This window comes from Nicotiana sylvestris, chromosome 5, assembly GCF_000393655.2.
Source record: "Nicotiana sylvestris chromosome 5, ASM39365v2, whole genome shotgun sequence".
Lineage (NCBI taxonomy): Eukaryota > Viridiplantae > Streptophyta > Magnoliopsida > Solanales > Solanaceae > Nicotiana > Nicotiana sylvestris.
Genome location: NC_091061.1, coordinates 93,096,879 through 93,241,057, shown reverse-complemented (window position 1 = coordinate 93,241,057; position 144,179 = coordinate 93,096,879). Strand labels below are relative to the sequence as shown.

Genomic DNA, 144,179 nt, shown 5'->3' with positions numbered 1-144,179 from the left:
ATCAGCTGGCTGTCAGGCCCGTTTCTATGCACTTTCAGCTAGGCCCGATGTTATTTCTTCAAACCCGTGATCACAGGAATTGTCTCAGTCTGCCACTAAGATGATTTTGTATTATTTGAGCCCGGTTCCACTTATTCTTATGTGTCATTATACTTTGCTCATTATTTGGATACGCCCCATGAGTCTCTTATTTCACCTATTCATGTATCTACTCCGGTGGGTGATACTGTTGTTGTAGACCGTGTGTACTGATCGTGTGTGGTAACTATTGGGGGTTTAGAGACCCGAGTGGATCTTTTGTTATTATGTATGGTGGATTTCGATGTTATATTGGGCATGGATTGGCTATCTCCGTGTTGTGCTATTTTGGACTGTCATGCTAAGACAGTGATATTGGCTATACTGGGTGTGCCACGGATTGAGTGGAGAGGTTCGATTGATTGTGTTCCCAGTAGGGTAATTTCATTCTTGAAAGCCCAACGTATGGTTAGGAAGGGTTGTTTTTCATATCTAGCCTTTGTGAGGGATGTCAGTGCAGAGATTCACAGTATTAATTCTGTTCCAGTTTTGAGGGATTTTCCCGATGTGTTTCCTGCAAACCTGCCGGGCATGCCACCGCACAGGGATATTGATTTTGGTATTGATCTAGTGCCAGGCACTCATCCAATTTCTATTCCGCTGTATCATATGGCACCAATAGAGTTGAAGGAGTTAAATGAGCAGCTTCAGGAACTCCTTGATAAGGGGTTCATTCGGCCTAGTGTGTCGCCTTGGGGTGCGCCGGTTCTATTTGTGAAGAAGAAGGATGGCACTATGAGGATGTGCATATTATAGGCAGCTGTACAAAGTAATAATTAAGAACAAGTATCCTTTACCTTGAATTGATGATTTATTCGACCAGCTTCAGGGAGCGAGAGTGTTCTCCAAGATTGATCTCCGTTCGGGTTATCACCAGTTGAAGATCAGGGATTTAGATATTCATAAGACGACTTTCAGGACCCGATATGGTCATTATAAGTTCTTGGTGATGTCTTTTGGGCTGACCAATACCCCAGCATCGTTCATGCATTTGATGAACAGTGTGTTCCGACCTTATCTTGACTCGTTCATCATAGTTTACATTGATGATATTCTGGTGTATTTGCATAGTCAGGAGGAGCACGTGGAGCATTTAAGAGTTGTGTTGCAGAGATTGAGGGTGGAGAAACTTTATGAAAAATTCTCCAAGTGTGAGTTTTGGCTTAGTGCATTGGCTTTCTTGGGGAACGTGGTGTCCATCAAGGGTATTCAGGTTGATCCGAAGAAGATATAGGTGGTTCAGAGTTGGCCCAGACCATCTTCAGCCACAGAGATTCGCAACTTTCTTAGTTTGGCGGGTTATTACCGCTAGTTTGTTCAGGGATTCTCATGTATGGTGTGCCTTGTGAGGTGTTTACTGATCATCGTAGCCTCCAACATTTGTTCAAGTAGAAGGATCACAATTTGAGGCAGCAGAGATGGTTGGAGTTGCTAAAGGATTATGATATTACTATTTTGTACCATCCGGGGAAGGCCAATGTGGTGGCCGATGCTTTGAGTAGGAAGACAGTGAGTATGGGGAGTTTGGTATATATTCCAGTTGGGGAGAGACCTCTTGCAGTTGATGTTCAGGCCTTGGCCAATCAGTTTGTGAGGTTGGATATTTCGGAGCCCTATCGGGTATTGGCTTGTGTGATTTCTTGGACTTCCTTATATGATCGCATCAGAGAGCGCCAATATGATGATCCCCATTTGCTTGTCCTTAAGAATAGAGTTCAGCACGATGATGCCAGAGATGTGACTATTGGTGATGATGGGGTGTTGAGGATGCAGGGCCGGATATGTGTGCCCAATGTAGATGGGCTTCGGGAGTTGATTCTGCAGGAGGCCCATAGATCGCGGTATTCCATTCATCCAGGTGTCGTGAAGATGTATCAGGATCTAAGACAACATTATTGGTGGAGGAGAATGAAGAAGGACATTGTAGGATTTGTAGCTCGGTGTCTCAATTGTCAGCAGGTGAAATATGAGCATTAGAGATCGGGTGGCTCACTTTAGCAGATGGATATTCTAGAGTGGAAGTGGAAGCGGATCACCATGGACTTTGTAGTTGGGCTCCCACGGACTTTGAAGAAGTTTGATGCTGTTTGGGTGATTGTGGATTGGCTGACCAAGTCGACACACTTCTTTCTTGTGTGTACTACCTATTCTTCAGAGCGGTTGGCAGAGATCTATATCCGGGAGATTGTTCGTTTTCATGGTGTCCCAGTTTCCATCATTTTAGATAGGGGCACTCGGTTTACTTCGGAGTTTTGGAGGTCTGTGCAGCGAGAGTTGGGTACTCAGGTTGAGTTGAGCACAACTTTTCACCCTCAGACGAATGGACAGTTTAAGCGCACTATTCAGATATTGGAGGACATGTTGCCTGCTTATGTCATTGATTTCAGAGGGTCATGGGATTAGTTTCTACCGCTCATAGAGTTTGCTTATAACAATAACTACCAGTTGAGTATTCAGATAGCTCCATATGAGGCTTTATATGGGAGGCGGTGTAGATCTCCAGTTGGTTAGTTTGAGCCGGGTGAGGCTAGGCTATTGGGGACAGAGTTGGTGCACGATGCTTTAGAAAAGGTGAAGGTGATTTAGGGGAGTCTTCGAAAAGCGCGATCGAGGCAAAAGAGTTATGCTTACAGGAAGGTTCGGGATATGTCCTACATGGTTGGTGAGAAGGTTCTGTTGAAGGTTTCACCCATGAAGGGTGTTATGAGATTGGGAAGAAGGGTAAATTGAGTCCTCGGTTCATTGGGCCTTTTGAGGTGCTTCGGAGGATTGGAGATGTGGCTTATGAGCTTGCTTTGCCACCCAGCTTGTCGAGTGTGCATCCGGTATTTCATGTTTCTATGCTCTAGAAATATAATGGGGATCCGTCTCATGTTCTAGATTTTAGCACGGTGCAGTTAGATGGTGATTTGACTTATGATGCAGAGCCATCAGCTATTTTGGAGCGTCAAGTTCCAAAGTTGAGATCAAAGGATATAGCTTCAGTGAAAGTGCAGTGGAGAGGTCGGCCCATGGAGGAGGCTACCTGGGAGACCGAGCGGGAGATGCGGAGCAGATATCCTCACCTGTTTGAGGTTTCAGGTATGTTTCTTGACTCGTTCGAGGACGAACATTTGTTTAAGAGAGGGAGGATGTAATGACCCGGTCGGTCGTTTCATGAGTTACCGCTCCGTTTCCCCCATTTCTGCTTCTTATTGCCTTGTTCAGCTGTATTTTATGTTACCGGGTTGGTTGGTTCGGGTTCGGAGAGGTTTTGTTAAGGGTTAAGACACTTGGTCTCTTTTTAAGGAAGCTTAAGTTGGAAAAGTCAACCAGATGTTGACTTATGTGTTACAGGGTTCGGATGTGAGTTCTGATGGTTTGGGTAGCTTTGGGAGGTTATTTGGGACTTAGGAGCGTGATCGGAATGTGTTTTGGAGGTTCGGAGTAGATTTAGGCTTGAATTAGCGAAATTGAAATTTTGGCATTTTCCGCTTGATAGGTGAGATTTTGATATAGGGGTCAGAATGGAATTCCAAAAGTTGTAGTAGGTCCGTTATATCATTTGGGATGTGTGTGCAAAATTTCAGGTCATTCGGACATGGTTTGATAGACTTTTTGATCGAAAGCGGAATTTGAAAGATTTTGGAATTCTTAGGCTTGAATCCGATGTGAATTTGGTGTTTTGATGTTGTTTTGAGCGTTCCAAAGGTTGGAACAAGTTTGAATGATATTATGGGATATGTTGGCATGTTTGGTTGAGGTCCCGGGGGTCTTGGGTGAGTTTCGGGTGGTCAAATGGACAATTTCATGTTGTGGAAAGTTGCAAAAAAATCTGCTAAAGTGTTGCAGACAGCAGTGCTTCACGTTCACGAGTGGACCCTTACGTTCTTGAAGGGTTAGCAGGTGAGGCTGAAGATTTAGCCTTTGCATTCGCGAGGGAGGTCCCGCGTTCGCAAAGGGCTGGGGTCATTGAGCTACGCGTTCACGAGAAGGGAGCCGCGTTCGCGAGAGAGCAGACACGTTCGCGAAGAAGGAAAATGTGGTCAATATCAGGTTGTGCTTCGCGAATGCGAGGCTTTGAAAGAGTTCGCGAAGAAGGTTTTGAATGCCTGTGCAGAATGTTTAAATAGCCATTGTCCGCGAGTTTGGGGCTAACTTTCACCATTTTTGGGCGATTTTGAAGCTTTTTGAAGTTGATTGAAGAGGGATTCAAGGGGGAACACTTGTAGGTAAGATTTATGGACTTAATGTTCGATCCTAATGTGAATTCTACCTAATTAATCATGGAATTTAAGCCTAATATTGAAGAACTAGGGCTTGTAATTGGAGACCTAAAATTTGGGATTTGAGGGATCATTTGTAGTTTGATTTTGGCGATTTTGATATGAATGAACTCAGGGAGTGATAAGGAGTCTATTGGTGTAATTTTTATTGGAATCCGAGACGTGGGCCTGGGGGTCGGTGTTGATACCCAATTATTCCCTATACATTTTTATATGCATAAATATCTTCAAAATAGCATATATATGCATATATAAGCATGCACAAGTTTTATAATTTTTTCCATAATTTTAACGATTTAAATTGATTTATTTTCTCCCTTTTTATTCATGAAATCCCCAATAATTATTTCCAAAATTATAGTTATGTTGATTTATTCATCTAATTTCTATACTTATGCCAAAATATGGATAATATATATTTTTTTATGTATTTTTATAATTACATTTAGTATTTTTAAGCTAAATTACACATAATTGCAATGTTGGCCCATTTTAATGTATAATTATATTTTATATGATAGCTACATATTTCAAATCATTTTGGTATACAAAAATTATTTATTATAATTAAAATAGGAAAAATTGGCTATTTATTTATAGCCAGATTTGGCTTTCAACTTTAGCCAAATTGGACCCAATCGCCAGCTCAATTTCCTACCCAATCAATCCGACCCAGACCCTATAAACTCCTACCCAAACCCGGAACCCATTTACCCGATTAAATCCTGGTCGTTGATCTCCCAGATCAACGACCCACATTACTTATTACCTTTTTTAATTCATACAACCCCCTAACCCTAGGTCATTTCCCAAATCCGCCGCCTTCAGATGCTCTCATCTCTCTCTTGTCTCTCAACCTAACCCTAATCTTTCTTTAACCACTGCCTCCCTCTCCGTCCATCTCCGGCGACCACCTTTCAACCCCAAGCCTCCAATGGTCCCTCCATTGCCTTGCTCATCATCTCTGAGCACTTCAAGGGCCCTGGGCCATGCCGATTCGTATCTAGGGTTTCTGTTTTGGTTGTTCACAGCTTCTCCGATGTGATTTTCGGAAAAAATCACAACATATATGTTACGATCATTGAAGCTTATAGCAGGTTCTTCCGTTTCTATTTGGGTTTCCTTTGAAACCCTAACTTTCATTTATATCTCTCAGATTTGTGCTCTTTCTAACGATTTAAGTCCGTTTCTTTCTATGTTTTACACTATTCTCAAACTTCTTCTGAAAATCCTCAACTTTAAATCGTTTTACTTTCTTTAAAATTACGGTTTCTCGGAGTTTCTTCTACACTTGTTTAAACCGATTTTTCTTTATGTTTTAACCTCTTTCCTCGCATATCTTGACTGATTTTATGTTCTTAATGCTTTTTCAACTCGACTTTGTTAAAAGCCTTAATTTCTTAGATCTTCTTTGTTTTGTTCTGTGTGTTAGCATGCCTACTTGATTTTTATTAAGTTTCTGTGGTTACCATGCTTCGAATGGATTTTCTACTGAGTCTTTAGCCTACTTGTATCACCTCTGTGTAATTGTATTCATCTTGACTATTCATCTCTTGCTTCTTTCTGTTGATATGGATGACCTTGCCTGTTTGCTACGTCTGTTGTGCTTCTCTATTTATATGTTAAAATATAGAATCATGACTCCCTCTTGATTGATTCTGATTTTCTTAATTGATGGTTTGATTGAAAGATTTTCTTTTAAAAACTTAAAATTCTACCTCGTCTCTTTAAATTGACTGATTCCCTACCTTATTTGCTATGGTATTTTATTCTGACTAAATCCTTTTTAATTTGAATTTGCTGGACTTAGTCCTAATTGACTACTCTATGCTTACTGAATTTTGATTCTTTCCCTATTAATCATGTACTGATATTTCTTGCCTTATATACTAGGTATTACCATTTGAGTTAACTCCCTTAACTTAAGGAGTACTTGCCTTGATTTCTGACTTACTGATTCTGAGTTCCTTAATTACCATGCTACTATGATTCTTACCTTATTTTACTACCTATTTTTAACTATAAATACTCTACTCTTTCATTAGCATAAACGAACACTTGGTTTCAAAAACTATCTCTCTTACTAAAAATCTCTGCTCTCTCTCTCGTGCTATCTGCTACTGTTAGCCGGCTGCAAGCCAAGACTAACTATTTGTGCTCTCTTGTTCTTTCATTCTGCTTACTCTCCTCTTCACTGGTATGTCCTAGTTTCAATTTAAAGTTCCAACAACAACATGCTTCTCCTATTGTTTTAGTTTCTCTAGTTTTTGGTTTGCTTCTATTTGTGGTTCTATTGTGAAATTTGTAGTTAAGAGTTACATTATTAGCATGTTATTATGTCTTCCCCTTCATTTAGATTAGTACATTCCCCTTATGTGTGTTTCTGAGCATGCCTTACCATTTATCTCTTACTTGTTGTGTAGTTACCATTCTATATCCCATGGATCCCCAAATCCCTATTACCCCTCTATGTGTTTGTGTTCTTAATGACTGGTTTTGTGATTATGCCCGTGTCAGCTATTTTTGAGCATGTCTAAACCAGTCCCAAAACCTTTGCTGGGTTATGTGTTTGTAACGAAATGTTCTATGTTTCCCAAACCCCTTGACCCCTGTGTGACTACTGAATTTACTCGGTTCTATGAACTAGTTGTGTATGATCCTATCCTATAGGGTTTGAACTTTATTGACTACTCCAATCTCTTTTCCAAACAATCTCTGTTGCTTTATAAATTACTTTCTAAACAGACTTTCTAATACAGTCTTTTACTGAACCTTTTTTAACTTGTGTCCTTCACTTTCACTTTACTCTTAATCAATAAGTTCCGCCCCCTCTAGTATGTGTACTGCATTGGGATCCTTTTGAGAGCCCTCTGAAATCTAGCATACTGAGGCTGGCCTTTCCACACTGCACTTGTTCAATTCTTTGGTTATTAAGTCTAGGTGTAAGCATTGCCCGGGGTCCTTGAGACCCTTAGGGAACTTTGATGCACCTAGACTCTGATTTGTCTATGGAACTGAGGCTTATGAGACCATTGGAGGCTTTGGGAAACTTGGGCCTACTAGAAGGCTACCTATAAAATAGCTTCTTGATTTATTATTTCTGCTTATGTAATTCATTCATTGGCTTGTAATAATTTGTAAACAGATATTTGGGGTCTTTAGTAAAAGGATGGGTAGATGTATACTTTATGGGGTAATACGGGTAGAAATCCTGCTCTTAGGATCTTACTTTTAGAGTTTGTCTGCTTTACTCAATAGAAAACATGCTCATATGGTTTCACTCTTTAATCTGATTGCTTTGCCTAAATAGAAAACATGCTCATAGGTTTGCTCTTTAATCTGATTGCTTCGCCTAATAGAAACCATGTCCATAGGATTTCACTTTTAAGTTTGTTTGCTCATCAAGTAGAAACCATGTCTAGAAGGTTTGCATTCTTACATGTTAGAAACCATGTTTATAGGTTCCAAACAGTCATGTCTTAAATCAGTTCAATAATAGATGCCAGGTCTATAGGACTCAATTCTAATTTAGTTGTAATGAGTATTTCTGTATGTTGGTGTAAATCGATTAAAATCAGTAATCCACCTCAATATCATGCCTATAGGAATATCTACTCGCAATACTGTCTGATAATTTAATTTAGTCTAACTAATCAACTTCATTACGCCTAGTTCATTTTTAAACTTGTCTTATTAAGTATTAAGCTTTTTCTGAAACAAGCTCTTTCAAATTGCCTCAACCTCATTAGATATCATGTCTATAGGTATTTAAGGAGTCTATTTCAAAATCTGTTTATTTTCTGCATTAATATAGACACCAGTATTCTGCATATAGGCAAGCCTTAGAGCGTTTTCAACAATTGCATTTCTCTGAAACTGTCTCTGTCGCTTAACATTTCTGATTCTAACAGGCTTTTAAAAAGAGTCTCTAGGAAACTACTAGGGTATAATTTCTAAGTCTAAAAAAGGTTTTGGCAGTTCCTACATATTCACTTAGATATCCTACTTTAGGACATTGTCTAATAAAGACCTTAAATGTGTTTGGATCGTGCTGCTTGTGTGTTTGTTTGAGGAGGAAACTCTGAGCCTCTTAATTACTCCCATTATGTGAAAGTCCTAAATGTTTTGACTATCGCCTTAGAATTTTCGCCTTTCCAAACCTTAGGGGTACGTCTAGAACTACCTATAGGTAGAGGTCCTAACTCCCTCCAGGACCATTAAGAAGCGACGAGTAGTGGCACACAATAGGAATCATTGACCAAACACTCGCTTTGCATGACCAATAAGGGGATGGGAAGGGTAGACATGGGATATGATGATTACACGTTAATGTCACGTGTAGCCCCTCATTGAAGAGTGTTTACCGGACATTGCGTGGGGTGATCCTATAGGATAAACAACCTAGGACCCCTCTTTACCAAATCCTCCCTTTATTTAAACCTTTGTTTTACCACTTATTCAAACCTTTATCTTACTACCTGAATTATCCATTGTGCTTTACTCGCAATTTATTTGATTCAACTGTTTCTATGGACTAATTTGTAAATATAAGTTCGACTGGGACCCACAGTTGTGGACCAAGAGGGGGTGCCTAACACCTTTCCCTCAAGGTTACTTTGAGCCCTTACCCTAATTTCTGGTAATGCAAATCAACCCAAGAGTTAATCGCTCTACGAGCCCTAATGCACCATAATCCGTTAGGTGGCGACTCTTCAAATACCCAATTCTCAAAAGGAAATGAGTCATTACACCCCGTGAATGTCGAAACCCGGACTTCTTCCCCCGTCAAAAAGAGGAGGGAAAAAGGGGGGCGCGACAACATGGCGACTCTACTGGGGTTATTTTTAGACTCTTACCATAACGAACTTGTCTTTTACAAATTAGTCCAAGCATGCTTATCCCGTACCCTACTCCCTTATTTGAATTTAATTGTCCATTTTCAGGCATTTATGATTTCTTTATTGCCCTGAAACTGACTTGTCTCTTTGTTTTCTTTTTCCTGTAACTGTCTTTCAATCATTTAAATGTTGTATTTATTTTTCCTACATGAAAATACTTGCCTACATGTTATTAATTGCTGCATAAATCATGCTCCACATCATATTCCACTCGTGCGTCTCAAATCCTATAGCAACGCTTTAATGAGTTGTTGCGCTCTTCCCATTTACTACCCTTAAATTCGGAAAGGCTTATTTGCGGTAAAATTAGTCGATCAGCAGTGCAGTCGACGGTTCCGTGCTTTTCCCCTCAAGTTGTCCGCTTGAGGGTACCAGTCTAAAACCCCATAGAAACCTTACTCTATTTAAATTGTGCATGCATCATGGTCAAACCTAGTTGGATCAGTTATGTTGTCCACATAATGATCCTTTAAGATAAGCCTTATCCAAAGTCCATCGGGTTTTCCATAATCCCAACGGACGCAGCCATGTTCTGTGCACTAATTTGGAGAACTAAATGCCTATATGTTGATCATAAATGTATAAATAGTCGAGTCTGGTGGGCGTAAGGTCTAACCTTTTATTTTGCAGGAAATGAGGCACGAGGTCTCCAGATTCGGTATGGTTAGCAACATCCCACCTTTGCTGCTAGATTTGTGGGAGGACCTTTCCTAAAATGACAAGAAGCATGTGAAAAAGTACTTGGGTAACTTGCCCTCCCTGCTAGATATTGAACCAAACAACAAATTGATCGAGGCTGCTACCTTATTCTGGGATAGTGAAAGAGTTGTGTTCCGCTTTGGTGACATAAAGATGACACCGCTCCTAGAGGAAATAGGAGGACTTGCAGGGTTGTCTTGGGGTAGTCCTGGGCTTTTGGTGCCAGAAAACCGTACAGGCAGAGGATTTCTGAAGATGATGGGGCTGCAAAAGAATGCCGACCTAGTGTGCTTAAAGGACTCCTACATACCTTTCGAATATCTGTACGAGAGGTATGGAAATAACAAGTCTTTCCGTACTTACCATGATGAGATCACCCTCACTTCACTAGGTCACATCCACCGCAGAGTGTTCGTGTTCATTGTGCGCTTTCTAGGGCTGATAGTGTTCCCAATGAAAAAAGGAAGAATCCACACTTGGTTGGCCATGGTCGCCAAAACTCTGATGGAAGGGATTAATGGGAAAACATATACCATAGTCCCCATGATCATAGCTGACATCTATAGGGCCCTGGAGCGCTGTCAAAGAGGGATCCAGCATTTCAAGGGTTGTAATTTATTGCTGCAGTTATGGCTGTTGGAGCATCTCCAAAAGGGTCGCTATCGTCAAGAATTTCCGCGAAGGGCTTGGAACGATCAAATTGCCTTCCATCATCCTAAGCAGATGACCTACATTCCGGACAGATTTGCTCAGCCGGAAAGTGCCAGTGAATGGATAGAGTTCTTCGACAATCTGACCGAGGGACAGGTGTAGTGGATGGTTGAACAGTTCCCAACAAACGAGTTTATTATTAGGTCCAGGGATGCTCCGCACTTAGTGTTGATCGAGTTGAGAGGGATATATCCATATGTCCCTATGTGAGTTATAAGGGAAGCAGGCAAAAAACAGGTTGTACCAAGGGTCGTCAAGATGACTCATTTCAGGGCGGATTTCCAAGATGACGACATACCTTACAAGTGCCAAGCTCAACACATGTGGCATTGCAAAATCATTGTTGAGAAAAGCACTGTTGAGCCAGATAGATATCATGCGGGGTGCGAGCCTCTCTACCCGGCATGGTTAGAGGACAATCTTAAAGGAACGGTGACACCAGGGATTGGTCGAAGGAACAAAATCATAGACGAGGAAGCTGAAGCCCAAGTCAAATACAACAGGTTGCACAAGAGGGTCCACGACTCTAAGAATGAGCATCGAGAAATACATGAGAGAAATGTGAGGTTGATTGAGGAATGGAAAGAGATGACAGTCACTTCTAACAGGAAATTGTTATATCTGGAGCGAAGAATAGTGGAGTTGGAGGGCAAAGTCATAAAGAGGATTGAAAACTGCCAGAATGTTGAGGGAGCTGAGGGAGGACATCTGGCCCGAGCCTACTTGCTGCTAGGACTGCGTAAGCTGGGAGATCTGTTTGATGGAGTCCAGAAGATTGAATCTGGGGAAGGTCCTTCTGGGACCAAATAGATTAGGCTTACTTGCTTTTCTTAAAATATAATAAGGCCAAGTCCCAATAGCAACTTGTGTTATTTATTATGTTAGTGTCGTTTTTGGATTCATCTACTTTTATATAATGAAAGGAAGCATTTATTGGCATTTGAAGTTCTCTAAATTTATTTGTCGCTAGGCCTACCTCGGGCACAACGAGGCTCCTAAATTAGGATACGAGTTCATATTTCGCAATATGTGTTTAAATACTGCAAACATTTCAGAATCCTCACTAATTTGTTATATTTTTGTTTTTGTTTATTTTATTATTATTCCCATCCCCTTAGGTTGGTTCACTCATACTGGCCTCATCAGCGTATCATACCAAATCTAGAGGCCCTCCACCTCCTCCTCCTCCAAGCAACACAAAAAGTAGAGGGAAAGAAAAGATGGGCGACTTAAGTGGAATCTGAAAGGAAAACGTTGAGGCAGAGACTTCCGACGGCTGCAGTACTTCGGGTCCGGATGACCTGGATTTGAGATTGGAACAAAAGATACTAGAACTACAAGGAGAACTTGAGCAAGTCCGCAATTTGGCAAACTTATCACTCACCCTCAATGTCCCTGATATCCACAAACAAAATGCAAAGAACCCGACACCTCCTCAGAACACACAAAACCAACAACCACAAAATCCTATCGTACCAAATCAATACGCAACTCCACCTCAAAATATCAATCCATTGCCAATACTAATTCCACCACAACATCATCATCAACCGATTCTATACCCACAAACTACCACTTACCACACTCCCCAAAGTACACCACCACTCATTCCCGATCCACAAAACTCCACCAATGACCATCACTATACCCAAGTTCCTGGCACCTATCAGAGTAATCCCATATACGTGGAAACTATACCACATTCTACCCAACCCATCTCCTGTGCACCAGAACCCTCCGAAAAGGACCTGCTCTTTAAGAACATGGCTGAAGAACTCAAGAAGTTAACAAGCCAAGTTCAAAGTGTTGAAGGCGATAGAGGAATAGAAGGTTTGAACTATGAAGATCTGTGCATACAACCCGATGTGGAATTTCCAAAAGGGTACAAACCTCCCAAGTTCGAAATGTTCGATGGTACAGATGATCCCAAGGTTCACCTAAGGACCTACTGTGACAAGCTTGTCGGGGTTGGAAAAGATGAAAAGATTTGAATGAAGCTCTTTATGAGGAACCTTACGGGGGATGCATTGTCTTGGTATATCAGCCAGAATCCTAAGAAATGGTCAAATTGGGTAAGCATGGCGTCAGATTTCATGGACCAGTTCAGGTTCAACACAAAAAATGCACCGGATGTCTTCTACATTCAGAACCTCAAGAAGAAACTTATTGAGACTTTCCCGAATATGCTACTCATTGGAGGTCGGACGCCGCCAAGGTCAGGCCCGCTTTGGACGAAGAACAAATGAATAAATTCTTCGTCAGAGCACAGGATCCACAATATTATGAGAGGTTGATGGTTATCAAAAATCACAAATTCTCTGATATCATCAAGCTCGGGGAAAGGATCGAGGAAGGAATCAAGAGCGGGATGGTAACAAATTTCGAGGCACTGCAAGCCATGAATAAGGCACTCCAATCAGGCGGCATATCGGAAAAAAAAGATGTCGGGGCTATAATGGTAGCCCAGGGCTCAAAAACTCCACTCACATAACAAACACCTTCGCTCACCTACCAGACACCTCCACCCACCTACCAAACACCCCCACCTATATGCCAAACACCTCCACCCACATACCAAGCATCACCACCTACATATCAACCTTCATCTCCCAGATATTCCCAACCAGCTGCTGTCCATGATACCTAAAAGTCTATCAAACCACGTCTGAATGACCTGAAATTTTGCACACACATCCTAAATGACACAACAGACCCACTTCAACTTCCGAAAATCCATTTCGACCCCTATATCAAAATCTCACCTATCAACTAGAAAACGCATAAATTCCAATTTTGCCAATTCAAGCCTAAATCCACTCCGGACATCCAAAACACATTCTGATCACGCTCCTAAGTCCCAAATTACGTGCCGAAGCTATCCGAACGATCAAAACTCACATCCGAGCCCTTTAACACATAAGTCAACATCCAGTTAACTTTTCCAACTTAAGTTTCCTAAAAAAAGACTAAGTATCTCAAATCTTCTCAAAACCTCTCTGAACCCAAGACAACCAACCCGATCACATATAGAACCGATAAACAAGACAATAAGAAGCAGAAATGGGGGAAACAGAGCAGTAACTTATGAAACGACCGGCCGGATCGTTACATCCTCCCCCTCTTAATAATTCCTAACCATCCCACTTCTAATTCCCACCAACTTGCCAAAATTATCCAAGACCAAGACCCAACTTTGACCGTAAGCCACCCAGACAATACACCACCATTGCTGAGCCCATTGACCAATTGTATAAAAGGTTAAAGGCTGCAAGTTACGTCACTCCTATTCCCGTTGTGGCGCAAGAAAATCTATCCCAATGTGTTAATCCAAACAAAACCTGTGCATACCACTCCGGAATAAAAGGCCACACCACCGTTGAGTGCCGAACAATGAAGGATAAGATCCAAACACTCATTAATAACTTGGTCATACAAGCGAAGGAAGCCACACCTAATGTCTGCAACAATCCCTTCCCTGATCATAGAGGTGACAATGTGCATGTTATAGAAACAAATGAGGAATGGGACCCTGAGGGGTCAATTAGGCTTATCCGAGAAGGCAATGACTTTAAGGTTGCAGTTACACTTACTCCTATCGTGGTTCAGACTATTGATGTTGAGGTAACTGCATCAGTTTCATTCGAGGTAGAAGTAGCTCCGCCCGCAGCCACCTCCACTCCATTTGAAGTAGAAGTGGTCACACCTTTTACTGTGACGGTGTCAACCACACCCCCATTCAACTCGAAAGCAATGCCCTGGGATTATGTCACCGAGACTCGGTGAAAAGGGAAGACTAAGATAGAGGAATCTTACGCTGCACAAAATGACTAGAACTAGAAGAGTCTACACACCTGAACACCTGGGAGGTTCAAGTAAGGATGCCACTACTAGACAGCCTGTCATTGAGACTGGGCCAGATGACCCATGGAGGAAAGTACATGCAAAAGATTATTCTATTGTTAACCATCTTAACAAAGTCCCTGGTTAGATATCTATTCTGTCACTATTACAGAATTCAGAGGCACACAAGAACACCTTGATGAAAGTACTGAGCGAGGTTTATATACCCAATAATATCACTAGTGGACAAATGGCCAACATGGTTGGTCAAGTGCTGGAGAGCCATAAGATTATCTTCCACGAAGATGAGCTGCTGCCCGAAGGTTTGAATCACAATAGAGCATTGCATATTACAGTGCAATTTGAAGATAAGTTCATTGCTAGGGTCCTGGTTGATGGAGGTTCGAGCCTGAATATTTGTCCACTGGATACCCTGAAAAAGTTGGACAAAGGTTTCCATGAAATACGGACCGGAAGCATGAATGTGAAAGCTTTCGATAGGTCCTAGAAGGCCACGATAGAGGAAATCAACCTTTTCTTGCAGATGGGGCCAACTTGGTTCGACGTTGAATTCTAAGTGCTTGACATACCAGCCTTATATAATCTTTTGTTAGGCCGCCCATGGATCCATGCTGCTGGAGCCATGACCTCCACACTACATCAAGTCGTAAAATTCGAATGGAATCGTCAGGAGGTAATCATTCATGGAGATGGGAGTAACCCTATCTACACCAGTCAAACCATTCCGTCCATTGGACATAGAAGGAGGCTAGGAGGGGAAACCTATCATCACATTGAACGGGTCAACGCCATCGAGAAGGATAAGTGGTGGAGTAATAAAATAGAAAGCATACTAGCATGGTCCGGATATGAACCCGACAAAGGGTTGGGAAAGAACCTCCAGGGTATCACCAAACCGATACAACTGAAAAACTATGGTACCAACTTTGGGCTCGGATACCAGTATACATGGAAAAAGTACAATGATTGGTCGCCTCTATAGCATGGACCGTACTACTCTCTTGAGCAACCGGTACCATGTTTGGAACAAGCTTTCCACCAGGCTGACACAATATAGGGAACTCCAGAAGAAGAGGCACTAGCTGGGCTGAAAGATCTGTTCTTGGAAGACGAGGACATGGACTATTGTGCCATAATTAAGGAGGAGGAGGAAGAAGGCCTCACCATTCAGATTGCAATAGAGGGAGCTGTTCTCAGAAACTGGACCGCCACACCATCCCGAGCCCGCCGAGTCCCTAGGTAGCTTGGCAGAATTTATAGCCATTCTAGGCATTTTAAATTTTCAGCAATTTTTGTTTTAAGATTTCTTTGCTTCAAGATATATGCTCAATCCACCGATCCACGATTTGTTTGAACAATTTTCTCAGTTTTAATCAAATGCATATCCTTTATCATTATTCATTAATATTTTTATACTCTTCCTTCTATAGTGTTATTATTACTTTTCTTGATGAACCAGTGACTGTGACATGTAATGGGGCAACACAAAATGAGAATAGTGACTCAAAGGAAGGCGATGAGATACCCGAGGAAATTGTTAGAGAAGTTGAGAATTTTGAGAACAAGCATAAATCCAGTTTGGACGAAACAAAAGCAGTAAATTTGGGAGACGCCGAGACCGTCAAAGAGACCTGCATCTGCATTCACTTGTCACCAACAGAAAAGGAAGAGTACATCTGTTTTCTAAAGGAATATGAGGATATCTTCGCATGGTCGTATGACTATATGACCGGTTTGAGCACATCTATTGTAGCTCACAAGTTGCCTACCAATCCCATGCGCCTTCCACTCAAGGAGAAACTCAGAAAATTCAAACCAGACATGAGTTTGAAAATCCAGGAGGAAGTTACCAAGTAGATCAAAGCCAAGGTTCTCAGGGCGGTCGCGTACCCAACATGGTTAGCTAACATTGTGCCAGTTCCGAAGAAAGATGGGAAGGTCCGAGTATGTGTTGATTATCGGGATTTAAACAAAGCAAGCCCCAAAGACGACTTCCCACTGCCAAATTTACATATCCTGATCGATAACTGTGCCAAGCATAAACTCCAATCCTTTGTAGATTGCTTCCTAGGTTATCACCAAATCTAGATGGATGAAGAAGATGCCAAAAAGATAGCTTTTATTATGCCTTGGGGTGTATAATGTTACAAGATGATGCCATTCGGTCTAAAGAATGCTTGGGCTACTTACATGAGGGTCATGACAACCATCTTCCATGATATGATACACAAGTAAATAAAGGTATATGTGTACAACATCATTATCAAATCCAAGAGAGCCGCAAATCACATAGCAGACTTGAGGAAATTCTTTGAAAGGCTCAGGAGGTACAATTTGAAGCTGAACCTCGCAAAGTGTGCATTCGGGATTCCCGTAGGAAAGTTTTTGGGATTCATTGTCAGTTGCCGAGGGATCGAGCTAGATCCAACTAAAGTCAAAGCTATTCAAGAGTTACCATCACCTAAAAGCAAAAAGGACGTGATGAGCTTCCTAGGATGGCTCAACTACATCAGTTGATTCATAGCACAGTCCACAGTAATATGTGAACCCATCTTCAAGATGTTAAGGAAAGATGCCGAGACGAGTTCGACCAACGATTGTCAGAAAGCTTTTGACAAGATCAAGGAATACCTGTCCACACCGCCAGTTCTAGTCCCGCCAGAACCAGGAAGACCTTTGCTACTTTATCTATCCGTGTTAGATGGAGCCTTCAGATGTGTTCTGGGACAAAATGATGAGACAGGAAGAAAGGATCAAGCCATATATTACCTGAGTAAGAAATTCACACCTTATGCAGCACGGTATTCTCTGCTTGAACGCACTTGCTATGCTTTGACCTGGACAACCTAGAAATTGAGGCATTATTTCTGTGCCTACACCACATACCTCATATCCAGGATGGATCCCCTGAAGTACATATTTCAAAAGCCCATGCGTACTAGGAAGTTGGCTAAATGGCAGATACTACTGAGTGAGTTTGACATCGTCTATGTAACTTAAAAGGCAGTCAAGGGACAAGCATTGGCAGACCACCTCGCTGAAAATATGGTAGGAGGAGAATACGAACCCTTCAAAATGTATTTTCCTGATGAAGAAGTATCATTCATAGGAGAAGACAGTACTGAAGCATATGACGGTTGGAGGATATTCTTTGATGGAGCCGCAAATTTCAAAGGAGTAGGAATTGGAGCAGTTTTGTGTCAAAAACGGGTTAGAACTATACCGTATCTGCTAAACTCAGATTTCCTTTCACCAACAACATAGCAGAATATGAAGCCTGTATACTCGGGCCCAACATGGCAGCTGACATGAGCATTTAGGAGTTGCTGGTGATCGGTGACTCAGATTTGCTTGTGCACCAGGTACAAGGAAAGTGGGCCCCCAAGAATTCCAAGATATTGCCATATCTACACCATCTGTAGGAATTGAAAAAGGAGGTTCACAAAGATATAATTCCGACATGTGCCCAAAATTCAGAATGAGTTTGCCGATGCATTAGCCACCTTTTCATCCATGATACAACATCCAGATAAGAACTATATTGATCCCATCCCAGTGAGGATCCGTAATCAGCCGGCATATTGTGCTCATGTCGAGGAAGAAGCGGATGGAAAGCCTTGGTTCCATGACATCAAGGAGTATTTATCAAAAGGAGAATACCCAGAGCATGCAAATCACAGTCAGAAACGCACGCTCCGAAGATTGTCAAATCACTTCTTCCACAACAGGAAACTTGTACAGAAGAACCTAGGATTTGGGTTTACTAAGGTGTGTTGACACAAATGAAGCTTCTAAGCTACTTGAGGATGTGCATGCTGGGACCTGTGGTTTGCACATGAACGGTTTTGTCTTGGCTAAGAAGATACTCAAAGCCGGTTACTTCAGGATGACCATGGAGACAGATTGTATTCAGTATGTTCGCAAATGCTTTCAATGTCAAGTGCATGCGGACATGATAAAAGTGCCGCCAAACGAGCTCAATGCAACAAGCTTACCTTGGCCATTCGCCTCCTGGGGAATGGATGCTATTGGTCCGATTGAGCCTACTGCTTCAAACGGACACCGGTTTATTCTGGTAGCCGTTGATTGCTTCACAAAATGGGTAGAAGCTGCATCTTACAAAGCTGTAACCAAGAAAGTCATCGCAGATTTTGTCAAGAATCGTATTGTCTGCCGATTCGGAGTTCCTGAGTCCATTATTACTGACAATGCCGCCAACCTCAATAGTGATCTGATGAAAGCTATATGTGAAACTTTCAAAATCAAATACAAGAATTCCACTGCCTACAGACCTCAGATGAATGGAGCCGTAGAAGCCACCAACAAAAAAATTAAGAAGATACTAAGGCAAATGGTAGAGAATCGCAAGCAGTGGCATGCGAAGTTACCCTTTGCTCTTTTAGGGTACCGCACTACAATTCGCACATCAACCGAGGCAACCCCCTACATACTGGTTTATGGTACTGAGGCTGTCATTCCAGCCGAGGTAGAGATTCCTTCTTTAAGAGTCATACTGGAAGCTAAGCTCAGCGTTGTAGAATGGATAAGGAGCCGCTATGAACAATTGGCCCTTACTGATGGAAAGAGAATGAACTAAGTGTGTCACGACCAACTTTATCAGAACAGAATGCCTAGAGCTTTCAACAAAAGAGTCAAACCAAGATAGTTCGCACCAAGGCAACAGGTATTGAAGACAATCTTCCCACACTAAGACGAAGCCAAAAAGAAATTCTCTCCTAACTGGTAAGGTTCGTACATGGTTCACAGGGTCCTGACAGGAGGAGCACTCATACTTGCAGAGATGGATGGAGAGATCTGGCCAAAACCAATCAATTCAGGCTCAGTCAAGAGATACTATGCTTAGATTAATACACATTTCTATTCTGATGTAATTGATCTACGCTTGACCTGATTCCCATTTAAGAGGGGATATGTAGGTAGCCTTATGGGTTCGGTCATATCATAATAAAATTTCATTTTCCCCAAAATCAAAGACTGGGGTAGAATTTTGAGGAGGGTCCTCAAAATTCCGGAGCAAGCCCAGCCAGCGCCATCACATGCCAGGAAGTCAGTAATTAGTCAAGAACTGGGGTAGAATTTTGAGAAGGATTCTCAAAATTTCAAAGAAGATTCAGCAGGGTCCGCCATCCGTAAACAGTTAAAATCATCTACCAGATTGGGGCAGAACCCTCAAAATTCTAACATAAGAGAGTTGCAATGCCTTTGAAATGTGTCACAGTCGCTAGTTCATCAAAAACTACTTGATACATCAATACGCTTCCAAAACAATTCTATTTTATCAATGAATGCATATTTTTTGAAAATCCTATTTTTATAACGGTCAGGTGCTACCTAGGGGAACTCGAAGGGGGGCTTCTAGAGCGGAGCAGAGCAAGGCCGACAAACGAAGCAAGAACCAACCTCCCCTCATAAAACTTACGATTTTTCTTTGAACATAGACACATTTGACGTAACAGTAGCATTCGCGAAACATATGTGCATAAAGCAAATTCCCTATCCATCCGGCCATCAGACACTGAACATATCCTAGCTAAAACATACTCTACCCTTATCTGCTATTCTCTCTTTGCATAAGTCTAATCTCTGACTCCACATTTGCATGAGTCTAATCTCTGACTCCACATTTGCATGAGTCTAATCTCTGACTTCACATTTTCATGAGTCTAATCTCTGACTCCACATTTGCATGAGTCTAATCTCTGACTCCACATTTGCATGAGTCTAATTCTTGACTCCATGTTTGCATCAGTCTAATCTCTGACTCCCCATTTGCATGAGACTAAGACCTGTCCTAAATTTTTCATGAGGTTAAGCTTTACCTCTATATTTGCATAAGGCTAAGTACTGCCTTCTCTTTTCACGAGGTTAAGCTCTACCTCTATATTTGCATAAGGCTAAGCACTACCTTCTCCCTGCATGATTCTAATCTCTGACTCCATATTTGTATGAGACTAAGCTCTGTCTCCAATCTTGCATGAGTCTAATCCCGGACTCCATATTTGCATAAGGCTAAGCACTGCCTTCTCTCTGCATGAGACTAAGACCTGTCTCCATATTTGCATGAGTCTAATCCATGACTCCATATCTGCATAAGGCTAAGCACTGCCTTCTCTTTGCATGAGACTAAGCTCTGTCGCCAATCCTGCATGAGTCTAATCCTTGACTCCATATTTGCATGAGTCTAATCCCGAAATCCATATTTGCATAAGGCTAACCCCTGCCTTCCTTTCGCATGAGTCTAATCCTTGACTCCATAGTTGCATGAATCTAATCCCGGACTCCATATCTGCATAAGACTAATCCTTGCCTCCCTGTTTGCATAAGTCTAATCCTTGCCTCCCCACTTGCACAGGACTAAGCATTGTCCCCCTTTGCACCAATATTTCTCTATCTACTTGCTTTTGAATCAAGCTAAGCTCTGCCCTCCACTTCGCAAGACTAAGCCTTGTCTTGTTACATCATATTATTGTATATCATGGGCTGAAACATCGCCAATCTGTCCAAAGGCATCATAGTCTAAAGGTACCATCCTCATAGCTGGAAGACACCATGCCATGGACTGAGGATCTCTCAAATTAGCATATCATTATTCAAAGGCGTCATGGTTCGGAGGCACCATTTTCATGGCCCGAGAACACTATTTCATGGCCTGCGAATCCATCACTAAATTCATGGCGTAGGATGTCATGGTCCAAGGACATCATCTTTAACCATCCGAAGACAACCTTTATGGTCCAAAGGGAAACTGCATCGTGTTTAAATTTTTGCAAATACATTTGTAGCATCTTTTATTTGTAGGTAACCAGTAAGTAACCACTATCTTAGAAAGAGTGATCTCGCTCCAGTTCCCTCCAGCCGTCCCGATCCTTAACTGCTCATCATAGCCGTTTCCACATCTCGTGTTCGTTCTTGCAATAATTTTATCGGCATACTCCGCGGGTGAATCCAGAACTACACATGGCCTGATTCCCGTAAAACCAGGGATATGTAGGCAACTAGAAAACCGGAGTCTGGCATTTGTCTTTCAAAACATCCCATCAGATCAAAATTGGCCACCATTTCTTGACCCGAAAACTCTTTCATCCTTCCCGGGTAAAGAGGGACAACTGTTAATACCCAATTTTTTTCTATATATTTTTATATGCATAAATACCTTAAAAATAGCATATATATGCATATATAAGCATGAACAAGGTTTATAAGTTTTCCCATAATTTTAAGGATTTAAATTGATTTATTTTCTCCCTTTTTATTCATGAAATCCTCAATAATTATTTCCAAAATTATAGTTATGATGATTTATTCATCTAATTCCTATAATTATTCCAAAATATGGCTAATATATTTTTTATGCATTTTTATAATTACATTTATTATTTTTTAAGCTAAATTGCACATAATTGCAATGTTGGCCCATTTTAATGAATAATTATATTTTATATGTGTAAAATAGGCCACAATATTTTTAAAATGATATTTATATATTTTAAATCATTTTCATACAGAAAAATTATTTTCAGAAAACAATTTATTATTTATTATAATTAAAATAGGGAAAATTGGCTATTTCATTTATAGCCAGATTTGGCTTTCAATTTTAGTCAAATTGAACCCAATCCCCAGCTCAATTTCCTATCTAATCAATCCGACCAAGACCCTATAAACTCCTACCCAAACCCGAAACCCATTTACCCGATTAAATCCTGGCTGTTGTCTGGCCTACATCACTTCTTATCTTTTTTAATTCATACAACTCCCTAACCCTAGGTCATTTCCCAAATTCGTCGACTTCAGATGCTCTCGTCTCTCTCTTCTCTCTCAACCTAACCCTAATCTTTCTTCAACCACTGCCTCCCTCTCCGGCCATCTCCGGAGACCACCTTTCAATCCCAAGCCTCCAATGGTCGCTCCATTGCCTTGCTCATCATCTCTAAGGCCTTCAAGGGCCTTGGGCCATGCCGATTCGTATCTAGGGTTTCTGTTTTGGTTGTTCACAGCTTCTCCGATGCGATTTTCGGAAAAATCACAACATATATGTTACGATCATTGAAGCTTATAGCAGGTTCTTCTGTTTCTATTTGGGTTTCCTTTGAAACCCTAACTTTCATTTATATCTCTCAGATTTGTGCTCTTTCTAACGATTTAAGTCTGTTTCTTTCTATGTTTTACACTATTCTCAAACTTCTTCTGAAAATCCTCAACTTTAAATCGTTTTACTTTCTTTAAAATTACGGTTTCTCGGAGTTTCTTCTACACTTGTTTAAACCAATTTTTCTTTATGTTTTAACCTCTTTCCTCGCATATCTTGACTGATTTTATGTTCTTAATGCTTTTTCAACTCGACTTTGTTAAAAGCCTTAATTTCTTAGATCTTCTTTGTTTTGTTCTGTGTGTTAGCATGCCTACTTGATTTTTATTAAGTTTCTGTGGTTACCATGCTTCGAATGGATTTTCTACTGAGTCTTTAGCCTACTTGTATCACCTCTGTGTAATTGTATTCATCTTGACTATTCATCTCTTGCTTCTTTCTGTTGATATGGATGACCTTGCATGTTTGCTATGTCTGTTGTTCTTCTCTATTTATATGTTAAAATATAGAATCATGGCTCCCTCTTGATTGATTATGATTTCCTTAATTGATAGTTTGATTGAAAGATTTTCTTTTAAAAACATAAAATTCTACCTCGTCTGTTTAAATTGACTGATTCCCTACCTTATTTGTTGTGGTATTTTATTCTGACTGAATCCTTTCCTTAATTGGAATTTGCTGAACTTAGTCCTAATTGACTACTCTATGCTTACTGAATTTTGATTCTTTCCCTATTAATCATGTACTAATCTTTCTTTCCTTATATACTAGTTCTTACTGTTTGAGTTAACTCCCTTAACTTAAGAAGTACTTTCCTTGATTTCTAACTGACTGATTTTGAGTTCCTTAATTACCATGCTACTATGATTCTTACCTTATTTTACTACATGTTTTCAACTATAAATACTCTACTCTTTCATTAGCATAAACGAACACTTGGTTTCAAAAACTATCTCTCTTACTAAAAATCTCTGCTCTCTCTCTTGTACTATCTACTACTGTTAGCCGGCTGCAAGCGAAGGCTAACCATTTATGCTCTCTTGTTCTTTCATTCTGCTTACTCTCCTCTTCACTAGTATGTCCTAGTTTCAATATAAAGTTCCAACAACAACATGCTTCTCCTATTGTTTCAGTTTCTCTGGTTTTTGGTTTGCTTCTATTTGTGGTTCTGTTGTAAAATTTGTAGTTAAGAGTTACATTATCAGCATGTTATTATGTCTTCCCCTTCCTTTAGATTTGTACATTCCCTTTATGTGTGTTTTTGAGCATGCCTTACCATTTATCTCTTACTTGTTGTGTACTTACCATTCTATATCCCATGGATCCCCAAATTCCTATCACCCCTCTATGTGTCTGTGTTCTTAATGACTGGTTCTGTGACTATGCCAGTGTCATCTATTTCTGAGCATGTCTAAACCAGTCCAAAAACATTTGCTGGGTTATGTGTTTACATCCATATGTTCTATGTGTCCCAAACCCCTTGACCCCTGTATGACTACTGAATTCACTCGGTTTTGTGACCTAGTTGTGTATGATCCTATCCTAAGGGGTTTGAACTTTGTTGACTGCTCCAATATCTTATCCAAACAATCTCTGTTGCTTTACTAAATTAATTTCAAAACAGACTTTCTAATATAGTCTTTTACTGAATCTTTTTTCACTTGTGTCCTTCACTTTTACTTTACTCTTAGTCAATAAGTTCTGCCCCCTCTAGTATGTGTACTGCCTTGGGATCCTTTTGAGAGCCCTCTGAACTCTGGCATACTGAGGCTGGCCTTTCCACACTGCACTTGTTCAATTCTTTGGTTATTAAGTCTAGGTGTAAGCATTGACCGGGGTCCTTGAGACCCTTAGGGAACTTTGATGGACCTAGACTCTAACTTGTCTATGGAACTGAGGCTTATGAGACCATTGGAGGCTTTGGGAAACCTGGGCCTACATGAAGGCTCCCTATAGAATAGCTTCTTGATTTTCTATTTCTACTTATGTAATTTATTCATTGGCTTGTAATAATTTGTAAACAGATATTTGGAGTATTTAGTAAAATAGATGGGTAGATGTATACTTTATAGGGTAATACGGGTAGAAATCCTTCTCTTAGGATCTTACTTTTAGAGTCTGTCTGCTTTACTCAATTGAAAACATGCTCATAGGGTTTCACTCTTTAATCTGATTGCTTTGCCTAAATAGAAAACATGCTCCTAGATTTGCTCTTTAATCTGATTGCTTCGCCTAATATAAATCATGTCCATAGGATTTCACTTTTAAGTTTGTTTGCTCATCAAGTAGAAACCATGTCTAGAAGGTTTGCATTCTGACATGTTAAACCATGTGTTCCAAACAATCATGTCTTAAATCAGTTCAATAATAGATGTCATGCCTATAGGACTCAATTCCGATTCAGTTATAATGAGTATTTCTGTATGTTGCTGCAAATCGATTAAAATCAGTAATCCACCTAGATATCATGCCTATAGGGATCTCTACTCGCATTACTGTCTGATAATTTAATTTAGTCTAACAAATCAACTTCATTATGCCTAGTTCATTTTTAAACTAGTCTTATTAAGTATTAAGCGTTTTCTGAAACAATCTCTTTCAAATTGCCTCAACCTCATTAGATATCATGCTTATATGTATTTAAGGAGTCTATTTCAAAATCTGTTTATTTTCTGCATTAATATAGACACCACTATTCTGCATATAGGCAAGCCTTAGGGCGTTTTCAACAATTGCATTTCTCTGAAACTGTCTCTGTCGCTTAACATTTCTAATTCTAACAGGCTTTTAAAAAGAGTCCCTAGGCAACTGCTAGGGTATAATTTCTTAGTCTAAAAAAGGTTTTGGCTATTCCTGCATATTCACTTAGATATCCTGCTTTAGGACATTGTCTAATAAAGACCTTAACTGTGGTTGAGTCGTGCTGCTTGTGTGTTTGTTTGAGGAGGAAACTCTGACGCTCTTAATTGCTCCCATTATGTGAAAGTTCTAAATGTTTTGACTGTCGCCTTAGAATTTTTGCCTTTCCAAACCTTAGGGGTATGTCTAGAACTACTTATAGGTTAAGGTCCTAACTCCCTCCAAGACCATTAAGAAGGAACGGGTTGCAGCATGCAATAGGAATCATTGACCAACACTCGCTTTGCATGACCAATAAGGGGATGGGAAGGGTAGACATGGGATATGATGACTACGTGTTAATGTCACGTGTAGCCCCTCATTGAGGAGTGTTTACCGGACATTGCATGGGGTGATCCTATAGGATAAACAACCTAGGACCCCTCTTTATCAAATACTCCCTTTATTTAAACCTTTGTTTTACCACTTGTTCAAACCTTTATCTTACTACCTGAATTATCCAACGTGCTTTACACGCAATTTATTTGATTCAACTGTTTATATGGACTAATTTGTGAACATAAGTTCGGTCGGGACCCATTGTGCAAGGTGAAATCTGGGAGGCCGATTTCTCCTCGACTGAATACCTCGAAGGGTAATCCTAGAAGCCTGGGATCTCGAGCCATCCATGCCCCTCAAGATCGGCCGGTATCCTGCCAAGGATAATGTCGATTAAAACCCCGATTAACGTAGGGATCTCCCGAGGAATACACCCGGGGTCGATAAGGTCTATTCAAGCAGCTCGACATCAGCCCACACGTAATAGCTGGTTGTCCTATCTTATTTCTTTTATCATGCAACGTATCTTGTACGAAGTTGGGACTTCCCCCTTTTTATAAAAGGGGAGTCGCTAACACCCTGTAAAGGAAGAGCTCCAACCATTCTACTCAAGTACAATAATATATTCTCTCTCTTTCTCCTCTCTAACTCGCTTGCCATCACTGGCTCGAAGCCATTTAGCTTTACTGCTTTCTTGTATGTTATTTGTTTGTCACTTCATATTGGCTCGAAGTCACCTTAATATTCATCGTTCAATTACTTGTTCTTCATTATATTATTTAATATTGACCGTGAAGAGCCTTTTTCAATTATATCCTCAACTGTTATCCCATCCCCGACTATCCCTGATAGCTCGAGTTCGACCCTGACGTCGACCCGAGGTCCCCCATCGACCGGACCTACTCCCGGGCAGTAGGACCTTTGGTTTAATTATTGTCTTGTTTTAGCTTGCATTCAATCTTTAAACTTCATATTATCAGCATCAACTACTCTAAGAACTAGCTCAGGAATAGTTCACGTATTTTTAGAATCCCATCTACAAATTTAATTGTTATTACCATTTTCACGGTAAATAGTTTGGTGCCCACCGTGGGGCTAAAAATAATAGTGACTTTTTTCTTGCTATTTTCATTGCACAAATGCACATTATCTTTCACACTTTTTCTTGTCCAAGATCCTTTGATTTCAGGTCAAAATGTCTGGCTCGGTAAACGGAGTCGAGAACGACAACCTCAAAAATCATGGGGAAAATGACGTGGCTGTCTTGACCGCCGGAGCACCACTACAGAATCCCGATAACGTGCCTGGACCGATTCTAGCGGACACGAACTCACAGGATGCACAGCAAGTCGACGAAACTTCTCACACCAACAGGAGCATACGGTACAACGACCAACAGGAAGCTCAAAAAACCCCGGCCGGGGAAGAATATGAAGTTAGTCTTCATTTTATATTTGAAATGTTGTAGGCACAACAACTGGCCATTGCTCAGTTGCAAAGCCATCCGAGAATCCCCATCACAGTGGCACTAGAGACAGCTCCCCCCGCCGAGCAAGTACCCGAAAGATTAAGCAACAACGGGTCGGTGGCTAACCCCGCCATGGTGAAGATGCTCGAGGACCTCACCAAAAGGACCGAATTAGGTGAGAAAATAATTGCAGCCAACAATAAAAAGGTCGAGACCTACAACTCTAGGGTTGATCAGATCCCGGGAGAACCCCCGGTCCTAAAAGGTTTGGATTCGAAGAAGTTCATACAGAGGCCATTCCCCGAGGAAGCGGCCCCAAAGTCCATTCCTAAAAAGTTAGAATGCTGGAACTCCCTAAGTACAACGGTACTACCGACCCTAACGAACATGTTACTGCCTAAACCTGAACAGTAAAAGGCAATGATATAAAAAATGATGAGATCGAGTCCGTATTGCTAAAAATATTTAGAGAAACGCTTTCGAAGGGGGCCATGATGTGGTATCACAACTTAGCTCCCAACTCCATAGATTCATTCGCTATGTTAGCAGACTCCTTCATAAAAGCACACGTGGGAGCCATCAAGGTAGCAACGAGAAAGTATGACGTTTTCAAATCAAGCAAATAGAGAACGAGATGTTGCGGGAATTCGTGTCCCACTACCAGATGGAACGGATAAAGCTGCCGCCTGTCTCCGACGACTGGGCAGTACAGGCCTTCACCCAAGGCCTGAATGAACAAAGCTCGGTGGCCTCAAAACAGTTGAAGCAGAACCTGATCGAATATCCAGCCGTGATCTGGTCGGACGTCTACAACTGGCACCAGTCAAAGATCAGGGCCGAGGACGACCAACTGGGAGCCCCTTCGGGATCAGTGTACCCAAACCGACTCCTGGTAAAAGAATCGAAACCAAACAAAGAAAGGTACCAGCCGTACCTCGAAGAAAGAAGGAACTCCCCAAGGCGCAACCTACCTCGCAACGACCGGAGGATAGATCAAGGATAGGACCCTCGAGGGCTCATCAACAAAACCAAGTTCGATCAAAAAATAGCTCCAACAAATGCGCCCCACTTATCGGAATACAACTTCTGCGTCGATGTTTCAGATATCATGTTTGCTATCAGCAAGATCAGAGACGCCAAGTGGCCCAAACCGATACAGTCAGACGCTTCACAGAGAAATTACAACTTAGTGTGCAAGTTCCACAACACGCACGGTCATAGGACCGAGGATTGCCATCAATTATGAGAGGAAGTGGCTCGACTGCTCATCAAAGGGCACCTTCAGGTGATCGGGCCAAAAATCAATTCCGAGAAAGGGAGGTAACCAAGAAAAACGAGTCAAATGAGCCACAACACGTCATCCACATGATCATGGGGGGCATCGATGCCCCGCAGGAACCTGTAATGAGAAGAACAAAAATATCCATCACTAGAGAAAAACGAACTCGGGGATATATCCCCAAAGACACCCTCACGTTCGGCGAAGATGACACCGAGGCCCTGTCTCAACCCCACAACGATGCCCTAGTAATCTCTTTTCTTGTAAATTCTTTTAAGATAAAACATGTACTCGTGGATCCAGGTAGCTCGGCCAACATCATCAGGTCGAGGGTGATAGAACAGCTCGGGCTGCTCGAACAAATCGTGCCTGCCACTCGGGTCCTCAATGGATTCAACATGGCGAGCGAAACGACGAAAGAGGAAATCGTCCTTCCAGTTACCATGGCCGGCACAACCCAAGACACCAAATTCCATGTCATCGAGGGAGATATAAGGTATAACCCCTTATTTGGACGACCATGGATACACTGCATGAGAGCAGTACCATCTACCATCCACCAGGTTATAAATTTCCCGACGAAGGACGGGATCAAAACCGTCTACGGGGAACAACATGCGGCAAGGGAAATGTTCTCTATACACGATGTAGTACCAACGCTCATGCCTCCGCCCCCAAATGAAACAACGAGCAAACCAGGTTTCGCACCCGGTCGAACTTGACAAAACAAAGTAGAGTTCCACGCCGCATCTACGCACCCGGGGCAGTTATAGTAGGCCAATCCCAAGGCATCGCCAGCATATCCCGTTTTAAGGTATGTCCATTTCTTTTTATTTTATTTCAAATTAGGAATTAACCTTCATGCAGGCACCTAATCAGAGCTACTGGGACGTTAGTGCTATTGCAAGACCTCGAGGCCCCAAAGGCGCACCCATTGCACTCTTTTCCTTCGCCCGAGTTTTTATCCCAGAAGAAGGGTTTTTACTGGCAAGGTTTTTAACGAGGCAATGTCTGCAAGTCGCTTAAGGGGGAACTCCGCAAAAAATATTCAAGACTATCCCTGCGGCCGACTTTTGAATAGGCGAGGGGAATTCCCCCCGAAAAGCTGCCCTCTCGAAGGAGTTTTGAAAAATGCCAAATGAGGTTTCCTAAAGGAAAACAATGTATCGGACCAAACGACCGATATAGTCAGGCCCCGTCGTCAAAAATATGTACTATTATATCGAGAAGTCAAAAAAAACCTTTTGTCAAAAAAAAAGAGGGGGAGGGGACTCCTTCTCAGAGTAGGGTAACAAATCCTTTCACCAGAAACGCCCCCAAAAACTTGGGAACGGGTGCCAGCAGTTCAAATGCTCCAACGGCCTCCGGATCGAGGCTCTGAAATCACAAAAAAAAATCGAGGCAGGACAAACCTCCGAGCGATTGGCTTTGACCCGATATAGGTCAACTAAACACAACAAGATATATTACGACAATGGATCGAAGGATGTCTTCTAGCACCCCATTCTTCGAACTTGGAAATCACAGTATATTCCCGGGAGGGACCCTTTCGCCGGATGCATCCTGAAACACTCGAAGACTTAGCATCAGCAATTCAGCACTCACACAACCCAAGGGTCGGAACTCAGGGCTCATATAGCCTCTACAAGGCAACTCCGAGCTCACGAAAAGCGTTCTTCACGCTTAAACAAATTGATGACTCGGAGACTGTCATTCATCGCCAATCGCCATGTGCTGGAAAACCCGAAACTGTAAGACCCCTAGAGGCAGACTCAGCGTAACCAGATCTATTCTACATTACAAAAACTGTAAGACCTAAACAGACATGACAAACTATAAGACCTCAACAGGCATGATAAACTGTAAAACCTCAATAGGCATGAAAATCCCAAAGTTCAGGCTACACGTCGCATTTGTAAGAGTCCCATAAGGGCATACCCTAGGTGATGACGCCTGAACTATCACTCGGGATCAAAAATAGCTCCGGCCAAACACATATGATTACGGTCAAAACGGCTGATACAACCAAACTAATGCGACTCGGGGACGCCCGACCATCGCTAAACAAAAATCGTAGGCCACTACTTCGGAAAGAACCGATTAAAACAGGCTTCCCTCAACAGGCAAAAACGAGCTTCGACCATGTCAGCTCCAAATCACAAGGCTTCGACCTACTCAGCCTACGAGCTATGAACCTTCTGAGGTGCTAGAAACATCGCCGATAACGACTTGATATCAAGTTTTTTCCAGAACCGACAACGGGTCAGGCAAAAATCTTTCAAAATGACCTTAACGAGCGGAAAACAAAGCCTACAGAAAGCCCACGGGTAAAAACAACATAAGAGCCATTGTTGCAAACTAAGCAAGCCTCCGAGCCACATATTAAAAGGTCTCTACGAACAAAACAGCGTAAGAGCCATTGTCGCCAGCTTGAAAATTGACAACTTGAGGATTAAAATGAGCTCGAATCGTAACCTGATTCGGAGACCGGATCCAAAATAGTTAACTATGCAAGCCTCCGGGCCACCTATTAAAAGGTCTCAACGGCCAAAACAGTTTAAAAGGCACTATCGCCGGTCTGAAAATCAAAAGCACTTAAGGGTCAAATTAAAGCTCGAGTCGCAACGCGACTCGGAGACTGGACCCGAAATAGTTAAACTACAACATGCCTAAAGGCACGGCATAAATTCCACTATCAACCAGCCGAGTGAGCCTCCGGGCCACACGCCTGTAAGGTCACTTCAACCCGAAAACACAAAATGCCATCGTCGACCGCCCATGCGGCAAGAAAGAACTTAAGGGTCAAATTAAAGCTCGAATTGCAACGCGACTCGGAGACTGGACCCGAAATAGTTGAAACAACAAAATGCCTGTGGGCGAGAAATGAAGGCCACCATTATCTACCATGCAGGCAGGAAAGAACTCAAGGGTCAATTAAGGCTGGAATTGCAATGCGACTCGGAGACTAGACCAAAAATAGCTGAAATAGCGAAATACCCAAGGGAAAGAAATGAGAACAATCGCCATCCACCCGCACGGGCACAAAAAATCAAAGGACAAGCAAGCTCAAATAAAGCCGTGACTCAGAAACTGAGCCTAAAAGCAGCTGGGTAAAACATAGAGGCCCCAACACTTGCTCGCATCAAGGATCGCGCTTGAAAGCTCCCGAGCCTGCCTGATCGGTTCTGAACCCATGAGGATCACGCCAAAACATGGAAACCAGCCCGCCGGATCAAAGGCAATACATGAAGAGATACAAAGGATGTAAAACTTCAAGATTTCTCTCATTTTATATATATATATACGCAAAATATATATATATATATATACGCAAAAGGTGCGCTCTCCATCTACAAGCATACTCTATAAACAACAAAATACAAAGTGACAAAATCTACGCTCCACCCCTAAAAGGGTTACGGCCTACCAGCCCCAGCCTCGTTCTTTATGGCATCTGCAATAAACAAACCGGGCATCACGCCCGACTACCTTCGCTCGAGCGAATCCCTCTATAAGGACGGAACCCCTAGCATGGGTCTCTTCAAGTGCCTGTCCCAAAGATCTACGATAAACGCATGCCACGAAGGCCCGCTCCAACCCAGCTCAACCATCAGCGACAAGTCGCCACTTCTACATCATCCTCGGTCCAAGCTTAGTATTATGCCAGTCCAGGCACCAGTTGTTCCTAATCCGGACTTTTGAGGAATCAAGCTACAACTTCACAATTATATCCACTCGGATCGAAGCTCGAAGCCTGCATTTTTGATACTTCAGGTATTCCTAGCTCGATCAGCTCCACCCCTAAGGTCGAAAAGGCGAAATGCTTACCGCAAGAAGATTCCTGCCTCACCGAAAGGTTTTTGTAAAGAGAGCTCCGATATGTCCCGAATCGCCAGTGCACCAACTCAACCCTTTTTTTCCTCGCCAAGAAGCCTAAGGGGCCTGCCCTCATCCAAGGCCCCCCAAAGTATAGCCCCTTGATGGAACAACTCAAAGACCCGAGATACGGAGGGATCATGCTGAAACCTACCACGAAGTGAAGCTGACAAACCTACTCGATGATCGAGCATCCTCCTGGTGGCCCAACCTTAATTGGCCCAAAGGAACTGCTGCTCCAGAACTAAGGACTCCGAAAACACCAGGATCGAATGACGCACTTTCCTCAGAAGCACGGGCCCATCTCGCCCCGATAAAAGCTCCTTCATTATTATGTAGCACACATCTCATCTATCGCCGTGGCCGGTCTTTGTCGTGCCCCAAATAAGCAGCTATTAAGGGAATGACCCACCAACACCATAAAATCAGCAAACCCCGAAGACCCCCAAGAAGCGGAAGCAACCTCACGACTGCATACGAAAAGGGCCGGAACGAGTCGACACCAATCAAAGGCATCGACCATCAGCACCGCCTCCGGTCTCGAGGTAATGCTCAACCCCAAAAACCTCCGCTATAGCGAGACAGAGCCCCAGCAGACCAACTATGCCTTTAACAAATTGGCGTACAGCCTCAAGAGGCCTCCGCCAAAGATGGCTAGTTTACGAATAAATGGGCGTCCCTAACAAACGCCTATGCAAAATAGATTCCGGGTAATGACCAGGGTGGCTCGAAGAACGGCCAGGCCTCCATCCAGAGATTGCCCCCAGGAAGTCACTGGCATCCCGAGACCGCGAGTCCTCAGGCAAGTCTCTTCTCAAAGGCCATTGTGAGGCCCAAAGATATTATCCACGCTTTCACGAAGAGAGAGGGTCTCGGCGGCCCGATGTTATTAGCATAATTCTGGTCCGGTTCGAGAAGTCACAAAAGACCCCGCGTAAAGCCGTTTCATCAACCAAAGGCCGGGGAAAATACTCAAAGCCAGTATCACAGGCGACAAAACAGGATCATGCACTTGAAGCTACCAAAAATATAAAGAAATACAACAAGTGTCGAAGGAAGAAATCAAGAAAATATCTTTGTATTTATACAAGTGTTTGCTTACAATGGCCCTCGTGGGGTCCTTACATATGGTTACATTACATATGATTACAAAATCCCATAGAGGATCCTTACGAAAAAGTGAAGAAGTACAAGTGATTGTCCTTACATATGATTACAAAAGCCCATAGAGGATCCTTACTATTCATGATGCGTCTCCATCATCATCCTCTCAGGCATATGACCTCAAAGACAATATCTTACAAGTCCGATCCCCTTGGGGACCGCATCCCAATCCTCCCCGAATGACATCTTCAAAAGGGAGGGTATGGAAAAGAAAGGCAGGGGAGAATCAAAATGACGAATGAAAAGCCGGAAGAACACGAGAAGTGGCTGGGTGAAAAATTTGGCTAGTACGAACTCCACCAGTACTGCCATTTTGAAGCCACTCTTGAGACATTGTTGTAAGCACGTGATTTTTGCTTCACGGACAAGCACTCCAAAAGAAAACAAAAATAGTGACCAGTGACCTCGCTGTACAAATTTTCCAATTTTTCATGACATGTACTGCTAGTCATTTGTGGTTCATCCCATTTTTTTGCATTTTTTGATCTTATCAGTCAAAACACAAGGTATGTCTGTCATAGTAATCAAACCGTAATTCAGTAGTTAAAAGAAAATTCAAAATATATGTGCATTGTTCGTTCTAGGTTGTGATTTAACTTACTTGAACATTTTAATTTGGTGTGATAATGGTGTTGAAGTGTTACATTGTTGTTTGTTTTAATTTCATTTGTTTTACTATTTATTTGTTATTTTTCATTTTTTGTTTTAAAATTAGAAAAAAACAAAAAGAAAAGAGTTGAAAATCAGTTTGGGCCCAAAAAAATGAAACGAAATAGGCCCAAAATCAGCACTCAAGTCCAGTCCAAATCCGGCCTGCCCAAGCACCAATTCAAACGACGTCGTTTCAGGCAAGTCAATCTGAGCCGTCTAAGCCTCTTGATCCAACGGTCCACATCCGCACCCGTGACCCGACCTGTTTAGCCGGTACAACCCAATCCATCACTTAAACCCAAACGACCCCGTTTTAATACCAAACGACCTCGTCTCACCCCTCACCATCAGATCCAAGCCGTTGAGATCATCTGATCCAACGGCTCAGATCTAAACCCTTAGACCATATATAAGCTTTCTATCACACCCCACGCCCCCTAGTCGAACCCCCCTTCACTCATCTCCTTCCTCACCAAGCCCTGAAACCCCCCGAAACCCTAGCAGCCGCCCTAGTTTCCCCTTCACCAGAACCCAGCGGCATGAATGCCGGTGACCACCTCCTGAACACCCCAGGACCCCCTCACTCTCCTGAACATGGATCTATTACCCCTAGCCTCGAATCCCCTTCCTTCATCTCGAATCTTCATTTGAAGATTCGAGTCGAACCCGGACCTATACCAAACCTCACCATCTTCATACCAGACACTCCCCTGACCCCCATCGTGACCAAACCAGGCTTGGTTTGGTCCGAATCTACCCACAACTTCTAAAAAACCAGATCTGAAAATCCAGACCTTAGAACACATGAACCTGGGGAATCCGGCTAGCCTTAACGGGGGTTTGAGGTCTAATAGACCTTAATCAAGGTGTTCTCATGTGAGAACACCCTGATTAAAGTTTGTTCGGCCTCAAAGGGTCAGAGTTGAGTCAGATTTGGATCAATTTTGTTTGGACATTTCTCGGTAAGTTTTTCTTTTCCTTTTTGTTTTATTCAACTGCTAATTAAGTTGTCAGCATGTTTCGTTGTGTTTGTTTGTTATTTTTGTTATTTTTCATTCGGATTTCTTCCATCTCTGTTAAAGACCTTTTATTTGGTCGATTGTTTTCTGCGTGTGATTTGAACGTATCCTATGATAAACATGTCCGATTAGGATAGTCGTCGCATAAATAACTTATATAGGTTCCCAGTGATTGACCAAAGTTGTCCGAAGCCCTTCAGGTCCCTGTATGTATTGGTTTATATGAACGACTGATTGTTACCTGTTATAATTAGTATAGTCGACTTGATAAATGTCGTCGATTAACTTCCTACGACTGAATGTTCAAATATTCTAATTCGTACAACTTCACGTAAGTGAATGAACCTGTTGATTGTTAATTGGATGCTTGACATTAGCTGTGACTACTAGCTTGTAACTGCATTGTAAACAAATTAAAAGAATCAGGCTAGGGCAGTCTTGAATTGAACTTTCAGAAGTTCAAAATGCCCTGATGCTGCAAGGGGTTTAGGGCAGTAATAATCAAGGTTAACAAGGGTAGTCTGGGGTTCGAGAAAAACAGGAAAAAGCTTAGTTTAAGTGAGCTGACAAGTAGGGTACTAATTTAGGATTAAACTAATGCAAATGGGGAACAAGACACAAGAGTATGGGGGTTTAAAATGAATACTTAAATGAACCCATAACTCTTGATTAAAGAATAAGGCCAAGCGTGGGGAACAAATGGCTGGCATCAAAAAGATGCTTAGGCGTGGGATTTAATAGGTATGGGCAGTCTGCAAATTGGCAGGATCCAGGCAGCTTGACTGCACTGGTTGTTTGGCTTATAAATAGGCCATTTCAGAACTTAAAAGGGGCTGGAAAATTTTAGTCTTGAGGAGAGGTCTTGTGAGTTGAAGAAAACTGAAAAAAACAGAAGGAAATTTCCAGAAATACTGTAATTGAACACTGTCCAAAAACTGCACAAAGAAACCAAGTTGGTTATCCTAACTGGGATTGTTATTTGTTCCATTAAGAGAAGTCTGTGTTCTTCTGCTGTGATTGTTACTACACTGAGCTTTCTGTGTACTGTTGGTTTGAGTTTTGACTATCGGAACTGTAGTGGTTATTTGTTGAGCTTTTGGGGTTATTGGGATCACTGGATTGCTGTTACATTCAACATTCTGGGCTGTTGTTTCCTGCTCTGTTTTTCTGGGATTGTCTGTCCATTGCTCGATCACTTGTTGAGCTTCTCCATTGTGGCTGTTTTGTTTGTTGTTGTGTTGTGTTGTTTACCTGCTGCTGTGCTTGCTGTGTACCACTCAGCTGATCATCTTTCTTCTTCTTTTGCTCCTCTATACCAGGTACACAAATATACTACCACTGTAACTTGAAAGGTTTGAGCATGAATGTAAAAGAGAAGATCTGCAGATGCTTATATATGCATAGACTATTATGTTAGGCCTCATATAATGTATAATAGTTTACATTCTTGTTTTGGATACTGGAGATAGTCCTCATGCCTAATAAATGTCAATGTATGGTAGTTGAATGTTAGACTGTGTATATAGGTTGGTGATAAAAGTATGCCCAATGCATTAGGTTGTATCTTAGATTTAGCTTACTGGTGTAGTATAATTCTGTAATGTATGCCAAGCATTAAAATCGTACACTACTAGTTAAGTTCTTTCCCTTCTGATAAACTGCTTCATATAACTGGTAAACCATGTTTTAAGATAAAGAACACAGAGCTTGCAATCTCAACCTCACGAAGGTCGAACCCAGGTCGAAACAGACCAAGCAGGCCCGCATCGAGCAAACAATGGCCCAGGTCTGGTCCATCACGCATGGGCTGGATTTGGGCCCTTAATTTTTGCTCGGCTGACTGTGTACGTGGCCGTGCTTCTGATTTTGCACAAGCACTCGGAATTCTGTTATAGATAACTTGCAAGCATGTAATTAACTAGGGCTATCTACTGTTTTCAATTAGTAGAGACAAGCGCGACAAGAAATGTAGTTGCTATAGGATATCCCTTTAAAAACAAGGATGAGACGAGCCTCGACGAACAAAATGAACAAAAGTTGCGGGGCCCTCTATTGTATGTATATATCAAAGTATTTAGAATTCGGGACGTGCCGTTTAGCGAATTTCACGGCCCTCCCAAAATAATAACACGATAGTTTCTTTAGGTGCGTATTTAATAATCTATTTTCTTAAACTTGGGTGTGCATTTCATGCGACCCAAATCCAAATCCCAAAACGTCAAATAAAATATGTTCCGGATTGTGGGTGCATTTCATGTGACGCAGTCCAAAGACATGTTTTTTTAGCGATGTTCACATTCCTAAAAAATAATGATAATAAAGCGGTAAAAGATAAAATTTGCACATGGTTCATAATTGTATTTAAATCAGATAAATAAGCCGAGTATAACAGTTGAGCGACCGTGCTAGAACCACGGAACTCGGGAATGCCTAACACCTTCTCCCGGGTTAATAGAATTCCTTGTCCGGATTTCTGGTACGCAGACTGTAATATGGAGTCATTCTTTTCCTCGGTTCGGGATTAAAATTGGTGACTTGGGACACCCTAAAACTCCCAAGTGGCGACTCTGAAATAAATAAACCAATCCCGTTTCGATTGTCCTTTAATTGGAAAAAACTCCCTTGTGCCCGCGCGGGTATGAAAAAGGAGGTGTGACAGCTCTGGCGACTCCACTGGGGATAAAAAAACCAGAACTACTGGTTCTGGGATAGAAATTCGAGCTTAGAATAAATTGTTATGTTCAGCTTTATCTGATTTTGTTACATGATCTGTGCTTAATGTGCTAATTGGTTGCCTTTTACCGCTTTGATATTACGTGAACTGTGTATAAACTGTGCCGAAACCCATCTCCTCTCTGAGTCTTCTAAATCATGAAGAAGGGTGTACTTCGTACGACTTCTTTTCTGTATAGTGTCAAATCCCAATTTAGAACGAGGTTCGGACAAGTTGCTAAGCCGGTGAAGCTTCTGTATTCCCGGTACGCTGCCCCCCCTCGGCTCGAGCTGTCCGCTCGGGTAAGCCAGGTCTAGAACAAACACCCAGGTTCTGAACCTAGAATAACTCAACTTCATGCCGGATCCCTAGTAGGAACGCTTATTTGCATCATGTGCATTTTTGACTTAGGGGACTCAACACAGGGGTTGGGTCCGTCTAGGAATAGCAACCTGAAATAGAAAAGGCCATCCTGATGCATCCTACTCACTGCTTGTGCATTTATTTGCTTCAAACATGCATGATGACCGGTTTTGAATGTTGGGAAATTTTTACAAAAAAAATAATAAATAAAAAAAATGACAAAATGCAGATAGAAGAGAAAATGGGTATATTTATGAGTTTGTTTTACTAAAAACAAAGGAAAAGAGAAAAGAGAAAAATAGCAAGCTGAGAATGAGGAATGAGTTTTTATTTTATTTTACTCTATTTTCAAAAAAAAGAAATAAAAAAAATAATAATAAATAAATAAACTAGTTAGTTTATTACCCGAACTACGTCGGTTTGATTCTCACCGGATGTGGGATACGTAGGCAACCCTCATCGGGTCCAACTCCCTTTTTCATTTTACCAATAATGATATACCATAAAGCATATATGTACATATATATACACATGTATATAAATACATATATTGTTTGTTTTTGTTTTCAAAGATTTTTTGTTTAGAGTCAAAATAAAGGTTTTTGTTTTCGCCTAAAAGGTCACCTTAATAAATGTGCAGGATGAGCACAGAGCAAAATGAACCATTCTCGGCCCTCAGCGAGGTCCCTCTACAACTCCACATGTGGTGGAATGACTTGGAAGCCGATAGCAAAGGGGTAGTAGGAAGAATATTGGGAGGTTTTGTAAATTTGTTGGGTGTTAGGCCGAGGACAGATATTCTTGAAGCTCTAATACCATTTTGGGACCCAACCCGCAATGTATTCCGTTTTGTTGACTTTGAACTTTCACCGACACTTGAGGAAGTTGCCGGATATGCGGGATTGAATGAGAGGTTAAGAGGGCAATATTTGCTTTCGCCAAGGCCAGTGTCTCCGCATGCGTTTCTGGATCTACTAAGCATCAGTCGGAAGATACAACATGACGATTTATCGAGAGGATGTTGTGATCTCCATTTCTTGTATCAGCGGTACGGAGCCCCGCAGGGTTTCGAGGAACCGAACCTTGGGCTAACTCACGGCGGGAACAGAAACAAATGGGAAGCAAGACGTACTTTGGCTTTTATCACAGCATTCTTGGGAGTCATGGTCTGTCCAAGGAAGGATAAAAAGATAGAGATAGGTCTGGTAGGGATGGCCGACGTGGCAATCAAAAGAACCAATAGTACTGTGGTTCCTTTGATTTTGTCCGAAATCTACCGGGCTCTGACTATATGCCGAGAAGGAGGCAAGTTCTTCCAAGGTTGCAACCTGTTACTTCAGCTATGGATGCAGGAACATCTCCATCACCGAGTAGGATACATGAACCACGGGTTGACCGAGAGGAATTGTATCAGCGGATTCAAGAAGCGCATGACAGGCGCCAGATTTCCTGAAGGTGTCGAAGCATGGTTTACACGGTTAAGGTCAACAACAGCTGACCAAATTGAATGGGCATTCGGTTGGTTGACTGATACTGAGGTGATCTACATGTCGGCTGAAGAATGTCATGTTCTCTTAATGGGGCTTCGCAGCATCCAGCCATATGCCCCTCATCGGGTATTACGACAACTGGGCAGGTTTCAAGTAGTCCCTACTGATGAAGATCTGAGCAAGCATGCCTTGGAATTAAGCCCGGGAGTCATATTCCCCGAGGGGAAGATTAGAAAACTGTGGCATGAATGTAGATTCTTGGAGCCCAAGACCATGGTGCGAGAACTAGCTAAAGGTGAGGTAGACCCAAAGTACGATGCTTGGTTCGAAAGAAGGTTTCAGATTCGGCAAAGACCTGCTAAAAGGGCCCACGTCCAACACTTCACAAATGATTCACAAGAGCAATGGGGATGGTTAAAAAGGGAGGAAGGTTACCGGGTTGAAATCGGGAAGCTAAAGCAACAAGTCAAAAGGCTTGTATTTGAGAACAATGTGCAAGTCGCCTCGGAGCAGGCTGAAAGAAACAAGCTAGCCCAAGAAAACCAAACCTTGAAGGCCCGCCTTCGCCAAGCCAGTAAGAGTAACGTTGACCGACAGAAGCGTCGCTCTAACGAAAGATTGATAGCAAGTTTGAGAAATCAGGTCATCCAAAGCCAAGAAGAATTAGAACAATCAAAAGCTTGCATAGCAAGGATGAAGGTCAGATGGGCAAAGTACACAATGGCCCGGAAGCAGCGTTTGCAACAGGTCATAAGGGATTATGAAATGAGCGTCGGGATATTAAGGGAGACGAACTCCACTCTACATGATCGGATCATCAAACAAGCACGAGACGCCCAGGCCGACAGAAGACAGTGCTACGATGCAATGGCCTGCATGGAAAGACAAATGGAGTTGTTCCAGGATCGACTTGCCGACAATGCTCAGGCACTGGGGTTAAAGAACCGACAAATCAGGCAGTTGTTCAGTGAAAGGGATAACATTTGAGCAAGGATTGACGAAATCGGGCATTACATCTACATGAAATGCCTGGACTGTAAGCGAACACCTCGGAAGACCCTCCTTGTTTCCATCATAAGCTGCGTCCACCGGATTATGAACGAGTTGAAGAGCCTGCAAAGAGACCTTACACCTAGAGCCGCGGAAAAGCCGAATGATGCCTCGCGGGCCCTTAAGTTGGAGAATTAGTTTTTGGTCAAGTCCTGTTTATTTGGCTTTTGTTGTTTTCCCATATGTTGTTTTCTTTTCTTCAAACCAAGTTCAAAACCGTGGAGTCTGTACTTTTGCTATTTTTATTTGAAGTAATGTGTAATAGCAAATTTTGATAATGAAATTAAGTGATTCCAGAAGAATTTCTATGTGTCTTTACTTTGAGGCAGAACTACGCTTGGTCTGATTCGTGCGGGGACGTGATACGTAGGCAATCCCCATAAGATTCGACCGCTTTTAATAAAGAAAGAAAAGGAAATACAAAAATAAATAAAAAGGGAGCAAATGAGCAAGCCGGGATGACGCATGTTGTTTGAAGCAAAGCATGTAGAAACGGTTAGCTGCCTAGGAGCATTGCATCCTCTATGTGTTATGATCAAATCTGTTAAACTCTAAGGCTAACAAAAGTTTGTTGTTGTCTGATACCAGACAAGTTAGTTGTTAAAGAACTCTGGCAACACACTCCTACCAAACCAGATCCAAAGGACCGATAGCAACAAGCATGACTACCTCAGAGAATAGTAATGAGGAAGAGAGGCCGATGAGCCAGTTGTTGAAAGAAGCGATGGAAAAGATTGAAAGGATGGGACTAGAGATGAGTGAAATGCAGCTAGCCACCAAAACACAAAAGAGCCCTGAAACACTGGGGCACATGCCGGAATACCCTCACTCTGGCCCTTCCACAAGCCGCCCAAATCCCCTTTATCATCAAGAAAGAAGCCCTCATGATTCCCAAGCTCCACCACCCCATCAACCTCTCCCAACACCCAATATTCCCATTTTTGTGGGACCAACATCAGCCCCTTTGCAAAGAACGACCAGTGAGCCATTGTTTCAGGCTCACGATACACAGTACTATCCCCCTGAGCCTACGTTTCATGCCCCCGAACCACAGGCTTACAATCCACATTTGGAAGTGCCGGCAGAGATTGAAAAGCCGGCTAAGGCCCCTGAACAGGATGAAGTATTGAGAAAGTTCAAAAGCCTGGAGCAGTCCTTCAGGAACTTGCACGGGCTGGGCAACCAAGTCAGCGTAGCATACAAAGATCTATGCCCTTTCCCAGACGTCCAACTCCCGGCTGGGTTCAAGATGCCTAAATTTGATCTATATGAAGGGCACGGTGATCCCATGGCACATTTGCGGGGATTCTGTAGCAAAATGAGAGGGGCAGGCGGCAAGGATGAGCTGCTGATAGCTTATTTCGGCCAAAGTCTGAGCGGATCTGCACTAGAATGGTATACCAGGCAGGATTCCAGTAGGTGGTATACTTGGGATGATCTGGCGCAGGCTTTTGCAGGTCATTTCCAGTACAATCTCGAGATAGTCCCTGACCGTCTCACATTATTAAGAACTGGGAAGAAACCCGGGGAAAGTTTTCGCGAGTTCGGGTTCCGCTGGAGAGAACAAGCAGCTAGAGTCGATCCTCCCATGAGAGAGGGAGAGATGGTGGACTATTTCTTGCAAACATTGGATCCAACCTACTTTGGTCACTTGGTGACAACAGTTGGAAAATCTTTCAACGAGGTGGTCAAGATAGGGGTCATGATAGAAGAGGGTCTGAGGTCTGACAAAATCTTGAACTATTCGGCACTCAAAGCCACAACCCAGGCTATTCAAAGCGGCACGGGAGGTGCGCTGAGAAGAAAGAAAGAAGAGGTTGCCACGATCGAGGCAGGCAGTTGGTCCAGGGCTGGCAGGCCGCACTACAACCAACCCAGACCTCACAGGTCAAACTGCCCATACAACCCACCACAAAATTTCTATCCACCTCGAGAACCACATTGTTCCGTACACCAGGCCTAAGCATACACCCAGCCTCCGGTTCGCCCGCAATGGCGCGCGCCGGCTCCCCAGAACATATATGCACCACCACAAAACACCTATCCTCCACCAAGGGCGTATAGAAACCCTCCAGGGGCAGGTTTTCGGGGAAATCCAGATGCTAGGAATGACAGGTTGCGGAAACAGAGAACTTTCACGGAGTTGGGAGAAACCTACACCGCTTTGTTCCACAAGCTGAGGCAATTGGGTTTGGTTAGTCCTGTCCAGACTCGAGAACCAAATCCCCCACCTCAGAATTTGGATCGATCAATAAGTTGTGAATACTGCTCAGGGATGCTCGGGCATGACACCGAGAAGTGTTGGAAGTTAAGGCATGCCATACAGGATCTTATCGACACCAATAAGATCGAGGTCCAGACACCAGAAGCTCCTAACATCAACCAAAACCCACTGCCAGCGCACCACGAGACTTACATGATTGAGTTGGTGTATGAGGGAGGAGAATTGAGAAAACCCTCACAAACAGTGATGATGATCCAAGCCGCCCCGAAGGAAGTCTCAACCAGTGGGGGAACGAAGGTACAGTCACAGGGAGAAAGCGTCAAGCCAGTAGTGATATTGGGAAAAAGCCCGTCCGCCATAACAAGCAAACCCGAGCCAAACAAGTTGGTAATATCAGGGGTTCCGCCCGCACATGCTGTTGTGCTAAAGGGGGCATATAAAGAACCGGTCACCGTAAAGCCTGTAGTCCAGCTGCCGATGATTGATAGCAAGGCTGTGCCTTGGAAATATGAAAAGGCGGTGGTGATGTACAAAGGAAAACAGGTAGAAGAAGTTAGTTGTGAAGCGCAAGGACTGACTCGATCAGGTCGATGTTTTGCTCCGGTGGAGCTAAGAAGAACCAACCCAGTTGCAACCAAGAAACCTGTGTCCGAAGAAGAGGCTGAGGAGTTCCTGAGGAAGATGAAAGTGCAGGACTATTCCGTGGTCGAACAGCTGAGGAAAACACTGGCCCAGATCTCACTGCTGTCATTACTAATCCATTCTGAGGAGCATCGGCGGGCCCTGATGAAGATATTGAACGAAGCTCATGTACCCAGTGAGATTTCTGTAAACCACCTGGAAACCATTGCCAACAAGATTTTCGAGGTGAACAGGGTAACATTCTCAGATGATGACCTGCCGATGGAAGGTACGGAGCATAATAAAGCTTTATACCTAGCTGTCAAATGTGAAGGCTCGGTGGTAACTCGAGTATTGGTGGATAATGGCTCAAGCGCCAATATTTGTCCACTATCTACCCTGAACCAGTTAAAGATCGACCACGGAAGGATCCACAAGAACAGTATCTGTGTCCGAGGGTTTGACGGAAACGGAACAACCACTGTAGGGGATGTTGTACTTGAACTGACCATTGGTCCGGTCCTGTTTACCATGGAATTCCAGGTGTTAGATGCCACAGTATCTTATAACCTGCTGTTGGGATGACCATGGATTCATGCAGCCAAAGCGGTGCCCTCCACCCTACATCAGATGGTGAAGTTCGAGTGGGAAAGACAAGAGGTCGTGTTACACGGCGAGGATACAACGTGCACCATGGGTGGAGCCATTGTACCTTTCATAGAGACCGCTGATGACAAAGGTCCTTGGGTCTACCAGATTTTCGACACAGGGTCGGCCAACAAAATTTCTGAAGGAGAGATCATCCCACACCCTAGCGCAACAGTCATGATGGTCTCGGAAATGCTGGGTAATGGATTTGTGCCGGGAAAGTGCCTAGGAGTCGAGCTTCAGGGGATTGTCCAACCTGTCACCTTGCCTAAAAATCTGGAAACTTTCGGATTGGGGTTCAAACCAACCGCAGCAGATAGGAAGCAAGCGCGAAAAATGAAGAAGAGGGTCTGGTTTCTGCCTAAGCCGGTGCCACGTCTCTCAAGGTCTTTTGTTAAAGCAAGTGCCAAGGGGTCACCGGTCCCAAAGATTCTAGGACCATTGATCGATATAAATGAGGACCTGAATCAGAGTTTTGAGAGGCTATTCGCGGATGTCAGTATGGTAGAAGCTGGAGAAGGTTCCAGCAGAGCAGAGATACAGTTTGTGGGGCCTGAGGCCAAAACCAACAATTGGACTGTTACTCCTCTTCCGGTCCGAGGGGAGTCTTGGTAGTAGGCTTTGATTTATGTTTTGTTTGTTTGTTTTGTTCGGATTATTCCAGGGTGTAATCCAAATTTTACGTTTGTCTTGTAAAAGTGTGAACCCTTTTATCCCGCAAGTTTAATAAAGTTCTCTCTTTTTGTCCTTTTTTAATTTTTGTTTTGTTCTTTTTCTTTCTGAACAGTTCTCTTTTTACTGGTTCTAATGACATGGCATGCACAACGGATCTTCGACCTAGTCTAATAAATCAATCTGAATTCGACTCAATGATGCAAGAGGACGTTTGTGACAATGAATCTGAATGTGACGAAGGTGAAGCCTTCGAAGGGATAAACCGAGAACTGTACCAATTTGAGGAAAAACCCAAACCCAACCTAAATGACACTGAGGCTGTGAATCTAGGAGACGCTGATAACGTCCAAGAAACCAAAATTAGCATCCACATTGAGCCGAATGTCAGGGAAGAATTGATCAAAACCCTCACGGAATTCAAGGATGTTTTTGCATGGTCATATGATGATATGCCTGGATTAAGCACCAATTTAGTGGTTCACAAACTGCCCACTGACCCGGCATACCCTCCGGTCAAGCAAAAACTAAGGAAATTTAAAACAGAAATGAGTGTAAAGATCAAAGAAGAGGTGATTAAGCAGTTGCAGGCGAAGGTCATTCGGGTCACTCGATATCCCGAGTGGTTGGCCAATGTGGTACCAGTCCCAAAGAAGGATGGAAAAATCAGGGTGTGCGTCGACTACCGCAACCTCAACAAAGCAAGTCCCAAGGACAATTTTCCGTTACCCAACATTCATATCCTGATCGATAATTGCGCTGGGCGCGAGATCGGATCCTTTGTGGATTGCTATGCGGGTTATCATCAGATCCTAATGGACGAGGAGGATGCTGAGAAGACAGCGTTTATTACGCCATGGGGAACCTACTGCTATCGGGTAATGCCGTTCGGAATGAAGAACGCCGGGGCAACGTACATGCGAGCAATGACTGCTGTGTTTCATGACATGATACACAAAGAAATCGAGGTGTACGTCGATGATGTGATCATAAAATCTTGGCGTCAGGAGGACCATGTAGCAGACCTAAGGAGGTTTTTCCAAAGACTCCGAAGGTATGATATCAAGCTTAACCCAGCCAAATGCGCATTCGGGGTTCCATCAGGAAAACTGTTAGGGTTCATCGTCAGTCGATGAAGGATTGAGTTAGACCCATCCAAAATTGAATCCATCCGAGATTTGCCACCGCCAAAGAACAAAACAGAGGTGATGAGTTTGCTGGGTAGACTTAATTACATCAGCAGGTTCATCGCTCAACTCACCACAACTTGTGAGCCCATATTTCGGCTGCTGAGAAAGGATGCTACGGTAGGTTGGACGGCAGAGTGTCAGGAGGCCTTCGACCAAATCAAAGGGTATCTGTCTAATCCACCCGTATTGGTCCCGCCTAAGCCAGGGAAGCCCTTAATTCTTTATCTGACGGTCCTGGAAAATTCATTTGGTTGTGTTCTGGGGCAACATGACGACACAGGAAGGAAGGAGCAGGCCATCTACTATCTTAGCAAGAAATTCACAGTACATGAGGTCAAGTACACTCAACTCGAGAAAACATGTTGCGCCCTAACTTGGGTAGCTCAGAAGTTGAAGCACTACCTGTCTTCATATACTACTTATCTCATATCCCGTTTGGACCCATTGAAGTATATCTTTCAGAAACCTATGCCCACGGGAAGGTTAGCAAAATGGCAAATTCTGCTCACAGAGTTTGATATCGTCTATGTGACGAGGACAGCCATGAAAGCCCAGGCGCTGGCCGATCATTTGGTAGAGAATCCCGTTGATGAAAAGTACGAGCCCTTAAGAACGTACTTTCCCGACGAAGAGGTAATGCATACAAATGAGATGGAATTAACTGAGGAACCGGGTTGGAAGCTTTTCTTCGACGGAGCTGCAAATGCAAAAGGGGTTGGAATAGGAGCAGTACTCATTTCTGAAACAGGACGCCATTATCCTGTTACGGCTCAACTACGCTTCTATTGCACCAATAATATGGCCGAGTATGAAGCTTGCATTCTGGGTCTGCGCTTGGCTGCTGACATGGATGTCCAAGACGTCTTGGTCTTGGGAGACTCGGACCTCTTGGTACATCAAATTCAGGGCGAATGGGAAACACGAGATCTAAAGCTCATACCATACCGACAATGCTTGCATGATCTGAGCAAGCGATTTCGATCGGTGAAGTTCAAACATATCCCGAGAGTTCACAATGAGGTTGCGGATGCCTTGGCCACCTTAGCATCAATGCTGCACCACCCTGACAAAATGTATGTTGATCCTCTGCACATCCAGGTCCGTGATCAGCACGCTTACTGTAATGCCGTAGAAGAGGAGCCAGATGGCGAACCCTGGTTTCATGATATCAAGGAATACCTCAGAATGGGGACATATCCAGAACAGGCCTCGGGAGACCAAAAAAGAGCCCTTCGGCGTTTGTCGAATGGTTTCTTCCTCAGCGGAGGAGTGTTGTACAAAAGAACCCCGGATTTAGGATTGTTGAGATGTATAGATGCCGGTCAAGCCACGACGGTTATGGCAGAGGTACATGCTGGAGTTTGTGGGCCACACATGAGCGGATATGTATTGGCAAGGAAAATCCTTCGAACAGGGTGTTATTGGCTCACCATGGAACACGACTGTATCACTTTCGTAAGGAAATGCCATCAATGCCAAATACATGGAGATCTGATCCATTCTCTGCCAACAGAGTTACATACGATGACAGCACCCTGGCCGTTTGTAGCATGGGGCATGGATGTCATTGGACCTATCGAACCAGCAGCATCCAACGGCCACAGGTTCATTCTTGTGACCATTGATTACTTCACCAAATGGGTTGAGGCTAAAACCTTCAAGTCGGTAACCAAAAAGGCAGTGGTGGACTTTGTTCACTCCCATATCATCTGCAGATTTGGAATCCCAAAAGTGATCATCACGGATAACGGTGCGAATCTTAACAGCAGCCTGATGAGAGAGGTATGCCAACAATTCAAGATTACCCACCGCAATTCCACCCCATATCGTCCCAAGGCGAATGGAGCGGTCGAAGCAGCCAATAAGAATATCAAGAAGATACTGCGAAAGATGGTGGAAGGATCCAGACAATGGCACGAGAGATTACCCTTTGCTTTGTTGGGTTACCACACTACTGTCCGGACTTCCATAGGTACAACTCCTTATTTGTTGGTATACGGAACTGAAGCCGTTATACAGGCGGAGGTCAAAATTCCATCCCTCCGGATTGTCGCTGAAGCCAAGATTGATGATGATGAATGGGTCAAAGCTCGGTTGGAACAGTTAAGCCTGATAGATGAGAAAAGATTGGCAGCAGTGTGTCATGGTCAGCTGTACCAGAAGAGAATGGCAAGAACATATAATAAGAAGGTGCGCCCCAGGAAGTTTGAAGTAGGGCAGCAGGTATTGAAGAAGATCCTCCCACATCAGGTCGAGGCAAAAGGCAAATTCGCCCCAAATTGGCAAGGGCCTTATATCGTGACCAGAGTATTGTCCAACGGTGCTTTGTGTTTGACAGATATCGAGGGGAGATGTGTCGACATGGCTATCAATTCTGATGCAGTCAAGAGATATTATGCGTAATTTCTTTAATTATGGCAATTATTGGTTCGTTTGTTTGTATTTGGCATTTATTGGATAATGAGATGACGGAGGCAATTCTTTATTCTATCCAAACACTTTTAACCCTTGCTTCCCCTTTTGAGCCTTAAGTTATTCTTTCATACCCCTCTTTTGGAATCACTAATGGAAAAGACATGGTAAAAAAAGAAGAAAAAAAAGAAAAGAAAAAAAGAGAGAAAAGAAAAGAAAAAAAATCTTTAAAGGAAAATGAAAAGAAGGAGAAAGAAAAGAAAAAAAAACAACAAAGAAAAAAGAAGATAAAATCATAAGAAATACAAAACTGTGGGAACTACGTTTGACCTGATTCCTCAAAGAGGATACGTAGGCGCCTCACGGCTCGGTCATAGTGTACATCACAGTGTATATAGGATGCATAATGTACATAGTGTGCATAATAGGCACAGTGTGCGTAACGCACGTAGCTCAACCTAAGTGTAAAAATAAGATTCCCCAAGCAAGAAAACTGGGGCAGAGGTTATGTTTTAAGTTCCAACAAAGGTTTGATTCCAAAAGTTGTAGCACATCACCCATCAAATTATTTTAATTTTTATAGCCTTTCTTTAGCCCCACACCAAAACCAACATCAACGTCTAAAAGACCTCCCGATCAATGTCCAAGAGATGCCAAGTCAGGCAAATAAGGCCGAGAATAATACACCGATCACTAGCAAAGAAGAGGATCGTAAGACTGGGAATGAATTGATGGTCAAAGGAATCTCCAGAAGAGAGGGTCGTATCAACAACCCCGATTCCTCGAAAGAAATAAAATGAGAGAGTCTTATCGGTGAAAACCTTCACAGGCACTGAAAGGCGACGTAAGATGAGGGATATAAAATGAGAGAGTCTTATCGGTGAAAACCTTCACAGGCACCGAAAGGCGACGTAAGATGAGAGATATAACATGAGAGAGTCTTATTGGTGAAAACCTTCACAGGCACCATAAGGCGCCGGGAGATGAGAGAAAAGAGAGAGTCTCATTAGTGAAAACCCCTCGAGGGGCACTATGAGGCGACAAGACAGATCAACAAAAAGCGACCACATTCGCAATGGACACTCATTTATCATCCCCAGCAAGTCAGACCATTGGGCAAATCGATTGATACAAGTAGACTGGGTCGGGAATCTATGGTGCACGTCATGATCACAGGGACCAGTCATGTCCTCCAGATAAGTTCTTCTGAGTTTCTTCTCCCACCAAATATTGGTTCAGAAAGATTTTCTCCTTTTTCTATCTTTTATTTCTCTTCCTAAAATTTGTCTTGAAAAGGATTTTTCAAAGCTTACTACCAGAGACCGGAGGGGGATTCATCAAATGCAGGATAACCCCAACAGTCCTAAAGGCTGGCCCCAAGCACTGCAATGTTGTGCCCTGCGGTTTTGGAGGAAGTAAACTCCTAAAGGGAGTGGTTTCGAGAGTAAAAGTAGACTCCCACAGCATGTACTGTAAAAAGAGAGAAGAAAAGGGGGATAAATGGAAAACCGTCCCCCAGCAGGTCGGAAACCCCCAGCAAGCGATTTTGTCCGCCAACCAATTATGGGGACACGGAGCAAGAAAAAAGGAAAGAGAAGGAGAAGCATCCACCGAAAAGGCACCTCTTCCCACCATAAGTGAAACTGACTGAATCCTTTTGTCTGCTGCAGGAAAACAAAGGATTGATAATGTCAGCAAGACGCAACGCCAGGGAAATCACCAAAAACCGGGGCAGAAATTTTTTTACCGATTGTCAAAAAATTTCTCGGAAGAACGGGGAAACAATCTCAATACATTTAAGTTCTAGGTCGCCCACCAGTAAAATGCAGGAATACATTTAAGTTCTAGGCCGCCCACCAGTAAAATACGGGAATACTTTTAAGTTCTAGGTCGCCCACCAGTAAAATGCGGGAATACATTTAAGTTCTAGGTCGCCCACCAGTAAAATGCGGGAATACATTTAAGTTCTAGGTCGCCCACCAGTAAAATGCGGGAATACTTTTAAGTTCTAGGTCGCCCACCAGTAAAATGCGGGAATACATTTAAGTTCTAGGTCGCCCACCAGTAAAATGCGGGAATACTTTTAAGTTCTAGGTCGCCCACCAGTAAAATGCGGGAATACATTTAAGTTCTAGGTCGCCCACCAGTAAAATGCGGGAATACTTTTAAGTTCTAGGTCGCCCACCAGTAAAATGCGGGAATACATTTAAGTTCTAGGTCGCCCACCAGTAAAATGCGGGAATACATTTAAGTTCTAGGTCGCCCACCAGTAAAATGCGGGAATACATTTAAGTTCTAGGTCGCCCACCAGTATAATGCGGGAATACATTTAAGTTCTAGGTCGCCCACCAGTATAATGCGGGAATACATTTAAGTTCTAGGTCGCCCACCAGTAAAATGCGGGAATACATTTAAGTTCTAGGTCGCCCACCAGTAAAATGCGGGAATACATTTAAGTTCTAGGTCGCCCACCAGTAAAATGCGGGAATACTTTTAAGTTCTAGGTCGCCCACCAGTAAAATGCGGGAATACATTTAAGTTCTAGGTCGCCCACCAGTAAAATGCGGGAATACATTTAAGTTCTAGGTCGCCCACCAGTAAAATGCGGGAATACATTTAAGTTCTAGGTCGCCCACCAGTAAAATGCGGGAATACTTTTAAGTTCTAGGTCGCCCACCAGTAAAATGCGGGAATACATTTAAGTTCTAGGTCGCCCACCAGTAAAATGCGGGAATACATTTAAGTTCTAGGTCGCCCACCAGTAAAATGCGGGAATACTTTTAAGTTCTAGGTCGCCCACCAGTAAAATGCGGGAATACATTTAAGTTCTAGGTCGCCCACCAGTAAAATGCGGGAATACATTTAAGTTCTAGGTCGCCCACCAGTAAAATGCGGGAATACTTTTAAGTTCTAGGTCACCCACCAGTAAAATGCGGGAATACATTTAAGTTCTAGGTCGCCCACCAGTAAAATGCGGGAATACATTTAAGTTCTAGGTCGCCCACCAGTAAAATGCGGGAATACATTTAAGTTCTAGGTCACCCACCAGTAAAATGCGGGAATATATTTAAGTTCTAGGTCGCCCACCAGTAAAATGCGGGAATACTTTTAAGTTCTAGGTCGCCCACCAGTAAAATGTGGGAATACATTTAAGTTCTAGGTCGCCCACCAGTAAAATGCGGGAATACATTTAAGTTCTAGGTCACCCACCAGTAAAATGCGGGAATACTTTTAAGTTCTAGGTTGCCCACCAGTAAAATGCGGGAATACATTTAAGTTCTAGGTCGCCCACCAGTAAAATGCGGGAATACATTTAAGTTCTAGGTCGCCCACCTGTAAAATGCGGGAATACTTTTCAGCTCTAGATTTTGGAATCAGTAACCCCACCTGAAGGCGGAAGGTTACAACAGAGACCCCAGGCAGGAAACAATAAAATCCCCAGCACCAAGAAGCAGAAGGCTGCAAAGGCAAGCACGCGATTCAAAAGGAAGAAAGAATGCGTCTCAAAAGAAGCAGTTTGGGAACGTTATAGCATGCCCTACATAACAATCTTGATGAAGAAAGCCATACCACTGAAGAAACCATTGAAAGGCTTAAAGAAGAGGGCCATGTACCCAGCAGATCAAGCGAAGTGATGAAAACTGGCATTCGGAAAAAGCGAAGGACCAGTATCATCCCCCAAGTTCACAAAATAAAGGCATCGGAGGAAAGCATCAGCCGACAAGAAAGCAAGGCAACAAGAACAAGTTGAAGATAGATGAGACCTCTTGATCCATAGTCTAGCTTAGCTTCTTGTTTTTCCTTTCAGGAACAATATAACAAGGAGATCAGTGAGCAGTAGCATCCTACAGCAGCAGGCAACAACGCACAACAGCAGCGAGCACTACAGTCACACGGTAGTCCCAGCTACCAAAATTTCCCGAACTACATTGACCTGATTCCTGTTCAGCCCAGGATATGTAGGAAACCTCTGAAGCAAAGGTTCGGTCAAATCTTTTTCAAAAAATGCTTCACACGGAGTATTCGGACGGGCAAAAATCGCTCGCTTTATCTTTGCGCGAAAACCCTTCGTGTCTTCGTGCAAAGAGGGGCAGCTGTAAGCACGTGATTTTTGCTTCACGGACAAGCACTCCAAAAGAAAACAAAAATAGTGACCAGTGACCTCGCTGTACAAATTTTCCAATTTTTCATGACATGTACTGCTAGTCATTTGTGGTTCATCCCATTTTTTTTGCATTTTTTGATCTTATCAGTCAAAACACAAGGTATGTCTGTCATAGTAATCAAACCGTAATTCAGTAGTTAAAAGAAAATTCAAAATATATGTGCATTTTTCGTTCTAGGTTGTGATTTAACTTACTTGAACATTTTAATTTGGTGTGATAGTGGTGTTGAAGTGTTACATTGTTGTTTGTTTTAATCTCATTTGTTTTACTATTTATTTGTTATTTTTCATTTTTTGTTTTAAAATTAGAAAAAAACAAAAAGAAAAGAGTTGAAAATCGGTTTGGGCCCAAAATAATGAAACGAATTAGGCCCAAAATCGGCACTCAAGTCCAGTCCAAATCCGGCCTGCCCAAGCACCAATTCAAACGACGCCGTTTCAGGCAAGTCGATCTGAGCCATCTAAGCCTCTTGATCCAACGGTCTACATCCGCACCCGGGACCCGACCTGTTTAGCCGGTCCAACCCAATCCATCACTTAAACCCAAACGACCCCGTTTTAATACCAAACGACCCCATTTTAATACCAAACGACCTCGTCTCACCCCTCACCATCAGATCCAAGACGTTGAGATCATCTGATCCAATGGCTCAGATCTAAACCCTTAGACCATATATAAGCTTTCTATCACACCCCACACCCCCTAGTCGAACCCCCCCTTCACTCATCTCCTTCCTCACCAAGCCCTGAAACCCCCGAAACCCTAGCAGCCGCCCTAGTTTCCCCTTCACCAGAACCTGGCAGCATGAACGCCGGTGACCACCTCCTGAACACCCCAGGACCCCCTCACTCTCCTGAACATGGATCTATTACCCCCTAGCCTCGAATCCCCTTCCTTCATCTCGAATCTTCATTTGAAGATTTGAGTCGAACCCGGACCTATACCAAACCTCACCATCTTCATACCAGACACTCCCCTGACCCCCCTCGTGACCAAACCAAGCTTGGTTTGGTCCGAATCTACCCACAACTTCTAAAAACCAGATCTGAAAATCCAGACCTTAGAACACATGAACCTGGGGAATCCGGCTAGCCTTAACGGGGGTTTGAGGTCTAATAGACCTTAATCAAGGTGTTCTCATGTGAGAACACCCTGATTAAAGTTTGTTCGGCCTCAAAGGGTCAGAGTTGAGTCAGATTTGGATCAATTTTGTTTGGACATTTCTCGGTAAGTTTTTCTTTTCCTTTTTGTTTTATTCAACTGCTAATTAAGTTGTCAGCATGTTTCATTGTGTTTGTTTGTTATTTTTGTTATTTTTCATTCGGATTTCTTCCATCTCTGTCAAAGACCTTTTATTTGGTCGATTGTTTTCTGTGTGTGATTTGAACGTATCCTATGATAAACATGTCCGATTAGGATAGTCGTCGCATAAATAACTTATATAGGTTCCCAGTGATTGACCAAAGTTGTCCGAAGCCCTTCAGGTCCCTGTATGTATTGGTTTATATGAACGACTGATTGTTACCTGTTATAATTAGTATAGTCGACTTGATAAATGTCGTCGATTAACTTCCTACGACTGAATGTTCAAATATTCTAATTCGTACAACTTCACGTAAGTGAATGAACCTGTTGATTGTTAATTGGATGCTTGACATTAGCTGTGACTACTAGCTTGTAACTGCATTGTAAACAAATTAAAAGAATCAGGCTAGGGCAGTCTTGAATTGAACTTTCAGAAGTTCAAAATGCCCTGATGCTGCAAGGGGTTTAGGGCAGTAATAATCAAGGTTAACAAGGGTAGTCTGGGGTTCGAGAAAAATAGGAAAAAGCTTAGTTTAAGTGAGCTGACAAGTAGGGTACTAATTTAGGATTAAACTAATGCAAATGGGGAACAAGACACAAGAGTATAGGGGTTTAAAATGAATACTTAAATGAACCCATAACTCTTGATTAAATAATAAGGCCAAGCGTGGGGAACAAATGGCTGGCATCAAAAAGATGCTTAGGCGTGGGATTTAATAGGTATGGGCAGTCTGCAAATTGGCAGGATCCAGACAGCTTGACTGCACTGGTTGTTTGGCTTATAAATAGGCTATTTCAGAACTTAGAAGGGGCTGGAAAATTTTAGTCTTGAGGAGAGGTCTTGTGAGTTGAAGAAAACTGAAAAAAACAGAAGGAAATTTCCAGAAATACTGTAATTGAACACTGTCCAAAAACGGCACAAAGAAACCAAGTTGGTTATCCTAACTGGGATTGTTATTTGTTCCATTAAGAGAAGTCTGTGTTCTTCTGCTGTGATTGTTACTACACTGAGCTTTCTGTGTACTGTTGGTTTGGAGTTTTGACTATCGGAACTGTAGTGGTTATTTGTTGAGCTTTTGGGGTTATTGGGATCACTGGATTGCTGTTACATTCAACATTCTGGGCTGTTGTTTCCTGCTCTGTTTTTCTGGGATTGTCTGTCCATTGCTCGATCACTTGTTGAGCTTCTCCATTGTGGCTGTTTTGTTTGTTGTTGTGTTGTGTTGTTTACCTGCTGCTGTGCTTGCTGTGTACCACTCAGCTGATCATCTTTCTTCTTCTTTTGCTCCTCTATACCAGGTACACAAATATACTACCACTGTAACTTGAAAGGTTTGAGCATGAATGTAAAAGAGAAGATCTGCAGATGCTTATATATGCATAGACTATTATGTTAGGCCTCATATAATGTATAATAGTTTACATTCTTGTTTTGGATACTGGAGATAGTCCTCATGCCTAATAAATGTCAATGTATGGTAGTTGAATGTTAGACTGTGTATATAGGTTGGTGATAAAAGTATGCCCAATGCATTAGGTTGTATCTTAGATTTAGCTTACTGGTGTAGTATAATTCTGTAATGTATGCCAAGCATTAAAATCGTACACTACTAGTTAAGTTCTTTCCCTTCTGATAAACTGCTTCATATAACTGGTAAACCATGTTTTAAGATAAAGAACACAGAGCTTGCAATCTCAACCTCACGAAGGTCGAACCCAGGTCGAAACAGACCAAGCAGGCCCGCATCGAACAAACAATGGCCCAGGTCTGGTCCATCACGCATGGGCTGGATTTGGGCCCTTAATTTTTGCTCGGCTGACTGTGTACGTGGCCGTGCTTCTGATTTTGCACAAGCACTCGGAATTCTGTTATAGATAACTTGAAAGCATGTAATTAACTAGGGCTATCTACTGTTTTCAATTAGTAGAGACAAGCGCGACAAGAAACGTAGTTGCTATAGGATATCCCTTTAAAAACAAGGATGAGACGAGCCTCGACGAACAAAATGAACAAAAGTTGCGGGGCCCTCTATTGTATGTATATATCAAAGTATTTAGAATTCGGGACGTGCCGTTTAGCGAATTTCACGGCCCTCCCAAAATAATAACACGATAGTTTCTTTAGGTGCGTATTTAATAATCTATTTTCTTAAACTTGGGTGTGCATTTCATGCGACCCAAATCCAAATCCCAAAACGTCAAATAAAATATGTTCCGGATTGTGGGTGCATTTCATGTGACGCAGTCCAAAGACATGTTTTTTTTAGCGATGTTCACATTCCTAAAAAATAATGATAATAAAGCGGTAAAAGATAAAATTTGCACATGGTTCATAATTGTATTTAAAATCAGATAAATAAGCCGAGTATAACAGCTGAGCGACCGTGCTAGAACCACGGAACTCGGGAATGCCTAACACCTTCTCCCGGGTTAACAGAATTCCTTGTCCGGATTTCTGGTACGCAGATTGTAATATGGAGTCATTCTTTTCCTCGGTTCGGGATTAAAATTGGTGACTTGGGACACCCTAAAACTCCCAAGTGGCGACTCTGAAATAAATAAACCAATCCCGTTTCGATTGTCCTTTAATTGGAAAAAACTCCCTTGTGCCCGCGCGGGTATGAAAAAGGAGGTGTGACAGTTGTCTCGGCCCGGAAGGCAACAGCCGACAGAGACCGCCGACACTCCGCCCTGGAATCCAAAAGGGGTGTAACGCGCTGAGCCGAGGGAGGAGGGAGGGTGAGCAATAGTGTATAATCCGAGCTGCCTCTTGAGCAGCTGTGCATAATCCAAAGCATCCCCGGGGTCGGAAGAAGTCGGTCCTCTACCTCATCACCCCGGTCCAACGACAACAACAACAACAACAACATCACAGTGGCACAACTTCGCCTAATCAAAAGAGGATTGAGGATTGGGTCGTGGTACACATGGCGTAATATCTTGAGGATACGAGCTTTAAACATGACGGGATGGCAGAAATTCAAGATAGTAGGAAAGGAAGAAGAGATGGGTGTCAAAGGCAATTTGGATAAAAAGCCAACCACGAAAAGTCCCATTTATAGGGAGGGCAAAGTAACCGGCGGTGCCATCACCGCCCTCGAAAAGTGTAATAGCAGGCACAATCAATGCATTCATAGAAGCTGAACCGATAACAACGAAGATCGAAGAATTGCAATGCTTAGGGTAATCCTGGAGAAGCGGAAAGGCGAGGCACCTCGACACCTGTAAAAAGGGGACTGTGCCGTCAGTGCGACGTCGTATGGGAGATCGATAAGTGGGGTGTCAACATCATTTCTTATCACTTCCCTCTAAGAAACGCGGAGATTATCTGTGCAAGGTGAAATCTAGGAGGCGGATTTCTCCTTGACTGAATACCTCGAAGGGTGATCCCAGAATCCCGAGATCTCGAGCCAGTCACGCCCCTTAAGATCTGCCGGTATCTTTCCAAGGATAATGTCGATTAAAGCCCTGAAGAAAAGAGGAATCTCCCGAGGAATACACCTGGGGTCGATCAGGTCTATACAAGCGGCTTAACATCAGCCCACGCGTATATCGCAAAGTTAGCCGGTTGTCCCATCCTATTTCTTTTATCACGCAACGTATCTTGTACGTAGTTGGGACTTCCCCCTTTCTATAAAAGGGGAGTCTCTAACACCCTGTAAAGGCAGAGCTCCAACCATTCTACTCAAGTGCAATAATATCTTCTCTCTCTTTCTCCTCTCTAACTTGCTTTCCCTCACTAGATCGAAGCCATTTAGCTTTACTGCTTTCTTGTCTATTCTTCATTTGTCACTTGATATTGGCTCAAAGTCACCTTAATATCCATTTCTCTCTTACTTGTTCTTCATTATATTACTTAATATTGGCCTTGAAGAGCCTTGTTCAATTATATCCTCAACTATTATCCCATCCCCGACTATCCCCGATAGCTCGAGCTCGACCCTGACGTCGACCCCGAGGTCCCCCATCGACCGGACCTACACCCGGGCAGCAGGACCTTCGGTTCAATTATTGTCTTGTTTTAGCTTGCATTCAATCTTTAAACTTCATATTATCAATATCAACTGCTCTAACAACTAGCTCATGAATAGATCACGTATTTTTAGAATTCCATATACAAATTTCATTGTTGTTATCATTTTCACGGTAAACACCCACAGTTGTGGACCAAGAGGGGTGCCCAACACCTTCCCCTCGAGGTTACTTCGAGCCCTTACCCTAATATCTGGTAATGCAAACCAACCCAAGAGTTAATCACTTTAGGTGCCCTAACGCACCATAATCCATTAGGTGGCGACTCTTCAAATACTCAATTCCCAAAAGGAAATGATTTATTACACCCCGTGAATGTCGAAACCATGACCTCTTCCCCCGTCAAAAAGGGGAGGGAAAAAGGGGGCGCGACAGTCGGGTTTGGCCAATTTCGGGATTTGTGTTGTAATTTGATTTCTTTCGAGTTGGATTTTTCCCTTAGCATATTTTGATGGTTTTGTACTGATTTTGGTTAGATTTGGAGCATCCGGAGGCCGATTCAAGAGGCAAAGGCATCGCGGGCTAGAGTTTGGATCGGATAGAGGTGTGTAATGATTGTAAATGTTGTCCTGAGGGTATGAAACCCTGGATTTCACATCGTTGTGCTACATTGAGGTGACACACACACTAGATGACGAGCGTGGGGTCGTGCACCGTTGGGGAATGTGACTTAGTCCATCCTGAATGACTCTTTTACCGCGTATTTGATTGAAAAATGTTTGCTATCATCATATTTTGGGCCGAATGCCATATTTGGGCCTCGTGCCAAATATTTGGACCCTTATGGGTTTTTTACTGTTATTTCCTTACTGTTTTGATTTTATATCGATACTGAGTCATGCTATATTATACTATTTTCATAACTCAACCATGTTTACTCTATTTTAACACTTTAAGTGATATTTTGGGCTGAGCATCATATTTTACTGTGCCCGAGTGGCTTTTAGAGATTTCTGACTGAGTAGAGCCGAGGGCCAGTGTTGTGAGGATTATTATGGGATCGGGTTGCATGCCGCAGCAGTGTTATACGGATTATGATTATGAGGCCGAGAGCCTGATTTGTACGCCACGAGGTGGCTTGATGTGAGGCCGAGAGCTTATTGTTTATGCCACGAGATGGATTGATATTGCGCTTGGACCATAAGGGGCCGCTCCCGGAGTCTGTACACCCCCAGTGAGCACGGATACCTATTGTGATATGAGATATAGCCCGAGGGGCTGGTGTTGTTCCATATTATTGCCCGAGGGGCTGATTCTATTGACATTGTGCCCGAGGGGCGGATTTTATGTGTTTGTCTTTTTTTTAGCTGCCTTTCATTTACTTGTTTAAATGTTAAAAAGGTATTTTAAAGAAGCTTATACTGAACTAAGGTGTTTTATGAGATTTCACTATTTTATTGCACTTTACTGGTTTTACTCTACCTCTTTATAGCATGTTGTTGTGTTTTTTACGTGATTTCTTATCGCTCAGTCTTCATTTATCATTTTTTACTCACTGAGTCGGAGTACTCACATTACTCTCTGCACCCCTGTGTGCAGATACATGAGCCTCGGGTTCCGCTAGCGAGTGTTGATTGCTTCCAGCTCAGGCGGTACGGAGTTCACTAGGTAGCTGCTCGGCGTTCGCAGCCCAGTGCTTCTCCCCCTATCTTATTTTCCCTTGTTTTATTAATATAAAAGACTATGTAGACTCTTCCTACTTTTAATCGGTTATTAGATGCTCATGACTGGTGGCACCCCGATATCGGACTGTGTTGGCTTTTCCGCAAATTGTACTGTTTCACTGCTTATTTGAGATTTAATCACGTTAAAGACTTAAATTGCGTTATGTTAATTGCTTAAAATGAATTGGTTGTTGTGTCGGCTGGCCTTGTCTTCATGAGAGGAGCCATCACGATCGGGTCTGGGTTTAGGGTCGTGACAATATATGAAGATTCTTTTGCAAGGGCCTTGTACGTAAATTCTTTCATAATTATTTATTATGGGCTTTCAAAATACATGGCCAATAAGCTCGATGAAAATTAATTCTGTAAAATAAGCCTACAAGTTGGTAAATTATCCAATGTCAAGTCCATTCCATGTAATTGGATCGAGGCAAAAAAAATATATGATGTTGTCTCCAATTATACTTCAAGCTCAGTCTTTGAAGTTCGATACTTCTATACCCCGATAAGTTTTGAAGTAGGGGGCATTTGTAGGCATATAAATTTTATTGTATTAAATCTATAAAATAATTTGGACTATATTTTAAATCCAAGATATATTAGTTCAAATAAATTGGGCTAATATAATTTGATTAATTATATAAATCTAATATATATGGATTAAATAAATAAGTATTAACCCATTGGGTAACCCATTTAATTGGGCTAAAGTGATGAGCCCACTTCATTAGGCCCAAGATGTCATCTTCCTAGAGTCCCAGGTTGGTGCCACGTGTCAAATAATGTGGCCAATAGGACCGTGTCACGTGTCAAAATGACAAGGCATGTCAAACCACATTAGAAGGCCAATGAAATTGCGCCACGTATACAAGTGACATGTTCTGGCCAATCAAATGCGGCCATGTAACACTTCAATTTGATTGGTCAGAAAGAGTTTGTTCTTATCACAACTCCTCCCTTCCACATTTATAAATAGAGGGTTTTCATAACTCAGAAAAGGCACTAGAAGTTAAAACAAGAAGCAAGAGAGAGCTCGTGGATCAAACGCCGTAAATTTCTCTACAAGTTTCAAGCTTCAAGCAATCAAATTTAAGCTCAAGAACGAAGAACAATTCAAGTATTCAAGATCAAGAATGAAGTCAAATCAAATACAAGGCGTTCAAGATCAAGACTACTTATTCGTGTTAAAATTCATGGCAACAATCAAAGTGTTCACGACGGATAAATCAAATTACAATTCAAGATTGTTTACCGTAAAAATGGTAATAACAATTAAATTTGTTGATGGGATTCTAAAAATAAGTGATCTATTTTTATGCTAGTTTGTTAAGCAGTTGATGCTAAATGTACGAGATGTAAAGACAAAATGGAGTTAAGGAGAAAACTATAATCAAACCAGTAGAACAGCTATTCGGGGCCTCGAGCTTGTCGATCCGGAGCCTCGGGGTCGATTCTAGGGCTCAATCTCGAGCTATCGTGGGTGATCGGATTGGGGCTAACAAATATGAGATGATAAATAAAGGCTCTTTATGGCCAATGATAAGCAATAAATGATGAACAAATAAGAAGGTAATAAATGAAAGCAATAATATCAATAGAGTATATGAGAGAGCAAAGAGAATGTTTTCTATATTTCTTGTGGAGAAATGGGAGCAACATGGTTTAGAAGAATGGTAGGAATGCCCCTTATATAGGAGGGAGGTCTTAACATAGTACAAATACATTAACTACTCGGATACGGGGATGTGACAGCTAGATTTGATGTCCTGACGCCCTACATTGGGTTTAGAATAGCCTGCTAGGCTCTGTCAGTCTTAGCCAAGTATCTTGGGAGCTTTCCTCTTTTCTAATATAGCCGTTGGTCTGCACTGCCCCGAGATCGGGCCCCGACGACCCTTGACAGTAAGCCCCGACCTCAGTCTCGAACCTCGAGTAGCACGTTCGCGGGGCACCATAATGCTGAGGAAATTGGCCACCCCCGATTTTACCGTACACAAAGATCAAGCTCAAAGGCCCTTGAATTTATATTGGAAAAGTAGAATCAGAGGAATCATAGAGATTGTAACACTCAAATAGTTGAAATAAAATACTATGATTGTTGCAATATTTTTCGGTCTTGATTTTATTTTCTCGATGCAAATTTTATTGTCTACAAATTTTGGCACGCCTACCCTAATTCATACATATAAATAAGGCTACATATGTCCTTCAAAGACGATCTCAACAGTTCTATAAACTCTCGGAATATGCACAAAGAGTACGATCTCCGAATTTTCATAAAACTCTTGGAATATTCATTAAGAGATCAAAGACATGTCAAATATATCTTGCTCAAATTTCTAGCAACATTCAAGATCCAAACGGAGTGCTGCTACATGCTTCTTGATCATCAAATAAATCAAGAAGATGCATATCATTCTACGTTCGAGAAATACGCCGTTAAGGCCCTCGAATTATAGATAATAAATCGGAGAAAAGAATCAAGGGATAAACAGAGTTGTTACCCCCACAATGTTTATCAATAAAATTCTTTTTTTCTCTATAGTTATTTGTGATTGTAGTTTTATTTTTCTATGCAAACAAATTGGCACGCCCAATAGGACCAGTTCTGCCATTCATTTCCCCCTGCAAATCGAAAACTACAAGTTTCAAAATTATCTATTACGATAATCGAGTACTTCAAGTCTCGTCTTCAAGTTTCGGCAAGTCTACACCCCGACAAACCTTGAAGTAGGGGGCATTTGTAGATATCAAAGTTTTAACGGATTAGCTTAAATCCTAAATTCAAGATATTACTAGACGACTTTTGAAATTCTAGGAGTCTATTAGGGATGTTTGGAGGCTACTCCACCAAAACCCTAATTTGGAGGCTACTCTACCCTAACCCAAGGTCACTCCTATAAAAAGGGTTACATATTCCTTTAAAGGATATCTCAAAAATGGCTATCATATATCCCATAAATTTATGGGATACTCATAAAGAGATCAAGATATGGCCGGATAATTCTTGATATTCAAATACTTCAAGAAGATCCATAACATACTTCCATGGATATCAGATACATCCAAGGAGGTATGCATCATACTACGTTTGAGAAACATGCTACTCCAGCTCTCGAATCATGGAAATAATCAGGAGAGAAGAATCAAGGGAATAAACAGAATTGTACTCGCATCATTTTACAATAAAATTATGTTTGTTCATATTTATATTTTGGTTGCAATTTATTTTTGTATCACAAATAAATTTGATGCAAATAGAATTCATGCAACCCATCCTTTGTATCTGCGGGGTGAAACTTGCAATCTCCTGGAAACTTAGACACCTGCATTAGTTGAACTATTTTTCTTTTTTAACTTACTGAGCAGATCACCAATCAATATCGACCAAGAGCTCGGAAGACAGAAAGGAAGTGAAATCCAAATAAAACAACAATCAAATCTCTCTATAATAGCTTTATCTATTCCGAATATTTTTGGATGTTATAGCGAAGTGCTGTTATATAAAACATATATTGTAACATAACATGAAAATTGGTTCCGAAAAAGCTTGTCTTTTATAGTGAAGTATTGTTATATACATAGAAATGCTGTTATAGAGAGATCTGACTGAATATAACAATCTTCTTCATCAGTGGAGCTAGCAGAAATGACAAAAGCAATCAAATCAGCAACTTTAGCCATCTCGACACATGCCAAATGTGCCATTACAAGAATACCAGCAACTATAAAGTACATAGATCGATAGTTCACCATATAATCTCCATTAACTGATTCCGAAATCATCCGCCAAGGATCTATTCTTCTAGAACAAGTAAAAACAAGTAAAAGAGCCTCAACATGCTTTATTATATGTGGCTTCACATAGATGTTAGTTCGAGGTACAAGTGATCCAAAAGTCCAATGCACATCATAAGACAATTATAACCAGCAATGAGCAAGTTCCTGACAATCATTCTGTTGAATATCCCTCTCCCCTTGTCCAGCCAGCCCATTTTGATATACGTATATGTATCAATCAAAATAATCTCAAACAAAGCTAGGGGAAAATTACTAATTTTTACACATGGCCAAGTATCAAACCAACAACATATATGACTGTCGAAATTACCGTAGAGACACATATTATCAGTGAAAAATGCTCTCTCATCCTAGATCATTGTAACTACGAAACCTGACAGTGTCTCTACTAGAAGTTATGATTCTAGTAAACTTTTGCAGGTAACAACTCAATCGTTGAAAATTATCATATTCGTTAGGCATCAAATCAACCTTAACTCATCCATATTACTCAACTTGACAACTAATTACTTGAAATTATTGACCTCTTCCACCAACTTAGATGAAGTGATACCTAATGGAGGAGGCTCAATAAGGCTATCACAGTAAATATAGTTCAAGAGGGATGATATTATCAACGGGTGAAATTTGGAACAACCTTCAGTGTTGCACTTTCCATCACCCTTCACAACCAAATTGTTCATCAAATCACCAATGAAACTGGAAATATCATATGCAACAGAGACAATATCAAAAGAAGGAACTAGGTACTGCGCGATGTAGAGATTAAGTACTTTAGTAACACAGGCTATGAAAGGCTGATAAACCTTCTCTTGTTTCCGGATAGCAGCAAAGTCAACCAAGATATCTCCGTTGTTTTCAAAATTTTCCTTATCTTCCAATGCTACTACATCTCCATCACCGTTGATGTGGACCAAATGAGCCTTATAGTCACTACAAATTAGTGCATAAATCCTCTCCCATTCACATACAACATCAAGGGCAATAGAGACACCTCCACTGCTTTCAAAATCTTCTTCAACCTCCAGCGGCTTATTCCCAACACTATCATCCTCTTGCTTATCCGTCATATAGATTCCTCCATTTGAGAAATTTTATCGAACACCTGAACCTCGATTTCTCCATTTCCGTCCTCCACCATTTCCTCTTTCACTATTTCCTTGCCAACAGTAAACTTGGTCGCCCATTGACTATTGCTAACTTGTACATGAACTCGCCTGGCCCTCTTTTTTCTCAAAAGCTTAGCAGTAGTAGATTGACGACCAAGCTCATATTTGCGCTTCTTCCTCCAAGCTTTCTTCTTGCCACCGGTGACACCTCTTTTGTGCTTAGAGTATCGAGAGCGTAGAGAAAATGTTGTGAGATCAGAGTTCTCTGATTTGGGGCCTAGGGTTTTGAAAGAAAAAGAGCCAAATGAATCCACCACAGAAGGAAAATGAACTGGGTGAATCACCTTCCCTGGAGTTGCTTCGTTGGTCTCAAAATTATCATAGCTAAACTTCAGGTCGTCAAATGCCGAGACGCTCATCAACAAATTGAACCAAATAACACCCGGGATTGGTGCTGTCAACCTGTTAAACAGGTGGAACCTGATACGGGTAAGGATGTGAATACCCATGGTAATACTCGTACGAATTTGGTGAAACATAAAAATGGAAATCAGCCATGGCTGCGGTAGCCAAGACTTGCGGTGGTTGGTAGTAACCCTTGTTTAACTTGGTCACAGAATTGGGCCGAGAATCGTCGGCTCTGATAGGAATTCCACGTTGGAATTGCCATGAAAATAGAAAGCAAAAATTAAAGAGAAAGAAAAATGTAGAGAAAATGATAATTAATTTTTCATTCAAGGTATGTTCTACAGTGAGTCATAACACAGTATAAAAGTCTGAACTAACTAGTAAGCTAACTAATGAAAATAACATAAAAAGTAGGATTAAACTATGAATGTTAAAACTTTTATCTTGACTTGGCACTAACACTTTAATATCAATGTACTACTTTGGAAGCTCAGTACTACTATTTTGTTACATAAGGGGTATTGTTAAGAAGAAATTAGAAGAAAAGAACAAAAAAAAAGTTAAATTTCAGCTCTCAACCTTAAGTGAGAGTCACCCCCTGTGCCATAGTGTTCGGTAGATACATTTTAGTGGGAGTTGAAATGTCTTACTGGGTACAAAGGTATGTTTAAGCGTATTAACGAAAATTAGTTGTTAATGTCAAATTTAAGGTGTTGTGTATGTATTTGACCATAAAGCGCAAATTTATCTTCCTATTTTCGAATATTGTCTCCATTTAATATCCGTTATACTATCGAGCAAATTTACCCTTATCATTAGCAAAGTATTAAAATCTACCCCTAACAGAAACTCCCAATTCCCAAATTCCTTTCATTTAAGAAACTTATTTATCAGAAAATTGTCATCTTTAGCTTATCTAGACAACAATAACAACCCAATAAAATTTCATAAGTGGGGTCTGGCGAAGGAGTGTGTACGCAAACCTTACCCTTACCCCGAACTAGTAGAGAGACTATTTTTCATAGGCCCTCGACTTAAAAAGATGAAAAAGATAATAAATCAGTACCAGTAACAGAAGTCATAAAGATAATACTAACATCGTAAAAACTAGAAAATAGATTGAAAAACAATAATAATAACCAATAATAATTACACGGTACTATGAAAACGAAAAAAATAGTATGAACACAATATTAACCACTAGTAGTCCGAGACAAAATACTATCAGACTAGCCTCAAACCCGGTTCAAAGAAGAAAAATGCTCAACTACCCTCTAACCTTTGACCCTAATGCTCGACCTCCACACCTTCCTATCAATGGCCATGTCCTCGAAAATCTAAAGTCGCACCATGTACAGTCTGATAACCTCTCCCCAATACTTCTTAGGCCGCCCTCTACCTCTTCTCATACCCGCCAAAGCCAACCACTCATATCTCCTTACCGGGGCATCTACACTTCTCCTCTGCACGTGCCTGAACCATCTAAACCTAGCTTCCCGCATATTGTATTTCATGGGAGCCACACCCACCTTCACCCTAATATCTTCATTCCTAATCTTGCTCAACTTAGTGTGTTCGCACTTTCATCTCAATATACTTATTTATGCTACCTTCATCTTCTGGATGTGAATACTTGACTGGCAAATACTCTGCCCCACACAACATAGTCGATCTAAGCACCATTCTATAGAATTTACCTCTAAGTTTCGGTGGACCTTCCTAGCTATTCTAGACTGAACTTAGTAAAACTTGGCAATAAATTTTTTTCATTTTCCCCTCCATTCCTCGCAACACATAAAGATGGAAAAAAAAAAAGCAAAGTAAAATCTCATCAATATTACATAAAAAACACGAGGTCGTCGAATATTCCCAAGAAGATAAATATCAAATCATAAGAATCAAGAAGCGATGGTTGTAAGGTGAGAATTTCACCAACAAAATGAGAATTTTGAGCAGCGGACACCCGTTTTACATGGAAAAAAAAGGAGGAACCCTTATAGATAGTTCTTTTCAAGAAATAAATAAGATCCAAATTATAGGAATCAAAAAAAGGGGTTTTAAAGCTTTTTTAATTCTTTTAAGCAAGCATTGTAACTATGACAGAAGAGAAGATGGCAGCTGGGGAGAAATAAAAAGGAGAAACTTTTATACAAGCTTATTTTTAAGGGAAGTAATGGAACCATAATTTTGTGAGAATTCAAAAAAAAAGGATCTTTCTTGAAGTTTTTTTAGAATGTTTGTAGTACCCTTTTGGTCGAAGCAACGAAGGAGGAACAATATTCTAATAAATAAGTTTGTTAAATGAAGGAAATTTGGGAATTGGGGGGTTTCCATCATTAGGGCTAGGCATCGAAAAAAAGTGGATACTTTGTGAATAAGATGGAGAAGATGATTTTATGAGTCTATACTCGTTTTAGTATTGGTTGTTCTGATACCATAAAGGAGTAGAATTAGGGAAAAAGGCTTGCAATATTACGTTGATAATATGCTCTTAAAATACAAAAGAATTGTGTGGGAAAGAGTCACATTATATCAGTAAAAATAAATGAATCATATCAAAAATCAAAATTGTAGAAATAAAAAATATACAGTAATGAAATCAAGAAAAAAAGATATTGATTTAGTGATTATTTCTATCCTAACTTCGCTCCATTACTCTGTATAGAAATAAAATGGCATCTCTAACTAGAGAGTGCAATAATGCCTGAACTCTAAAGTTTACATGTGAACGATATACTTTAACACAAGAATTAAGGTTCAAAACGGAAAAGATGTAGACGCACTCTACCTTGTAACAAAAACAAACTTCTCTATGTTGACCTGGATGCCAGACCTTCAAAACAACTTCGTTCCAATGCATCTTAAGCTGTATATATCTAAGAATACCCAAATATGCAATTATCTATAGTTTTTCCTCGACTTCTGAGGACAAGGTGGAAATTAGGCAGAAAGAAAGCTCTATTATGTGAGAATAATGCAGAGAATATAAAATGTATGCAATGAGTTGACTACAAAGTACTTAAGCACATTCATACATGTAAATAAAATTTGTTGAGGTACTCGCACCTCATGTAAATCAAGTTTGATGATTTAATGATATTGGACGCATATCATTTGAGTTGGAAAAATTAATTCCTATTGATAGTCGGATGGATCTCGTTCGTGGGCTATAAGGACTATATATTAGCATGCTGGAGGAATATATGATAAAAAAATTCATGAACTATAAAAATACTTGTAAGGAAAGGAAAAGCGTGTGAAGTATTTTAAGGAACTAAAATAGAATCTCTTTAGGATTTATTTCCTGAAGAGATAGCCGAATTATTTTGTGTCTTGGAGTTAAAAATGAAAAAGGATTTGACCAACTTCTCTCGTATATCAAGCATCATATTGTTGCTATTGAAGAACACCATTATTTCGTACAAACATTGAAGTTACTCTTGGTAAATTGTATTCATAGCAAGAAGGTGCTTTCAAGAATTCAAACTGCTCAATTGAAAAATTATGTCCAAAGACAAAGTCGCTTAAGTTCTTCGAGTCATTGTTCTTTAATTGTAACCTATTTTTCTTTTGAGAAGTGTATTATTAGGTTATTTGTTGCGCAAAATTGTGGGTTAACTAGCACACAATCGCACACAAAAAAAAAATAGAGAAGAAAAATAAACACAAGAATTTAACGAGGTTCGACTAAGCCTAATCCTCGGGGCAGAAGCAGAGAGTGTTTTCCACTATGAATGAGAAGAACAACAAAATACAATATATAGAATCCCAACTACAACCCCTATATATGATCTTAAATAGTCCTAAATCTATAAGAGAAAGGTTTTCCAATCCAACAAGGACAATAAGTTTTTCTTTACCAAAACTATTAGAATAATGAATTTTTTCAAACCTATAGGAATTATGGGCTTCCTAGAAATACAGTGAGATAATTCAAGCCACAAATAATAGATCTCCTTCCTGGCTTCAATTCTCTTCATCAACAGGAATAATGTTTCTCTACCTTGCCCTCAACCATTGTCACGTATATCAACCAAGTCTAGGCAACACCTAAACTTGTTAAGAGATCCAATCTCTTTAACTATAGCACAAATTTGTCGTTTTGGTTTTGTACTCGAAATAGCTTCTAGATAGCTATTACACTCAAACGCATCAACGGTCTCTGCAACTGACAAAGCATATCCCATAGGATTCGTATATCTAAGAAGATTCCTATCAGCTACGTTTACAAACCTTTGCAGTCGGTTGATCACTCTTTTCTCTCTACCTATTGCAATGCTATATGGTTGATGTTTCTCATGTGCATTTATATTATAATCTTGATCAAGATTTTACACCTCCTCCGCTTCATCTACTATAAAACTACTAGGTCTAGCTATTGGAGATTCATTTCTAGATCTATGCGGTCACTGACACTATGATTTGTTTCTAATATTGCCTTCTTCCTCTAACTGTCCAGTGGGGTAGATTCATTGAATGACACTTCCCTACTGATAATTAACCTGGAGTTATTTCATCTGTGCACCACAACCTATAACCTTTCACTCCAGTTACATACCCTAGAATTCCCTCGACTCAGGGTTTCCATCCCTCACATAAGTATAAGCAAGACAACCAAATATCCTCAAATTTGAATAATGAGCATACGAACCGGATCATACCTCAAAAGGAGTTTTTAACTCAATAGCTGTGGATGGAGATATGTGATCAAACAATAAGTTGTATTGATTGCTTCATCCCCAAAATCCTTGCTAACACATGAGTGTGAAAACATGCTTTATGCCCTATCACAAAACATTCTGTTCATACGTTCTAATGTACCATTCTATTGTGGTGTTCCGACACAAGTGCGAATTGTTAATATGCCCTCTATGCTGCAGAGATTATTTAACTCAGAATTGCAAAATTTCAACCCATTATCAGTCCAAAGACGCTTAACTTTTCTTTCCGTCCGCCTCTCAGACACAAATCTTCCATTTAACAAATGTGAAAAGTGCCTCATCTTTTATTTTTAGAAAATACACTCACACTATCCTTGAGTAATCATCAATCAAAGTCATAAAATACTTGGCACCACTCTTGGAGGAAATTCTGTTTGGACCCCATATGTCTTAATGTATATAATCTAATTTATCTCTAGTCTTGTGCTCTGCCTTCTTGCTGAATCTTACCCTTGTTTGTTTACCAAAAGACATTTCTCACACAAATTCAAAACTTAATATTTGTACCCATCCAACAAATTCTGCTTGCTCAACAAAGAAAATCCTTTGTCACTCATATGACTAAGTCACAAGTGCCATAACTGAGACTGATTCACCTCACCTTTTTCCAGAAGCTACAACATCTTCCCCTTCAATTACACTGGCTTGAAGATGATACAATTTAGAATATAGTTTATCCTTCATAATTAACATGAAGCCTTTACACACTTTAAGTATTCCATTCTCGAATTGGAACTTATACCCTTGATCTTCCAAAGTCGAAAGGGAAATCAAATTTCTCTTTATCCGAGGAACATGCCAACACTCAATGTTTCTGATAGTTCCATCAAACATTCTCAATTAGATGTTACCAATCCCCTCTACTGGTAATGGATTATCATCTCCCATATAGACGGTCTCACTCATCTGCTTGTAAGTTGCAAACTAATTCTTGTGTAGACACATATGGAAAGTTGCACCCGAATAAAGAACCTAGGAATTATGCCCATGACTAGAACTCACGGCACAAACTTTACCTACATAGTCACTATCATCAGAACTACTACAAGTGTTAACAATATTTGCAGAAATATCTACTTTATGCTTCCCTCTTTTCTCTTTCAGCTTAGGACAATCTGTTGTAGTGATCTTGCTCCCTGCACTCATAACAGTTCTGCTTTCTTTCTCTAGACTTCGAGCTGATGGTTGACTTTTTTTCCTGTTAAAGTCCTTTTGTTATGTTCTTCCTCTACTCACAAGACCCTCTCCCTCAATTCTACTATCTGGAAAGCTTTTTTCAACTCTTTAGATTTTAATGCATTACTAACATCTTCTGGTGAAATAATGTCTTTCCCATATAGCAATGTATTAGCAAAAGTATCATAGGACGGTGGTAAATAACATAATACAATCAAGGCTTGATCCTCACTCTTAATTTTGATATCCGCATTCTTCAAGCCCATTATAATTGAATTAAAATCATCAAGGTGAGTTTTAACAGGTGTACCTTTGTTCGTATGAAGATTGTGTAACCTCTTTTTTAGGTTGAGGCGGGTTGCCAATGATTTCTTAGAATACAGATCTTCCAGCTTCTTCCAAACTGTTGCTGCAGAAGTTTCTTAAGTAATTTTTCGAAGAACGCTATCTATAGCGATCATGAAGATCGTACTCAAAGCCCTCTTGTTCATGTATGCCTTCTCTATCTCTTTCATATATTTAGGAAAATCCTTATCAATTGCCTTCTATAATCATTGTAACACTAGGGGCGATTTGATCCTAATCATTACAATTTGAAACTAGAACCTCCATCAAATTTCTCTACTTTGTACTTTGTTGAATATGATGAAGACATCTTAACCCTAGATTATATGTAGAAACCCAAAACTCGCTATGATACTAATTATTGCTCAAAATTGTGGGTTAACCATAACACCATCACACAGAAAGCAAATAGAGAAGAAAAATCAACACAAGAATTTAGCGAGGTTCGGCTAAGGCTAATCCTCGGGGTAGAAGGTAAGATACTTTTTCATTATGAATGATAAGAAAAACATAATAAAATTTATAGAATTCCCTACTACAACCTTTATATATAGATCCCAAATAGTCCCAATCCTATAAGAGAAAGATTTCTCAATTTGACAAGGATAATAAGTTTTCCATTCCCAAATTTATTAGAACAATGGATTTTCCAAAATCTATAGGGATTATGTAATTACCAACCGATTATTATGACTATTAGCATTCTGTTTGGTGGTTTGAGGTCTTGAGTAGCTTCATATGATATCTTAAAACTTGCGTGTATGATCGGTGTTAGTTTTCGAGTAGTTCAAGATTAATTTGGAAGAATGATTTTCCATTTAGAAGCTTTAAGTTGGAAAGGTTAACAGAGTTTGACTTTCCTGTATTTGACCTTGGATCGGAGTTTTGATGGTTCTATTAGTTCTGGATGGTGATTTTGAAATTAGGCGTATGCCTGAATTTGAGTTACAGTGTTCCTAGATGATTTTGAGGCTAATTGCTAAAAAATGGAAGTTTGAAGGTTTGGAGAGTTGATAAGTTTGACCCATAGTTGACTTTATAGTTATTGATATCCGTTTGAGATTTTAAGTCTTGGAATAGGTTTTTATGGTGAATTATGACTTGTGTGCAAATTTTGGGGTCATTTCCAGTTGTTTAAACGTGTTCGACGTAAGTTTGAAATTTGAAAATTTGAAATAGTTCGTTATGCTTGAATTGAGATGCGATTCTTGGTTTTGATGTTATTTTGTGGGATTTGAGGACTCTAATAGCCCTGTATTATGCTTTGGTATTTGTTGGTATGTTCAGATGGGATCTCAAGGGGCTCGATTGTATTTCTGATTGATTTTGTATTATTTAAGAATTTGCACGAGTTGCTGCTTCTGGTGTGCCGCATCTGCCGAGGATTGGTCGCAGATGCGAAGTTGCACCTGCGGTTGGAGGTGCGCACCTGCGAAACTTGGATGTACTGAGAATTTTCTCTTCTGCGCTTGAGGAGCCACATATGCAAAGCCGCAGATGCAACTGGTATGCGACAGATGCGATGATCGGCCTATTGAGGGATACTTGTAGATGGGAGATTTGAAGAAGAAGCGGTGTCGTAGGTGTGACTGTTTGGGCACAAATGCGAATTCACTGGCAGCTTGTTATATTTCGAGGGTTGGCTCATTTTATCATATTTTCAGATCAAAAGCTCAAATTTGGGCGATTTTTGAAAGGATTTTCACCATTGGGATTGGGGTAAATATTTTTGACTCTAATTTTATTGTTATACATGATTCCAGCTTTAATTTTGGCATTTGATTGATGAATCTAAAATAGAAATTGAGGGTCTTTGGCGAAACTTTTTAAAGTGAATAATTGGGTTTTGAACACCGATTTAGAGTCAGATTTGGATGAAACTTATTTGGTTGGACTAGTATTCGAATGGTTTATTAGAATTTGTGAGTTTTGTCAGGTTCCAAGGTGAGATGATGATGGGATTCTCGTGTCTTCATATGATGGCATGATAGATGCGGGCGACGCGTGGGATTGAGGTTTGCATGTTAAAGGTTGCGATTCTGTTTCTAAGAGTAGGTCATGAGTTCTAGACAACATTGTCGTTTTAAGATGTTTAGAAGAATGGTGGGACTATTTGGTATCATGTGAAGAGGGTGTGTATTTCAGAAAGGCGCATTGTGTTTTGAGTTGAGGATGTTGGATTAGTATTACACAATTCGCCTGGTTACTGGCTGCTAATGTTCAAGCTTTGCTACATGGCGTAGAAGATTCACGGGAGTGTCTCTTGTGAGATGATTGTGTATAGGGGATGGTTCAGTCATTTAAGTGGTAGAGTTGGGATCGAATGTGGAGATTCTTGTATTCTTGGGAATTTGATACTAGGAGTTCTCAGAGGCGGACTATTCCTTGATTGTGGACTATGAAGATATGACTTGAGTTAGACAGCTGATGGCATGTGTTATGGATAGGTTACTGTAGATCTTTGGAAGGTTATTTACCTATTTTGGGAGGATCTTAATTGATTTAGCGGCCCATTGGTAGGCCCAATAAGAATGTGTATTCTACATCGGATTAGGCCTGTTTACTTAGCATAACTATTGTTGGGGGTGTGTCATCGGCTAGAGTTGATCTTATTCATGTTTTAATATGTTTCTTGTGCTACTCTTTAATGCTAGGACGGGCTGTGAGACTGTTGATTATTTAGACACATGATGTGATTCTATTTGGGCGTTGTGGCAAAATTCGAGTAACATGGCTCTTGGGGTATTGAATAGTCGATTGTGCCTTGGTTATATTTTTGTGTCTGCGGTATATTGTGCTATCCGTTTCTCCATTGTCATGGTCATGTACTTCGCGTGTTTGTTGTTATTATGTATATGGTTGTTTATTGTGAGCATCATGGCTTGAGGTATTCCATATGGTCCGGTGTGTTTGTATTGAGTCACGCACCGCAGCGGAGTTATGCTAGAATATGATTCTTTGTGCTTATTTCATGTGTTTTGTTTCTCCTTTGTGAGATGGTTTCTTAGCATTGTGATTTGTGATTGTATCTGTTGAGTTTGCAGGATGGTTCTCTCTTTTGATTCCCCTTTCATCATCGGTTATATTTGAGTTGTGGCTTGAGGTGCACAATTTGCATCATATGTAGCTCTAGGTGTCATTGGTGTGGCATGCCAATCGAGTAGCTTGCACTGTGTAAAATGAGATTTTTGGACCTAGGATTTGAGCTATTAGATCTGGTTAAGGTATGTTTGGAAGAGTGATGTTAGTAACCAACTTAGAATTTGTCTATGGTTTTTAGCGGGCGAGAGAGCTCCACGACTTGATGATCTGATGAGTGGTTATGAGTTTATACATGTTTCTTTCATCCTTGGTAGTGTATGAAGGTTCATAACAAGGTTTTATTTGATATGAGGTATATCATCGGTACCGGGTTTGTTATTGACCAGCTTTGGTGGTCGGAAGTTAATGCTCTAAGTATCTGAGTTATGTAGTATATCATGTAATTGTATCCTGGGATATGATTATGGCTTGATACAACTTGTTTAGATTTATACATTGTATAGATGCATGGATCGAGTCTTATAATGAATTCTTGATGTTGGAGATCCGATTCTACGATTTACGGACTAAGGTTGAAGAAAGAATCTTCAGTTAAGTTGTGTTGACGACTATATGGATTGGGGTGGCGTGGGACCACCCATAGTAATGTGTATGGTGTGATTATACTGTGATTTAATGGCTTTATAATGACTCTTGGCAAGTTTGAGGACGAACATATATTTAAGTGGGGGAGAATATAATGATCTGACCGATAATTTTGAGCATTAGCATTTCGTTCAGTGGTTTAAGATCTTGAGTAGCTTCATATGATGTCTTATGACATGCATGTATGGCCAGTTTTGGTTTTCAAGTTGTTCAGGATTCATTGGGAAAAATGATTCTTAATTTAGAAGCTTTGAGTTAGAAGGGTTGACTCAGTTTGACTGTTCTATATTTGACCTCAGATCAGAGTTTTGATGGTTCCGTTAGTTTCAGATGGTGATTTTGGACTTGGGCATATGCCCAAATTTAGGTTAGGGGATTCCTAAATAATTTCGTGGCTAATTGCCAAAAGTTGAAAGCTTGAAGGTTTGGAGAGTTGATAGGTTTGACCCATAGTTTACGTTGTGGTTATTGACATTCATTTGGGATTCTGATCCTTAAAATAGGTTCGTATGGTGATTTATGACTTGTGTGCAAAATTTGGGGTCATTCCAAGTTGAATGGACATGTTCGATGTAAGTTTAGAATTTGAAAAATTGAAAAAGTTCGTTAGGCTTGAATTGAGAAGCGATTCATGGATTTGATGCTATTTTGTATGATTTGAGGCCTCGAGTAGGTCCATGTTATTTTTTGAGACTAGTTGGTATGTTCAGACAGGGGGCTGAAGTGTGTTTCAGATTGATTTTGGATTATTTTGAAGTTTGCATGGGTTGCTAGTTCTGGTGTGCTGCCTCTGTAGAGGATTGGTCACAGATGCGAAGTCGCACCTGCTGTTGGAGGTGCATACCTGTTGAACTTGATCGGACTGAGGAATTGCTCTTCTGCACGCATGTAGAGCCGCATATACTGCTGGTACATCGCAGATGCGATGAGTGGCCTTTTGAGGGATACTCGCAGATGCGAGGTTTGTATCGCATAAGCGTTGTAGCAGAAATGACTGTCTGGTTGCAAATGCAGATTCACTAGCATTTTATTATATTTTGAGGGTTGGTTCATTTTATCATATTTTCAAAATGAGAGCTCAAATTTTTACGATTTTTGAAGGGATTTTCACCATTGGGATTGGTAAGTATTTTTGACTCAGATTTGATTATTATACAATATTCTATATTTGATTTTGACATTTGATTTATGAATCCAAAAGAGAAATTGAGGGGTTTTGGCAAAACTTTTGTTACGCCCCGCAATATTATGTCAATATTACGTCCTGCAATATTAAGTTACAACAATATTGCACTCGACAGTATTACATTACGATGATATTAAGCTTTACAGTAATAAGTTACGACGATGTTGCATCCTGCAGTATTTTACGTTGAATTTGTCATAAGGTAATTGACATTAGTCCAAGGAAAAGATTATTTGGGGATTATAAGGATTATACTATTTTGCAAGTAATTAGTAAATTTATAAAGGTGAAAGGGGGAGCAAGTCTAAGAAAACGAATTTTATCAAAGTTTGGCATTTTGGGATAAAATACGGCCCGAGCTAAAATACCCGACATTTATGGACTAGTGTCATACAAGGTACTACATGGCTATATTAGTAAGGTGTACAAGGTATGTTAAAAGAGAGTAGTATTTAATTAAGTTGAGATAATTTTTAGATTATACGGGTAATAGATTAATTACCGGGTAACGAAATATTACCCCGGTTAACTAATAAGTGGATAAATTAATTAATTATCCCTCCCTACCCCACGTGGCAAGAAGCCACACAATTAGAAATGACTATGTCATCATTTCTGCCAGATGGATTGTATCAATTCAACCAAGGCATGACTAAGCCTTAGCAAGTGAGACTTAGCTAGTGAAACAATTGACTAGATATAAAGAATGGGGCATATTTCTGTAGTTTGGGTTTTCAAATCAAGAAAGCTAGAAATGTTCAAACACCAAGAAAGCTAGGAACATTTAGAAACCAAGGAAACTAGATACGTTCAAAAATCAAGGAAGCTAGAAACGTTGAAATGAAGTAGTATTTTTACCCAACATTTGAAAATTCATAGCAAAGATTGGTTCCAATTTCAGAAGCAGAAACATATATTTCAAATAATTCAAGTCAAAGAATTTCGTTCCAATTACTTCTTATTCTGTCAGAAGAAGAAATTTTGTCCATATTTCGCAGAAGCGGATTCGTTCAAATAATTCTGGGAACAGGTATGTTAAGGCTATCCCTTCTTTCTTTTGGCATGATCCATACGATATGAACGAAACGTGTAAATGCACAAATTCCATAAGTAACTATACTCAAAGAAGTAATAGAAATATCTATGTTCTTTAATTCCCATGTGTCATAATATTTTATCATCTATTCATGGGTCTTAGAAAAATACGAAAGTTGAAAAGAGTTTACTTTATGATATTACTCAGAGGCAAAATGGTCTTATGACATTCCGAATAATTTTATTGATGTACTTTTTACGCACTGCATTCATGTGCACTGACCCATGACCAGATGGCGTTATATACGCGTATATATGTAAATATATGTATATGGGATATGGGAAAAGGTTATGGCGTTATATACGCACCACCACCTGGTCAGCTGGTATATGATGATGTTGTTGCCCACAGTGGCTGAAATATGATTCAAACGGCATTATATACGCATATATGGGTATGTATTCAAATGGCGTTATATACGCATATATATGTATGTATTCAAACAACGTTATATACGCGTATATATGTAGGTATATATATGTATGTGGGATATGGGAAAGGTTATGGCGTTATATACGCACCACCACCTGATCAGCTGGTATACGATGATGATTTTGCCCAAAGTGGCCGCTATGATATGATGGGATGCCCTCAGAGGCTGATAATGTTATGAAACATATACCTATGCACGACATGACATTCATACGCATATGCATGACGCTGAAAGTAATATATGATTTACAAAGTTATTCAGATGTACGGGTTGAGTCATGTACTCCATATGTCTTCCATGTCTCCTATGTATTTATTTATGTGCCTTACATATTCAGTACATTATTCGTACTGACGTCCTTTTTGGCTAGGGACACTACGTTTCATACCCGCAGGTCCTGATAGACAGGTCGAGAGCCTTCCAAGTAGGCTATCGGCTCAGCGGAATATGTTGGTGCGCTCCATTTGCTTCGGAGCTACGTATTTGGTTAGTATGATTTAGACGTCTATTGTTTGGTATGGCGGGACTCTGTTCCGACCTTTGTGACACCTATGTACTCTTAGAGGCTTGTAGACATATGTCGTGTACGTGGAAGATTATATGGCCCTGTCGGCCTATATTTGAGTTTATAAATGATTATGTTAGCCTATTAGGCCCATATGTCACATGTATATAATGATGTAATAATAAAGGTACATTACGTTGGTACTCAGTCAAGTAAGGTACTGGGTGCCCGTCGCAGCCCATCGGTTTGAGTCGTGACAAAAGTGGTATCAGACAAGTTCTTTCTTAGGGATGTCTACAAGCCGTGTCTAGTAGAGTCTTGTTTATGGGTGTGTCGTGCACCACACTTATAAGCAGGAGGCTACAAGGCATTTAGGATTGTCACTCTTTTTTCTTACTCTAGATCGTGTGGTAGAGCTCACTTATAAAAGTCAAATTCCAAAATTATTTTTTTATTATTATTTGTAATAAGACGATACCTACATCCAGAAAGAAGGTTGGGAAGAGAAATAGTTGTGGAAGTGTTGAGTAAAAGGAAGTCGATTTTTCATGATGCATATGATAAGTAAATGTACTATCTTTAGTAGATCATGTATGTGCTAAGACGTATAAGGTTCTTGATGAGGAGCTTTATGGCAAGAATACTTATCCACTCTTACGGTAAAAAAAAAGGAATAACGAAATCGAAAGTTAGACACAAGTTTTAGCAAGTAAAATAAGAAAGGTGAAGAAGGGTACGAGGCACCCAGTTAATAAAGACTATCATTCAGGAAGGAAGATATAAGCATTTTGCGTTACCTTCAACAATAACAGATGTACGTACAATTGGCCACACCTATCTCAGTCATGCCCTATGGGGGTTAACAAAAGTAGTATAAGAAGATATGATGGATGAATTGATTGTGTCAGTTGACATTTCCGAAGAATATTGCAAATGTGCTAATAGATCTCTTTATGAGACACCTAGATGGTCCACTCCAAAATATCGCAACCAGATATGAGTAATACAAAGACATTCACTATAAGCCTTGATGGAATAAATATTACCTTAGTGTGGCTCGTGTCCCTAGTAAAGCGAGAAAGTTAAGTAACTTGAGAATGTCGTATTGAAGTTTTCACAAGAAAAGGGATATGCAGAAATATTAGCAGAATAATGAGAAGAGAGATAAGGAAGTATTATAAATAAGGTGTGATACATGGATGCAAACGGTAGAGTGTTACAAAACCTATAGTCAAATGAAGAAAGAGACGAAAGGTGATGGTCTTTAAGACAAGGAAAGAGTATAGGCCATAAGGTTATATCCTCATACCAAGAAATAAGTTCGAGACTCCAACACGACTACCAGAGGGGAGAGTTAATCTCCAGAGTAACAGAAATTAGTATGGACTGGTAAACAAGATAAACTAAATATGAATTAAGGACTGAATGATTGGAAAGTACTAAGCGTTATGGGAATTTTGGATTTCGTTCCGGCTATAATAGAAGGGACCACAGAAGAAGATTCACAATGAATTCAGAAAATAGTCATTCAGGGAGACGCTTCCCTAGAGCAAGCAATGTAAGCAAAGTTAAGTTTAAGAGACTGCATGTGCCTGTTACGCTAAGTGTCACCCTCGCGAGTAAGGGAATTTGTCATCCTTGGTACAGAAGAATTGCCGTAAGGCGAGTAAGGATCAATGATATTGAGAAACGACACCAAAGATGAAGAGGTAAAACATCTATAGGTAGATCCTCGTCCTCGTGGCTTCAACTCTTAGTACACCCCTAAAGGGGGGAATATGGAGTGATGTGGCATTAATTCAGAATTAAGTGGTTCTAGTGACTATAAAATGGTAAAGGAATAATGCGATAAATGAAAGAGGAATGAGATGGAACTTATCCAAATCTTACAAATACGCTACGATTCAAGAATATTGTGTAAGAACGACATCAAGGAAAGGAAGTAAAGGTTCCTGCCCGAGCTGTTATTGATAATTAAGGAGCCAGTGCGAGACGTAAGTTAAGACCAAGGAAATAACCCAAGAAAGATTTCGCGGAATAGTGACATGAGGATGTGCCAACGAGTAGTTAGTAGTTGATTCAGGGAGAGCCTATTTATGGCTAGTCAAGAAGCTACAGACAAATCAGCATATCATGCAAGATAAATGTAGTATACCCCAACATGGAGAATTCAGCCTCGCAATAATGTCATTATAATACTGGAGATATATTCAAATAAGAGTGAGGGTAGTTAAAGGTACCGTATGAGTTTTACGGAAATAAATAAGAGTGACACTGGAAGACAATCAAAATATTACTTCAAAAGCAACCCTACAAGCACAAGGGTGTGGAAGTAAGTAACTAAGGATAAGTATAGGCAAGGAAGGACATCAGAAGGTCTGTCGAGTATACAATATAGTACGCTCACAACTTTACAGGAGTCAGAGAGTCTTCCCTAAGTAATACGATGAAGGACTAGTTGAAGAGACAAGGAAGAAGGCTTCAACCTAAGCACAATGACCTAAAGAGGAAATGGTTGCGTGACAAAAGTCTCCAAACAACCTTGTATGCATTCCCTAAGAAAGTGGCACCTACCGTTGCTAATGAACGGGGAGAAAGATCAAAGGTAATATTCTAGACTATATGAGTTGCACAAAAATTCTGGCATGTGTGGGAACTAGGATGAGTTAAGTATGCACGCAACAAGGGATAGAAAGACCAGAAAATTAATTGCATACGTTTAAAGAAAGCTGAGATGGAACGAAAGGAATCATTCTATCAATGATCTAGAGTTAATACGTTATGGACAGACTCAAGATTTTGGAGAATTATACTTGTTGACAATCATACAGCTATAGAAGACTCTGGTATAAGTTAAAAGAAAGAATTGAGCCCAGGACAAAAAACAAAGGATTGAATTATTAAAGGATTGTATCATGCATATTCCATAACTCCCATGAAAGGATAAGGTAATAACTGATACCACAAGCCACAGATAGGGAGATATCTTAAGCCTACATAGAGGCTGATCAAAAAGAAAAGGAGACTAAAGGGTTACATCGACTAAGCAAAACAGGAAGGACCAAGAGAATTATAGACCTCAGGATCACTCTTAAGTAGCAGAGGTATAAGAAAGATAGTACAGTAGCCATATTTTATAATAGCTCTATAATGAAAGCCAACTGAAGAGTATCATCCTCATAAGAAGTGAGTACGAAGCTCCCACTAGATTATGTATGCACCAGAGGTGTATGAATTATAATAAGAGCTTCAAGTTATGGATGTGAATTATACCTATGTGGAAGGGAGGTCATAAAAGAGATAGAAAATACAAAGCCAGATTATAAGGTAAGAAAGGTAAAGGTGAACAACGTACAAGAAACTCAAATGCAGGAAGTTGTGAATAGTCCATATTTTGGATAGAAGGCTATAAGCACGGGAGTCCAACAACCGAGAATGATAGCGGCATCGTCGGCGGCATGTTTTCCAACCTATGGTTTCTAAGTACTGAGAGATCTAGTTAAGAGAATAGAGAAGAGTTGGGGACAATGTGATGTATCGCTTGACATTCCAAAATAACATAAGAAAATTTATGGTGCAAGCAAGTTGAAGGAAAAATGCGAGTATTATAAATGGACAGTTATAGGTCGCAAGCTAAAGTATGGTAGAGCGACAAAGTTTTAAGAAAACGTGAGTAAGAATGAGGAAAGGCAAGTGAAAAGGTGACGAGAATGGATAAGTCCTCAGGATTAAGTCCATGAAAACAAGAGAGATAATGGTTTCTGTAAGTTATTGAAAGTTCAGTATAGCCTGAATGAACTCAAAGGAATCTAAGAATAATAACATTTAGAAAGAATGAAATGATGGCCTAGTAATAAAATGAAGGGATAATTGTGACAGATAAAGGATGACGTTTGGGCCTTCGTTTGAATAATGATTTGAAAAAAAAGAAGAAGAGAAAATAGAAGAAAAGAAGGAGAAAAATATTTCGCTGGTGGAACCAAATCAAGATACCCTCATAAGGTGAATCACATTGAGACACTATGAAATATGATTATGGAAATCACTTCAAATATTCCTCAATACAACGTAAGCCCTAGCGATAATGTATTACGTAAAAAGTTTCAAGTCTTCAAGTAAAGGATTATCGATCAACATTGAGGCGAATCAACAATGGTCAGACATAAGTTACACAGTATGACATGAGGTTAGGACATGATTCTTAAGAAGAACGGTAATGAAGGGGGCATTGAAGGACTGAGATTTATACCTAAAGGGTAGGCAACAAAAGTAACTGGGAACTTGGTAAGCACACCTAATAAAGGTAGATTGAAGCAAAAAATTATAGTATAGTATAACCCATGTAAATGTAGTAAAGTCATGTGAATGGGTAACCAGATCTATAAAATAAGATATGGCCATATTCGCAAGTTCTACAAAGTATCGAGCAAAGGACTTCAGTATACCTATAGAGGCCCAGAGAGGTATCCTATTAAGCCTTGTATATATTTACAATGTAAGGCCTAGAGATTAACTAAAAGATTAAAGGAAAAAGGAAAGATGAATCGCATAAGTGCACCTATAAAGCCAGGGTCATACAGGCTGCATGACAGGAGGTAACAGAAATTGCAATATTAGGAAGATTTCAACCACAGGTCATGATATGAGCAAAAAAAAGACTAAAGGGGGGAATACCCTAGATTTTGGATTTATTCACAGAGCAACTGCTTAGATGGCAAGAAGAGTATTAATGTATTCACAAAAGCTATAAGTTACGAAAATGATAAGAGCATTAGTCAACATTCGAGGACGAATGTTTCAAAGGGGGGAATGATGTTACGCCCCGCAATATTATGTCAATATTACGTCCTGCAATATTAAGTTACGACAATATTGCACTCGACAGTATTACATTACGATGATATTAAGCTTTACAGTAATAAGTTACGACGATGTTGCATGCTGCAGTATTTTACGTTAAATTTGTCATAAGGTAATTGACATTAGTCCAAGGAAAAGATTATTTGGGGATTATAAGGATTATACTATTTTGTAAGTAATTAGTAAATTTATAAAGGTGAAAGGGGGAGCAAGTCTAAGAAAACGAATTTTATCAAAGTTTGGCATTTTGGGATAAAATACGGCCCGAGCTAAAATACCCGACATTTATGGACTAGTGTCATACAAGGTACTACATGGCTATATTAGTAAGGTGTACAAGGTATGTTAAAAGAGAGTAGTATTTAATTAAGTTGAGATAATTTTTAAATTATACGGGTAATAGATTAATTACCGGGTAACGAAATATTACCCCGGTTAACTAATAAGTGGATAAATTAATTAATTATCCCTCCCTACCCCACGTGGCAAGAAGCCACATAATTAGAAATGACTATGTCGTCATTTCTGCCAGATGGATTGTATCAATTCAACCAAGGCATGACTAAGCCTTAGCAAGTGAGACTTAGCTAGTGAAACAATTGACTAGACATAAAGAATGGGACATATTTCTGTAGTTTGGGTTTTCAAATCAAGAAAGCTAGAAATGTTCAAACACCAAGAAAGCTAGGAACATTTAGAAACCAAGGAAACTAGATACGTTCAAAAATCAAGGAAGCTAGAAACGTTGAAATGAAGTAGTATTTTCACCCAACATTTAAAAATTCATAGCAAAGATTGGTTCCAATTTCAGAAGCAGAAACATATATTTCAAATAATTCAAGTCAAAGAATTTCGTTCCAATTACGTCTTATTCTGTCAGAAGAAGAAATTTTGTCCATATTTCGCAGAAGCGGATTCGTTCAAATAATTCTGGGAACAGGTATGTTAAGGCTATCCCTTCTTTCTTTTGGCATGATCCATACGATATGAACGAAACGTGCAAATGCACAAATTCCATAAGTGACTCTACTCATAGAAGTAATAGAAATATCTATGTTCTTTAATTCCCATGTGTCATAATATTTTATAATTTGTTCATGGGTCTTAGAAAAATACGAAAGTTAAAAAGAGTTTACTTTATGATATTACTCAGATGGAAAATGGTCTTATGACATTCCGAATAATTTTATTGACGTACTTTTTATGCACTGCATTCATGTGCACTGACCCATGACTAGATGACATTATATATGCGTATATATGTAAATATATGTATATGGGATATGGGAAAATATTATGGCGTTATATACGCACCACCACCTGGTCAGCTGGTATATGATGATGTTGTTGCCCACAGTGGCTGAAATATGATTCAAACGGCGTTATATACGCATATATGGGTATGTATTCAAATGGCGTTATATACGCATATATATGTATGTATTCAAACGGCGTTATATACGCGTATATATGTATGTATATATATGTATATGGGATATGGGAAAGGTTATGGCGTTATATACGCACCACCACCTGATCAGCTGGTATACGATGATGATTTTGCCCACAGTGGCCGATATGATATGATGGGATGCCCTCAGAGGCTGATGATATTATGAAACATATACCTATGCACGACATGACATTCATACGCATATGCATGACGCTGAAAGTAATATATGATTTACAAAGTTATTCAGACGTACGGGTTGAGTCACGTACTCCATATGTCTTCCATGTCTCCTATGTATTTATTTATGTGCCTTACATACTCAGTACATTATTCGTACTGATGTCCCTTTTTCCTGGGGACACTGCGTTTCATGCCCGCAGGTCCTGATAGATAGGTCGAGAGCCTTCCAAGTAGGCTATCAGCTCAACAGAAGATGTTGGTGCGCTCCATTTGCTTCGGAGCTGCGTATTTGGTTAGTATGATTTAGAAGTCTATTGTTTGGTATGGCGAGACTCTGTTCCGACCTTTGTGACACTTATTACTCTTAGAGGCTTGTAGACATATGTCGTGTACGTGGAAGATTGTACGGCCCTGTCGGCCTATATTTGAGTTTATAAATGATTATGTTAGCCTATTAGGCCCATATGTCACATGTATATAATGATGTAATAATAAAGGTACATTACGTTGGTACTCAGTCAAGTAAGGTACTGGGTGCCCGTCGCGGCCCATCGATTTGGGTCGTGACAACTTTTCTAAAGTGAATAATTGAGTTTTGAATATTGATTTGGAGTCGGATTTGGATGAAACTTGTATGGTTGGACTTGTATTCAAATGGGTTATCAGAATCTATAATTTTTGTCGAGTTCTAGGGTGCGGGCTCGGGTTGACTTTTTGGTTGACTTTAAATATTTGAATAAAGATTTGACCTTATCGTTTGGGTTTGATTCTTATAGTATTATTTGATATTTTCGAGTTGCTTTTGGCTAGATTCAAGCTGTACGAAAGTTAATTCGTGCATAAAGGCATTTTTAGAGTATTGATTTAGCTTGTTTGAGTAAGTATCTTACCTAAACATAGTTGATACACTAGTTTCCTGAGTTATTAGTGTTGGCTACGCGCTAAGAGTGGCGCACGTGTGAGGGAATTGAGCCCATGTGCGTACACCAGGGTATTATCCTTGTTCGAGGTAGTAATTAAGCTATTGTATGCCTTGAATTGATTGCTAAGCTTCGTGTTACCATGTTTGTTATGTTTTACTCCGTTGGTGAGCTAATCGAATCATGTTAGAGATTATTTATTGGTTGATCTCTTGTCCAACAACAACAACAACACTCCTAGTATTATCCCACACCGTGGGGTTTCAGGAGGATAATGTGTATGCAGACCTTACCCATACCTTGTAAGGATAGAGAGGTTTTTCCAATAGACCCTCGACTCAGGAAAGCATAAGCACTGCATTAATGAATATATAGACAAGAAGGGACAATACCTAAAAGCCATACAAAAGCAGAATAAAATCAACAAGATAGTAAGGTGATCAACAATGAAGGAAACAACGGTTAGTCATAAAAACTTATTACCAACAGAAAGCGAGAATGCGTGCCAATACTACTGTTATGAACACTCTAGACTACCTACTCTACTACCCTAATCCTCGACCTCCATACCTTTCTATCAAGGGTCATGACCTCGGTCAGCTGAAGCTGTGCCATGTCTTGCCTAATCACCTCTCCCCACCTCTTCTTTAGCCTACCTCTACCTCTCCGTAGGCCCTCCAATATCAACCTCTCACACCTCTTCACCGGGGCATCGATGCTCCCCCTCTTCACATGACCAAACCACCTAAGCCGCGCTTCCCACATCTTGTCCTCAATAGGGGCCACACCCACCTTGTCGCGAATAACCTCATTTCTGATCATATTTAACCCGGTGTGCCTGCACATCCATCTCAACATCCTCATCTCTGCTACCTTCATCTTTTGGACATGAGCGATCTTGACTGGCCAACACTCAGCCCCATACAACATTGTAGGTCTGACCACCACTATGTAGAACTTACCTTTAAGTTTCGGTGGCACCTTCTTGTCACACAAAACACCAGAAACGAGTCTCCATTTCATCCATCCCGCTCTAATACGATGTGTGATATCTTCATCAATCTCCTCCTCCCCCTAAATAATAGACCCAAGGTACTTAAAACTTCCTCTCCAAGGGATGACTTGCAAGTCCAACCTTACCTTCCCTTCCCTTCCTTGAGTCTCACCACTGAACTTACACTCCAAGTATTCTGTCTTGGTCCTGCTCAACTTGAAACCTTTAAATTCCAGGGTCTGCCTCCATACCTCTAATTGCGCATTGACACCGTCTCCCATCTCTTCAATAAATACAATATCATCTTCAAATAGCATGCACCACGACACCTCCCCTTGGATGTGGCACGTCAGCACGTCTATCGTCAGAGAAAACAAAAAAGAGCTGAGTGCTGACCCCTGATGCAACCCCATGAAAACTAGAAAATGGTCGGAGTTCCCACCCACCATCCTCAGTTGGGTATTTACTCCATAGTACATGTCCTTAATCAGCCTAATGTAGGAAACATGTACACCTCTAGCCTTCAAACATCTCCACAAAACCTCCCTCGGAACTTTATGATACGCCTTTTCTATGTCGATGAACACCATATGCAAGTCTTTCTTTCTCTCCCTATACTGCTCTATCAATATCCTATTAAGGTGGATGTTTTCTGTTGTCGAACGTACCAACATAAACCCATACTGGTTCTCAAAAATAGACACACTCCTCCTCACCCTTAGCTCTACCACTCTCTCCCAGACTCTCATAGTATTGTTAAGAAGCTTGATACCCCGATAATTACTGCAATTTTGGATCTCACCCTTGTTTTATATATAGGAACCATCGTGCTCCCCTCCACCCTTAGGGAATCTTCTTTGTTCTAAAAATGACATTAAATAACCTAGTGAGCCACTTCAAGCCTGCCTTGCCCGCACTTTTCCAACACTCCATCGAGATTTCATCTGGCCGGGTCTCTTTGCCCTTGCTCATCTTACGCATAGCCCCTCAAATTCATCAAATCTAATCCGTCTACAAAACCCAAAGTCACAATGAATCCCGGAGAGTTCCAAATCACCAGTACAATGCTCATGTCTCCCTCTTCGTTCAAGAGACTATGGAAGTAGGTTTTCCATATCTGACGGATAAGCCCATCATCCAACAAAACTCTACCTTCTTTGTCCTTGATGCACTTCACTTGGTCCAAGTCACGTGTCTTGGATAACCTAAACAACCTCTTATCCCCACCTTGGCCCTCGAGTTCCTCATACAAATGACTAAAAGCTGCAGTCTTGACCTCCATAACTGCCTTCTTCTCCTCCTCGTCTACATTTTCCACTAGCTTCAGATACGCTACTTTCTTGGTTTCCACTTTTCCTTGCACCTCTATATTACACCACCAGTCTCCCTTGTGACCACTAGAGTAACCATTTGAGATTCCTAATACCTCTCTCGTGGCTTTCCTAATGCACTGCGTAGTCATGGTCCACATAGCGCTTGCATCCCCACTACTCCTCCAAGCCCCCATAGTCACCAGCTTAACCCTAACTCCTGCGCTTTAGCTTCCATCAAGGCTCCCCACTTGATCCTATGTTGGCTATATATCGCCTTCTTCCTTCTCTTCCTCATAATCTCAAGGTCCATGACCAGGAGCCTATGAAGGGTCGAGAGGTTCTCACTCGAGATGACCTTGCAATCCGTGCAAAGACCTGTATCGGACTTCCTGTAGAGTAAATAATCAATCCGAGTCTCGGCCACCGAACTTCGGAAGGAGACCAAGTGCTTCCTTTTATTCGGGAAACATGAGTTTGCTATCATCAAATCAAATGCTCTAGCAAAGTCCAGCAAAGATGTTCCTCCTCCATTTCTATCTCTAAAATGAAAGGCATCATGTACATCATCATAGCCCTAGACGTTGCTCCAATATGGTCGTTGAAATCTCCTCATATGAAAAGCTTCTCGGCATACGGGATAGAACACACCATCTCATCCAATCCTCCTAGAAATGCCTCTTGACTTCCTCATCCAAGCTTGCTTGGGGTGCATACACACTGATTATGTTCAAAGTAAAACCTCCTACAACTAGCTTAATAGTCATCAACCTATCTTCACCCTCCTAACCTCCACCACTAGTTCACAGAGGTCCTTATCAACCAAGATACCTACCTCGTTCCTGCCCTCACCTTCCCAGAATACAAAAGTTTGAAACTGGCCTTATCCCACGCCTTATCTCCTGTACACAAGCTATATTAATCTTCCTTTTCTCGAGAATCTTTGCTAACTCTACAGATTTTCCAGTCAAAGTTCCTATGTTCCAAGACCCCACTCTCAGCCTAGTATCTACCTTAGGCCTATTACCCCCCTCACCCCCTCCTATGTGCTGACACCTCCGAGGACAAGACCTTACCCTACCATCATTCACCAAAGCCATTATAATCTACGAGTCACTACGCAAGCACTATCCCGAAAATAAGCAACAAAAATAAAATGAATTACCGAAATATAATCTACCACCAAACGTCACAAAACAGGTGAAAAAATAAAATAAAGTAACTAACGAGAACTATAATCTACAACTAAAGGTCAGCCAAACAGGTGAAGAAATAAGACAAAGGAACTAAAGGAACGATCATCCATAACTAAAGAATAGAAAAATAGGTGAAGGAATACAATACAAGAGCTAAAGGGGACTATAATCTACAACTAAAGGTTACAAAGAAAATGTGCAATAAAGATTCAAAATAAAGATGTAATAGGTAGATAACAATATAAACAAGTAGGCAAAGCTAACACTAATGCAATTAATTTGACAATGCTAGGGCAATGATAACTAAAGATTCAAGAACAAAATAGGCAGGCAAAGAGATACAACTACGCTAAAATATCAAGACAAGAGAGGATAAATAGAATCTTGGTTGCAACCTTTGAAGTTAACGAACAATGGGAAGCAATAATGTCAGCTTCAGGGAGAACTCAAATTGAAATCTTCCTAATTGATGTTTTGACTGAGGAATCAAGAATGAAAAGTTGATCCAAAAACCAGAAACCGTACGTAATCAGATTGATTCAACAAAGCAAATGAGACTGAAACCCGATATGTTGAAGATGAGCGAAGAAATCCAAGCGGCGATCTCCTGTCCAAATATGTTAATTATTATTCATGTGGCGTAGTCGCCTGGTTTGAACCATGGTAGTACACTTCGCACATGCTTAGACCTTAGCATGTCACTTATATCAGTTCATGAGTATGTAATTTGATATCCGTTGTTCATGTACATGTATTCTTGTATATGCTTCTCTGTGTGATATTGGCTGGGTTTATAGCATGTGAGTTGTCCGTATGGATCTGAGTTACATTAGCACGTGAGTTGTCCGTGCGGTAGTTATATATGGCACGTGAGTTATCTGTACAGTATGTGGATAAGGATACATCCCCCTAGGTTCACCCTCTCATATTTCTCTCACGATGATGTGCATGCGTTATGAGAAAAACTAGCCAGTATTTCTTTGGCTATTGCATTTCTTCTGTACTTGCAATTTTCTTGACTGTATACATATTTTATTCACATATCTCCTCTATATGCTAGATCAGAAATATACACATACCTTTATGCATATCTTCTCTATATGCAACCTTACTTGATGAGATGAGACAAGGTACATATCTTCTCTATATGTGCATCCATGTGGCTTGACTTGTTTAATCATGCATATCTTCTTTATATGCAACTGATGAAGGATTATCTGGTATTTCACACATGTCTTCTTTATATGCAAATTTGATGATTTAATAATATTGGACGCATATCTTCTCTATATGCTGGTTGGTTACATGATTTAGGACTTAGCACATTATCTCTTTGTACACCGATGTGATCTTATTTGTGTTATATGATTAGAAGGCACCATTTTCGTGTACTTGTGAATATAAGAATTGAACATGTTATTAGCAAGTATAATGAATAATTCTTGTCACTATTACATCTTCAAGGTTGGTTATGATACTTGATGAGTACATGGGGTCAGTTGTACTCATACTACACTTTTTCACCTTGCGTGCATCTCTTAGAACTGAGTTGCTGTGGATGACGAAAGTTGGCATTGAAGATGTACCTCTTTTTCGGATATTTATACCACTTGTCCTTAGTAGTTTTGGATTCATACTCTGTTTATGTATATTCCGACAGAAGTTATCATATCATTTTTGTAAATCAAAATTTTAGTGGCTCATTACTTGTATTATTAATCTTGGGTTATTTTAGTGAAACTCAGCTATTTTATTTATTGATTCTTTATGAATTTTATTTGAGTTATGTTGACTATTGTTCATATTACCTAGAATATTGGATTAGGTGTTATCACGAATAGGTGGAATATTTTGGGTAGTGACAGATATAGGTTTCCTAAAAATACAAGAAAATAATTCAAGCCACAAATAACATTATCAAATCTAAAGAGTTATGTTTAACTTTCTAGGCAAGAGTTTATGGTCTTGAAAGGGGTAGCTACAATTAGGTTGATTATAGGGGCTAAGGTACTAGAGTTAGTCCTTTTGGTTATTTAGTTGTAACCTAAATTTTGGCTAGAATTGGGTTGATTGTAGGGATTTAGGTACTAGAGTTAGTGCCGTTGGTTTATTGAGTTAACCTAAAATCACTCTTTCAAGTTAGTAAAGTTCTGAGAAAAATCCTATGATGGTAGGTCATAATTTTTACCCCTTGAACAAATAGGTTTCTCACATAAAAATTATGATGTTGTTTAATTTTTGCACTTCACATTCTGTATGTGTCTATAATTCTTAGGTTAAAGACCCAAGTTCTTTAAGACGCAATATTTTTTTAGTAAGACACAATTCACCCTCCCCTCTTGTGTCTAGGTGCATCCTAAAATAACAATTGGTATCCGTACATATTCTTTCAACTGAAGGCTAACATCTTAAAAGGATTAGAGATGATCAACCCCCCAAGTTAAACTGGTACTTGCTGTTGCACTAGGAGCCGTTGCACCAGGTGGTAGAGCATGGGTGTTATGTATCCATTGAGCAAAAACGGGTTGTAATTGTGTAGTGGTATATGAAAGCAGATGAAGAGTCAAAATAGAATCAACTTGAATTCGAGACCGCTATTCGAAATCTTAGTGAAACACAGGATTTCTTATCTCATAACTATTTATTGAGCATGTTTCCCATCTCTTCTCGAGAAATAAGTGGGTTATTTCTTTGCAAAACTGTGCTCAATTTCATATGTGGCAATTCCACCAAGATCTCTTCATTAGTTGGGGGAAGAATCCGCTCCGCCGTGGGAAGAGACGCTTCCTTCTTGCTTGATAGGGGGCTTCCATTCACCAGCGCAGACTAAAAGTGCTCTCTGAACTGTGCTGGATAGTCACTCATCACACAGATCTCAAACCCAACCTGTGGTGGATCCGGGGAGACAAAGTTCAAACACAAGATCCTTTGCCCCATACTTTGAGATGCTCCTCCCTGCCGATCAACTAGCGAGGCTGCTCGTGATAGGCAACACTTTAAGCCGCTATCATTCGGTTCGGGTAAGTCAAGTTCCTTCAATCACTTCGCTTAGGAAGTCTTCCCTTATCTTTCCTAACGTTCAGAGTAGTTATGGTTGACAGGCGGAAGTAAAGGGCCATATACTACCAACATAAAAAAATGACTGACTACAAGACCAGGTATACCAATTTGGAGAAAACTCGCTTGGCTTTGGTTTGGGTAAGGCGGAAATTGAGGCATTACATGTTGTCTTACCCAGTATATTTAATAGCTTATATGGACCTACAAAAAAAGTATTTGTTCAAGAAACCCACCTTAACGTAACGGGAAGGACCACAAGATGGTTACTGCGTCTATCTAAATTTGACATCACGTATGTAACCAAAAAGGAAGGGCGATAGTAGAACACCTTGCACCCTATCAAGGAGAAGCCGCCATCCAAGCGCGAATACTTTCGTTTAAGAGAATATTTTTGGTATAGAAAGTCTCAAATTCAGGATCTTCCGTTGCACGAATTTCCTGAAAAACAAAGTCATAGGCACGTAGGTTCAGGGCTAGACCGACTACTCCAAGAGCACTCATCCATAAATCGGTTACTGGTATAAATAACATAAAAAAAATATAACTAACGTTTATTGGAAAAAGTAACTCCAAAGATTTGGGACCAAAAGCGATTAGCGGTGACCATTGAATAAGTTTCTTAGGCTTGAGTTGGATTAAAAGCACGGAATGTATACCTTGTTCAAGGAGGAAAATCATCCACAAGGCCATCATTATTTAATAGAAAGCACTATGGATGGTGGGAAAAACGTGATTTTCTGGAAGGTGAAGACTTAGCACTCTGGGACATTATTCAGAAAGATACTAAGGTTCCATGGCAAAAGATGACAAGGCGATAGTGACCCAAAAACCAGGGAGCAATATAACTTGGTTAAAGAACCCACAAGGAGGTTTCTCAAACCTACAAGGACAATAGCTTTTAAAATAATAGTTTTCCTAAACATACAAATAACGATTTTCCAAAACTACTATGAAATCTGACATAATTAGGATTCATATAGATTCAAGACACAAATAGCGCAGTTAAACTTTGAAATTTATGATTTTCACCAAAATTCTTATTTTTAATTCGTTGATGATTAGGCGACCTTCCGTGCGATCCTATTAACCTACTGTTGAGAAACGTAACGTAGTCGGTAGTCCTCTTTCAAAACTATCACTTGAACTTTAAAAATCATCATGGTGAACTCAACTACTCGACTGCCAGAAATTCATAGAAGGGAATTCACTAAATATATTAGAATGTCATGCATAAAATTTGTAGTTATGACTAAAAACAATATTTTAATCGCTTTGACTCTTTACAAAAATGTCAGTTTTGTTAGGGAGATTCATCAGTACATATATACCACAAGAAATCATTTTGCCCTATATCTTTTTTTCAACGAAGGGATTCAATTAACCTCTTTTCTCCGGTTAGCTATTTTCCCCCGTCCATCACAATTCCTTAGCTTGACGGACTTATCAGGAGTCATTTGTTGTACTTCGTCCTTACTACCGAACATTATACTTTGAGTCTGATCTAAGTCATTATTTATGAAACAGAACTTTGAGTCTACAAAATAATCCTTGAAAGGCGACAGCCATTTTTCTTATAAGTACCTAAACAAATTCCAATATATCATATAGTTGGTAAAAATTTATTCGTATGCATACTTTTTTAACACCAAAGTAGTATTAATTAATGTACATCTTCACCTTATTTATTACTTAATCATGGTAAAGTACACTAGTTTGATATAAACACGGAGTGTAGACTTGTAATAGTCTTGACAATAACCATTCTCTTCGATCACGGAGTACAAGTTTTACTATCAATCATATCTGTTTCCGGAGATTGTTTTTCTTTCTTCTTGCTTTCTTTAATATCACCATAAAAATATGAAACAAATCCCCATAGAGAGAGGGCAAGAGAAACTCTTTTTTCTGCACTAACTTTTCACCGTAGATAAAAACAGCTAAAATTTCCGTTACAGGTAGTAGAACGGAAATCAAAATTCCAGACACCAAAGAAGAAGCAGAATAGATGACTCCAATGGTGCCTAAGAAGTAGAACTGCAAAATTATTGCACTCCATATTATCACGTTATAATATCTCCCTTCTCCAAGTTCAATTGCTTTTGCTTCCCTTGAAATTGCCCGCAAGATATTTTTAACCATCAATTATAGTATGTTATCTACTATTTTTATCATGTTAACAATTAAATTCTTATCATATATGTTTACATGAAATTACATTTTAAATGATCAAATTTATATGAAATTACCTTAAAACTACACATTATTTTATGTAATTAGTGCATGAAACTTAAACTCATACTAGTAAATTACTTTAAAACCAAACAATTATCTACTGGTCCTTCTGTTAGTTTTGAAATTAAACTTCATATTTTACTTTTGATAATATTTATAGCAACAAAAATGTTATGATATATTTAAAACAATAAGTTTCAAAAATCTTACAGCATCACATAAATGTTTTGACGTATTTAAAGATATAAGTTTCAAAAGTTTATTGTTAGCCCGCAGATAGTAACATGATTAAAATTACAAATTTTAAAAATCTTTCTTTCTTTTTTAAATTACGTGCCAAAGTAAATTATGCCGCGTAAAATTGCAGAGGAGTAATAAATGGACAAAACGCAAATGGAGAGGATTCAAATTGAGGAAAGAGAAAGAGAGATACCAGAAAGTCCTTGTTAATGATCATTCCGATTGTTGCAACAATGGTGGCAACAAAGCAATACACTGTCTGAAACTCCAACACAAGTGTGTAAGTAATAGCTTGATGTGCCTTTTTGTAAATCAACTCTACCAAAGGAAAAATAAGCCCAGACAAAGCAGCAGCTGCCAGGGTCATGATAAACCCTAAAATATACTCTTTCTTTGTCTCTCCCTCTGGTTGATCACCTCCAGAGTGTAGCGCCAAAAGCACTACACCAATCGTCAACAAAATGACGGCGTTGACTAAGTAAGAAGTGAACTTCAGCTTCGCTATGAGGAAAGCAAAACCGGTGGTGAAAGCAAGTTGCGTAGCAAATAGAAGTCCACTAGTCGAAACAGGCAATTTAGCTGTGCCATAAGAGTAGAAATAGTTACCAAATCCTTGTAGGACTCCGATTCCTATAGTGGCCACGAAAATCCGGGGAGTCATCAGAATGACCTTCGTATTATTATTGTTATTGTCGTTGATATTTTTGAGGCTATAGAAGTAGGAGATGCCTAAAGGGAGGAAATTTATTGGCCAAGCAACAGTTTGTAGCCAGGTTGATAGCCAAATTCTTTTGCCTCCTTTGATGAAGTAAAGGCGCATGACCAAAGGGCCACCACAGGTTCCTACAGCTAGAAATATGCAGTTTAAAACTAGAAGCACTATTTTCATTTTTGAGCTAACTTGAGGTTCCATTATTCTACGGAGGAATGAATTGAAGTACTTGTTTTTATGTTGAGTCACTTATAAAGGTATTATGGACGTCAAAATGGTCTTGTCATATGTCGACTTTATTTCCACTGTGACTAATAGCCCACAATAAGGGACACATGGGGTTAAAAAAGTCAACTCCCTATTCTATAATCTATAAAATAGAAATGTATAGTACATATAGGCTTGATTCATGCATTTAAGTAAGAATTGGTGTGCCCCTACCCAAATCCCATCAAATGGCCGTGACGACACCTAACCTTCAAGACTAAGTAAGCCAATCATATCAACAACCTTACATCACCAGAAGATAATATAATAAGTCTAAATTATCATAAACAACGGAAATAGTGATGAATATAAGCCAAAACGGCAATACACGACATAACTCGCAAAACTAGGTAGTACAGAGTCATGAGCTTTAAATCGAATATATAAAACAAATCTCTAAAAATACAACACTATTTGAATGCGAAAACGACAGTATCAAAATAAGGAAAGGGACTGCGACGGTCATGCAAAACTAACTTGAATCCTCTCGATCAACAAAGAACTCACTCTAAAAATCCGCTACCTCCAACACCCGGATTTGCACAAAAATGTGCAGAAGTGTGGTATGAGTACGGGACAACATGTACTCAATATGTATCAAAATTAATCTCGGTGAAGTAGTGATGAGGTTCATGTCATGTGATACTCACTAATCAAAAAACCGGTACAATATATCAAATAACTGGCAACAAGGATATAATAGAATAGATCAGTACCATCACTCAGCGAAACAAGAGTTATCAGCTCATCACAAGTAAATCAAATTTTGACAAAGGAACTACAAGTCAATAATAAAAGCATAGAATAACATGTTAAAAACAACGTGAAAACATGTTTAAATACATGACAAAGCATAAAGAATGCATGTGCATGATCAAGAATGCCACCCTTATACCGCCACATGAACTCAACAGTGAAATGCCACCTTTATACTCCACTCGTAAACAATAAAATTCCACCCTTATACTCTACACAACATCAATAATGAAATGCCACCCTTATATTCTACACATAATCAATCACAACAATCCTTGTGTACGCCACTAAGAGAGAAATATGAGAGGGCGACCATAAGGGCATGGATCTGTATCTACATGCTGCACGACAACAACCTCGTACATACAATAATTACAATCGCATGACAAATACCTCGTGCCAAAATATCATTACAATCACATGGTAAAAACCTCGTGCCACAATATCATCACAATCGCATAGTAAAAACCTTGTGCCAATACCTAATTAATCTGCCAACATGTCCACATGTGTCATGATCATAACAATGAAGTATGCCAAATTATCATCAAAAGACATAAGCTCATAATTTATCAATAAAGTATACAAGGACATGCTAATAATAAATTGCGGATGAGTGTTCAACCTATAAAATATGACTACAACAAAATCAATTGCAGCAACTAAGTTCATGTAATCATAAAACGATTAATCATGTTTCATATAAAGTATATCATCAAGATAAGGAACATTAGAAGCCTATGATCTAATTCGTTCAGAACCACACATAGCACCCGTGTACATGCTTACCTCCTCATATACACGTCGCTTTGCACATAACATAGTAAGGCAAATAAGGCCAAATCCTAAATGTTATTTCCTCACACAAAGTTAGGCAAGTTGCTTACCTAAATAATCCCAAATCAACTCTCAAAAATAGCCCTTTTCTTAAAAGAACACCTTCGACTGGCTCAAATCTAGCAAAAAATAATTCAATAATATCACACAATATTATAGGAATCATTCCAAATAATAAAGTTTCAATATTTAACCAACTTCCAAAAAGTCAACAAAAATCAATCCTGGACCTATATGGCCAAAACCCAGGTCAAGGGGTAGATCCCGACTATCCATAGCCCCACGAGTCCAAATATATGATTAGATTCTAAAACCTAGTCCAAATCGACTCAATTTTTTATTTTTCCAAAACATAGTCAAAACCCCCAAACTTCTCTTCCAAATCCCATAATCTAGGTATAATAATCTATCGAAAAATAAGATATAATATCAAAATAAGGTAGTAATTACTTACTGCAAAGCCTTGTATGAAAATCCTCTTCACAAATTGCCTCTCTACAAGTCTAGGATTCAAAATATGAGATAATGGGTCTAAGTCCCAAAATTGGCTCATTAAAACCAGTTGCAGAAGTCGCATTTGCGACAAAGGGTTTGCAAATGCGACCCTTGAAAATGTGAAGAAGGGCTCGAAAATGCGAACATGGCCCCTAAGCAGCAGTCATCGCAAATGCAAACAAGAAGATCAAAAATAGACCTAATGTCGAAAATTCGGATTCCTCTTTGGAAATATGGATGTTGCAATTGCGGCAACAGATATAAATATGGACTTTTCATCCAATAAGTGTAAATGCAGTCAAAAGTACGCAATAGCGGACCTTTGCAAATGCAATCAAACCATAGCAAATGTGAGGTCTGCAGTACTAGAAAATCCTTAACTCCAAAAAATCAATTCAAAACTCACCCGAACCCCTTATGTCCCTCATCAAATATCCACACAAGTACATAAATCGCATACGAACTTGCTCATAAGCTGAAAACATCAAAATAACATCCATAACCAAGAATTAAACACCAAAACACATCATGCAAGCCTTCAAGTTTATGAACTCTAAATATTCACAACCAAGTGTCCGGTTCATACCAGACAAACTCGAATTGAAATTAAACCTTGCACACAAGTACCAAAAAATAAAACAGACCTATTTCATGTCCCAAAATAACAATCCGACCCCAATATCCTCATAGTCAACTCAAGGTCAAACTTATGGATTTTCTAAACTGTAAAATTGCCAACTTTCAGCAAATAGAGCTAAATCATTCTAGGAACCTCTAAATACAAGTCCGGACATACGCCTACATCCAAAATTACCATACAAAAATATTGGAATGATCAAAACACAAATTTGAAGTCGTTCACACAATAGTCAAATCTTGGTCAACTCTTATTACTTAAGCTTCTAACATAGAACTAAGTATTCAATTCACTGTGCAGCCTTCCAGAACTAAACCAACCATCCCCGCAAGTCATAAAATAACCTCAAAGCACATGGGAAGCATCAAATGGGGAATCAGGGCTCTAATACATAAAATTACTCGCTGGGTCGTTACATTCTCTCCCTCTTAAACAAATGTTCATCCTCGAATATGTTTAGAGTCATACCTCAAATGCCAAAAAGGTGAGAATAGTTTCTCTACATATCATGCTCGGAGTCGCCTCCTCTAATGGTTGACCTCTCTACTGCACCTTCAGTGACGCGATCTCCTTAGTACTAAGCTTTCGAACCTGCCGATGCAAAATGGCCATCGGCTCCTCCTCATACGCCAGATTTCCATCCAACTGCACTATATGGAATTCCAAAACACGAGACTTATCTTTGTGATAATTCCGAAGCATAAAAACATGGAACACCAGATGAATTATCAAAAGACTAGGAGCCAAAGCAGTTCTATAAGCAACCTTGCCAACTCTCTCCAACACCTCAAAAGGACCAATAAACCTTGGGATCAAATTATTCTTCTTTCCAAACCTCATCACACCCTTCATGGGAAAAACACCAAGAAGAGCTTTCTCATCCTCCATGTAAGCTACATCACGAACCTTCCAATCCGCACAACTCTTTTGCATAGACTGGACTATGCGTAGCTTCTCCTAAATCAGCTTCACCTTCTCCATAGCATCACGAACCCAATCTATTCCCGATAAACCTAGCTCATCAGGATCGAACCAACCAACCGGAGAACGACATTGCCTCCCATATAAGGTTTTATATAGAGCTATGTAGATACTCGACTGATAGATGTTGTTTAGGCAAACTCTGTTAAAGTTAGAAAATGGTCCCACTGGCCTCCAAAATCAATAGTGCATGCCTTCAACATGTCCTTCAAGATCTGAATGGATTGCTCGGACTACCTCTCCATCTGAGGGTAAATTTATAGTACTCAACTTAACCTGTGTGCCAAACTCACACTAGACCGGCCTCAAAAAGTGCAAAGTAAATTGAGTGCCACAGTTTGGGATTATAGAAATAGGTATACCATGAAGGCGAACAATCCTCCTAATGTAGATCATAGCCATATGCTCTGAAGTGTAGGAAGTCATGACCAGAATGAAATGAGCCGACTTGGTCAACCGATAAATAATGACCCAAATGGTATCAAACTTCCTCATATTCCTTGGCAAACCTGCCACAAAGTCCATAGTAATGCGCTCCACATTCACTCCGGTATATCAATCTTATGAAGTAAACCACCAAGTTTATAATACTCATACTTGACCTGCTGGCAATTCAAATATCTAAAAATGTGCCCAACAATGTCTTTCTTCATCCTCCTGCACCAATAATGTTGCTTCAAGTCACAATATATCTTCATAGCTCCCGGATGAATAGAATACATTGAACTATGAGTCTCCTCAAGAATCAACTCTCTCGATCCATCGATAGCAGGAACCAAATATTGACCATGAAGTCTCCATACTCTATCATCACCATTAGTCACCTCCTTAGCATCACCGTGTTGCATCATGCCCTTAAGGACAAGCAAGTGGGGATCATCATACTAGCGATATTTAATGCACTCAAACAAGGATGACTGAGATACAACACAAGCAAGGACTCTACTTGAGTCCGAAATATCCAACCTCACCAATCTATTGGACAACACCTGAAAATCCATAGCTAAAGGTCTCTCCACAGTCGAAATGAATGATAAACTCCCCATGCTCTCTGCCTTCCTACTCAAGGGACCTGCAACCACATTGGCTTTCCTAGATGATAGAAAATAGTGATATCATAATCCTTCAACAGCTCCAACCACTTGGGTTGCATCATATTCAAATCTTTCTATTTAAATAGAGGCTGAAGACTCCGATGATCTATATACACCTCACAAGACACGCCATATAATTAATTCCTCCAAATCTTAAGTGTGTGTACAATAGCTATTAACTCCAAATTATGCACCAGATAGTTCTTCTCATGGGGCTTCAACTAACGCGAAGCATAAGCAAGCACCCTACCTTCGTGCATCAACACACACCCGAGACCAATATGCGAAGCATCACAATATACCGTATATGACCCCGATCCTGAAGGAAATACCAAAACTGGAGCTGTAGTTAAAGCAATCTTGAGCTTCTGAGAGCTCTACTCACACTCGTCAGACCACCTAAATGAAGCACCATTCTGAGTCAACTTAGTCAATGGAAATGCAATAGACAAGAAACCATCCACAAAGCATCGATAGTAACCAGTGAAACCCAAAAAACTCCCAATCTCCGTAGCCGTAGAAGGTTTGGGCAAACTTTGACTGCCTTAATCTTCTTCGGATCCGCCTTAATCCCCTTAATAGACACCATACGAACTAAGAATGTCACTGAATCTAACCAAAATTCACACTTAGAGAACTTGGCATATAACTTCTTCTTCTTCTTCAAAACTTGAACCACTGTCCTCAAATGCCGCTCGTGCTCCTCCCTACTATGGGAATAAATCAAGATGTAATCAATGAACACTAAGACAAAAGAATCAAAATAAGGCTGAAACACTCAATTCATCAAATGTATGAATGCTACTGGGGCATTAGTCAAACAAAAAGATATCACCAAAAGCCTATAATGCCCATAATAGGTCTTTAAAGCTGTCTTAGGAATGTCTGAAGCCCTGATATTCAACTGATGATACCTCGATCTCAAGTCAATCTTGAAGATTACCCTAGCATCCTTAAGCTAATCAAATAAATCATCAATGCTCGGTAGCGGATGCTTATTCTAGATGGTAACCTTTTTCAAATTCCTGTAGTCAAAGCACATTCTCAGGAGCTGTCACGACCCAGATTTTCCACCCTCGGGAGTCATGATGACACCTACTAGTGAAAGCTAGGCAAGCCAACCATTTGTATTAATTACCTTTTTCCCATTTTAACCCTTTAACAATTAAGAACCAACATATGTAAACAGTGGAATTTTAGTAAGTGGAAGAACAAAATATAACCATTTTAAATATTTCTAATACAAATCCTTAAACATAAACCACCCAGAACTGGTGTCACAATTTCACATACAATCTAGGAATACTACAAATAAGGGTCCGAAAAATAAATACAACGCTGTTTCTGAAATACATAAATGAAACAGGATGAAAGGATAGAAGGAGACGCCAAGGCCTGCGGACGCCTGCAGGACTACCTTGGGTCGCCTGAATGGACTAAAGACAGCACCCTCACTGCGGTCCAAAAGTTGCAGCACCAGGATCTGCACGCAGTGCAGAGTGTAGTATCAGCACAACCGAACCCATGTGCTGGTAAGTGCCTAGCCTAACCTCGGTGAATTAGTGACGAGGCTAGGACCAGACTACCAAATAAACCTGTGCATTTAATTCATATACAGTGAAAATAAAGGCAGAAATGTACAGTTAAGGATAGAAAGGGGAAACATGTTGCGGGGAACATCAAGTAATAACAGAAGAACATCAGATAAATATAAGGAACACCAAAATTCAATTATCAACAAGAATCCGAAATAAAAGACAAGTGCACGACATCACCTTTCGTGCTTTTACTCTCGTCCTCACCATGAAATCAATAAGCTTAGCACGGTATCACCCTTCGTGTTTTTACCTCACATAAACATGGCACGGAATGATCCTTCGTGTATTATCACTCATATCATGGCACAGAATTGTACATCGTGCGACAGGACATCACCCTTCGTGCTTTAACCTTACAAAAACGGCACGACATCACCCTTCGTGCATTAACACTCTCTCACAAATATCATACACGGCATCACCCTTCGTGCTTTAACACTCTTCCTTAGCCAAACAACAACCACAAAGCAATAAGGGCAAGGGAATCAATAAAATAACAGTAAAATCTTGGCAAGGGAACAATAGTATAACAACCATATCCCGGTAAGGGAAACAATATCAAAACAATAACATCCCGGCAAGGGAGATAACATCAAAAGTAATAACATCCCGGCAAGGGAGACAATATCATAAACCTCTTCTCATCTCCATATTTACTTCACAACTCAATTTACAACTTGAGCGAATGCTCTAAAATGTTCAGTTGCCAATAATCCTTCCACAAATCATTTTACAACCTGAGCCAACGCTCTTCAATGTTCAATTACCAATAATACTTCCACAAGCCTTGTTCAACAAAAGGAATCATCATATAAAGTATGAACATTACAAATGGAGTCACATTAGTCATAGTATAAGACTCACGGGCATGCTTGACATCAACGTATAAATACTCGTCACCATGCCTATACGTCATACTCAACAATTAACACGTAGCAAATAAGACATGACTCCTAATCCCTCAAGCTAAGGTTAGACCAAATACTTACCTCAAAGCCACGAACACAATCAATCCTTAACTACCACTTTACCTCTTGGTTCCACTTCCAATTCGCTTATATCTAGTCACCATTTATTTAATAATATTAATAAATGCTAAATGAATCAATTCTAATGCATGAAAATAGGTTTCCAAGTGATTTTTCCCAAAAAAGCCAAAAATCGACCCTAGGCCCGCTTAGTCCAAACCCGAAATTCAGACCAAAACCCGATTACCCATTCACCCCCGAGCTCGAATATATAATTGGTTTTGAGATCTGACCTCAATTTGAGGTCTAAATCCCCAAATTTTAATATTCTTAGGTTTCACCCAAAATTCCCAATTCTACCATGAAAACCCTAGATTCTAGGATGAAATCTTGTAAAAAGAAGTTAAGGAGTGAAAGAAATTAGTTAAAAATCACTTACTAGTATTTTGGGGAAGAAAGAGTGTTTGAAGAATCACCTCTTATGGTTCAAGGTTTTGAAAATTGAAAAATAACTGAAGAGTCCCATTTAAATATACTCCTCTCAGACCCTCTCTGCGGACCGCATAAAGGGTTTGTGGCCGCAGAGCTGCACAGCGGACCGTAAAAAATCGAGCGTGGCCGCGAAGGCTTGGCCTTGCTCACCGCGGACCGCATAAATCCCACAGCAGTCGCGAAGACCCCACAGCGAGCCGCGAGACCTTGCTTCAGAAACCCGCGACTTCTCTGAACCTGCAACTTTTTCCTAAGTGTAAAACATCTCGAAACCTATCCGAAACTCACCCGAGCCCTCGGGGCTCCTAACCAAACATGCATACTAACTCAAAAATTGCATATGTACTTATTCGTGCGATCAAATCGCCAAATTAACAACTTTAACAACGAATTTAGTATCAAAATCAAAGAAAAACCTCAAGAACTCTTAAGTTCCATTTTCTTAATAATAGAGGGTCCAATTCATGTCATTTCATATCCTTTTCTTACCAAATTTTATGGGCTCAACTCAAATATCAGATAAGACCTATAATACGGGCCTGATACCATCATATTCCAATACCTTCAAATTCCCAAAAGCTCTTACAATTTCAATTATATAATTTTCTTCAAAAATTCATTTCTCGGGCTTGGGACATCGGAATTCAATTCCGGGCATATGCCCAAGTCCCATATTTTCCTACAGCCCCTCCGGGATCGTCAAATAACGGGTCCGGGTCCGTTTACCTAAAATATTGACTGACGTCAACTTAAATTCATTTTAAAAGCAAAACTTATCATTTTTCATAGATTTTCAAAAAATAGCTTTCCTGATACACGACCAGACTGCGCATGCATATCGAAATAAGACAAACAAAGGGTTTTAGGGCCTCGGGACACTGAATTCACTTGCAACACAAGTGATGACCTTTTGGATCATCATATTCTCCACCTCTAAAACAACCGTTCATCCTCTAACGGACATAAGAAGGAAGTAATTTAGTCGGAGAAAAGATGGGGATATCGGCTCTGCATGTCGGACTTGGACTCCCAGGTCGTTGCCTCAACAGGCTGACTTTTCCACTGAACACGAACAAAAAGGAAACTCTTTGATCTCAACTGACGAACCTGCCGGTCTAGAATAGCTATCGGCTTCTCCTCATAGGACAAGTCCTTGTCCAACTGGACAGTGTTGAAATCTAACACGTGGGATGGATCACCGTGATACTTCCGAAGCATGGACACATGAAACACTAGATGCATGGTTGATAAGCTCGGCGGTAATGCAAGTCTGTAAGCCACCTCTCCCACTCGATCAAGAATCTCAAAAGGACCAATGAACATAGGGATAAACTTGCCCCTCTTCCCAAATCTCATCACACCCTTCATAGGCGACACCCGAAGCAACACCTGCTCACCGACCATGAACGCCACATCTCGAACCTTACGGTCGGAATAACTCTTTTGCCTGGACTGATTTGTACGAAGCCTATCCTAAATGATTCTGACCTTGTCCAAGGCCTCCTGTACTAGATCCGCACCCAAAAACCGAGCCAAACCCGGCTCAAACCTTCCAACCTACGACCAACACCGCCTACCATATAAAGCCTCATAAGGAGCCATCTGGATACTCGACTAGTAGCTATTGTTGTAGGCAAACTCCGCTAAAGACAAGAACTAATCCCACGAGCCTCCAAAGTCAATGACACAAGCTCGGAGCATATCCTCCAAAATCTAAATAGTACGCTCGAACTGCCCGTCCGTCTGAGGATGAAATGTTATGCTCAACTCAACCCGTGTGCCCAACTCCCGCTGAACTGCTCTCTAGAAATGTGAGGTAAACTGTGTACCTCGGTCCGAAATGATAGATACGGGCACACCATGAATACGAACAATCTACCGGATATAGATCTTAGCTAACCTCTCGAAAGAATAGGAGACTGCCACAGGAATGAAATGTACAACAATAATCCACACTACATCGAACTTTATCTAAGTCTGTGGGAGTCCAAAAATGAAGTCCATAGTGATACGCTCCCACTTCCACTTAGGAATCTCAATCTTATGGAACAAACCACCAGGTCTCTGATGCTCGTACTGTACCTGCTGACAGTTCAAACACCGAGCCACATATGCAACGATATCTTTCTTCATCCTCCTCCACCAATAATGTTGCCGCAAATCCTGATACATCTTAGTGGCGTCTGAATGAATAGAGTTTCGGGAAGTATGGGCCTCTTCTAAAATCAACTCTCGAATCACATCCACATTAGGCACACAAACTCGACCCTGTAGCCTCAAAACCCCATCATCTTCTAATGTAACCATTTGGCAACACCGTGCTGCACCGTGTCTCTAAGGACACATAAGTGAGGATCATCATACTGTTGATCTCGTATACGCTCCAATAAAGAAGAACGAGCGACCATGCAAGCTAACACACGGCTGGTATAAGAAACATCTAACCTCATGAATTGATTGGCCAAAGCCTGAACATCTAAAGCGAGCGGTCTCTCACCGACCGGAATATATGCAAAGACTGCCCATACTAGCTGACTTCCTACTCAAAGCATCGACCACCACATTGGCCTTTCCCGGATGATATAAGATGATGATATCATAGTCTTTTAATAGCTCCAACCACCTTCTATTCCTCAAATTTAGCTCCTTCTGCTTGAACAAGTATTGCAAACTCTTGTGATCCGTGAACACCTCATATGACACGCCATATAGATAATGCCTCCAAATCGTCAATGCGTGAACAATGGCTACTAACTCCAAATGGTGAACTAGATAATTCTTCTCATGAATCTTCAACTAACGTGAAGCATAAGCAATGACCTTTCCATCCTACATCAATACCGCACAAAGTCCAATACGAGATGCATCACAATAAACTGTATATGGCCCTGAACTTGTGGGAAAAACTAGCACTGGCAACGTAGTCAAAGCTGTCTTGAGCTTCTGATAGCTCGCCTCACACTCGTCCGACCACCTGAACTGGGCACCCTTATGGGTCAACCTGGTCATTGGGGCTGCAATAGAAGAAAACCCCTCCACAAACCGACGATAGTAGCCTGCCAAACCCAAGAAACTCTGGATCTCTATAGCTGATGCGGGTCTAGGCTAGTTCTTAACTACCTCTATCTTCTTCAGATCTACCTGAATACCCTCTGCTGATACAACATGACCCAAGAATACAACCGAAGTCAACTAGAACTCACACTTCGAAAACATAGCATACAACTTACTATCTCTCAAAGTCTGAAGGACCACTCTCAGATGCTGCTCATGCTCTTCCCGGCTTCGGGAATAGATCAAAATATCATCAATGAAGACTATCACGAACGAATCCAAGTAAGGCTTGAACACTCTATTCATCAAATCCATAAAAACTGCTGGGGCATTTGTCAACCCGAATGACATCACCAAGAACTCATAATGCCCGTACTGATAGTATCCAGATCTCAAGTCAATCTTCGAAAATACCTTGGCACCTTGAAGCTGATCAAACAAATCATCAATCCTCGACAATGGATACTTATTCTTGATTGTAACCTTGTTCAACTGCTGGTAATCTATGCACATCCTCATCGTTCCATCTTTTTTCTTAACAAACAACACTGACGTACCCCAAGGCGAGACACTAGGTCTAATGAAGCCTTTATAAAGCAAGTTTTGCAACTGCTCCTTCAATTCTTTCAACTTAGGCGAGGCCATACGATACAGTATAATAGAAATGGGTTGAGTGCCCAGAACCAAATCAATGCAGAAGTCAATATCCCTGTCGGGTGGCATACCCGACAGGTCTGAAGAAAATACCTCAGGAAACTCACAAACTACAGGAACAGAATCCATCGAAGGAACCTTAGCACTAGAATCACGAACATATGCCAAATAGGCGAAACACCCCTTCTCGACCATACGCCGAGCCTTCATATATGAGATAACAATATAGGTAGAATGACCAGGAGTCCTTCTCCACTCTAAATGAGGTAATCCTGGCAAGGCTAAGGTCACAGTCTTGGCATGATAGTCAAAGATAGCATGGTAAAGTGATAACTAGTCCATCCCCAATATGACATCAAAATCAACCATGTCCAAAAGTAACAAATCTACAAGAGTCTCAAGACCCCCAATCGCAGCTATACATGAACGATGGACACGATCTACCATAATAGAATCACCCACCAGTGTAGACACATATACAGGATCACTCAAAGAATCACTAGGCTTGATCAATGCGGTGCAAAATAAGATGACACATAGGAGTATGTAGATCCTGGATCAAATAGAACTGAAGCATCTCTACTACAAACCAGAATAGTACCTATGATAACTACATCGGAAGCCTCAGCCTCAGGACTGGCTGGAAGAGCATAACATCGGGGCTGCACCCCACCACTCTAAACTATATCTCTAGGAAGGCCTGTTGCTGGCTGGCCTCCACCTCTAGTGGCCTGACCTCCACCTCTAATATCTCTACCTCTACCTCTAACACCTCTACCTCTACCTCTATCTAGCTGGGCGGGATGTGGAATACTCGGTGCCTGAACCATAGCACGGGTACCCTGATGTAAGAGCTGCTCGGTGCTCGAGGGCAAAATCTAGCAATATGCCCCATATCGCCATATGTATAACAAGCCCTCGGCAGCTGAGACTGCAAACCCTGACGGCCTGAATAACCACTCTGAAAACTCTGGAGTGGAGGTGCACTGATAGAAGCTGGCGGTGCACTGTAGGGTAGCAGATCAGAATACTGCGTATGAGAACCACGACCACCTAGAGCACCGTGAGAAGCCTAAAGTGCTGAATGAAATGGCCTGGGAGGATGGACCCTACCAAAATAATCTCTGCCTCCAAATGAGGCACCATTGAACCTGCCCGAATGACGAGGCCTCTTGTTGGAACCCTAACCACCCCCTGTGATAGAACCATCTCAACTCTCCTAGCCACATTGGCCGCCTCATGAAAAGAAATCTCGCTCCCCATCTCCTTAGCCATCTACAATCGAATAGGCTGAATGAGTCCCTCAATGAACCTTTTCACTATCTCTCTCTCAGTGGGAAGTATAAGAAGAGCATGACGGGCCAAGTCAATAAATATGGTCTTATACTAAGTAACAGTAATAGAACCCTGTTGGAGACGCTCAAACTACCTCTGATAGTTCTCCCTCTGAGTGATAGGGAGAAACTTCTCCAGAAATAGCTGAGAAAACTGATCCCAAGTCAAAGCTGGTGACCCAACTGGTCTAGCCAAACAATAATCTCTCCACCAAGTCTTGGTGGATCGAGATAAGCGAAAAGCAGCAAAGTCGACCCCATTGGTCTCCACTATCCCCATGTTCTTGAGAACCAACCTCATGATAGCTTTCCAAATAATCCTGGGGATCCGCAGAAGATGCATTATTGAAAGTGGTAGTGAAGAGCTTGGTGAACCTGTCCAATTTCTACAAGGCATTAGTAGACATAGCTGCTCCATCACAGGTCTGAACTACCACACACGACTGAACTGTTCTAACTGGCTGAGCTGCTGGAGTCTGAAACTGGGGAGCAATCTGCTCTGAAGTGCAGGTAGCTAGAGTTTGTGCTCCTCCCCCAGCCTAGAAGACAGCTGGTGATACCGAAAGCAAGCCTGCCTGGGCAACACTCTCCATAAGGCCCACTAGATGAACTAGAGTATCCTGAAGTACCGAGGTGGCGATGAACTCCTCTAGGACCTGAGCTGGTCCTGCTGGAACCTCATCGTCAAACTCAACCTAAGGCTCCGCCGCTGGTGCTGCTTCTCGAGCTCTAGAATGAGCCCTGCCTCTACCTTGGGCCCTAGCACGGCCTCGACCTCTTCCCTACACATTAGCTGCTACTCAGGGCTCAAGCTGTTGGTTAGCTGATCAAGCGGTACGTGTTCTCACCATCTACAAAAGAACAGAGTGGAAGTTCAATTAGGATTGAGAAGTCAAGTCGCACGACGAGAAGGAATAGATGTGAAGTTTTTCCTAACTCTGTAGCCTCTGGGGGATAAATACATACGTCTCCGTACCAATCCCTCAGACTCTACTAAGCATGTTTGTGTATTGTGAGACCTAAGCAACCTTGAGCTCTAATACTAACTTGTCACGACCCGGATTTCCCACCATCGGGAGCTGTGATGGCGCCTACTGGTAAAAGCTAGGCAAGCCAACCATTTGTATTAATTACCTTTTTCCCATTTTAATCCTTTAACAATTAAGAACCAACATTATGTAAACAACGGAATTTAATAAGCAGAAGAACATAATATAACCATTTTAAATTTTATCAATACAAATCCTTAAACATAAACTACCCAGAACTGGAGTCACAATTTTACAGACGGTCTAGGAATACTACAAATAAGGGTCCAAAAAATAAATACAATGTTGTTTCTGAAATACATAAATGAAATAGGATGAAAGGATAAAAGGAGACGCCAAGGCCTGCGGACGCCTGCAGGACTACCTTGGGTCGCCTAAATGGATTGAAGACAACACCCTCACTATGGTCCAAAAACTGCAGCACCGGGATCTGCACACAGTGCAGAGTGTAGTATCAGCACAACCGACCCCATGTGCTGGTAAGTGCCTAGCCTAACCTCGACGAAGTAGTAAAAAGGATAGGACCAGAATACCAAATAAACTTGTGCAGTTAAATCATATACATCGGAAAATAAACGCAAAAATGTACAGTTAAGGATATGAGGGGGAAACATGCTGCGGGGAACATTAAGTAATAACAGAAGAAAAACAGATAAATATAAGGAACACCAAAATTAAATTATCAACAAGAATCAGAAATAAAAGACGAGTGCACGTCATCACCCTTCGTGGTTTTACTCTCGTCCTCACCATGAAATCAATAAAATCGGCACGACATCACCCTTCATGCTTTTACCTCACATGAACATGGCACAAAATGATCCTTCGTACATTATCACTCATATCATGGTACAGAATTACCCTTCATGCATTAACACTCTCTCACAAATATCATGCACGACATTACCCTTCGTGCATTAACACTCTTCCTTACCCAAACAACAACCACAAAGCAATAAGGACAAGGGAATCAATAAAATCACAATAAAATCCTGGGAAGGGAACAATAGTATAACAACCATATCCCGGTAAGGGAGACAATATCATAAACCTCTTCTCTTCTCCACATTTACTTCACAACTCAATCACAACTTGAGCCAATGCTCTAAAATGTTCAATTGCTAATAATACTTCCACAAATCATTTTACAACCTGAGCCAACGCTCTTCAATGTTCAATTACCACTAATACTTCCACAAGCCTTGTTCAACAAAAGGAATCATTATATAAAGCATGAACATTACAAACAGAGTCACATTAGTCATAGTATAAGACTCACGAGCATGCTTGATGTTTCTCCCAAACGCACATGCAAGTATACATTGTCGACAAGTAATATAATAATAAGTTGAGTGTTGAACCCACAAAGACTTGTATAAACCACTAACTATATCACTAAAATTGTTATTCAATCCAGCTAAAATCAAAGTCCAATAGTATAATTGTATTATACTACAAATTCTAAATAATAACTAATTATCAAGTAACAAGTTAATTGTTGTGTATTCAGTAGAGACAAGTATTCCAGGTTGTGATCGATTCACCAATCCTATTGTGTTCTAGTTAACTCTCCCTTTCATACAATTCACTCATGGTTTCTAATTAATCGATAATTGCTCTCATAGCCTTCTCCCGAAGTACTACTCGCCTATTCAAAATAGATTAACGCCTATATTCCTATGGAATCAATCTATTTAGAACGCATTAAGATTACGATATTTAATTAAGCACGGTGACTAGGTATATTCATATCCTAACCACAAATCCGCCCCCTAAAGATTAAGATCATGCTCTCTTAAATTCTTCTCTAATATAAACATGGCTTTCCCAAGCATAGCATAGATAGTAAATAGAACCTAACTGCTGGCCAGACAATTAAGCAATTAATCACAGAATTGAAGAAACAACTATATATTAGTGAATTATAATCGAAGTTAAGTCAACGTTAAACGACAATATTCGTGACTAAATCACAACCCCTGAACAATGGGCGTTTAGCCACTCATGATGTAATAAAATAATTGCATAAGTTTTGAATAATTGAAAATACTAGAAAATATGAAGGAATCTTAGATGTTCTTGCTCCCGGATGTTTCTTGTGTGTATTTTTTCTCCAAAGTGGCGTCTCCCCCCTCTAAAATAGGCTTAGTCTTTCTTTTATACGTGTTGGGTAGGTCTAGAGCCGGATAAACCATGTCCCCGGCAAAATAAGACAAAATCACATCACCGCGCTCTGGGTAGCGCCAGGCGCCCACCAGGGCGTTGCATGTGGCACCCAAATACTCAACTTCCCGGTTTTGTTCGTTTTGGCTCAAATCTTGAGCGTTTTGCCCCAATTGCTCCCGAGTCATTCCTACACATAAAAACACTTCAAATTAATATAAATCATAACATTTAACATCGCAAATTCACGAAATAAAAGTAAAATATGAGGTGATATACATAGAAATATATATACTTTAAGAGAAACTTCAACACCCCACACTTAGACTCTTGCTCGTCCTCGAGCAATGGGACTATCTAATAAACCCCCAGCTACGTACAAGTCTCAATCTTAGAGGAGCACCGTAACTTTTAACCACACATTATACCCTTGACTACGATCAATACCGGCACACAAGCATGAACACACAAAATTTCACATTCTTCCCGTTTAAGCATGCCCAAGTATAACCCTTCAATTCAATCAATTTCAACAACCTATTTGTCACCACCCAACCTCAAAAGCCGACTTGTAACCACTAAGCACCCTCAATTCATGAACTTATCCAACAAGAAAGTTTACAACATTACCAATCATTCATGAGATCATGTGCCCTCACCAACAAACAAAAGAGTGAATATAAATAGTCTACACATTCAAATATACTTTTGAATATAGAATAAGGACATCACACAATTGAACAAAATTTGCTCACTCTCACAAAGAGTTCATATGCATCCCGTGGTCGTACCATAAGCTTGCCCGTAGTGTATATCTCTACTAATTTAACCTAGCCAAATCTAGGATCAATTAGGACTTTAAGTTTGTAATGTAGGCTAAGGGACGGGTATGATACATCTAAAAATAGTGACTAACCCTCCTAAGTACTTTAATACACTACATTCACAATTCAAGCACATACTCTTCTCAACCAATTCACTTGCCATATACAACATGACCCTCTTTTCAATGAAGCACTTCTATAATTCCACTAGCATAAATCATTAAGAGTTGGAGGTGTGTATTTTTCTACATTATTTGAAATATCATATTTTTTTTCTTTCTCTTTTTTTTTTCACACACTCCATACATTAAGGTTCATTGGCTAGTGTCATTTGAATTCAAATTTAGTGCACCAACGGGCCCTTCCATGGTTCCACTCAAAAAGCTACTCCCCAATCTCTAACCTTATTTCGTTCAGCAACTAAGTACCTTAGGAGGTAAAGGTTCAATCAACATCCAATTAAGAACAAAATAGGGGTATGGCTTGTAATGTGGGTGCCAAAGAAAGGTTTATAGGTTCAAAGGGGCTAGCAATGGAAACTTTTATTTTTATGTGACAAGCACATCCGTGATCAAGCAAGAAAATGCCAACGTCATTTCATAGATTAGCACAACTTACAATTTCGCTTCAATTAACACACGGGGCAAGTTCTAGTCTACAAAGGATAGCACCGAAAATCACAAATCCTCACACACACATTGCACATGACTCAATCAAGACGGCTTTGATCAACTCTCAAGTCAAGAAAGCACACATAATTGAGGAATTTAAGCAATATTGCACTATGTAGCATACGAGTCAAACGACTGAGAAAAGGCGTCATAAAATAGGCTATTTACTTTACTTAGGCTTCACAATTCAAACAAAATACACGGGAAAATAAAATGTATGTCCTAGCCTAATGTACCAGCATCACCCATGTCAATGAGTATTTAAAAGCGACTCAGTTTCTTCCTAAACTATTCCTAAAAAAAATAAAGTACTCGGTTCGAGCTACATCCTTGAAAAAGAACCGGTGCCCAAAGAAAAACCAAGGAATACTACCTATCTATTCTAAAGAAAAATCTTTTTGGTGTTTTTTTAATTGGACTTTATCCCTCAAGAAAATTGTCCAAAAGATCCATCGTCGGGAAAAGTCCTAGCTTTTTCAATTTTTTTTTCTTTTTTATTTTTATACTTTTTTAATCTAAAGCAACTAAACTACACTAAACTAACTACACTAGAACTACTAAAAGAAACAAATTAAAACAATAATCACACAATTTCGACCAACACAAGTCACCCACCATAAAAATTTCATAAGAACTACATAGTGAAAAATATTAGGGGATTAGGGCTTTTGGGAATGGGATAATTAATAATTCAATATATAAACAAGAAGAAGAGGAAGAAGAAGAAAGTATAACTTACCTGGAGAGTGTAGAGGGAGGGCAAAAGAAAAACTTAGAGAAACTTTGGTGAGGAAGAAGAGAAAATCAGCGGAGGCTTCAGAATTTTGTCTTTTGGTTTGAACGATGTTTTTGTGTTTGGGTGGGTTTGGGTGATGGTTAAGTTGGGTTGGGAAAGGATATGGGTATTAGGATGGGTTGTAGTATTAGTGTAAATGGGTATTTAGGTTGGGTTAAATGGGTATGGTTTAGAAAAAAAAAGAAAAAAAATGGACTTACCTGGATCGCCCCCCAGTCCGGCACCTGGCGCCCTGCCTGGTGCTGGGGTTTTGAAGTATTCTTTTTCTAGCGCCCCAGGCAGCGCTGGGCGCTAGCATGGGCACTATTTTCACATTTTTTTGAATCCCTATACCCCGAGCCTTTTATATACCCAATTTACATGTCCTACACCATTATATCTAAAATTTCCATACTTACAAAGAAAATGGAAAACTCTATCTACTCTAACCAAAAGAAAAATTAAGAAGTTAAAATAGGAAAGAAATAAAAATTGGGTTGCCTCCTAACAAGCACCTGATTTAACGTCACGACACGACGCAGAGTCTCGTTTACTCATCAACGAGTACAACCTTGGTCTTCTCACGATTAATCATTCCTTCCCAATAGTGCTTAACTCTATGTCCATTTACCAAAAAATTTCTTTCACCATTTAAAGTTCGTAGCTCGATTGCACTATAAGGAGTGACTCTCACCACCTTAAATGGACCTGACCATCTCGATTTTAGCTTTCCAGGAAACAGCCTTAACCTAGAATTGAATAATAATACCTGTTGACCTGGTTCGAAGTGACGCGACATGATATGCTTGTCATACCATCTTTTTGTCTTTTATTTATAGAGCTTAGCAATTTCATAAGAGTGCAACCTGAACTTATCTAACTCATTCAACTGCAAAAGTCTTTTCTCGCTCGTGGCTTCAAGGTCCATGTTCAGCTTCTTAATGGCCCAGTATTCCTTGTATTCCAATTCAATGAGCAAATGACATGCCTTCCCATAAACAAGCTTGTAATGGGATGCCCTAATTGGTATTTTATATGCAGTTCTATACGCCCATAAGGCATCATCTAACTTTGCAGCCCAATCCTTCCTATTTACACTCACCGTATTCTCTAATATCTGTTTTATATCTCTGTTTGACAACTCAACTTGCCCATTTATTTGAGGATGATATTATGTAGCAACTCTGTGGCGAACTCCATATTTAGCTGGAAGGTTATTCAACAACCGATTGCAAAAATGAGTCCCCTCATCACTAATTAAGGCACGTGGAGTCCCAAATCTCGAAAATATGTTCTTTTTCACAAAAGCAGCTACCACCATGGCATCATTTGTTGGCAAAGAAATTGCCTCCACCCATTTTGACACGTAGTCAACTGCTAGCAAAATGTATTTGTTTCCTCTGGACGGTATAAATGGTCCCATAAAATCTATCTCCCACACATCAAAAAGCTCAACTTCTAGGATGTTATTCAAAGGCATCTCATGCCTCCTTGTGATTGTTCCTGTTCTCTGACATTGGTCACACTTCTTAACGAATGCATGGGCATCCTTGAATAAAGTTGGACAAAAGAGACCGGATTGTAGTACCTTTGCAGTTGTTCTATCTCCTCCATGATGGCCCCCATAAGGTGATGCGTGACAATCATACAACACTAATTCCACCATTTATGATGAAGAATATTATATTAGTATTGTGATGACTGATCGGTTCCACGCCTACACTACTATTGAGTAGAGAGGGTGGTCTATGCAGTTTTAACCCAACTAAGTCGGGATTGAATCCATAGGGAGTTAATAATTGGAATTAGGTTTATATCTAATCTAGATGCGGGCTTTGAGTCTAATTACACTTTCACAAGTTTTGAGTTTGATTTTTACTTCTAACTAAGATTGCAATGATTGAAACTAAGGAAAATATTTTTGCTGATGTTTTTTAAATGATTAAAGAGACTATGGTCGTGACTTCCACCTAGGTAGATATCTAACGGGTTGCAAGAATCTAGGGAAAGCTTGATTAGTTTGGGTCGTAATATAGCTATCACACCCGTGTACTCACTCTATACGTCTTGGTAGTTTGAGTAATTTTTCCCAATTTGGCTTTCTCAAGTCCAAATGGATATTCATGCAATTCAAGTGATATCAGCTAAAGTAGGGTATTACTATCTCTAGGTTTAACCCTTTAATTTGGGCTATCAATTTCTTGAGTTCACCACAATTCCTTGTTAACCTAGTTTTCCTAGACTTAGTCCCTCTTTCTCAAGTAAAGACTAAGTCATAAAGGCATGAATCAATGTTTGCAACCATTAATTCTATAGTTCTAGCAAGAACTAAGCTAAATATCACTAACCCATTCATATTCAAGCCCTAAAATCAAATACCCATCAAAGGGGTTGGGCCACAACCCTAGCTATGGGTTTAGCTACTCATGGAAATAACAGAAATTAAAGATGAAATGAAGATAAAATTCATAATACTAAATTAAAGTATTAAAATATAATGTTAAAAGATGAATATAGTACAAAATTTCCCAAAATATAAAACTCAACCGTCTCAGGTGCTCCTCTAATACATAACATAACCTAAAAATGACAAAAAGTTCTATTTATACTATGCTAAAATTTCCAGACAAAAATAACCTTGCGGAGTTTTTGCGGCCACGTAATTATGAGCGCGGCCGAATTCTTACTTTCGCGGCCGCGTAATTATGATCGTGGTTCATGTTCTTAAAATCTGGATCTGTGTTGAGCTGAGTTTTGCGGACCACATAATTTCAATCGTGGACGCATAAGGGACTTCTATGGCCATACAATTTTGACGCCGACCGCACTTATTTCTTTTGCTCAAGTTGTGAGGTCTCTGAACTTCATGCATCACAGTCCGCATAATTTCCATCGAGGCCGCAGAGAGACTTTTGCGGCCGCACATTTATGGTGCGGTCAACACTTATTAATTAGCTTGAAAATGCAACTCTCTAAACCTCCCTTTTGCGGACTGTGTATTTCTGATCGCGGCCGCATTGTGGCTTTTGCGGCCGCACAATATTTGTACGGTCCGCGTTTCAAATCTCTTGGAACATTCTCGGTTTTTGTTTAAGTTTTGACTTCTTTATGAGTTGATTAGAACTCATTTGGCTCATTTTGAACAAATCCTACAAGCAAGCATATTACATTAGTTTTCAGGAGTACCTTCACGCATTTTTGGTCCAAGACACAACTAAAAGAGAGCAAATAATAGGTTAAAATCCCTACTTATCAACTCCTCCAAACTTAAGCTTTTGCTTGTCCTCAAGCAAATAATGTAATTCCCATCTCCACTAAAATAGAAGGATATTTCAACTGCCTTAAGGTGAATCAATCATGCATCAATTGGGACTAACAATTACCCTCAACACAAATGAATTATCAACAACACTATGTTATGACCTTTTGAGTACCATAGTTCTATTGTGATACTAGAGCATCAAGAGTTAACTTAATTCACCAAGGAAGCTCGCTCTATTACATAGGTCATTATGGAACCCAAACTCCTCCTTCTCTACTCTCCATAAGCAAATCTCACTTTAGAATGTAACACTCAAAACAAGGATTGTGAAGAAGTACGCTTATCTCTCTCAAAAAAATGTCACAAGTCCGGCTCTAAGTACCATAAGCTTGCCCCTTATGTAAATCACCACTAATGTAAGCTCACTCAACTTAAAATCATATAGAGCGTTTTTCGGGAATGTAATGAAGGCTTTTGGATCAAGGTAGGCCGTATTAACATATGATGGTTTCATCTTTCCTTAAGCACTCCATTTTCTCATTTCGGCTTATACTTCCTTGACTCTTTGGGTCATTTTCTGCTTCCTTAGGGGAACTAGAGAGACACACTGTCACTCTTTCTTTCTCATGACAATCATTTTTCTCCCTTTCTAATCATTTCATGCCTTTCATCATTGCTTTCTTTGAATCCCTTTCAACTTTCACTTTCTTTTTGACATATTTCTTTTTTTTTGCCTTTTTTCCTTTTCTTTGCCTTCCCTTTTCTTCATTTCTTTTTGTTATTTGTACCTTTTATCACATTCACATTCCTTGTCTCTCTCCCAAACTTATGCTTTTGCCAATTATTTATAAAGAATGCCAAGGAAAGATCGGGTGCCAAGAGAGGGTCATTATAGAACGGATAAAGGCTTGTAACGTGGTTATTGAAAGAAAATGGGCTTCGGCTCAAAGGGGTTGACTAGGGATATCATATTGGTAGGCTACGGAAGCTTTAAAGTTTCAAATTAGATCAAGTAAAGCCTATAATCATTTCTCAAGTCGAGCTACACTTAGAATTTCACCTAGACAAACATTCAGGGCAAGTTCTAGACTTATTGGCACAGAGCTTGGACTTGCAATTCAATACCTCACCTCTCAAGCTGCTGGATTGTTAAAGAGACAGAGTCGAGGGCCCACAACAACCCTATGTAAGATTGAACATCACAAAAGGCTCAAAGAAACCACTCGATGATTGTTTTAGTCAACACAAGAGTCTAAAGGTCAGAAATAGAGCTATTCTTTGCCAATCACTTGTTTCTAACCATAAGATCGAACATAAATGTGTTAGTACCAAGTGAAGACTGCTTGAGGCACTTTTATTCATTACTACTATATATACCAAAACATAAAAAAAACAGACTCAACCCCTTAAGAAGGTTGTCATGCCATCCATCGTTGGGAAGAGCCACCCGGTTCACACAACATCCACCTTTGGAAAGAACTGTGACATTAAGAAAACCAAAGGCTTATTGTTCACATAAAGCATAAAAAAGAAGGTAACAACTTAAAAAGAAGCTACTAAAGAAAATAAGAAGCTATGCTACTAACGGAAAATAACCAAAGAAGTTATGAAGTAAACCACGAAAATAAACTGAATATATACAAACTTGAGGTAAAGCGAATAAATACATAAATGGAGATGAATATATACATCTAATGCTAAAAATATATACATACCAAAAGTGAAAATAACGAATATATAGATACCAAAAGTGAAAATAAAGATAAAGAAAAATATTGTAATGGTTATTACATACCAAATTTCATCAAATCAAAATGGACCACCCCCCAAATGAAAGATAGCATTGTCCTTAATGCTAATAACAAATAAGAATAGAGAAAAGGGTAGAGAGTAAAGAGAACTCTATATGTGGTCTTTGTCTGCATTGGGTCCTCATCATCAGCACCCTCCGTATCCTTTAAATAGATCTCCACATCCTCTAACTGGGGGACTACGACGTTGCTGAGCATCTGAATCAACTCCTCAACAGTGTGTGATGTTGCAGTTGGCTCCTTGGACTGGCCGGCTGCTGCCTCTGGTGCTGTCTGTGCTGCTGGGACTGTCTCCTCCATGAGAAGGTCCATTGGCATGTGTCCTGTATGTGCAATCTTCTCAACCTCATTGGCTAATGTATCCACAGACTTGTTTGAGGCCTGAGACTTCTTCATCTTCCTAACCTTCTTGGTCAGGTCTGTAATGACCTTCCCATGTGTATCAAGAGGCTCCATGATCTTCTTCTGGTCATCTCGAATCTTCTTCTAGTTGTCCAAAATCATCTTTAATGAGTCCTCCACTGATGAAGGTACCTAAAGCGCTGCTGGGGCTGAAGACTGTGCTTCCACTACACCGGATATGGCAGTTAGCTTTATGGTAGCTGCCTGCATCGAGTTGTTGAGACTGGATAGTGTTTGGGAAACCCTCAGTGCAATCTGAGGGTAAGTGGAAGATGAAGGCACTGACAGTGGCACTGAGGTAGATGGTCCGAAAGATGGAGGAGGTCTGGCTGCTGCTCCGATAGAAGTACCGATAGTTGTGGAGGGCTCGACAACTGATCTAGTAGCCACTACCCCTAGCTCTTCAAACTGGCTAATGGAGGTAGTGGTTTTACCCTTTAATTCAGGGTTGTCCGCTCCTTGAAGGTGATATCATGAGAAAGGGTTTATAGCCTTCACCTCCACATCAAAGTGTCTCGGCTCTACCCCTTGATCTTTGAAATACTTAGTGAGGACGTTGGGGTAAGGATAAGATCTTTCTTATTTCTGGACTGCATTGGAGATGTTGTAGGACATCAAGTTCCCTACATTAATAGGATATCCTGCCATGATGCAAGCTACCAATACTGCTCGGGAAATTGGAAGTACATTTTTGTGTTGGCCACCCTTTTGCTTCAAAGTTAAGGGTGGCTCTGACAATTGGCACTCCTGCTGTGAGCAATACAGGTGTTGTTCCCAGAATAGCAAGTAACTTAGCTATCCATGGGCGAACCACCTAACCCAAGGCTAGCTTCTCCAGGTATTGCACAACCTCAACCTCCTCAAACCCTACGTATTTGTTCAGTGCTTGGCCATCAAACTGGATTTTCAAGTTCTGGACTTTTGTCACTTTTGTACCCTCTTTGATGTGGGCAAAATTGGCATAGAATTCCTTGACGAGGTATTCTTTGGCATCTATTACAGGGCCAGTGAACAATTTCCATCCTTTTCTCTCCGTGAATTGCTTTAGAACGTTTAGATTGTGCTAGCTCAGGTCTTTGGTTATGAATTGTCGCTCAAAAGCGAGCGACCTTTGGGGCCACCATTCCTGGAATTTGGAATATGTCTTCTCGCTGACAAATCTGTCAGCCCACACCTCCCGTTTCCTTGATCTAGCCATGCCTCCTACCATTATATCACCCCCTCTCCCATCATCCGGGACTTCGACATCATCATCTAAATTGATTGCATCTAGGGCAGTATGTGAGGGAAAGGGTGCGGAATCTTCACTACCCTCTTTCAAACCCTCAGATGAACCCTCAAAAGAGTAGGACTCATCAACCAAATGCAATCTCCCCGGGAATTGTTTGGGGATTTGTTGGGACTGGACATCCGGCTGTGCTTGCTCGGAGTTTCCTTTAGAAGCTTACCCGGAGGGGACATACTCACTAGTCTCAGAAGTGTCCAAGGCTCTACTGGCGGTTGCTTTCTTGCCGATTATCTTTTGAACTAACAGAGGTATGTTAGGTTTGCCTCGCCCTCGGCCTCAGGAGGTTTCTGCTCTCTCTTTTGACGTATCACCTCGACCTCGGTATTGCACCATTGTCTACAACACACAAGTAGTGAAGTCAGTTAGAATTGGGGTTCAACATGTGTTAATGAATTATAGTTGAAAATAAAGGTATTTCCTCTCAGAATAAGGCAACGCGGACCCCATGTAAGGTAGTGTGGTCGTGGACTGCCCATCGCGGACCGCATAAAGTTTAATGCGTCCGTAGAGATACCAGGTTCAGACCACTAGTTCTCTAATATTACACAACCGCAGACTGTATAAAACTGAGCGCGACTGCATAACACCCATTGCGGACCGCACAAATTTGAGTGCGGCCGCGTAAAAAATTTGTTGGGTCTCTGAAGTTCAACTATGCGGACCACACAAAACTGATCACGGCCGTAGACTCTAAGCAACTAATAGTGCCTTGAGTCTAGGGTATCACGGACCTCACAATTTTGTATGCGCCCGCATATCCTATCTCGGACCGCACAAAAATATGCGTGGCCGCAAAGTTCAAATTAGTTCGGCACTGATGAACACGTGTTACTAGGTTTTTTACTAATTGTACAAGAATTATGGTAATTAAGCATGCAAAGCTACTAACCATAGCCCCCATTATGCATACGAACACTACCCAAATATTTTTGTAAAGCAAAGATTAAGCATCATTTTTACATTATCGCATGAATCTAACCCTAACTAAAAAGGAAAATTTAAAAAAAGAGAAAAGAAAAGAAAAAGATGAAATTAAATCATTGAAATGAACATACCAGTCGTAAAAAGTAGTAGGAAATGAACACTTGATGAAAATTGGATGAGATTGAAAGCAAGAACAAGTACATAATGCTTTAGGCGTGTTTGAGAGGTCAGGGTTTGTAAAGTGTGAATAGTTCCAAAAAAGGTATATTAATACTATGAACCCAGTGACCCCACCGACTTACTTGAGTGAGGCCGCAAAATTTTGTTACGGTCTGCACTCTTTACCTTTTGTAGCTCAGCATCAGACTTCTAGGTGTAGTGAACGCGGCCGTGAACCCTTAAGGAATTTTGATAGGCCAACTTCAGAGAGTTGGCAATTTGCATCATCCAGTTGTATGACCGCGCACAGATTTGTGCGGCCGCAAAGTGCTTGCGCTGTCCGCATAATTTTGGGTGCGGTCCGTGAAATTTCACTACTTAGCCAATTTCCTACACTGCACACCCAATTTCTTGCATCCACTTCACAACCAGTTAGTCCAAAACAAATCCTAATCTAAAAAGAGAATCAAAAGCGAGAAATACACATGAGTTGCCTCCCAAGAAGTACCTGATTTAACGTTGTGGCACGACGCATGTTACAATCACTCATATGAAATGGATCAATGCCACAATGTGGCTATCATCAATCTTTCCAAAGTAGTGCTTCACCCAATGCCCATTGACTGCAAAGATCTCACCATTCATGTTTTTCAAATCTAGAGCACCAAAAGGAGTCACATGTACCACCTCAAAGGGACTGCTCCACTTTGGCTTTAGCTTTCCCAGAAACATCCGTAACCGAAAGTTGAATAAGAGAACAAGGTCACCTTCTTTGAATTATCTATTTCGGATATACTTATCATGTAGGTACATCATCTTGTCCTTATACAAAGACGAACTGGAGTAAGCATGGAACCGGAAATCATCAAGTTCATTTAATTGCTCCACCCGAAGATTGGCAGCAACATCCCACTCAAGGTTTAATTTCTTCAATGCCCACATGGCCTTATACACTAATTCCACCAGGAGGTGACATGATTTCCCGAATACCAACCGATAAGTAGACATACCAATTGGAGTCTTGTAAGTTGTTCTATAGGCCCATAAAGCGTCGTCATGTTTCCTTGACCAATCAGTCTAGTTTGCATTGACAGTCTTGGATAGAATACTCTTGATCTCACTATTGGAGACTTCAACCTGTCCACTTGCCTAGGGGTGATAGGGGGTTGACACCCTGTGAGTGATACCATACTTGGAGAGTAAAGTGTCAAAGACTTTGTTGCAAAAATGAGAACCCTCATCGCTAATGATGGCCCTTGGGGTGCCGAACCTTGTGAATATGTTTTTCTTCAAGAAAGCCACCACACTCCGTGCTTCATTATTGGGCAAAGCCACAACTTCAACCCATTTGGAAATGTAATCCACAACAACAAGAATATAAGTGTTCCCACACGAACTTACAAATGGACCCATAAAGTCGATGCCCGACACATCGAAAATATCAATCTCAAGGATGGTGGTGAGAGGCAAATCATTCTTATTGGAAATCCCACCGGCCCTTTGGAAATCATCACACTGCTTAATAAGCTTGCTAGCGACTTTGTACAAGGTAGGCCAATAGAATCAACAACTTAGGACCTTTGTAGCAGTTCTCGCCCCACCATAGTGACCACCATAGGGTGAAGAATGACAAGCTTCAAGAATACCCAATTGCTCTTCTTCTGGAACACATCTCCGGATAACACCATCAGTGCAAATTTTGAAATGATATGGCTCATCCTAATAATAATCCAAGCAGTCTCGTTTGAGCTTCTTCCTTGGTTTGAAGAGAACTCATTTGGGACAATTACACTCACAAGATAGTTAGCCACATCAGCGAACAAAGGCATCCGAGTAAAAGACATGGAAAGGAGTTGTTCATTTGGAAACGAATCATTGATCTCAAGGCCATCATGGGGCCTCCCCTCCTCTTCCAAATGGGACAAGTGGTACGCCACTTGATTCTCACTCCCTTTTTGGTCTATGATTTCAAGATCAAATTCTTTCAGAAGAAGTACCTATCTCATCAATCTAGCCTTTGAGTCCTTTTTACTCATCAAATAATGAAGTGTCGCGTGATCGGTGTGAACAATCACTTTGGTACCCATGAGTGGTTTCTTCTTGAGCGGTGAGTTCTTTTACAAAAGGACTCAGGATCTCAACTTGTTAAGATGTATTCACGCCGAAAATGCCGGAAGAATCATGTATGAAGTGCATGTAGTAGTGTATGGACCCCACATGAAATGGGTATGTTTTGGCAAAGAAGATCCTTCGAGCAGGCTATTATTGGATGACTATGGAAAAAACTGCTTTAGTTTCGTTCGAAAATGTCATCAGTGTTAGGTGCACGATGACTTGATTCATGCACTGCCTACAGAACTGCATCCCATGTCAGCACCTTGGCCATTTGTTGCCTGGGGTATGGACGTCATTGGGCCGATCGAGCCAAAAGCTTCAAATGGGCATAGATTCATACTGGCCTCCATCGGCTATTTCACGAAGTGGGTTGAACCAATTACTCTCAAATCTATCATCAAGAAAGCTATGGTACACTTTGTACACTCCAATCTCATTTGCCGTTTCGGTATTCCTGCAACTATAATTACGGATAATGCGGCAAACTTGAATAGTCACCTGATGAGGGAGATATGTGAGCAGTTTAAGATCACGCATCAAAATTCTACTCCTTATCGGCCCAAATCCAATGGTGCCGTCGAAGCAGCAAACAAGAACATCAAAAAGATTTTGAGAAAAATGATTCAAAGTTCCACGCAGTGGCATGAAAAGTTGCCATTTGCATTATTGGGATACCGCACTACTGTGTGCACATCGGTCGGAGCAACCCCATATCTTTTGGTTTATGGCACTGAAGCCATGATACCCGCAGAAGTTGAAATCCCTTCTCTTTGAATCATTGTTGAAGCTGAAATTGAAGATAGTGAGTGGGTCAAAACCCATCTGGAATAGTTAACCCTAATCGATGAAAAGCGAATGGCCGCAGTCTACCATGGGCATTTGTATCAACAAAGAATGGCCCATGCCTACAATAAGAAAGTGGGGCCTAGAAACTTTGAAGTGGGGCAACTAGTTTTAAGGCGTATTCTCCCCCATCATCAGGATGCAAATGTAAAATTTGCTTCTAACTGGAAAGGACCATACATTATCAGAAAATTGTTGCCAAAAGGGGCGATATACTTGGGAGACATCGAATGGAATGACCCCGAAACAGTTGTAAATACAGACGCAGTCAAAAGGTACTATACTTAATCCTTCTGTAGCAATAACATTATCCGATTGGTATGATGAAGGCTTTCATTCTCGCTACCCCAAACACTCCAAGCCTTTGCTAACCCTTTGAGCCGGTTACCTTTGTTTCATTACCCTCTTCTGAACTTGAAGACATTTGTAAAATAAAGCATCAAAAAAAGAAAAAGAAAAACAACAAAACAACAAAAACAAAATGTTTCCCTGAACTACGTTCTACTTGGTTCCGAAAGGATACATAGGCAGCCTCTCTCTAGGGTTCAGTCAAAACAAAACAAAAATCCATTTTTCCCCAAAAGTAAAACTGGGGCACATGTTATGATGGTTCGGTGATGATCCCATCTGAACGGTTCCAAAGTTGTAATTCGATCCAAGTTCTTTTACCCAAAACTTGTTCAAGTCCTTTGGATCAATCGGTGAAAGGTTTTCAAAATCAGAGAATGCAGTTGTTTGGATCCAATGCAATCAAAGATGAGAAAAATAAAATGAGAGAGTCTTATTGGTAAAAATCTACGGGCACCGTAAGGCGATGGTGAGCAGAGAAACTAAAAAATGAGAGAGTCTTGTTAAGTGAAAACTCGTAAAGAGCACTATAAGGCGACAATGAGAAGAGAAATTAGAGAGGTCAATTGGCTAAAACCCGCAAAGGGCACCATTTATTGAAAAGAAGAAACCCCTCACCACCATTGGTACTGAAAAAGTACTAGCAAGGTTTCTCGGTTTTAAAACATGGATCGCAATGGGTTTATGAGAAGTTGGATAGTTGTAAAGATCAGGTATCCAGTCCAAGATGCATGTCATGTCTGTTGAAATCTGCATGCACTCCAGATAAGTCCTTCTTTCCTCGCCAAAAGGGACACTTCTCCTTAAATTCACTTTCTTGTCGTTTGTTTAATTTTATTTGAATCCCTTTCGGTCTAACTCTGTTACGAAACCAATACAAATAAAAGGTGGCAAGATTTGTTTTACAATGTTCTACTTAATAAAATCCAAGTCCAAAGAAAAGTACCCAGCCTCAGTGGGTGCATCAAGTCGATCCTAACTGGCCATGATGGCCGATGCTCTGAAATCAAAGTTATTGAAAATGAAAAGAAATCCAGGATCAAAAGGCCCTAGAGGCAGAATAAGGTGAAAGGGCCAAAGCCCCACACAGGTGAACCGTTATGTGAAATTGTGAAAAGTTGAGTTCCTCGGTTTTAGGATAGAGATTAATCTTCAGAAAAGCCAGCAAGTAGTAGAGGCTCTCACCAAAAGAGTTGGGCCGAAATCAATTGATCAAAAACAATCAAGGCCACAAAACCAACCACCATTTCAAACTAACAATTATTCTTTTTTTGAAAATTTAAAATAGGTGCAATCCAAAGTAACCGTGCAAGAAGTAGGTGCAACAAAAAAAAATACACAAGTGCTAGAAACAGCTTTGCAGCAACAATCCATAAAAAGGGAAGTACCCTCAAATTTTCTTTCCCGCATTTACTCATTCCATGATATAAAAAAAGAAAGAAAGGAAAACAAAATGAAAAAAGAAGATAAGAAGAAAATTCAAAAAATGCTAGCTTAGGATCCCCAATCTCAATATTTTACGCTTTGCCAACATAGGATCTCCAATCCCTAGTTGAGATTATTTTTAGACATAGAGTCTCCATCCCCTAGTCGCCTTTTGCCAACATAGGGTCTTCAATCCCTAGTTGAGATTATTTTTAGACATAGGGTCTCCATCCAATAGTCACCTTTTGCCAACATTGGGTCTCCAATCCCTAGTTGAGATTTTAGACATCGGGTCTCCACTCCCTAGTCGCCTTTTGCCAACATAGGGTGTCCAATCCCTAGTTGAGATTATTTTTAGACATAGGGTCTCCATCCCCCAGTAGCCTTTTGCAACATAGGGTCTCCAATCCCTAGTTGAGATTATTTTTAGACATAGGGTCTCCATATCCTAGTCGCCTTTTGCCAACATTGGGTCTCCAATCCCTAGTTGAGATTATTTTTAGACATAGGGTATCCATCCCCTAGTCGCCTTTTGCCAACATAGGGTCTCCAATCCCTAGTTGAGATTATTTTTAGACATAGGGTTTCCATCCCCTAGTCGACTTCTGCCAACATAGGGTCTCCAATCCCTAGTTGAGATTATTTTTAGACATTGGGTTTCCATCCCCTAGTCGCCTTTTGCCAATATAAGGTCTCCAGTCCCTAGTTCATATTATTTTTAGACATAGGGTCCCCATCCCTTAGTTGCCTTTTGCCAATATAGGATCTCCAATACCTAGTTGAGATTATTTTTAGACATAGGGTCTCCATCCCCTAGTCGCCTTTTGCCAACATAGGGTCTCCAATCCCTAGTTGAGATTTTAGACATAGGATCTCCACTCCCTAGTCGCCTTTTGCCAACATAAAGTCTCCAATCCCTAGTTGAGATTTTAGACAGAGGATCTCCACTCCCTTATCGCATTTTCCAACACAAGGTCTCCACTCCTTGGTTGAGTTTTTATAGATATAGGGCTTCATTCCCTAATCTCTTTCTCCTAAAGACAAACAATCCTTATTTTATCTCTTTCAATTAAAGAAATAGTTTAGATTCTAGTTACAAATAACTCACGAAATTTTCTTAGTGAAAACTGGGTAGAAAAATTTCGTTCGTTTGTTTGTTTCTTGGTGTCTTAGCAAGTTTTACCGCGAGGTAGAGGGTTCCAGGCAACCAACAGAATGAGTCTCAATCTAGAACAAGGAAAAGAAGAAAAAGAACAAAAAAAAGATGTGAACTCAAGGTGTGGAAGCGGATAAAGATGCGGATTGCTCAAGATATGATTGAAGTCACAAGCTTCGCATGTACCGCCTTGATCCAAAAAGCTGAAGAAGAAGGAACCAACACCTGCAGTCAATGAGCATCAAGATTCAGATCGGAGTCTGCAGCAAAAACCATCCATGACTCAAGATCAAGCTTCAAGAGATTTATAGATAGGAATCTTGTAACTCGTAATTGATAGGCTTAACTAGTTTAGCTTTTTACTATCCATTTTTGGCATAATAAGGAGTTCAACAAGCAGTAGCAGCAACAGCCACAGTGAAATCACAACTTTCCGGTAGTCCCAGCTACCGAAACTTCCAGAACTACACTGACCTGATTCTTTTATAGCCAAGGATATGTAGGCAACCTATGAAGCAAGGTACAGTCAGGCTCTTTCAAAAATGCTTCTCATGGAGTTTCAAATGGGCAAAAATCCCTCATAATTGCTCATTTTATCTTTGCCCGAAAACCCTTCGTGCTTCCGAGCAAAGAGGGGCAACTGTGAGCACGCAATTTTTGCCCTGCATGAATTACTCCTACAGAATCTCAAAGAATTAGATTTTCCTTTTAATTGTCTGTTATTTAAAGAATTATTGTAGAATTCTTCTAATTATTTGCATTTTTTCTATGCATGTTTAATTTTGTTTAATTCATAAAAAAATACAAAAATACATTACATTTGCATTTAGGATTTAACTTTACATTTTAGGGTTAATTAGTACATTAGTTGTTTTTACAAAAGTGAAAAAATACAAAAATAACTTGCTTTGCATTTTAACTTTTAACTTTTGAAGTTTATAGTTTTTTCTTCAATTTAGGAGTTATTTAATTTTTTATAAATACTTTGACTAGTAATTAGGCTAATTTGGTAAGTTAATTTAGTTTAGAATTTAATTTAGGTTTTCTTTTAATTCGGAAAAGAAAAAGGAATTTGAAATTGGAAAAGAAAAGAAATAAAAGAATTCTGATTTTGGGCTGTTGCAATTGAATTCCCCTAGGTCCAAGTGTTTAAATCCCCAAGACTCGTTCAAATCCGGCCCAATCACACCTTTACCCGGTCCAAATCAGTTGGTTTTTCGGATGACCTAAACAAAGTAGTATAGGGCCAATACTGCGACGTTTTGAGTTACCTAATTAATTAAATCCTGGCCCTTCATCTCAGTGTATCCAACGGCCAGGAACACTTTCCCCAATTCGATTAAAACTGTCCGAAATCTCCATCAGACAACTTAGTACAAACACCCCCCGTCTATCTCTCTCATCTCTCTTAGTCACCGAATAGTTGACTTGGGCATCGTTCATAGTCTTACTAGCATAGTTGACCGGATGGAATATCTTATTAATTCTTTGCCCCAATACCGCTCCTACCGCCACGTTGCTAGCATCATACCTGAGCTCAAATGGTAAGCTCCAATTCGGTGCGGTAATGATGGGAGTGGTAGTCAACCTATACTTGAGTAGCTCAAATTCCTTCATACAATCATCATTGAACACAAATTTGGAATCTTTCTCCAACAACTTGCACAAGGGGTTCACCACCTTTGAGAAATCCTTGATAAACCGACGGTAAAACCCCGCATGACCTACAAAGCTCCTCACTTCTTTGATGGAAGTAGGAGGAGGGAGTTTTAATATCACTTTAATTTTTGCTTTATCCACTTCAATACCATTCTTGGAGATCTTGTGGCCAAGGATAATACCCTCCTCGACCATAAAGTGACATTTCCCCCAATTAAGCACCAAGTTGGTCTCTTCACAACAGGCCAAAACTTTATCAAGATTATCCAAACACTCTTCAAAGGAATCCCCCAAAATAGATAAATCATCCATGAAAACCTCGAGGAATTTCTCCACCATATCCGTGAATATTACCATCATACACCGATGAAAAGTAGCCGGCGCATTACATAAACCAAACGACATCCTTGAGAATGCAAATGTTCCATACAGACAAGTGAAGGTGATCTTTTCTTGGTCTTCAGGTGCAATAAGAATCGGGTTGTATCCAGAATACCCATCCAAGAAGCAATAATAAGCACGCCCGGCTAGCCTATCCAACATCTGATCAAGAAATGGAAGCGTAAAATGGTCTTTCCGTGTCACTTTGTTGAGCTTCCTATAATCCATGCATACTCTCCAATTGGTGATAGTTCTTGTAAGGATCAACTTATTGTTGTCATTTGTAATCACAATCATGCCCTCTTTTTTGGGACACATTGTACCAGTAAAGTCTATGAACTATTAGAAATGGGGTAGACAACCCCAACATCCAACCACTTGATGATCTCTTTCTTGACTACCTCTTGCATGGACTCATTCAACCTTTTTTTATGTTCCATGTAGGGTTTGGCATCCTCATCCAATATGATTTTGTGGAAGCAAAAAGAGGGGCTTATACCCCGAATGTCCATCAATGTCCAACCTATTGCGTTCTTCCTCCTTTGAAGAACCACAAGGGTGGAATCTACCTGCACGTTAGTTAAGCATGAGGAAAGAATAATAGGTAAAGTGGAACAAGGGCCTAAGAACTCATACATGAGGTGTGACGTCAAGGGCTTCAACTCTGATGTTGGTGGAGTCTTTCAGTTCTCAAGGTCCAAGGAAATATTTCGGGGCTCATATGTATATGAACCCATTCATTGCAAAACATTGACACATTCTACCAAGCCTTCCTTCTTATCCTCATAATGATTCAATAACACATCTTCCAATGGGTCTTCAACATTCATCACAACACTTATGTCATCAACCATTAATTCGGTCACAAGAACCATGAACAAACACACTTTGTTGCTATTAGGCTGCCTCATTAACTTGCAAAGATGGAATATAACTTTTTCATCCCTCACCCGGAAAGTGAGCTCCCCAGCTTCCACATCAACTAAGGCCTTCCCTATAGCTAGGAAAGGTCTCTCCAATATGATTGTCACCTCGTAGTCAACCTCATAGTCAAGTATCACAAAATCTGCAGGATGAACTTGTTGACCCGCACTAGCACATCATCTATTATCCCCAATGGCCTCCTCATTGTCCGGTCCACCATTTGCAACCTCATGGATGTGGGTCTTGGTTGCCAATCCCTAATGTCTTGAACACAGAATATGGCATCAAGTTAATGCTTGCCTCCAAGTCACACAAAGCTTTGGTGAAAACGGCACTACTAATAGTGCATGGGATTGTAAAGGCACTGGTGTCTTCTAACTTTGGAGCAATGGAGTTCACAATGGCACTCACTTGATGTGTCATTTTGATCGTTTCATAGTTCATTGATCTCTTCTTTGTTACCAAGTCCTTCATGAACTTGGTATATCCCGACATTTATTCTAAAGCTTCAACTAATGGCACATTTATGGACAAACTTTTCATCATAGTAATAATTTTCTTGAACTGATTATCATTGTTTTGTTTTGCAAGCCTTTGAGGATATGGTGGAGGAGGCCTTCGCAAAGGAGCCTTGGCTTTGGGCAGTAACAGATCCGGTATGTCTATCACATGTCCCCTAGACGGGTTCATATCATCTTCTGTCTCCTCCACATTTTCATCAATGTCTATCCTCATTTCATCATTCACTTGAACCTCATGTCTTGGCTTATCATCACCTTGCATCACCACATCATCATTCACAATCTTTCTTGAGTTTGAGGTACAAGCAACTCCACCTTTCCCACTTCTAGTAGTCACCACCATAGCATTCCCTGTATTGTTACCACCCTTTGGGTTTAATACGGTATCACTTGGTAGTGCCCCCTTAGAGCGAGTATTCAAAGCTTGAGAAATTTGGCCAAGTTAGACTTCCAAGTTGCGGATATAAGTGTTGTGGGTGGCTAATTGGACATCATAGTCGACATTTTTTTTCATCATTTGCTTGAACATGGTTTCAATCTGTCCCATCTTATTTTTTGAAAAACTAGGACCTTGTGACAAATATGGAGGCGGGTTGTTCGGTTGTTGATATATCAGGGGCCTTTAAAAGCCCGACCCCCGATTCCCTTGATTATTGTTATTCTAACCCCCTTGATTGATATTGCCTCCCCATTTACTATTATTGTTGCCACACCAATTGCCTTGATTTCTTTGATTACCCTAATTTTTATTGTTGTTGTTCTCCCCAATTGCCTTGGTTTTTGTTGTTGTTGCCACTATTCCAATTTCCTTGTTGAACTTGATTTCCCAAATTTCCTTGGTTTCCCTGTGATCTCCATTGTTGTTGATTCGGAGCATTTCCTCGTTGACCTTGATAATTGTTGTCATATTGAACCTCTTCACTTTTATCATCATATGAATCATCTTGATTGTACCCACTACCATTTTGCTCAAATTGATCCGGATTATTTTGAACTTGTTGACCTCGTTTCCTTCTCTTGTTGACCATCATGTTCACTCCTTCCATGGCATTCACTTGTTTTAGCCCTTGAACTTGTTGAAGCTTAGCCTTGGCGAATTGGTTCATGGTAGTGGTCAACTCGGCTATAGCTTGGCTGTGGTCATGTAGCTCCTTGTGTAGGTGAATAACAATACGGTAACCTTGTGGAACATTGGCTCTACTTTTCCATGCTGAAGAGGTATTTTCCATCTCATCAAGTATTTCACGAGCTTTGGCATATGGCGTGTTCATGAAGTTCCCCCAGGCGTGTTGGTTAACCACATATTTGTTTGTTGTGTTGATCCCCCTATAGAAGGTCTATTGGATCATGGCCTCAGTCTTATCGTTGTTTAGGCACTCTTTTACCATCATCCGATACCTCTCTCAAATCTCATGTAACGGTTCATTTGGCTCTTGTTTAAAAGCAAGTATCTCATCCCTTAGTGTTTCCATATGTCCCAGAGAAAAGAACTTTGCGATAAACTTCTCGGCCATCTCATCCCAAGTGGTTATGGAATGGTTGGGCAACCTCTATACCCAATCAAAAGCCTTCCCCCTTAGAGAAAATGGGAAAAACCTTAACCTCAATGCGTCCTCGGAGACATTAGTTTGCTTGCTCCCCTTGTGTGTGTCAACAAAACCTTTGAGATGCTTATAATCGTTTTGGTATGGAGCTCCAGTGAAGAAACCCCTCTATTCCAACAGTGTAAGAATGGCATTGATTATTTGGAAGTTGCCCGCTCTAATTCGGGGTGGTACTATTGCACTTGCATAGCTTTCATTGGATAACACCATGTGTGCTGCCTTTGGAGGAGGTGGGGGAGGATCTGGGATGTTGTCAATAGGGGGACCTCTCCTTTGTTCTTGAGGTTGGAGTTGAATCTAATCCACGTGATTATCATCTACCTCCTCCCCTAATGGCAAATTTCCGAGGGTTTCGCTGTTAAGAGCCATTTGGTACCTAAAAGCAATTCACACACAAATTACAAAAACGGAAGGAATATAGCTATCACACCCGTTAGGTAGATATTTAACAGGTTGCAAGAATCTAGGGCAAGTTTGATTAGTTGGGGTCGTAATATAGCTATCACACCTAGGTACTCACTCCATATCTCTCTGTAGTTTGAGTAATTTTTCCCAATTTGGCTTTCTCACATCCAAATGGGTATTCATGCAATTCAAGTGATATTAGCTCAAGTTGGGTATTACTATCTCTAGGTTTAACCCTTTAATTGGGCTATCAATTTCTTGAGTTCACCCCAATTCCTTATTAGACTAGTTTTCCTATACTTAGTCCCTCTTTCTCAAGTAGAGACTAAGTCATAAAGACATGAATCAATGTTTGCAACCATTAATTCTATAGTTCTAGCATGAACTAGGCTAAATATCACTAATTCATTCACATTCATGCCCTAAAATCAAATACCCACACTAGGGTTGAGCCATAACCCTAGCTATGGGTTTAACTACTCATGGAAATAACAGAAATTAAAGATGAAATGAAGATAAAATTCATAATACTAGATTAAAGTATGAAAATATAATGTTAAAAGATGAATATAGTACAAAATTTCCCAAAATAGAAAACTCAACCGTCTCAGGTGCTCCTCTAATACATAACATAACCTAAAAATGACAAAAAGTTCTATTTATACTAAGCTGAAATTTCCGAACAAAAATACCCCTGCGGAGGTTGTGCGACCGCGTAATTCTGAGCGCGGCTGCATTCTTGCTTTCGTGGTCGCCTATTTCTGATCGCGGTCCGCATTCATAAAATCTGGATCGGGTTGAGCTAAGTTGTGCGGACCACATAATTTCAATCGCGGCCGCATAAGGGACTTCTGCGGCCGCACAATTCTAACGCGGAATGCACTTCTTTCTTTTGCTCAAGTTGTGAGCTCTCTGAACTTCATGCATCACGGTCCGCATAATTTCCATCGCGGCCGCAGAGTGAATTTTGTGGCTGCACATTTATGGTACGGTCTGTGCTTATCATTTAGCCTAAAAATGCAACTATCTGAACCTCCCTTTTGTTGACCGCGTATTTCTGATCGCGACTACACAATATTTGTGCGGTCCGCGTTTTAGATCTCTTGGCCCAATCTTGGTTTTTGTTCAAGTTTTGACTCCTTTATGAGTTGATTTTGACTCCTTTGGCTCATTTTGAACAATTCCTGCAAGCAAGCATATTACATTAGTTTCCGGGAATAGCTTCACGTATTTTTGCCCAAGACACAAGTAAAAGAGAGAAAATAATAAGTTTAAATCCCTACTTATCATTGACTCGGTAGGTTATTTATAGATTTAGCCTTCATTTCTGTGTTCCGAGACCTTGAATAGCTTCGTTTAGCCTTCCCCAATTTGCGTGCACAGTCCTTGTCTTATCCAGAAAAAATTTTATTTGAAAAATTAAAAAAAATGTGAATTGTATCTTTAAAAATAGTTTGAATTGACTAGGGCAATATTTTATTCAAACAAACCCGAATTAGTGTTTTGCCGGCTCCGGTGGGTCCGTATCGTGATTTGGAACTTGTGTGTATGTCCAGAATCGAATTCGGAAGTCCCTAACTTGATTTAACGTAATTTATTGAAAACTAGTAATTTGAAGGTTTAAAGAATTTCTAAGTTTGACTGTAGGCTGACTTTGTTGCCACCGGGTTCGTATTTCTGTTCTGGGACTTGGTATAGGTTCATTTCACTATTTATTACTTGTCTGCAAAATTTGTTATAAAACGGAGTTGATTTGACGTGATTTAGACTTCCGGTTGAAAAATTTGAAAGTTCTTAAATTTCTTTGAAAATTCAATAATTTTGACATCTGATTCGTCCTTCAAGGTGTCATTTTGGTATTTTTATTGTGTGAGCGAGTTTGTATGATGTTACTACACTTGTGGGCATGTTTAGTTTGGAGCCCGAGGGGCTCGGGTGAGTTTTGGATAGGCTATGGACCATTTCAGACATAGAAGGAATGCTGGATTTTTGCTGATATCTGGTGCCTGATACTTTGTGCTTCACGATCGCGAAGGTACTTTCCCGATCGCAAAGGGGAGACTGGGCAGGGGAGGAATTTAGTCTTTATGAACGCGGATTAGTGGGGGGTCTACCCTTCACGAATGCGACATGTCCTTCGTGAACGCGTAATGTTAGGAGGGGGGACTGGGGAGTGAGATGTGACTCTATGCGAACGCGAGCCCTGGATCGCGAACGCGAAAGCCAGGGGGAGAAGCCTTCGCGAATTCTTGAGGAACATCACGAACGCGTAGGCCAATAGGGCTGCTGTGCTTTGCGATCACGTTGGGTCCTAAGAGAACATGATGAAGACCTAATGCCAAGTCAATTAAATATACCAAAGTCGGTATTTTCTTCATTTTTTACCATCTCCACATTTGAGCTCAGCCTAGAGGCAATTTTGAAGAGGGATTTCATCCCCACTTTATAGGTTAGTAGATTTTAACTCGCTTTCTTCTATTTCCATCAATACCCATGATTTCTAGCCTTTAATCTATGGTTGTTCATGGTAGAAATTAGGGATTTAGGTAGAAATTCAGAATTTTGATAAATTGAGATTTAAACCTCAAATTAAGGTTAGATTTCGAAACTAATCACATAATCGGGCTCGAGGGTGAATGGGTAATTGGGTTTTGTCCCAATCTCAGGTTTTGACCAAGCAGGCCTGGGGTAGACTTCTGTTGACTTTTTCCAAAATCATTAAAGATTGAATCTTTTTCACTAATGATAGTTTCTAAATCTTATTTTGAATTGTTTGAACTATATTTGGTTAGATTCAATTGGTTTGGAGGCAAATTTTAGAGGAAAGGCCCCGGTTAAGCTTTATATTTGACTGAAGAACGAGGTAAATGTCGTGGTTAACCTTGACTTGAGGAATTAAGACTTATTAGTCTATTTTTTACGTGTTTAATGTGCGGGAAAAATGTGTGTGTAAGGTGATGAGTACTTATGCATTGTTGTTGGTTTAAAGCATGCGGGTGGCACTTGTTTCCTTGTGTTCTATTGCATTATTAATTATGATGTCCATGCTTAAGTTAGATTATTACTTTTTTGAGTATTCCATCCGTAATTATTGCGTATTTCGTAATTGTTGAGTATTTTAGAAATTGAATTTTGGTATCTTGGCATCATATTTGACGTTAAATACATTCTCCCACATTTTTTATATCCCGAATTCATATTATCTTTATTACATGGTAAGGAAGAGTGTAAAAGCACGAAGGATGATGTCGTGCCATTGCATTTATCTTCTTTGCAATTAGTACATAGTGAGGAAGAGGGTAAACGCATGAAGGGTGATGTCGTGCCATTTATCTCATTTATTCGTTAATATATGGTGAGGAATAGAGTAAAAGCACAAAGAGTGATGATGCGCCATTCATCTCATTTATTCATTGTTACATGGTGAGTTTGCGAGTAAAAGCATGTTGGGTGATGCCTTGCCATTTCATTTTACTTATATCATCATTTCATGGTAAGGATGAGCGTAAATACACGAAGGGTGATGTCGTGCCATTTTCATATCATTGGTTTATCTGATTTTGTTTGTTGATGATTTATTTGGATATTAAGTGATTTCATATCTGTCGTAGTTATCATATTTTTTTCCTTTTGTCATGTCCTCTCCCAATTTGTATACTTTTATTCTCTGTTGTTTTTACTACTTCGCATATAATCGTACATGTTTATTTATGTAGGTATCTTGTCATAGCCTTTCCACTACTTCAATGAGGTTATGCTCGATACTCATAGAGTACATTAGGTTGGTTGTACTCATACTACAATTCTGCACTTCTTGTGCAGATTCTGGTATTGGTCCCAACGGTGCATGACATACGTCAACTCAGATCATTGCATATAGATATGCTGGCGTTCGCAGACCTTGAAGTCTCCTTCTGCTTCCCTCTTTTACTGTTTATTTCCTTCGAAACAATTGTATTTATTTCAGACACTATTTGTAGAACTTCTTGTTGCTCGTGACTCAGGATCTTTCGGAGTAGATATTATCACATGATTTATGTTGGTACTATATCAGATTAAGTTTCTATTCCTCGTTGTATATCATCATTGTGTTTAAACTGTAAAAAATTGGCTATTTAATTATCTCATGTTGGCTTGCCTAGCAAGTGGATGTTAGGCATCATCACAACCCCAAGGTTGGGAATCTGTTTCGTGACAAGTTGGTATTAGAGCTAGGTTGCCTAGATCTCACGAGTCATGAGCAAGCTTAGTAAATTTTGCAGGATTGGTACAGAGATGTCTGTACTTATCTTCTAGAGGCTATAGAGTTGTAGGAAAAAATTCACTTCTTTCCTTCTCCATCGTGTAATTTTGTCATATCATTGATGATTGAACCATTCTATTCTTGTCCTCTCGTAGATGGCGAGAACACGCACAAAATCTACAGTCATACAGGAGCTGGAGCCCCCTTGTGGAAGCTACTACTTGGGGCAGAGGTTGAGGCCGAGGTCGAGGTAGAGCTCAGCGTAGAGGTCGAGCAGAAGCACTCGCAGTGGAACCTCAAATTGATCATGAGGAGTAGGTCCCAACTTAGACCATACCAATCGGACGAGCTCAGGTCCCGGAGGGGTTCATAGCCACTCCAGTGCTTCAGGATGCTCGAGTCTGCTTGGTGGGCCTTATGGAGAGTGTGGCCCAGATCGATGCATTTCCAGTAGAACCAGTCATTTCTCAAGCTGGGAGAGGAGAACAAACTCCCGCTACTCACATGCCGGAGCAGGTGGCTCCCCTATATCAGACTCCAACAGCTTAGCCAATTGGGGTGGTTCAGCCAGTTATTGCGGCACAGGCCGGTGATAGGCCCGCTATATATTCTGAGGCCTTGTTGAGGATGGATAAGTTTACCAACGTCTTCCCGGTTCATTTCAGTGGTGCAATTTCTGAGGACCACAGGATTACTTGGACCGTTGCCACAAGGTGTTGCACAACATGGGTATAGTTGAGACCAATGGGGTCGATTTTGCAGTGTTCCAAATGACCGATTCTGCCAAGAGATTGTGGAGAGAATATGTGTTGACTAGACTAGCTGGTTCACCTCCACTTACCTGGGATCATTTTTCACTGATATTTCTAGAGAAATTCATTCCTTTCACTATGAGAGAGGATTACTGCAAGCAGTTTGAGCGTCTTCAGTAGGGTAGCATGACTGTTACCCAGTATAACACTCAATTTGTGGACCTAGCTCACCACACAATTATTTGTTTCCCTACTGAGAGGGAGAGAGTGAAGAGATTCATTGATTGGCTTACTTTCACTATCAGGCTATAGATGGCCAAGGAGACCAGAGATGATATTTCTTTCATAGGGCCGTAGAGATTGCTAGACGGATCGTGATGGTTTATGGTCAGGAGATGTGACCGATATATGATAAGAAGCCTCATCATTTTGGTGATTTCAGTGGTGCCTCATCTAGAGGCAGGGGTACTTTTGGTAGAAGCCATCATCCCAAGCTGTTTCAGTCAGCGGTTCAAGCATCCCACAGTGCTTCGGGTAGTCGTGGTCCTTATGTATCTCATCCTTAACAGCTAGCCTACAGTGCACCACGAACTCCTATTAGTGAATCTCCGATATAGAGTTATTAGAGTGGTTATCAAGGTCGACAGGGCTAGTTTCAGGGTCAACAGTAATAGTAGCCGAAGGCTTGTTATACTTGTAAAGATTTGAGGCACCTTCTAGATTTTTCCCCAAATCACAGGGTGGCATGCACCAGTAGGGTTCTTGTGCCATGATTCCGACACCGATTGCTCCACCACATGTTTAGCCAATTATAGGTAGGGGTTAGAGTACAATAGGTAGAGGTTAGGCCGTTTGAGGTGTCGGCTAGCAAACTGGAGGCCATCCAAGAGACGAAAGTTATAGTGGTAGGGCCCAACCCCATTTTATTGCATTCCTGGCTAGACCTTGGGCCAAGTCATCTAATGCCGTCATCACAGGTATTGTTCCAGTTTGCCATAGAGATGTTTCAGTTCTATTTGATCCGAGCTTTACTTATTCTTACATGTCATCCTATTTTGCTTCATATCTAGTTATGCCTTGTGATTAATTGAGTGCTCCTGTGAATGTGTCCACGCCTGTGGGAGATTTTATTGTTGTACATCATGTCTATCGCTCATGTGTGATTACTATAGGGAGTCTTGAGACTAATGTAGATCTCCTACTTCTTGATATAGTGGACTTTAATGTTATTTTGGGCATAGATTGGTTGTCACCTTATCATGCTATAGTGGTTGTCACCTTATCATGCTATAGTGGACTTTTACTCCAAGACGGTGACCTTAGCCATATTGGGGTTGCCTCGATTAGAGTGGAGAGGGACTCCTGGTCATTCTACCAGCAAGGTTATTTCATATGGGAAGGCTCGACGCATGGTCGTGAAGGGATGTTTAGTGTATTTGTCCTATATTTGCAATTCTAGTGTGGAAGTTCCTTACATGGAGTCGGTACCAGTAGTGTGTGAGTTTCCAGAGGTGTTTCCTATAGATCTGCCGGGGATGCCACCCGACAAACATATTGACTTCTGTTTTGATTTGTCTTCGGGCACTTAGCCCATTTCTATTCCACCATAGCGTATGGCCCCGCTGTAGTTGAATGAATTGAAAGAGTAGTTGCAAGATTTTCTTGATAAGGGATTTATTAGACCTAGTGTCTCACCTGGGGGTGTTTCTATGTTGTTTTTGAAGAAGAAAGATGGTTCGATGAGGATGTGTATAGACTATCGATAGTTGAACATTTGGATTGACAAATGCCCCAGCATCATTTATGGATTTGATGATGTTTACCTTGAAAATAGTAATTACATTTAATTTGATTTTGTGGTTCTAAAAATACGTGATCTATTCTTATGCTAGTTGTTTAGGCAATAGATGCTAAGTAAGATTTTAGGAAACGGGATATGAGCTTGTAGATAGTGTAATGACCAAACCAAAGAGTTAGAAACAGGGGCCTCGAGCAGGTGTATACGGTCCTCGAGGTCGAGTCGGTTGCTCGGCTAGGAGCAATCGTAGGGGGGGATTAACAGTTATGATAACTTTGATGGAAGCCTTTTATTATCAATAATAAGCAATATCCAAAGAATAATAAATAGAACACAATGAATATAAGCAATAAATGCAAGTAATGAGATCAAAAAAATATGTTAGATAGCAGAGAGAATGTTCTTATGTATTCAATATTGAGCACCAGATCCTTTATAAAATGACAAGGATACCCTTTATATTTGAGGGGGAATCCTAACATAGTAAAAATGCATTTATTACCAAGATACATGGTTGATACAACTAATTAATGCTACGGTATGGGCTTGAGCTAGCCAAATAGACTAGTTCAGCTTTTAGTCATATGCCTTGGGAACTTCCCACTCTTTTACCATAATTATATATCTGCATTGCCCCGAGGTTGGACGTCAATAGACTCTCGGGTGTGAATCTCGACCATAGCCTCGAGCTTTTGGAAACGTGCTTACGAAGCATCATATGACCGAAAATAGGACCCTCTGATTTTATCGTACACAGATAGTCCCCGCATTTCTTAGAGTGAAATGATAAGAAATACTTTTGATATATGATGTCATACCTATGACGTAAGCCTTTGTAATAACTGAGGTGTCCCATCGATTCACCTTTCCAAAATCATTCAATGTATCGCCGATTCATATTCTTCAAAAGCGGTAATGTCGCCGCCGGTCCAATTCCCAAAACACAATGATTGCGCCTGTCGGTACGTCTTTCAGAGACATTGATTGCACAGTCAGTTACGCTGCCACCTTTCCTATAAATGGAAGCCTTCTTGAACCAAAACTTCACTCAAATATTGTTCAACAGCCTTTTACCCTTTTCTTCTCATCTCCCCCATCCAAATTTATTTCTTATGTTTAATGCCTATGGCCGTAAGGTCATATAGCAACGCTTTCACCGGCTATGCGATAGCCCTTTTTCAAAGCTATTTTTATCCGAGCGGGATTGCACTAACTTCTTCTTCTTGTTGTTGTTGTTGTTTTCATTTTTGGCTCGAGATGATGAGATAGGGGCACCGATTTCTTCCAACTCAGGAGATATTTGGACTTTACACTGCTACTCACCTCCCTACTCCGTCCTGGAGTGGAACTTTATCCCTTTTGTTTTATGTGGGGTGAAGAGGCACTACCTACCACTAGATTGCACGACACAATGTTCCAAGAAGTGGACTCAAAGTAGTCATGCAGGTAAGGCCGACACTTGTCAAGTCTTTTATCGATGTGATTTTCTTGGCCTGGTAAAGCTTTTGCTCTTTGGCGGGATATGGATTTTTCTTCATCTTTTTCTACTTCTTCTGTGTCATTTCATAGCCTCTTCCTCATCCTTGAAGACACCGTTGGGAAGGCCCAGATGAAGCCTCGAAGAAGACAGTTCTCGAAGGCATTGCTCCCGAGGATATGCCCCCGAGGTTAGATTAAATCTTTAGCTATTACTTTTGCTTCTCTATTTCTATGTAAGGACCCTTCGTGGGCTTTTGTAATCAGGTGTAAGGTCCTTTCACGGGCTTTTTGTAATCATCGTTTATGAATACAAAGATGTTTCTTCAATTTGTCTCTGATTTATGCTATATTTCCCTTTATCTGCATATGTGAATAATCTGAATGCATGACTCTACCGATCAGTACAATTATCGAGCCCGGGTGTAAGTATTTCTCAGGCCCTTGATTGATTAGCACGATTACCTATGGAATCCTTTGCCGTTTCTTGGACCGAGCCAGGATTGGATTGATAAACACGGGTCGTCGGGGCCCCCGATTTTTTGGTCGAATTAGAATAGGGCTTCAAATTTTTTTGAATGAAACTTAGCCTTTTAGGACCTAGTGATAATCCTTGAGGGGAAACTTTCTTGGACGTCTGAGAATAAAGATAAACTTTAGGCTTTCGAGAGAAGTCCTTGAGTCAGAGTTCGCTCAAGCTCGGGCGACCTGGAAACTTATTTTGAACTCAGAGTGAAGATAGCCTTAAGGCATTGCAGATAGATCCCGGATGAGGGCTCACCCAGATTTAGATGGTCCCTGGGTTGAATAACTAAGAGGACAGTTTTAACTCGACCCGAGGATTCTGATAGCTCGATGGCCGGAGAGTCGGGCAAATGACCCGTACTTATAATAGCAGAAATCCTCAAGGTAGGGTACCACCTCGAGGTCAAGCCCATATGAGTAGGTTTTTAGAGCTTATCTTTTTATTGACAGAGATCCTCGAGATCGGGTACCATCTCGAGTCTTGTAATGATACCAATGGCTCCTTAGAACCTGTCTTCTTCTTGACAGAGGTCCTCGAGATCGGGTACCATCTCGAGGCTTGTAATGATGTCATTAGCTTCTTAGAGCCTATCTTCTTCTTGATAGAGGTCCTTGAGATTGGGTACCATCTTTAGGCTTGTTGATATCAATGGCTTCTTAGAGCTTATCTTCTTCTTGACAGAGGTCCTCGAGATCGGGCACCATCTCGGGGCTTGTAATGATGTCATTGGCTTCTTAGAGCCTATCTTCTTCTTGACAGAGGTCCTCGAGATCAGGTACCATCTCGAGGCTTGTAATAATGTTAATGGATTCTTAAAGCGTACATTCTTCTTGGTGGAGGTTCTCGAGATCGGGTACATCACAAGGCTTGTAACGATGCGGGGGTTTTTGATCCCCAAATATCGTATGGAAGCGTTAATTGCATGAAATGGTTATGAAGCGACCAAAGAAATTCCGCTGGTATATCCTCCCAAAGCAAAAAATGGCTTAGTCAATATTTTTAATTGGCTTTTGAGGCAGGTGGATAGTCGCCATTTCTCCACATATAGGGTTATATTCCTTCTTTTGATGATTCCGCTATTCCGAGTAGTTATCCTCCTCTATAGAGTTTTTTCTTGTGTTAGGACCTTCACCATTTCAACTTTGAAGCCCTTGCTCGAATTCCCGCTCCAATTCCCTAGTTTTACCACAGTTATGGCTGCTACACCAGGGGCAGCCCGGCAAGAAGAGGGGAGTTCCGCCCCTGAAGGATTTTTAAACCAAAATCCTCGGGGTCATTGGATGTATGCCTCAAAGTTTATTTCTTTATTAGGAGAGGGGCACCTCGAGTCAGTGAGGAAAGATTGCGGATGAGGGGGAAAGGTAGTACTGCATGCACCTTCCCCGGAAGAGGGCATGATGGATCGCCTCTAGGGGTTTTTGAACGTGTACATGTACCCCTTTACGTTGGGCTCCCTGATAGGGTTGTGCTCGACTTCTGTCAAAAATAACAGGTTACCTTGGTGCAGGTTTACCCGTCATTTTGGAGGATAGTGTTGATGATTAGGTTCTTTGCGGAAGAAGCAAGGCTTGAATTCACTGTTAATCATCTCATCAGGATGTATCAGCCTTTTTATCATCAGGGTCTGCTGACCCTATGATGCCTATCCACCACGCCTTTCGTTCTTGATGATGAAGAATACAAGGATTGGGGATGGATGAGTCGATTCGTCCGAGTAAGAACTATCAATATTATCCCTGTGGAGTTTCTGCCATTTCCCGAAGAATAAAATTTTACGCGTAAGTGATATATTTGTGCCTTTGTAGTTTTTCTTATGGCGTAGGCAGGTTCTATAAATGCGCCTTCCTTTCCCTTCCTACAACAATTTCATGGACGCTACGTGAGGTCCCCGACCTGGCGGATTGGGCTCGGAAGCTGGCGACTCACTCGAATTATAATGAGCGTAAGTGGCGAGCTTTGTCTAAGGGCAGATGGGAGGCCAAACACCACAGTACGTGCTATGTGACTTGCTCCTTTTTTGAAAGGCACTTTTTTTTACGCATACTAACCCCATCACCGTAGGAATCGGGGAGTCCTTT

The 144,179-nt window shown here is 40.6% G+C and overlaps 3 protein-coding genes across 10 annotated transcripts; all 3 read right to left on the bottom strand.

Annotated features, from left to right (window-relative positions):
• Positions 1 to 61,768: 61,768 nt before the first annotated feature.
• On the bottom strand, positions 61,769 to 95,625 carry LOC104247422 (purine permease 1-like). Of its 8 annotated transcripts, XM_070174527.1 has the most exons (3): positions 94,912 to 95,625; positions 92,480 to 92,684; positions 63,457 to 63,611 (listed from the first exon to the last, which is right to left on the bottom strand). In XM_070174527.1, the coding sequence occupies exons 1-2, from the start codon at positions 95,605 to 95,607 to the stop codon at positions 92,586 to 92,588; spliced, it is 795 nt and encodes a 264-aa protein (XP_070030628.1). In that variant the 5' UTR covers positions 95,608 to 95,625; the 3' UTR covers positions 63,457 to 63,611; positions 92,480 to 92,585. The 8 variants fall into 8 exon arrangements, with proteins under 8 accessions (XP_070030632.1, XP_070030628.1, XP_070030631.1 ...); XM_070174531.1 differs by lacking the exons at positions 63,457 to 63,611; positions 92,480 to 92,684 and adding an exon at positions 61,769 to 61,821; XM_070174530.1 differs by lacking the exon at positions 92,480 to 92,684.
• A 3,340-nt stretch (positions 95,626 to 98,965) lies between these two features.
• LOC138868986 (uncharacterized) lies at positions 98,966 to 99,310 on the bottom strand. Its single transcript, XM_070146570.1, has one exon. The coding sequence runs from the start codon at positions 99,308 to 99,310 to the stop codon at positions 98,966 to 98,968; it is 345 nt and encodes a 114-aa protein (XP_070002671.1).
• Positions 99,311 to 99,945: 635 nt separating this feature from the next.
• LOC104247423 (uncharacterized) lies at positions 99,946 to 101,646 on the bottom strand. The gene is made up of 4 exons (XM_070146569.1): positions 101,636 to 101,646; positions 101,115 to 101,204; positions 100,375 to 100,495; positions 99,946 to 100,287 (listed from the first exon to the last, which is right to left on the bottom strand). The coding sequence occupies exons 1-4, from the start codon at positions 101,644 to 101,646 to the stop codon at positions 99,946 to 99,948; spliced, it is 564 nt and encodes a 187-aa protein (XP_070002670.1).
• Positions 101,647 to 144,179: the final 42,533 nt, after the last annotated feature.

Coding starts and splice junctions, on each gene's coding strand:
- LOC104247422 (XM_009803436.2), bottom strand. CDS start 95,607: ATGAAAATAGTGCTTCTAGTTTTAAACTGCATATTTCTAGCTGTAGGA. Junction 94,281..94,911: donor TCATTAACAAGGACTTTCTG/GTATCTCTCTTT, acceptor ATAATTTTGCAG/TTCTACTTCTTAGGCACCAT.
- LOC138868986 (XM_070146570.1), bottom strand. CDS start 99,310: ATGGAGGATGAGAAAGCTCTTCTTGGTGTTTTTCCCATGAAGGGTGTG.
- LOC104247423 (XM_070146569.1), bottom strand. Junction 100,496..101,114: donor TTCTCTAAGTGTGAATTTTG/GTTAGATTCAGT, acceptor TCTATCATCTAG/GAAAGCCAATGTGGTTGCAG. Junction 100,288..100,374: donor AGGTGTTGTCCAATAGATTG/GTGAGGTTGGAT, acceptor AAATATCGCTAG/TATGATGATCCCCACTTGCT.